General features: G+C 53.4%; 2 protein-coding genes and 3 long non-coding RNA genes across 7 annotated transcripts; 3 read left to right on the top strand and 2 right to left on the bottom strand.

Moving 5' to 3' along the window:
* Window positions 1-14,070: 14,070 nt before the first annotated feature.
* LOC112449095 (uncharacterized) lies at window positions 14,071-20,191 on the bottom strand. Its single transcript, XR_003037587.2, has 2 exons — window positions 16,603-20,191; window positions 14,071-14,221 (listed from the first exon to the last, which is right to left on the bottom strand). It is a non-coding gene; the product is annotated as an uncharacterized lncRNA (long non-coding RNA).
* Window positions 14,214-15,792, top strand: LOC104973680 (uncharacterized). The gene is made up of 2 exons (XR_009496765.1): window positions 14,214-15,176; window positions 15,292-15,792. It is a non-coding gene; the product is annotated as an uncharacterized lncRNA (long non-coding RNA).
* Window positions 20,192-20,277: 86 nt separating the features above from the next.
* Window positions 20,278-56,083, top strand: TUBGCP3 (tubulin gamma complex associated protein 3). Its single transcript, NM_001192632.3, is given in 23 exon segments — window positions 20,278-20,469; window positions 25,482-25,589; window positions 27,270-27,337; window positions 31,457-31,534; window positions 32,889-33,064; window positions 33,067-33,105; window positions 34,260-34,432; window positions 35,138-35,256; window positions 35,820-35,945; window positions 36,745-36,813; window positions 37,126-37,258; window positions 37,723-37,889; window positions 40,705-40,815; window positions 41,133-41,241; window positions 42,610-42,799; window positions 43,907-44,042; window positions 44,368-44,436; window positions 46,193-46,328; window positions 51,001-51,089; window positions 51,196-51,327; window positions 52,471-52,611; window positions 54,397-54,513; window positions 55,079-56,083. Coding segments are annotated over 23 exon segments (2,721 nt in total). The 5' UTR covers window positions 20,278-20,393; the 3' UTR covers window positions 55,238-56,083.
* A 3,071-nt stretch (window positions 56,084-59,154) lies between these two features.
* Window positions 59,155-75,089, bottom strand: SPACA7 (sperm acrosome associated 7). Of its 3 annotated transcripts, none has more exons than XM_059892146.1 (7): window positions 74,945-75,089; window positions 71,736-71,797; window positions 70,208-70,309; window positions 69,149-69,253; window positions 67,005-67,100; window positions 59,917-59,997; window positions 59,155-59,309 (listed from the first exon to the last, which is right to left on the bottom strand). In XM_059892146.1, the coding sequence occupies exons 1-7, from the start codon at window positions 75,025-75,027 to the stop codon at window positions 59,293-59,295; spliced, it is 546 nt and encodes a 181-aa protein (XP_059748129.1). In that variant the 5' UTR covers window positions 75,028-75,089; the 3' UTR covers window positions 59,155-59,292.
* A 54-nt stretch (window positions 75,090-75,143) lies between these two features.
* On the top strand, window positions 75,144-85,401 carry LOC112449093 (uncharacterized). Its single transcript, XR_003037584.2, has 3 exons — window positions 75,144-75,227; window positions 83,536-83,948; window positions 84,767-85,401. It is a non-coding gene; the product is annotated as an uncharacterized lncRNA (long non-coding RNA).
* Window positions 85,402-120,900: the final 35,499 nt, after the last annotated feature.

Genomic DNA, 120,900 nt, shown 5'->3' with positions numbered 1-120,900 from the left:
AGGAAATTCAGAAGATAGAAAATGCTCTGGTGTCTTGTAGACAGCTTATAAGCTCAGTGAGTACAGAGAAATGCCGCAGGTCATCGAACAGCTGCTGAAGGTGGATGGGAGGAGCTCCCGGCCTCCTCTGGGACAAAGTGCATGAAGTCCATGCTGGAATGGCTCGGGAGACGCTGACAGTCCACCCCCAGCACAGAGGGAGCGAGAGATGTGCTGAGCAAAGACGGGCTGCAGTCGATCACCTCTCGCGAGAAAGCAAGCTGGAAGGACGGAGTCACCTGTCTGAACACGGAAGCCTTTGAGCGCAAGGCTGAGCTCTGTAAAACCAGGAAGGTCAGAAGAGTGAACAGACTGACCCTAAACCCAGATCCCAGAACCTGGGGAAACTTACTTAGTTTGGAAAAGACACACTTAGTACTTTCCAAAGAAGCCATTAATTTTTCACAGGAAGTAATTTCATGGGGCCCCTGATCATATAGTTAACACCAGGGAGGTTTGGAAGGCTTTAGACGTGACTAGTGGCTGAGACACAAAGTCCCGTGGAGGGAAGCAGGGCTTCACCCCCCTGGGGTCAGCCTGAGGAGCCCACGTGCCATCACCGTGGGGACAGAGTCCTGGGCGGTGGACCTTGGGCTTCTGCGATGACGACCTCGTGGGGAGAGGCTGCCCGGAAACGGCGAGCGCTGAAGGTAGGTTGACGGCCTATCAATTCAGAGGAAAACAACTTTCAACTTACTGGTGATGTTCCAAAACTAAGGAACACCAGACTGCACTTCTGCTCTTGCACGGGGACGAAGTGAGGAGCACAGGTGTCTTTTCTCAGCCTCCCAAAGTGCTGATGGATGCTTCCCCCTTGGCCCTCCCTCAAAATATTTATGACTCATGAATGGTCTTTCCCCTGAGTGCCTTTTGAATTGTATTTAATCAGCATTCATTTATTTATTCATAGCAAACACTTATTGAAAGGCAATACATCGATAATGGGAGGCAGGTACTAATACGACGTGGCCTCTGCCCTCCAGGAGCTCATGGTGCAGTGGATGAACTGCAGGTCGAGAGCCGAGGGCGCCGTGCAGAGCGTGGGCTCGGCCTCCACAGGCCGGCGGGCCAGCTGACCGCCCCTGGCACCTGAGACCCATTCCCGAGGGCTCCTCCGGTGTCCAGACGTGTGGGGTCCTCACCCTGGGAGCAGCCCCAGAGGTGGTGGGCGGGGGAATGACGATGCTGTGTGTACACGGAACATAAACTCTCAGTGAAGATAGGGTGTAACCTGGGTGCTCTGCTCCTCGAGGGGCGGCTGACGGAGCAGGAACCCGGGGGGAGGCAAGGACAGTGATGGGAGCTCCATGGACCCGGGGGACCACGGTCCTGACTCCGTGGAAGGAGATGCTCCTGAACACAGGCGGTCATCTGGGCGGATGGGAGGTGATGGGGACCAGGGTGCTGGCCGCGGGGCGGGGACAGGAGCAGCCCTGTGGAAGCGCCCCTCGTGGGTCCGCTCCCTGAAGGCCACCCCGAGCTTCGTCCTCGGGAGTGACAGCTGCCGCTCTGCTCGGTGGTTCAGCTCTGGGGAAGCAGTTCACCTTCCTGGGGCAGGCTCTGCGCTGCCTGCGCCGTCTCCTCGTCCCAACCCTGTGAGGTGGGCCGGGAAGCTCCTCTCATCCCCAGTTCTGGGGAAGCGTCCACAGTGAAAAGCGATGCGAATGGAAAACTTGCGAGCTGGCATTTTAGCTGCGTTTTGCACTTCTTTTCCTGGTTGAATATCAACCGCCTGCCCAGACTCTGCAGGATTCGGTCGAGGATGGTGTGAGACTGGCCTCAGGGGTCCTGGGCGGGCGGTGGTCGTGGGTCCCTGCTGGGGGATGGGCCCCCAGGGTGTCAGTACCAAGGACTCAGGTTGGGGGTGACCTCTAGGGACACTGCACAGTGGGCGTACACAGGCCAGAAGCAGGCAGGAGTCAGCGAGCAGAAAGGTGCGTCCGTCCCGCGGTGGCTGAGAGCGAGGCTCTGCGGAGAAGAGGAGGGGGGCCTGGGCTGCACACAGAGCACCCGCCCTGGGCCAGGCCCCCGAGACCCCGGTGGGGTCGTGGGCTTTTTCATGCAGCTGTGCAGCCAGGACTGGAAACGGCGGACAGTGCCAGCAATCCCGTCCTCTGGGGCTGCTGGGAGATGTTACTCCTGCGCTTAGTAGGTGCACAGTTAGTGTGGTCGCCTCTTATCTTTTATCTCCTGCATCATTTAAATATACAACAATGGCTTTTCTTTCCAACCATCTCCCATGTGTGCTACAACCTTGCAAGAAATGTGTCCTTGATTACAATCTGGTGACCTATGAGATCAGTGCAGAAGAAAATCATTTTTTAACCATCATTTTATTTATTTTGCCAAAATTGCACTTTTGAGTCTGCCGCTGGCAGGGACCGCAGCGCCGTTTCTAAGCATTATCGCGAAGACGACGCTGGCGGAGGGAAACCTGATCTCAAACACCCCTTCTTTGATATTGATTTAATATCAGAGGGCCATTTTCTCTTCATCTCAACCAGATGCTAAAAGGAACTTGAGGTGGATAGAAAGGACATTTCCTGAGCGAGGTAATGCTCATTAACCTAAAATAAACAACAGCTTTTTTCCTTCCTTTGAAATATCTTTGCGCATTTTTTATGTATATATAGAAAGGAGCTTGTAGCTGTGTGTTGAGACAGCAAGATTTTAAAGGATAAAAATAAACGCGAAGGACACATTTTTGCCTGTTTATGTGTGACCTTCATTCTTTGCAGTTTTATTGAGATATAATGGTCAGTAACACCGTGTAAGGTTAGGGGGCAGGACAGGAGATTTGATACATGTATAAATGATTACCTCATCAGTGAGTTAACAAACCCACCACTCTAAACAGTTTGCATTTGTGTGTGCATACTTGTGGCAAGAACATTTAAACTCTGTGGTGCTTAGTTCAGTTCAGTCGCTCAGTCGTGTCTGACCCTTTGCGACGCTACGGACTGCAGCACGCCAGGCCTCCCTGTCCGTCAGTCTCACAGAGTTTGCTTGAGCTCATGTACGTCAAGTCAGTGGTGCCATCCAACCACCTCGTCCTCTGCCGTCCCCTTCTCCTCCTGCCTTCAATATTTGCCAACATCAGGGTCTTTTCCAATGAGTTAGTTCGTGTCTGTAGTGTAAGCACGTTGCAAATATTCGACACAGTTTTAATAGTTTTGGTTCCCACGCTGAACACCAGATCCGCAGAACTCATGCCTCTTATAACTGAAAGTCTGCATCCTTTGAGAAATACTCCCTCCCCCATTTCCTCCACCTCCAGTCCACGGAAACTAGCCTTCTACTCTCTGTCTCCATGAGCTGGACTTTTGGGATTTCACGGTTAGTGAGATTGTGCGGCGTTTGTCTTTCTCGGTCTGCCTGGTTTCACTCTGCACAGCGCCCTCGGGCCCACCCCTGCTGGTGCCAGTGGCAGGGTCTCCCCTCTCTCTTGGCTGAAGAGCATCCGGGGGGATGTGCTCCGTGTCTTTGGTCCACTCATTCCCATGCAGGCTTAGTCGCTTCCCGGCCCTGGTTAGTGTGGATCAGGCGGCACTGACCACGGAGCCAGCAACTCTGAGATCCTGACTCCACCTCCTGCAGATAAATACCCGGAAGTGGGGCGGTCCTGTTTTGATTGTCGCGGACCACCCCCCCATGCTGTTTTCCGCAGTGGTGGCACCGGCTTGCGTCCCCACCCACACTGCTCGAGTCCCTTTGCTGCGGCTGTTTCTGACTTTCTGATGCTGCCCATCCTGACAGGTGGGCAGCGTCTCGCATCGAGGCTCTGACTCGCATTTCTCTGATGACTAGTGAGCTGCTTTCTTGTACTTGTTGGCCATTTGTATGTCTTCTTTGGAAAAATGCCTCTCAAGCCTTTTGCCCATTTTAAAATCATATTATTTGTGTGTTTTGGTTGCTGAGTTGTAGGAGCTCCCTATGTATTCTGGATGGTATTTGCTCACACTGGGTTCAGAGTCTTCCCTTCTCTGCCGTTTTCGAGAGGCGGTTGGCTGAGGTTTACTAGTGAAGCCATCTGGCTCTGGATATTTCCTTTTCGGAACTTGTAGTGCAAGGTCAGTTTTTTAAGAAGGCCGTAACCCTATTCAAGTTGTCCACTTCATTTCGGTCGATTTTTGGCAGTGTGCATTCTCCAGGGACTGGCCCCTTTCTTCCAAGTTGTCACACGTATGTGCCTGGTTCACAGAGCTCCCTTTTTGTCCTTTAGTGACCACAGCCTCTGCAGTTATGTCTATTGTTCTATGCCTGATATTGCTGATTTTGTTTTCTATTCATCTTTTTCAGGCTTTCTAAAGGTGTGTCACTTCTGTTCATTTTTAAGCAGAAGAACTGTGTTTCATTGATTTTCTTGATGTTTTTCTGTTTTAAATAATATTGATTACTGCCTTTATCATTTTTTCCTCATTTTTCTTGTTTTGCACCTGTTTTGGCCTTCTTTTGCTAATTTCTTGAGTTGGGAACTTCTATTACTGGCCTGAAGCTTTTTTTATTTTCTGAAGTTTCCCTGTCAGCGCCACGTTAGCTGCATTCCGCAGATTCTGACGCGCTGCACATTCATCTTCAGTGACAAAGTAGCTGTGGGGGCCTTTCAGTCCCATTGTGGCCTGCTTATATTTCAGCAAGGTCAAAATGTTATGAAGCATGTGTTCACTTTGTAATTAGAAAAATGAAAATTCAGTGTGACGTGTGTCTTCTGCCTCCTAAGTCATCACGGAAGATGCCAAGTCTGACACCAGGGTCAGAGAAACGGCCGAGAGTCGCGGTGGGGAAAGAGGGAGCAGAGGGCGCGTGCTGGGCTGGGGCGGAGGGGACGGTCTGGCCGCACCGGGCAGGGACGGCTTGATGGCCTCTGTGTCCGCTGGGCTAAGACGTCCGTCTCTAAGACCCTGTCCAGCACCTGAGAGGTGCTTGCGAGGTGATCAGACTTGAACTCAGATTTAGGACCGCAGGCTCTGAGGCCAGAATGCTCTCTTTTAGAAAGTGAGATGAAAGACAACGCAGTCTTCACTAACTGACAATAATCTTCCACACCGACAACATGGCTCTGGAAATTTCACCTAATATTCGTGACATTGTTTGTGACTCGTGTGTTTCAGATGGGCAGCAGAGCTTTGGACAGTGACCGGCGCACCCTGCAGAGAAAACCATCCCTGCTGTGGAATCAATAATCTCTGCAGACCAGACTCTTGCTTGTTGATTAGATGGGAAGTATCCGCCTGCAGTGCAGGAGACACAGGTGAGCCCGATGTTGGGAAGATCCCCTGGAGGAGGGCATGGCAACCCACTCCTTGCCTGGAGAATCTCATGGACAGAGGCGCCTGGTGGGCTACAGTCCATGGGGTTGGAAAGAGTTGGGTATGACAGAATGACTAAGTACTATGACTGTTGAAATAATTTTATATATTTAGAAGTTTTGCTACTTTTCATCTTTAATTTTAATACAAGTAATAATATAACATTCGCATACATGTAGTGCTGAAGTAGGTTTCCTTTTCAAATAGACTCAATGAAAAAATTAATCTGTTGTTCCTTTTAATGTAATCTTGAAAAATTCAAATAGTGAATTTTTGAATCTACTAGTAGGCATTCCATAACCTCTTATATAAACTCTAATTTTCAAACGTTTATCAGGTATTTTTTTAAACATTAACTTGTTGAATCCTCTCAAAGTTTGGCAAGGTGAATATGTTCATTCTATCTTAAAAATTAGAAAATTGAAGTTGGAATGAGAAAGCTGCACGGAGCCATACGTACACTAGCAGGCACTAAGCCCATCTTTCTGATGAAGCCTCAGTACACCTCGCCATCTCCTTTCTCTTACTGACGGCAGGTGAAAACAGTCTCAGAAGCATTCTGAAGATGAGATAGACTCTTCCAACATCATTTTTGAAGACAGCATTCAATTCATTTGACACAGCAAAAACACACTCCCGATTAGCTCTTTGCAGTAAGGCAGGGGCTGTGGGCCAGATAGAAAAGTGAAGGATATAACCGCTAGGTTTTTTCTCTAAAGCCGGTTGACAGGATTAAGTTGCAATGCCCAGGTACCACGGTGGCAATTCCCGCCTCTGAACAGCAGAGGGCAGCACTAGCCAGGCTCACGGAGACCGTCCGCAGTCCCCCCATCACCTGGCTTGGTCTCCCGATTACCCGGGTGTAGCCCATCTCGGACCTCTACGGGGCGCTGGTGGCCCGGCGCTATAAGGACAAAGAGGGGAGTCCTCGCTGGTCCTCTGAGGGTTTGCAGAATGGAGGAAAGAGTTGAGAAAATTCTGAACCAAACTACATTCTCTCCACCTAGTGATCCTGTCAGATTTCTGCATCCCACGTAGTGAATGCTTCCTTCAAAAATGTTTCTACTGTATGTCCTGCAGCAAGAGTTCCAAATCATTTCCCAGGAACAAAGAACCTTAAATTTTCACACAGCCCACAGGGGACTTTTGGAAAGGAAACAGCATTCACTGGGAAGAAAAAATAGCATGCTGCTTTAAAAAAGCATACAGAGACAGCAGCTTTGACATGGCAGATGTCAACTGGCAAAGAGTTTTTTTTTGCTTGTGGGATCGTCATGCCCTGACCAGGGACTGAACCTGGGTCACAGCAGAGAAAGTGCTGAGTCTTAACCCCTGGGCCGCCAGGGAAGCCCTGCAAAATGCTTTAATACACAATTTTATCTTTAAGAAGTTTTTATCTTTAATAAGTTTTATATTTATGTTTTTATCACCTAATTTTAAATGAAGTGTTAAAATTAGAAGTATTAATATATTTTATGTTAGCGTGTTCAGTTGTGTCTGATTCTTTGCAGACCCATGGACTGTAGTTCAGATGGCAAAGAATCTGCCTGCAATGCAGGAGACCCAAGTGCAATCCCTGGGTTGGAAAGATCCCCTGGAGAAGGGAATGGTAACCCACTCCAGTATTCTTGCCTGGAGAATTCTATGGACAGACCGTGGGGTCCCAAAGAGTCAGACATGACTGAGTGATTTTACTCACGCACGCACTCACTCATGGACTGTTGTCCACCAGGCTCCTCTGTCCATGGGATTCTCCAGGCAAGAATACTAGAGTGGGTTGCCATTTCCTATTCCAGGGGATCTTCCCAATTCAGGGATTGACCCCATGTCTCTTGTGTCTCCTGCACTGGCAGGCAGGTTCTTTACCACTAGCGCCAGCTGGGAAGCAATGCCCACCAGACTCCTCTGTCCATAGGATTTTCCAGGCAAGATACTGGAGTGGGTTGCCATTTCCTTCTGCAGGAGATCTTCCCGACCCAGGGATTGAACCCGGGTGTCCCGCATTGTAGGCAGAAGCTTTACCGTCTGAGCCACCAGGGAAGTCATTTTATAGGCCATCATTCATCAATCAGGGATTTAAAATCACATTCCAGTTAGTTATTTAGGCTTCTTTTACAGTTACTCTAGGTAGTGTGTGAAGAGCAGAAAGAACCTAGCCTGCAAGAGACATGAGTCCTAGACGCTGCTTGACCACTTGGCACTGTGCCAGCCTAAGCAAAACCCTCAACTTCTCTGAGCCTCAGGCTCCCTATTTCTACAGCTGAGGTCACAATATCCTCATCAGGGAGGCCTGGCGAAGAGAGCTGTCTCAGAGCACAGACGGAACTGATGCAGATGCTCAGGGTCACTAACCAGAGCTCAGCCTGGGTGGCATTCAGCTGTGCTCCCCTTCGCAGTGTGCCTGCCTCCACCGTCCCGGCCAGGAAGCCACGGTTCCAGTGTGGCTGAGCCTTTGCGGTGTCCCGTGGGTGGTCCACGGCATGGGGGGGGGAAGCGTGCGTGCACCCACACCCTGCCCCCCTGCCCTGCCCCGTGGTGCTGCCTGGCTGGCCTAGGAAGTGGAGGCGGCCCGACACCCTGCCTGCTCAGGAGACGGGCTGTGAGACGCCATCCCCAGGGACGCGGCTCTGACAAAGACTCAGCGTCTGGGTCTCTGAACTCACAGCTTTCCAAATGGACTTCAGCCCACAGTTCGGGTCCAAGGCTGACTTCACTGGCTTTAATGTTCTTTACGTATAGTAACAAAGCGTTTGAAAGCAACAGGACTTCTGAGATGGGGGAGAGGAAGGTTCATCACGTGAACTGGGCCATGTCTTACACAATGCTCCGTGGCCATCCAGGGCCAGAGGAGGACTGGGCGTGCAGATGCTAAGACATGAATGCACAAAACAAGTTTGCTGCAGGAGGACTTCTGGCGGCCCAGTAGTGAAGACTGCGCCTTTCAATGCCAAGGGCTCAGGTTCGATCTCTGGTTGGGGAGCTGAGATCCCATACATCTCACAGCCAAAAAACCAAAACAGGAAACAGAAGCAATATTGTAACAGATTCAGTAAAGGCTTAAAAAACGTCCCGGTTAAAAAATCTTAAAAAAGAAAAGACTAATGGGGGCTGTCCCTATGGGCACAATTATGCCTGATTTTTATCCTTCAGGTATTTTTGTGGCTTCTCAATTTTTCCATGTACATTTGCTATTTTGGGGGCAGAAAAAAGTCTACTTTAAAATAATCATATGTATATATTGCCACTGAAATAAAAACAATTTTGTAAGTTAATACATGGAGACGATTTCCCCAACTAAAAAGATGACAAAAGAAAACTCTAGAAATACAAAATGAATGCTTAAATTGAAAATAAGAAGCCACAATGCCAAGACACTAAGGAAAATGGGGTAAAACCCAATAAGACCTAGTAGAAATTAGAACAAAGCATTTGGCATTGATTGGATTGTTTTCTCCCAGGAAAATAAGAAATCCTATCGGGTTACGGCTAAAATGCTGTTTGGAGTTCCAGAAATAGAGCTTAGGCAGTGATGTTGTGTCTGGAAATTTGCTCTGAGAGCCCAGGGAGAAACAGTGATCTGGTCAGAGACAGTGGATGGTCTCACGACTAAAGAGCTGAGGGTCGGCTTGGAGCAGAGTCAGCGGGACGACAGTCTGGCTGTAAAGGGAGCGAAGTCAGTCTCTTCCCCAACCCTCCGCCACCCCCCAGCCTCTTTGTGTACACGTCACCTTCGACCCCCATCTGTAAACAAAGGTGAAAAAGTGGGCAAGATAAGTGGGTGTTGTTCGCGTGTAGGATTGCTATACTGAATTCTTTTTTTTAAAGGTTTATTTATGTGTTTGTTTATGGCTGCACTGGTCATCACTGCTGCACGCGGGGCTCCCCAGTCCTGGCGAGCAGGGGCTACTCCCTGCTGCGGTGGGCAGGCTTCTCTTTCTGCGGTTTCTCCTGTCGCAGGTCACAGGCTCCAGCCACTCTGGCTTCGGTAGTTGTGGCTCACGGGCTTAGGTGTCCTGTGGCACGAGGGATCTTCCGGGACCAAGGATCAAACCTGTGTCCCCTGCATTGGCGGGTGGATTCTTTACCACTGAGCCACCAGGGAAGCCCTCTCCTGAATTATTAATGGCTTCTAAGTTTAAAAGCAAAGTAAAACAAATCTACCAAACATCAGTTCAGTTCAGTTCACTCGTGTCTGACTCTTTGCACGCCCATGAATTACAGCACGCCAGGCCTCCCTGTCCATCACCAACTCCCAGAGTTCACTCAGACTCACGTCCATCGAGTCAGTGATGCCATCCAGCCATCTCATCCTCTGTCGTCCCCTTCTCCTCCTGCCCCCAATCCCTCCCAGCATCAGAGTCTTTTCCAATGAGTCAACTCTTCGCATGAGGTGGCCAAAGTTCTGGAGTTTCAGCTTCAGCATCATTCCTTCCAAAGAAATCCCAGGGCTGATCTCCTTCAGAATGGACTGATTGGATCTCCTTGCAGTCCAAGGGACTCTCAAGAGTCTTCTCCAACACCACAGTTCAAAAGCATCAATTCTTCGGCGATCAGCCTTCTTCACAGTCCAACTCTCACATCCATACATGACCACAGGAAAAACCATAGACTTGACTAGACAGACCTTTGTTGGCAAAGTAATGTCTCTGCTTTTCAATATGCTATGTAGTTTGGTCATAACTTTCCTTCCAAGGAGTAAGCGTCTTTTAATTTCACGGCTGTAGTCACCATTTGCAGTGATTTTGGAGCCCAAAAAAATAAAGTCTGACACTGTTTCCACTGTTTCCCCATCTATTTCCCATGAAGTGATGGGACCGGATGCCATGATCTTTGTTTTCTGAATGTTGAGCTTTAAGCCAACTTTTTCACTCTCCTCTTTCGCTTTCATCAAGAGGCTTTCTAGTTCCTCTTCACTTTCTGCCATAAGGGTGGTGTCATCTGCATATCTGAGTTTTATTGATATTTCTCCCAAACATAGAGAAGTAGTAATTAAATTACCCACAAAGAACAAAGACTTGCCTAGTTTGAGGAGAAGGAAACTCAGAAACAGCCCCCTTACAGCCCAAAGGCAGCCGTGGGCGCTGCAGACAGCGCAACCACTCTTGGGAAGAGCTTCTGTGACGGCTGGTGAGGGGCGCTGGGGAGCCAAGGTCAGGTGAGGTCAGAGTGGACGGACGAGGTGTGGTCCACTCGGTTCTTTCAACAAGAATCCCAAGTTCATAAAATACCTCAGCTTTTGTTTTTCAGATCAGAAAGTGGGCAAGGAAGAGTTAAACCACCAGCCCTTGTCAGAGGCAGAGGCGCCAGACAACCTGCCTCTGGTCTGCAGGCTCTTCCTGCGCTTTAGTAAGTCTGTTGCTTTTATAGAGAAAGTAATCCTTCATGGAAATGCAGTGGGCTTCCAACGTCCTGTTACGTCTGTAACTTCTAAACCGTAAACTGAGTTTGCACACAGGGAGGCTTCCGACTGCAGACCTTGCCTTGAGAATAGCCTCACGGTAATTTTGTATTTACGTTATATTCTGAGCGTGAGCCCCGGGAGGGACTGTGCGGGCGTGTGGTCTGTGCAAACTGAAGCGTTGAGTGTAGGACGCTTCAATTCTGTGCTTCACGTTACACAGACCTGCCCTGTGTGTCCCAGCTGTATCTTTAAAACACTCTCAAGCCAATTTTACTTAAAAAGAACAAGCAGTGGGGTCGTGCACGATGGGCTCTGGGTCTGCCCCGTTGCCTTGGGAGGCTCAGCAAACAGACTGTCATGACCAAGAGCAAATGCCGTTCTCCACTCTGCAGAGATGAGCTGAATTCTGCTGCTGCCAAGGTAACGCAGGATATGTATTTATAGAAATGAGTGAGCCGTCCAGTCATTTCGTGTGCTTCAAATCAAGCCCGGAGCACAAAACCCCAGCCCAGGAGAAAGAATCTATTCGAACTGCCTGGGAGACCCCAGCGGCCACGACCGCTCCTGGAAGGTTTGTAGCCGAAGGTTCTGTGGCCCACAGAGGCCCCCCCGCTTGTTTGTTCCGCAGAAGGGGGCCAAGCTCTCTGATCATCCAGAAACTAACTTCTTTTTTTCAAACGCTTGATCAGATTTCTCCTTTGCAGCGTTCCTCGGATTCCTCAGGACTGAAGGGCTGAAGACCCAGGAGCTGCTCCAAAAGGTTATCAGCGCTCAGGAGTGTCTTAAGGATGGATTGAAACGGACTGCCCTTGGGTCCTGCCACCCGGATGTGAACCCTGGGTCCACCCCCGGCTGAGACCTCGGCAGAGGGACTCATGGCTTTGGGGGGCAACAGGGGGAATGGGACGGGGCTTGTGGAGATCGGCGAGGGGCTATTCCGTGCTGGACACAGACAGCAGGTCGCGGGGCCCATCACAACCCTGGCAACGGTGGGCCAGGTGGTTGTGCTGGCCTGGTGGGCACCATGACCCAGCAGTCCCTGCGGAGGGGCCCTGGGGGTCCTGAGTAGACAGAGGCGGCCTGGGTCCCAGTAGCATCACGGGCTCTGGGGCACTGGGGCCAGCCTGGGCCTGGAGCAGATTTAGCCTGGGTTTATCAGCCTGATTTAGTCTGGGACACCTCAGCCTGATCTCAGCAAGGTGGCTGTGACCAGTGGTGAAGCCAGATCTTCACTCCCTGCCTGGGTATTGGACCTGGGAAGCCTGGAAGGGAGCCAAGAATCCTGGCCACCAGACCAGCAAAGGATGCAGGCTAGAAGCCGTTTCTCCCTGGATCTTTGTCCCCGTGAAAAACGCGTTTATCGTGGAGGAAGAAACTGTAAATGTAGGCTCAAAGTTCATTATTGGAGACACAGCACAAGAGCAAGTGGTGCCGCACACGCAGCGGCAGTGCGCTCGGCCGAGACGGATGCAGGGCAGACGCGCCAGAGAGCGAGCGCGCGGGCGCCCCCAGGGAGGAGGGTGCAGAGGAGAGGCGGCCAAGGCACTCAGGTTGGTCAGGTCTTCCAGGGCTTTGTCTCCCTTCAGCCAATTACCGGTTTCTTTTTCCACACCGGACCTACCTGGGGACCCCCCTGGGTGAGCACACCCGCCTCAGCCAAGATGGATCTCGGAGTGAAGGCTTCTGGGAAGAGCAAGACCCATTACGGCCTGGCACTAGCCCTTGACTTTTGACCCACAAGGAGCCTTTCTGCACGTATGTAGTGTCTCTTTTGTCCCAACAAGGGTGGAGCGGCGATCCCTTGAGCCTTCACTCACACAGGGCTTTCCCTTCTTTGCCGTCGCCGTGACCACTGCCGTGACCCCTTGAGCCTTCACTCACACAGGGCTTTCCCTTCTTTGCCGTTGCCGTGACCACTGCTGTGACCCCTTGAGCCTTCACTCACACGGGGTTTCGCCCTTCTTTGCCGTCGCCGTGACCACTGCCGTGACCGCCACCGTAACGTGCTCACAGAAGACACACGCTGGCGTTTGCCCTGTTGCTGTTGTGACTTCCGCCTCGGAGGGCGAGCAGGAGGCTGACTGTAAATGCTTCAGCTGGAGCCCACCTATCTCTTGTCTCAGAAAACGCTGGTAGCTCTAAGTATCCAGCCTGAAGCCCACTTGGTGCCCCGACAAATGCAAACGGGAATCCAATCTGGAGCCCATCTACTCCCTAAGTCAAGCCTAGTGATGGTGCCTGGGGTGATGGAATAGGGCGGAGGGCAAGGGGGACAGGCAGGAGCCACTGTTACCTTCAACCTGACCCGAGACGTGTGTCCGGCCCCCAACCCTGGAGGCAGGTTCCAGGTCTCAAAGACCAGTGGCCAGCACCCCGTGCCGACCTCAGGCCAGACACCGCAGACACGGCCCCAGCTCCCAGGACAGCCTCTCCACTGCACACCTCCACCTTCTTCACGCCTCATGACGGCTCTTCTTATACTTGGGGAATCTCGAAAAAGTTGTTCAAACCTTCTACCAACGGAATCAACGTATTCCCAGTCACCCCCAGACAACAGAGTGAACAGTTCACCAGATGGTGGATGAACTGGGACGTTCACATTGGTAAACGCACGGTCAAATGGGTAGGGATGAGGGCAGGATGGAATTTTGTATCCAAAAAAGGATGTTTCATCCCTGTTCGGAGAAGGCAATGGCACCCCACTCCAGTACTCTTGCCTGGAAAATCCCATTGATGGAGGAGCCTCGTGGGCTGCAGTCCGTGGGGTCGCAAAGAGTCGGACACCACTGAGCGACTTCACTTTGACTTTTCACTTTCATGCATTGGAGAAGGAAATGGCAACACACTCCAGTGCTCTTGCCTGGAGAATCCCAGGGATGGTGGAGCCTGGTGGGCTGCCATTTATGGGGTCGCACAGAGTCGGAAATGACTGAAGTGACTTAGCAGCAGCAGCAGCAGCAAGATCCCTGTTATGAAAAGTCATTTATTTTCTTTTAAAAGTGTTTTAAAATTAATTTAAAATATGTTTAAAATCAAAGAAGCAACATCCTGGTTGAACATCATATTTAAAAAACGCGATATGATTCAAACACTGTAAATATAGAGAAAGAAGATCAAAGAACACAGGCAAAAACAATGCTGGAAAACAGGGTGGGTGGAGGATTTTTGCTTCCCAAGCTGGGCTGAGAAGGAAAGTTAGGACTCAGTCCTGGTGCTGCGTATAGTAAAGCCATGTCAGGTGTCAGCCTGTGAAGACCGAGGCCAAGGTTTCAAACGTTCGAGAAGAAGCATAACATACTCACAAAACAAGATAACAGAAAGGACAGCGTCTCAAAAGACTTCTTGACTTCTAAAGTAATTTATCCGTCTACTTACAAGGGCTGGATGACAAGTTCCTGAAATATGTGCGTCTTCAAAGCCTAATTGGAATTTCTCTCTGTTGATCTGATGTCAGAACAGCAAATCATTATGTCTTGAAAAAGAAAAGTGAATATTAATTGAAAAGTTCATTGGAATTTGAAAGACTGTTCACTAGTTTTAGTCAATCAATCACTAACAATATAATGATGGAGTTGTGTACCGAAAGCTCGGTAATCACAAAGCTTTCCTTGGAGGTGGCTTGAATGCGTTTTTCCGACCGTGTCGAGTGTGACATGAAAGACAGAAAATGAGAGAATTTTAAATCTGGCCCAGGTCAAGGGGAAGGTAGAGCAACCTCGTCACATGGCGATGAAGGGAAGTTGAGTAGCCAGGCGTGGAAACCGTCTCCCACAGGACTCAGCCTCAGATAAGGGAAAATGAGGCAGCGGCATATGGCCACAGAACTCACCGTCTCCTCGCAACATCCATCACCCTGAAGCACTGGGCCAACATAAACTCTGGACTTCATTAATCGCTTCATTAATTGTGCCCTGCCCTAATGCAGGCAGATAGGGCTTCTTTGATGATGCAGTGGATAAGAATCCACCTGCCAATGCAGGGGACGTGGCTTTGATCCACAGTCTGGGAAGATGCCACACGCCTTGGAAGGACCACAGCCTTGTGTGACAAGCGCTGCGGCAGCCCTGCTCTGGAGCCCGCCTGCCGCGACTCCCGAGCCCGTGTGCCGTAGCCACTGAGGTCTTTGCCCCGGAGCCTATGCTCCGCAGCCCTGCTCTGGAGCCCGCCTGCCGCGACTCCCGAGCCCGTGTGCCGTAGCCACTGAGGTCTTTGCCCCGGAGCCTATGCTCCGCAGCCCTGCTCTGGAGCCCACCTGCCGCGACTCCCGAGCCCGTGTGCCGTAGCCACTGAGGTCTTTGCCCCGGAGCCTGTGCTCCGCGGCAAGGGAAGGCCCTGCAGTGAGGAGCGGCCCCATCCACCGCAATGAGAGAGGAGCCCACACAGAGCAACAGGGATCCAGCACAGCCCCAAATGACCAAATTAAAAAGGTTCGTAACAGGGGAGACTGTGTGCCTGGGGCGGATGGGGGTGTGAGCGCTTCTACTCAACTTTCTCTAAGTCTACAATGATGCTAAAACCCACTGTCTACTCGTTATCTTTTAGGAACTCACAGCCTCGTGGGAATGTCAAAGGGCCCAGGAGTCGCCTGAGAGGGCTCCCGGGACCAAGGCTGAAACAGTCCGAGCAAGAAGATGGGTGGTGCGTGATCGGATGCTGAGCACCCACAAGCGCATACCGACGTAAGTGCATCGTTGAATGAACAAACAAGTGGGGGAGAATAAACTAATCTCCACGCAGAAGAAACTTAAAGAATCTGCGTGAATATTTCATGCTGAGGGGAGGGGACCACAGCGCCCTCCTCCCTGCGGCCGGGCTACACGGTGACGGCCTCCCAAAGAGCAAGAAAGAGAGAAGCAACCAACGCCGCCGAGGGCGGCCGACCGAAGTCCACAGCAGCAGGGGGACGCCCCGATGAACTGCAGCCTTCACAGGCTGCAGTTAGGACTGTGCCTGGCCTCTGTGGACTCAGCGCATTTATGTTTAAGCCATTTGTGACCAATTTTGGTTTCAACATACCTTCTTAAAACGTTTCCTCATTCCTCCTGTTCTGTGTTCACTTTTCTTTCTTATTTTTAACGGATGATTTTATTTTTTTTTCTGTTCTATATTCTACTGTGCTGCTGCTAAGTCACTTCAGTCGTGTCCGACTCTGTGTGACCCCATAGACGGCAGCCCACCAGGCTCCCCCGTCCCTGGGATTCTCCAGGCAAGAACACTGGAGTGGGTTGCCATTTCCTTCTCCAATGCATGAAAGTGAAAAGTGAAAGGGAAGTCGCTCAGTTGTGTCCGACTCTTAGCGACCCTATGGACTACAGCCTACCAGGCTCCTCCATCCATGGGATTTTCCAGGCAAGAATACTGGAGTGGGGTGCCATTGCCTTCTCCGATATTCTACTGTATCACCTGTCTAGAGCGAGGGAAAGAGCTTGAGTTATTTTAAGGGACTGGCTCGCATGAGTGTGGGGCTGGCAAGTCCACAGTCTGCAGGGTGGGCTGCAGGCTGGGAAACCAGAGAAGAGTTGGTGTTGCAGCTGGAGTCTGAAGGCTGCCTGCTGGCAGACTCCCACCTCCAGGAGGGTCAGACTTTTGGTCTACTCAGGCCTTCAACTGATCAGATGCGGCCCATCCATACCATTTACTCAGAGGCCACTATTTCCATGTAAATCTCATCCCCCAAACCCTCTCTCAGAAACACCTAGAACAGTGTTTGACCACACATCTGGGCACCACGGCCCAGTCAAGGTGACACGAAACCCACCCTCACATGAAGATCCTGGTGGGGCTGCCACTTGTACCAAGTGGGCCCCCAGCTCTGGGCTAAGCTTGGGCTGCAGTGTAATGCTGTCGACTCACCTGGTGAGCCACAGCTTTTCGCCGGAGCCTGCCCCTTCTGGGCCCTCCGCTGACGGCCGGCAGCCGCCCTGCACGGGGGGCACACCCTCCCAGCTCCCGTTGTGTGGTGGGCCTGGAAGAGCCCTGGTGAGACCACAGGTGCATGTGTCTCCCTGGAGACGTCGCTTCTTCAGGAGCGAGCGCTTGCCAACTTGTGGTCCATCTCCGGTTGATTCTGCGTGCCATGTCTTGGTTCATTTGGGCAATTTTGTCCAGTTTCACACTTTTTTTTTTTGGTGGAAATGAGTTACTTGCATCCTCACCCATCACTTCTGTAAGTCCCACTGGCTTCATGTACTCTGAGGGCCTGTCCTCAGGCACACACGCAGTAACAGGTGTGTCTTCCCAATGAACTGACCCTTTCAGCAGCACAAGACGTCCTTCTCTGTCTCTCGACACTCCTTGTCTCCAAGTGTATTCTGCTGCTGCTAAGTCACTTCAGTCGTGTTCGACTCTGTGCGACCCCACAGACGGCAGCCCACCAGGCTCCACCATCCCTGGGATTCTCCAGGCAAGAACACTGGAACGGGTTGCCATTTCCTTCTCCAATGCATGAAAGTGAAAAGTGAAAGTGAAGTCACTCAGTTGAGTCCGACCCTCAGCGACTCCATGGACTGCAGCCTTCCAGGCTCCTCCGTCATGGGATTTTCCAGGCAAGAGCACTGGAGTGGGTGCCATCGCCTTCTCCGTGCCTGATGTTAATGTGACAACTCCAGCCTTGCTACACTTGCTGTTTTCGTGGTATATCTCTCCTCTGCTCATTTACTGCCAACCAGTGTATGTCTTTGTATTAAAATAGGTCCTCACATAGCCTGTGATTAAATCCTGCTTTTTCCTTCCCTCATTCCGGCGGTCTCAGCCTTTTGACAGGGCGTTTCACCCACTCACAAGCGTGCTGCAGTCACTAGTGTGCTTGGGCTGGATTTATGAAGAGTTCTGAACGTCTTTCTGTTTCCCTCTATGATTTTTGTTTGTCCACTCTCTCATTCCTTCTTCTGGATGATTTGAGTCATTTTGAATTCTGCCTTATTTGCCACTGAGAAGAGCAATCCTGGTTCTTTAGCAAATCAAGGAAAGGCCAGACTCTGCACACACACGAGGAGGGGGATCCTGCTGTGTTGAGGAAGGTTCAGGTGGTTTGGGTTTTCACGTTTTATTCAAACATCTCCATCCCAGATCTTGGGGTCCACTTCTTCTTAATTAGCTGCTGCTGCTGCTGCTAAGTCGCTTCAGTAGTGTCCGACTCTGTGCGACCCCAGAGAGGGCAGCCCACCAGGCTCCCCCATCCCTGGGATTCTCCAGGCAAGAAGCAATCCACCCTTAATAGGAGAGACTTGGTAGGACTGTGTATTCAACTCACACCATAATCTACAACTCAAACAATCAGGATTGGAGTCTGGTCCTCAGTTCTGATGACTCCACAGGTACAGAATAAGAGATTTCTTCTAGGGCTGTTACTGGGGCTCTCTGGTTCTGTCCATGACTGCACCTCTAGCTAGAAATGCAAGGCCCCAGCTTTCCGCAGCACAGTCCACACCACGCGGTCTCTCTGCAGTCATCACCACCGCAGCGAACCCCCATCACAGTGGCTGCTGAAATCGCCAATGTCTTGTCATCAGCTAGGTCTTTGTCCCAAGAAGCCACACAGTCATATAAGCCTTTTCAGTGGTCCCAAGGCCGGCCCCCTCTCCCACTGCTGTGTGATTAGTTATCTGGGGCTGGGGGCCTTGCTGTCGTTGTTCAATAGCTAAGTCTTGTCTGACTCAAAGTGTTGGAACCTCAGCTGGGGATGGGGAGGAGCCAACACTGCTTTTATAAGAAGCTAGAAAGGACTGTCATCTGGTCCCATCACTTCATGGGAAATAGATGGGGAAACAGTGCAAACAGTGTCAGACTTTATTTTTTTGGGCTCCAAAGTCACTGCAGATGGTGACTGCAGCCATGAAATTAAAAGACGCTTACTCCTTGGAAGGAAAGTTATGACCAACCTAGATAGCATATTGAAAAGCAGAGACATTACTTTGCCAACAAAGGTTCGTCTAGTCAAAGCTATGGTTTTTCCAGTGGTCATGTATGGATGTGACAGTTGGACTGTGAAGAAGGCTGAGCACTGAAGAATTGATGCTTTTGAACTGTGGTGTTGGAGAAGACTCTTGAGAGTCCCTTGGACTGCAAGGAGATCCAACCAGTCCATTCTGAAGGAGATCAGCCCTAGGATTTCTTTGGAAGTGAGAGAGTCATTTGCTAGGCAGGTTGATAAGGAGTCTAGGGGTCCCCAAGGAGAGAGGGGTCTGGAATTGTCAAGGAGAAAGAAAGGACAAACTTTTTTTTCTTTCTCCACATTCCTTAGGATTATATAACAATAATGTATCCTGCCTAAGGACAGTCTTTGGATTAAACCTTCTGTTATCTTAAAATGTAAATTATGGGAGTAGACCTGGTCTTTACAAAGATGTATCCTGCCTGAGGACAGTGTTATCTTAAAATATAAGTTATGGGAATAAGTCTGATGAGGTCTTTACAACCTCCAGATATTCTTTGGATTATATAACTTCATTGTTAACACTAGCAAGCGGGTACTCTTTCTGCCCCCTTCTGATGCCTATGTCAGAAGCTTTCTCTATCTCCTTTATACTTTAATAAAACTTCATTACACAAAAGCTCTGAGCGATCAAGCCTCGTCTCTGGCCCCGGATTGAATTCTTCTCCTCTGGGGGCCAAGGATCCCGGTGTCTTCGTGTGATTCAACAAGAACCTTTCAGAAGGAATGATGCTAAAGCTGAAACTCCAGTACTTTGGCCACCTCATGCGAAGAGTTGACTCATTGGAAAAGACTCTGATGCTGGGAGGGGTTGGGGGCAGGAGGAGAAGAGGACGACAGAGGATGAGATGGCTGGATGGCATCACTGACTCGATGGACTTGAGTCTGGGTGAACTCTGGGAGTTGGTGATGGACAGGGAGGCCTGGCCTGCTGCGATTCATGGGGTCGCAAAGAGTCTGACACAACTGAGTGACTGAACTGAACTGAAGAAAGGACTGATGCTGAAGCTGAAGCTCCAATACTTTGGCCACCTGATTCGAAGAACTGACTCATTTGAAAAGCCCCTGATGCTGTGAAAGATTGAAGGCAGGAGGAGAAGGGGAAGACAGAGGATGAGATGGTTGAATGGCATCACAACTCAACGGACATGAGTCAAGCTCCGGGAGTGGGTGGTGGACAGGGAGGCCTGGCGTGCTGCGGTCCATGGGTCACAGAGTTGACACGACTGAGCGACCGAAAAATAACAAGACCCTGGGGCAGGTGCGGATGCTCAGCTAGTGTAGAAAATCATAACACCCTCGTGCTTCCATAAATGGGCTTCTTCCACCCAAAATGAAAGTAGAACCCAAAATGAAAGTAGAACCAAAGACCTTGTAAAATCGGCGTGCCCTGTGAAGGCGCTCCTGGGCGCCCAGCGCTCCCTGCAGGTTCAAGCCCTCTGCCGGACGTGTTTGGGGGCGTCTGAGCACCGTGTGCGTGAGCGGCTGCAGCCGGAACTCTTCCGCCGTGGCCGCAGTGCTCGGGGGGAACTCTGAGGCCTGCGCCCCTGCGGCCCCTGCGCGCCCGGAAGAAGCGGGGCATTGTGGGAGGGGCGCGCGTTTCGGCGGGTTCCGTTAAAATGGCGCCCTTCTTGCCGGCGCTGCTTGCGGGGCCTTAGCCGGTGGGGGAGCCGGGAGCCCGCGGGGCCGGCGCGGGCAGCCCCGGGCGAGGATGGCGACCCCGGACCAGAAGTCGCCCAACGTCCTGCTGCAGAGCCTGTGCTGCCGGATCCTGGGCAGGAGCGAAGGTAGCGGGACTGCGGGCGGCTGCGCTGCGCCCCTGGGCTCTCAGGGTCGGGGCGGCCGGGCCGGCTGAGTCACGGCGGCCCCGGGCGCGTCCGCCACCTCAGGCCGCGGGGCCGGGCGCGCCCCCGCGCTTCTCCGGCCGCCCGGGCCGCGCGCGGCGCCTCCTGACGGGGGCGAGGAGCGGGTCCCGGGTGACGCGGAGGCCCGCCCGCGGCCTCGGTCCCCGCGGTGCGGGCCGAGGGGCACCCGGGATGAGCGCCGTGCGGCCCCGGGCCCGCGGGGCGTCCCTGCCCGCCGATCCTGCGCTCGTGGCGGGAGGGGGCGACGGCGCGGCCTTGTGAGGGCCCTGCGGGCGCTGGAGCGCTGGGTTATTTGTCCCCTAAGCACCAGCGTGGGCAAGAGAGTCTGCAGGTTTTGCAGGAAGACGTGAAGCAGAACCGGAGCGTTGGGACGGCCCCTGGTCCTCCCGCGACTCTTGAATTGGCCCGCGCGACTTGTCTGGCGGTCTGTGATAGCCTCAGGGGCGGACGCTGGCTGTTTCGGTTCAGTCTATGCGGTGACCCCGACTCCACACAGCTCTCGCTCGTTTGTGAAGCTTCTCTCTGCCGCTCTGTTCTCTAAGAAGCCTGGGCTTCTCCCACCTGCAGGCACTGCGCGAGGTGGCGGAGGTGCAGAAGCGGGAGGCAGGGCCGCCTCCTTCCTGTTGGCCGTGGAGGGGAGCCTCCAAAATCAGCGCGCATCCAGTGCTGAGTAGTGGGGTGCCTGGGGAAAAAGCAGGCAGGGCAAACGGCTGTTGAGGGAAACCTAAGGAAACTCGAACGCAGACCCGAGTGCAGACGGGGGGTCCCCGGCACCCCTGGGCCAAGGTCTTGAGGCGGGTGGGGGCCTGGCTGTCTCGTCTTTTGCCCCCAGCTCTTCTGCGCTCTGAATGGCCTTTCTGATTTGACACCCGGATCTCCCAGACCTGAGGATACCCGTAGACACCAGGGAACTGACTCTGGTGGTCGGGACTCAGTCGTGTTTCACTGGGGTTTGCTTTGAACCAGCGGGCCCTCGGTTTTCCCAGAGTGAAGCCACACGTCCGTGCGTTACCGTGGTCACAGCTCGACTGTGACGCTCACGGTGCCCATCGTGTTTCTCAGAATACTTTAACATTTGAGGATCCTGTCGATTGACTTAGCTTCCCCCATTCTAGGAGGTTGAAAAACTTCTTTTCAGAAAGTTCTGCACCCCCTCTCATTTAGAATTTTGTCTAAATTAAGAGTAAATAGGCTCCTGTACACCTTAAACTTACAGAGTGATACACGTCAGTTACAATTCTACAAAATTAGAAGGAAAAAAAAGTAAATAACCTATGAGATCCTCTCAGAATAAAATGTAAAATCCACTAAAATGATGCTCTCTTTCCTCCGTTCTGGACAACTAGGATCGCCAAACAGTTGTATTCATGTTTCCAAATTACGCTTCTGTCCACTGAAGAATTTGTAAGTCTTTAATCGCTTCCCTCGTTCTGTTCTAATTTATTCTACCTCATGAGTAAAGAAGCAGTGCTAATTGCTGCCTTTACAGGGTTTGAGGTTTTAAAAGAGTTTCATTAGTGGGTGTTTTGTTTGTTCACAAAGTAGAACATTTGATTAACTGCTTCGTTCTCTAGTGATGTTACAAACAACTGGCCTTCGGCTTTTGTGATATGCTTTTTTAATACGATGGAACTGAAGCATTATAGACACTTGTTACTTTTTACGTGAATTTCATATGAATCATTTTTTCGTATTTTTAAAAATTTGTAGTTGGCCTCAACAAACCTTCAGAAGCCAAGCCCTGAGCTCTAACGGTGCTTGACATTTTTTATAAAGTTAGTGTAACCATTATTTCCCACCTTTTCCTGCTTATAACACGTGTGGGTTTGCTGGAAACACCCAGGGCCAGCCAGTGACAGGGGAGGTCTCAGCACCCCTGAGCCTCCCCTGGAGAACATTGTACTTCCTATCACATCTTTGGATAGTCGGTATTTCTGTTTTTGGAAACACTGTCCTTGAGGTTGCATCGCTTCCCCTCTGCCAGAGGCAACATTCCTTTTCTCACTTTGCAGTCCTGTTTCTAGTCGGAGATAAAGGAGAAGAGCAGGAGTTTCTGTTAAGTGTTCAAGTGCGAATGCTTAGGTGGGACTAGAGTCCCCTGCACAGTGCGGTCAGACGATGACCTGACCTGGAAGCCCTGTGTGAGGGTCGTGTGAGCCCCGTGCGGGCCGGGATGGGCGTTGTCTTGGTAGCTCATGGGCCGCAAGTGGTGTTGCTGTGGGTTTTTTGATTTTTGAAGATGGTGAAGAGCTCTTGATGAAGTTCCAAATAAAGAATAGTCTTACTCTTGGGGAAATGAATGTGTATTAGATATACATTAAAACGTGTCATGTATTATTAAAATGTTCACTAAATGTTGATTAACGGGTATGTTACTTTTTAAAGCTTTAGGCTTCATTTGAAAATTGTACTTAATGGGCTTGTTATTTTAAATGAATTAGTATTTAAAAATAATCTTGGTTTACATTTCTAATACAGTATAAATAGATAGATGTAACCCCCATAAATAAAAACTTCCAGGGGTCCTCAGTCTTAGAAGTATAAAGGGGGCTTGAGACTGACAAGTTTGGGAACCACAGACCTAGAGCAGTGTTTTGGTTTTGTTTTGAGTACTGCTTTTCAGCTAGCTGTGTGATCAGAATGGCCTGTGGTCCCATGAGAAGCTGATGTGCTGCTGCTGCTCTGGGGAGAGGAGCTGGTGGCCAGACAGTGGTGGCGGGGAAGCCTCCCCGTGCCCGCTGGTGGCCTTTCCACTGTGAATCCTCTCAGTGTGGCGCTTGCTCCGAACGAGTCCATGCGCCCCATCTGCTGAGACTGTGGTGTCTGGCACACAGGCATTCTGACCTGCATCTGGGCTGGGGATTGGTTTAAGAAAAAGCTGATGGATTTTCCAAATGTCTTATCATTAACAGGAAAGACAGACTGGAAGCGTGGCTGGCGGACAGACAGGGGAACTGCAGCGTGGCTGTGGACGGTGGGAGGGACATGCGAGACACATGGACATGTGGAGAGGGTGTGAAGATGGGGGTGTGCCTCTGGTACGGAGGAGGCCTGGATTTGTGGTGGGAGAAAATTCAGAGCTTATGAAACTCTTAGCCTGGGATTTTTGTCTGACATGCCTGAGCATTTTGTTAATGAACTGTTTGTAGAACTCAGGATCCTGGTAGTCAAAATAATTTTTGACTAAAATAGTTACACAGCTCTCCTTTTAAATACGTGATTTCACTGACCCTTTTAATATTTATAAAAGTATTCTTGATGTAGGAAATTGTTTGCGTGTGGAGCAGCGTGAGGAGGAAAATCCCCCTCGAGCCCCGTGACCCCACGGGAGCATTCGCGTTCCTCCCTTTTGCTGTTCCCTCCGCGCGTCTCCCCGTGTCCGAGGAAGACTCCGTGCGTGTGTGCGCGTGTGCGCGTGCTGCTGTGGGGCGGGGCGGCGCCCTGAGGAGCTGGGGGGAGGTCGAGGGTCTCAGTGAACGTGAGCGAGTCCTCGCTGGTGCTGTGAGCCGGGCTGGGGGCTGGCAGGGGCCAGGGGCGGGTTTGTGGCCGCCGCGGCTGGAGGGGCGTTCGCTCCAGGGGCAGGAGGAGGAGTCGCCTGCTCCTCAGGGGACGCGCTGTGACGGGCTGGAGGCTGTGGCGTGGTCGTGGAGGGACATGCTGGAAGAAGCCGAGTCGGCAGGTGTAGGGAGAGAGCGAATTAGCCGAGATGGCGGTGGTCAGGCCCTCTCGCCCACGTGCTGTAAATCCCGGTTGTGTAACAGCCGGGATCCCCTACAGCACTGCGTGTCTCGATGGACCGCTAGGCCGCAGGCCGCGTGCGGCCTGTAAGCTCCACCTGCCGCACCCTGGGGGCGGCTGCCTTGCCGCTGTGTCCGCTCGGTCAGCCACGAGAGAACACAGTGAACCTGCAGCGAGGGCTGCGGAGCCCGTCTGTAGTTCCCGCGGCTCCTTCCGTCGTCTTCAGCTTCCCCGCTCCCGCCTCCACTCCCCGGGTTCAACCAACAGTGAGACACGGCGGACAGCAGGGTTTACTGATCGCCGTGTTTTCTTTGCTCTCGTAGCTTTATGCCTTCAGTCTCCCTTTTTCTCAGTTTAGTGGGGTTTCTGAAGGGCGTGGCAACACGCATCTGTGTTTAAGCCGTCCTCTTATCTGGAATGGCACACGTGATCAAAAGTTACTGCCCCTGTTGGCAGCTTGTGGCCACTCCTGGTGTGTGTGTGTGTGTGTGTGTGTGTGTGTGAATGCACACATAAGCCCTGTTCTGCTGCTACCGTGGTGTGTGTGAATGTATGTGTGTGTGTAAGCCCTGCTCTGCAGGTACCATGGTGTGTGTGCATGAGTGTGTGAGTAAGCCCTGCTCTTCAGGTACCGTGGTTTATGTGTGTGTACGCACGTGTGAGTAAGTCCTGCTCTGCAGGTACTGTGGGGTGTGTGTGTGTATGCACACACATGTGAGTAAGCCCTGCTCCACAGGTACCGTGGTGTGTGTGTGTGTGTATGTGTGTGCACGCACGTGTGTGTAAGCCCTGCTCCGCAGGTACCATGGTGTATGTGTATGTGTGTGCATGAATGTGTGAGTAAGCCCTGCTCCGCAGGTACCGTGGTGTGTGTGTGTGCACGCGTGTGTGAGTAAGCCCTGCTCTGCAGGTGCCGTGGTGTGGCTGGGGCTTTGCCTGCTCCTTAGGATTATCTGTCCAGTTGGTTTTCTGGCCCCGAGCAGCTTTCAGAGCTGGTGGCATGTCACGTCTTTCTTTGCCCATAAAACTCTGTTTAGCCCTTCATCCTGTTGCCTTGTGGCCCTTCGGTCCGATCAGGTAGGGCCTGGGGCAGGTGGGAGGTGGCGCCCAGCGCGCTGTCTTGAAGGAGCGGGAGCTTCAGGTGATCACCGCTGAACCTGACTGGCCATAACTTGCATCCTCTGTTTACCTTCCAGCTGATGTGGCCCAGCAGTTCCAGTATGCCGTGCGCGTCATTGGCAGCAACTTTGCCCCAACTGTTGAAAGAGATGAATTTCTAGTAGCTGAAAAAATCAAGAAGGAATGTATGTATTTTTCTTAAATGTTATCTCGTGTTGCATTGTTAAAACTTGTCAAAGCTTAAGAATATGTACGTGCATCCAGATATGTATCTGTATATTTCTGTATGTACATGTTAATGTCGGGATGGCTCAGTTCTTTCACTAGAACGTGGGGGAGGGGTTGTTTTAAATACTGTTTCAACAACACAACTTGGGTTAAGAATGTGAGGAAGATGAGAAGACTTAATATCACTTGCTGCTTCTCTTGTGATTCACGGTTTTAATCTTGCACGCCTTTTGAGCAGATAACCTAGCATATTATCTTGGCATTTAAACAGCCATGTGAGTTGAGTACCATGTCTGTTGATTGTCGCCATCCAGACTTCCAGTGCTTTGGAACTTCCTGTTGAACATTTTCTGAGATGGTACCGAAGCTCTCCTACACCTTGTCACCTTAGAGAAGAAAGCTGTCAATGTGTTAGCACCTGGTTATGAATGGGTCTCTGACTATGTGTTCTTGGAGAGGCTTTGAGGACCAGGACCCCCTGTGAGAGCTGCTCCTGTCCTGGTCAGAGGGTCTTATTCTCTCATCGCCAGGTCCCCTTTCCTCATAGTTCCCGGGACTTAGGAGCGGGTCCCAGCTGCCCGGGACGCAGCCTTGGCCAGTGCGTTCTGCCTGCGGGCCTGGCTGTTGCAGGTGGTAACGATGCCTTCTAGGAGGAGGTTTCCACAGCACGGTTTCTACCCGCTCCGGCTGTTGCATTATTAACTATGTTTGGCTGGCGTCTACTCGGATGTCCTGTTTCAGAGCTGAGTGCTGTGGCAGCTGGGGGTGGGAGTGAGGCCCTGGCATGAGAGGGTGGGGCCTGGTGGGGCTTGGTGAGCCGTGCAGGACTGAGGTGGTTCAGATCTTGGGGTGACCTAGCGTGTAGCTGTGTGTGAGGTGGGGGTGGTAAGCTGCTTGTCCTGCTGTGAACATGCACTTTCCTTTCTTGTCTGCAGAACTGAACCTGAGAACACTGTAGCTCCTTCTTGATCTCTGATGCTTAGCACATTTTGGATACTAGTGAGAACCCCGATACTGGGTGTGTTCACAGACCGTTTGCTTTGCAGATGCACAGATCCAGGCCCCTGGTGGGCACGTTACACGCGCTGGGAGCAGCTGAAAATAGTCTGTCTTCAGAGTTAAAGGCCTGGCAGCCATGCTGTCGAGTGGGTCCTGAGGATCTGTTTTCAGGAAGGAAATTGTAACCATGTGCAGATTATTCTTCTGCGTGTTCTCTGTGGTTTGAAGCAAGGCTTGCTGTGTAGACACAATGCTCTTCCTTTGCCAGTTACCTGCTGGTGTCCACAGCTGTTTGGGGCCCCTGCCCGAGTGCCCGACCCTGACGTGGGCCCCGGCTGCCTCTGTCAGCTGACTAACCTGGTGGCACTCTGCCTCACTGGATAGAAATGATGGGGTTTTCAAAGATTCTGTTACTTTAGCTAATGTTCACGTAAATTCTTTGATTCCAGCCTAATTGTGTCAATATTTTACAAATTTCGTTTTTTTGATGACTTGATGAAATTCCTGGAACGGAAGTGACTGGTTGCTCTGACTCTTCAGCTCAGGAGTGCCTGCAGACGTCAGTTACCTGCTGCTGTGGGGATAGTGTCGTGGGAGTGAACTTCGTGTCACTAACACGCTCATCTCCGGCCTTTCAGTGACCCGGCAGAGGCGAGAAGCGGACGCGGCGCTGTTCTCAGAGCTCCACAGGAAGCTGCACTCGCAGGTACCGCGTGCGGGATGCGGAGGAGTGGCTGCTCTGCGAGGCCGTGCTCCGTCTCGTGGAGGATCACGGAGCGTGTCTGGTGCTGCCAGGATCAGAGCTCGCAGTCCTCTTCAGTCCTCTCTGCTTCGTCTGTTGTGCCCTCACAATAAGCGTAGCCTTGTTTGCTGACCGTTTTGGTTCCTTAATGCACTTGGGTTTAGTTGGATTCATTGCTTTAAGTTTATTTTTCATCTTTGATAATGTATATGAAGTTACGAAACAGGAACTTTTTTGTATGGTCATTTTTAGGCAGATAGTTTCAAACTGTTGTATCATTTGCTTTTCCTAAAATTTTCTGTATTTTTAAAAGCAGCTCCATCTGTACATTGAAAATTACTAGGGTCTGCCTATCAGATGTCATATCCCAGGGTGCTCATAAGCCTTACCAAGTCTGCAGTGTGAGAAACCTGTGTTCGATCCCTGGGTTGGAAGATCCCCTGGAGAAGGGAATGGCTCACCCACTCCAGTTTTCTGGCCTGGAGAATTCCATGGACCGTATAGTCCATGGGGTTGCAGAGTCAGACACGACTGAGCAACTTTCACTTTCAAGATCCTGAATGGGAGATTAATCAGTGAAAGCTGTCGTGTCTGATAGCATTGGCCCTTCTGTGATCACACATTTGGGTGGTTTGATTTGAACGGTTGCTTTCCACAGTTCAGTTTGGAACCCTGAATGCTTATTCCTGAAATAGTCATGTTTTAAATAGTAGCCGACTTCTGGGGCTGGGAAACCCGTTGGGCTCGGGGCTGAAGGGGGACGGGAGGCGTCAGGGAGCCTCGGGCCTGCTCCTCCTTGTTGCTGAAAGTCTGGTTTTCCGAAACTGCAGTTGTGGTTGCTGTTGCATCCTCTCTCCTGCCCGTCAGGGCCTCTGATCAGGGCATCCGTGGAAACTAATGGGATCTCTGTGACAACCATGCACGAAACCTGGGGTGACTGCTGACTTCTGAATGCTTCAGGACCTGGGTTTCCCAGGAATGCCTGATGCCAAGACCCACATCTTAGACTTTAGAATTATTTTCTTTTTGTCTAATATTCTTTTGTTATGGCCTAAGAAATGGTGTAGCCATCATGGTCAACAAAAGAGTCCAAAATGCAGTACTTGGATGCAATCTCAAAAACAACAGAATGATCTCTGTTCGTTTCCAAGGCAAACCATTCAATATCACAGTAATCCAAGTCTATGCCCCAACCAGTAACGCTGAAGAAGCTGAAGTTGAACGGTTCTATGAAGACCTACAAGACCTTTTAGAACTAACACCCAAAAAAGATGCCCTTTTCATTATAGGGGACTGGAATGCAAAAGTAGGAAGTCAAGAAACACCTGGAGTAACAGGCAAATTTGGCCTTGGAATACGGAATGAAGCAGGGCAAAGACTAATAGAGTTTTGCCAAGAGAACACACTGGTCATAGCAAACACCCTCTTCCAACAACACAAGAGAAGACTCTACACATGGACATCACCAGATGGTCAACACCGAAATCAGATTGATTATATTCTTTGCAGCCAAAGATGGAGAAGCTCTATATAGTCAACAAAAACAAGACCAGGAGCTGACTGTGGCTCAGATCATGAACTCCTTATTGCCAAATTCAGACTGAAATTGAAGAAAGTAGAGAAAACCACTAGACCATTCAGGTATGACCTAAATCAAATCCCTTATGATTATACAGTGGAAGTGAGAAATAGATTTAAGGGATTAGATCTGATAGATAAAGTGCCTGATGAACTATGGACGGAGGTTCATGACATTGTACAGGAGACAGGGATCAAGACCATCCCCAAGAAAAAGAAATGCAAAAAAGCAAAATGGCTGTCTGAGGAGGCCTTACAAATAGCTGCGAAAAGTAAAGGAGAAAAGGAAAGATATAAGCATCTGAATGCAGAGTTCCAAAGAATAGCAAGAAGAGATGAGAAAGCTTTCCTCAGTGATCAATGCAAAGAAATAGAGGAAAACAACAGAATGGGAAAGACTAGAGATCTCTTCAAGAAAATTAGAGATACCAAGGGAACATTTCATGCAAAGATGGGCTCAATAAAGGACAGAAATGGTAGGGACCTAACAGAAGCAGAAGATATTAAGAAAAGGTGGCAAGAATACACAGAAGAACTGTACAAAAAAGAGCTTCACAACCAAGATAATCATGATGGTGTGATCACTCACCTAGAGCCAGACATCCTGGAATGTGAAGTCAAGTAGGCCTTAGAAAGCATCACTATGAACAAAGCTAGCAGAGGTGATGGAATTCCAGTTGAGCTATTTCAAATCCTGAAAGATGATGCTGTGAAAATGCTGCACTCAATATGCCAGCAAATTTGGAAAACTCAGCAGTGGCCACAGGACTGGAAAAGGTCAGTTTTCATTCCAATCCCAAAGAAAGGCAATGCCAAAGAATTCTCAAACTACCACACAATTACACTCATCTCACATGCTGGTAAAGTAATGCTCAAAATTCTCCAAGCCAGGCTTCAGCAATACGTGAACCGTGAACTTCCAGATGTTCAAGCTGGTTTTAGAAAAGGCAGAGGAACCAGAGATCAAATTGCCAACATCTGCTGCATCATGGAAAAAGCAAGAGAGTTCCAGAAAAACATCTATTTCTCCTTTATTGACTATGCCAAAGCCTTTGACTGTGGATCACAATAAATTGTAGAAAATTCTGAAAGAGATGGGAATACCAGACCACCTGATCTGCCTCTTGAGAAATTTGTATGCAGGTCAGGAAGCAACAGTTAGAACTGGACATGGAACAGCAGACTGGTTCCAAATAGGAAAAGGAGTACATCAGGGCTATATATTGTCACCCTGTTTATTTAACTTATATGCAGAGTACATTATGAGAAACGCTGGGCTAGAAGAAGCAAAAGCTGGAATCAAGATTGCCAGGAGAAATATCAATAACCTCAGATATGCAGATGACACCACCCTTATGGCAGAAAGTGAAGAGGAACTCAAAAGCCTCTTGATGGAAGTGAAAGTGGAGGGTGAAAAAGTTGGCTTAAAGCTCAACATTCAGAAAACGAAGATCATGGCATCTGGTTCCATCACTTCATGGGAAATAGATGGGGAAACAGTGGAAACAGTGTCAGGCTTTATTTTGGGGGGCTCCAAAATCACTGCAGGTGGTGATTGCAGCCATGAAATTAAAAGACGCTTGCCCCTTGGAAGAAAAGTTATGACCAACCTAGATAGCATATCGAAAAGCAGAGACATTACTTTGCCAACAAAGGTCTGTCTAGTCAAGTCTATGGTTTTTCCAGTGGTCATGTATGGATGTGAGAGTTGGACTGTGAAGAAGGCTGAGCGCCGAAGAATTGATGCTTTTGAACTGTGGTGTTGGAGAAGACTCTTGCGAGTCCCTTGGACTGCAAGGAGATCCAACCAGTCCATTCTGAAGGAGATCAGCCCTGGGATTTCTTTGGAAGGACTGATGGTAAAGCTGAAACTCCAGAACTTTGGCCACCTCATGCGAAGAGTTGACTCATTGGAAAAGACTCTGATGCTGGGAGGGATTGGGGGCAGGAGGAGAAGGGGACGACAGAGGATGAGATGGCTGGATGGCATCAGTGACTCGGTGGACGTGAGTCTGAGTGAACTCTGGGAGTTGGTGATGGACAGGGAGGCCTGGCGTGCTGCGATTCATGGGGTCGAAAAGAGTCGGACACGACTGAGCGACTGAACTGAACTGAAGTCAGGCTTAATGTAGGGGAGGTGTTCACACATTTTATGATGGCACTATTCTGATAATCGCTGTGTTTGGGAAGCTGGCTCTTGAGAGGGTTATTTCAGGGAGGACATGCCGTGCGTCGGGAATAGGGTAATCTAAAAGCTTGTGCACTTCGGGACTTGGGCTTAGATTTCACGGGTTAAAGCCTCCCAGGGGCTTGAGCTCTGAGAACGTTCTTGCCTGCTGATGCAGCACTGTGCGGTGCCTGAAAAAGGGTGCGTTTTGGCGCCATGTCACCAGGTGGGTTTTAAAATGCGTGTCTATTTTGGGAAATTAGGATAACTCAGGAGAGGGGAAGGTGAAGCTGCGGAGTAGCACAACATTTTCCTTGTAATGTTTTCTTTCTCAACAGGGAGTTTTGAAAAACAAGTGGTCAGTTCTCTACCTCTTGCTCAGCCTCAGTGAAGATCCGCGCAGGCAGCCCGGCAAGGTGAGCTCTGTTTCACATCGCGGTGCCGTCTGAAGGCACGGTGTCTATTGGGACAGTTGTGCCAATTTTTGATCGGAATTGGCTTCTGTACTTAAGAAAATAATATTAGAAAAGGAAAAAACTTGTCTAGGTGTCTAGGCGGCTATGAGGGTCAAGAGGCTTTTTTTTTTTTTTCTTTATTTTTAAGGGCGTTTTTAGTCATTGTGCTGTGTTTCCTTAAGGTGTCTTTGAGAATCATGTTATAATATTACTTCAAATACCGCCTCTGGTTAGGTAGAGCAGAGCTATCGGTGCTCAGATTTTTGCTGTGTACAGTTGCTGTTAGCCTCGCTTTGTTGTTCTTTGAGTCAGAAAAGCTTTTAGGGTTTTCTTTTGTTTTCAGATGCCATGATGAGCATTAATTACTGTTACATCCTGAAAAGCGCATTGTCTGTGGGTTCAGGTTTTGACCTGTGCAGTGTTTTGAAGGTGTGATTGGGCAGCTGCCCGAGTCCCCGAGGGTCTGGTATAACAAGGTGCCCCACTCCAGAAATCTGAGAGCTTAGGAGGTTGGAGAGTATGCGCAAAGGAGTCAGGTTTACCTGGAAAGCCACAGCCTTGAGTAACGAGCCTTCTTTCCTTATATAACAATGCCAGGTTTTAAAGCTATTTTGAGTAATTGTTTGACTTTTAGTTTGCATAGGTTCTGAATAGAGTGTTTAGTTAACAGACCATGTGGGCTTGGGAAGATCCTCTGGAGAAGGAAATGGCAACCCACTCCAGTACTCTTGCCTGGAAAATCCCATGGACGGAGGAGCGTTGTAGGCTATAGTCCTTGGGGTGGCAAAGAGTCGGACACGACTGAGTGACTTCACGTCCACTTTCACTTTCAGGTGGGAGTCTTGGGATTCAGGAAGCTTTCTAAAACTTTTATTGGTTCAAGCACACTTCAGAAATACGACTAATTTACCGTTTAATGAATTCAGCACATCTTTATCGTGCTTTGCAGGTGCCGCGTTTGTTTGCTTTTTTGTAGGTTGAAGGTTTGTGGCAAATGTGCCTTGTCGGGGGATGGTTGCCATTTTAAGCGGGAAGGTGTTTAAGACGTGTGTGTTGCTTTAGAGGCTTGCTGCTGTGTCCGCTCAGCAGACGGAGTGTAGCGTAAGCATGACCTGCAGGTGCACTGGGAAGGCGGACGTTCGCGTGACCTGCTCTGTCGTTGGCTTTCCGGAGCCGGTCTGGACTCTGTCTGAGGTCTGCCTGTGCGACTCCAGGCAGAGAAACGCAGCCAAAGGGAGATGGAGTGTGAGTTGTCTTGTTGGCTGGGGAGAGTCATGTGATTCTGTATCTGCATTCGTGATGTGCTTATTTTCAGGTCTCCAACTATGCCACGCTGTTCGCTCAGGCGTTACCACGCGATGCCCACTCCACGCCCTACTACTACGCCCGGCCTCAGACCCTGCCCCTGAACTACCAGGAGCGCAGCGCCCCGTCGGCCCAGAGCTCGGGCAGCCTGGGGAGCAGCGGTATCAGCAGCATCGGCGTGCACACCTCAACGGCCCGACCCCGCCGCCCCCGTCCCTGCTGCCGGGGTAAGCGGGCAGTCGCGTGGGGCCTCCGCGGTGGAGGCGGGAGCGGCCTGTCTCTCAGCCCGTCATTCAGTCTTCAGAGCCTCGTGCGTGTCCGGGGTGTCTCGGCCCTGGGTCCGATGTGCTCTGTGGTGGGAGTCAGCCGTCTCAGCATGCCCTCCGGGCTGCTCTCGTCTGCGTTGACGGTCAGGTCGGCCGCCTCCTGACCTGGTAACGCACGTGCTGCGGCAGGGCCGGCTCGCAGCGAGGTGTGCGGTGCCTTCGTTGCGGGAACTGGGTGTAGGCTTGCGCAGCCGCCATCAGACGATGTTTTCCACGTGAGCATAATCCGACAATATTTCTGTCATTGTATTAGTCAAGTGAAATTTTATTAAAGATACTGGAAAATAGAATGTGTGTCCAGACACAGGGATTATAAACAGAGTCTAGGATTTTAGAAAGACAGCATCATATACCCCAAAATTTAATCTCAGACTCATATTCTGGCTGAAAGGGTCTGGCTGAAACAGACTTTCTTATTTTCGCCTTTAATATAAGTAGTTGAAATAATTATTGTCATGATACTGACAAAAGCTGTATAGAGAACTGTGAACTAAAGTGGTCTTTTAGACTTTTGCTTAAATTTAGAACTATACGCAAAACCATAGTTTGATTTAGTGTCTCCCCTGCCGGGGGCGGGCTGTTTCTGGGTCCGTTCGGAACCCCCTGGTGGGCCGCCGCGTTCTGAGGCGGGTGGGCCTCTCCCTGCGGTTGACGTTGCTGTGTGTTTCACGCGGACTGCAGATCACACTGTCTGTTTGCATCAAGTGCTGTGAAGGCTGAGAGAGAGGACAGGGCAGCGGGCAGTGCCATCGGTTTTTACTCAACAAACGTGGGTGGGTTTCCAGGGTAAAGTCAGCAGTGAACCCTAGAGTCTGAGCTGGGAATGTATGTGGGTGCTTGCAGGCAGAGCCGGGTTGGCCTGTGACAGCGCCAGGAGGGCTGTGCAGGAGGCGGGAGGAGCCGGGGGGCTGCGGTCGGGGAGGGACGGCCGAGTGGGTCTCGGGCTCACACGGGCCAGTGGCTCACGTGGTGACTCAGGAGGCGTGTCTGCAGCGTCTCAGTGACCTCTGTGACTAGCCCGGTGTGCGGACCCAGCAGGCCCCTCCTCTTTTCAGACAGTCTCACCTGGGCCCGGGGACGGGCGACTGTCTCCGGCAGCAGCTGGGCGCCCGTCTGGCGTGGACGTTGCCTGCAAGCCAGCCTTCCTTACAGACCACTACCTCCAAAGGTGTCCCCAGCGCGGCTTCCCGCAGCATGACGCGGCCGCGGAGAGACGGGGATGCGGGCGGTGAGTGAGGACGGGCTCCGGCTTCTCCAGGGTTTGCAGCCGAGACTGCCCCACGCGCCGCGTGCCGCCTGGGGGTGCCTGTGCTCAGGGGCCTTGGCGCCCAGCCCCGCCCGTGCTCAGGACTGCCGGGCGCGGCCCTGGGTGTGCACCCTCCTCCCCGACGACAGGCCAGGCCGGCCTTTTTACCTGGTGTTTGTGGAGGGTCGCCCGTGCTGGCGGCCGCCCCGAGGGCCCCCAGCTGTGCTCGGACAGGGCCTCTCCCACTGGAACCTCGCCTCTATCTGGGCCTTGTCTTCTTGTGATATTGGGTGACAGTACGTTCTGAGCTGGCCTTTGTCCAGGGTTTGCGGGGCTCATAAGCCTTTGCTCTGGTGGGGGTGGGGCCAGGCTCACGCGCCTGCTGTGTAGTCGGTCAGTCTTCTAACACCGTGTGAAATGGTCACCCATGCCTCTGGGACTGATTTGTGCTGCTCCTAGGTCATACGTTAGACTCCCACAGATTGCTTTGTCTTTTTAAAAAAGACTTGGAAGACAAACTATATGATCTCCATATGCTTTTCAGAAAATCCTTTTTTTTAAAAAAATGTAACTTCATATTCTTTTTCATCTTAAACTCATTTAGCTTTTAAATTTTGTTCTGGTTACAAATATATTACCTAAAACGAATTGTGTCGTGCAGTTCACCGTACGGAAACCATGTTACAGGTGCCGTGGAGGTCACCGAGGCAGCCCTTGTCAGAGACATCCTGTACGTCTTCCAGGGCATAGACGGCAGGAACATCAAGATGAGCAGCGCTGACAACTGTTACAAGGTGGAGGGAAAGGTACGGTCCCCGGACCCGCTGCAGCCCTCCCGAGCCGGGCGGCTGTCCCCAGGGCCGGGCGGGAGCTGCTGCTCCGTGACGCGGGTGGTCTGCAGGCGGGGGTCCTGGCCCCTGTGCGCACCTCCTCCCTCCTGTGATGCTGGTGCCAGGGCTACCTGACGGACTGCTATCCTGGCATCCGTGCCCTGTCATGGGTCCCCTGTGAGGCGCTCCTGCCCGGTTTTGCTTCCTCTGGAGCCTGCCTTTCTCACAGTCCTTCCGTTGACGGTCCGTCCTTCTGCGTCTCTGGCTGTGACTTGGGCGGCTGACGTTGCAGACGGACCTTGCCGCGCTGGGCCCTCCTGGGCGGTGGGCCTCCAGCCTGACGCTGCCTGCGACAGGGTGCCGTCTGTGTCCCGGTCTCACTGTCCTCACTCCGGGGACGCTGTGTTAGTGATCTTCAAGTTTCCGGTGTTGAAGCCTAAGAATTACAAACATGAAAGTACAAGTGGTTGGAAAGAAGTAACAATTAAGATTCCAGCGGTAAACGTAGTTTTTAAACTGTTGACGTGTTTGCTTTTTAGGCAAACCTGAACAAATCCTTGAGGGATACGGCTATGAGGCTGGCCGAGTTGGGGTGGCTGCACAATAAAATCAGAAAGTACACGGACCAGAGAAGCCTGGACCGCTCGTTTGGACTTGTCGGCCAGGTGTGTTCTTGGGAACTTGGGTGGCGCTCACCTCAGGACGCGCTTCATGTCCTTAGAACCTCATGTGACGTCATCCTGAGGCGGGTTCCTTTTCCATGAAGCAGGTTTGATATGATACACTGTGTCAGCCACGGTCCTCTCAGGAAAATAGAAAACATGGTAAATATTGACACAGGTAACCAAACAGGAAAGTTGTTTAATGAATATTTAGGAACACTGACCTGTCCGAGTCACTTTACGTATTTTAATGATTTCCCTTTGACCTAAAATTCTCTCAGTTAAAAAATAAATTTGTTTAATTGAAGGGTAATTGATTTACAGTGTTGTGTTTCGAGTATATATAAAGGGATTCGATTATATACGTGTGTTAAGTTGCTTGTGTTGTGTCCGACTCAGCGTGACCCCATGGACAGTAGCCCACCAGGCTGCTCTGTCCATGGGATTCTCCAGGCAAGCACACTGGAGTGGGCTGCCGTCCCCTCCCCCGGGGTCTTCCTGCTGTGCTGCTCACCTGAGGCTAACATAGCCAGGTTACAGGTGCGGCTAAAATACAGCATCAGGGTCTAAAGGAGTCACCCTTCAGGTTAGGAGCAAGGCGCCGCGTCTGTGCTGCGCTCCCGCAAACCCAGTGCTGAGACGACCCCCAACTCCGTTAGTGTGTGGTGGCGGCTCACCTGCACGAGCGCGTGGACAGAAGCAGGCTCGTCTCGGCCTGAGCTGTGCCTCAGAGAGCCGGCCTGCGCAGGTGTGTGGTGGCTGTCCCAAGCGCGGCGACCACGTCCGGCCTCTTTCTCCACAGAGCTTCTGCGCGGCCTTGCACCAGGAACTCAAGGAGTACTACCGATTACTCTCCGTTCTGCACTCCCAGGTAAGCCCTTGTTTCTATTTCATCACGATCTGAGATGTTACAAAATTCCACTCTCCACAGTTCCTACACTTCCTCCTACGTTAATCGTAAGATTTGGCGGGCTGTGGGGTGTCCTGGAGTCAGCTTGCGGCTCACTTTCAGGGTCCTGTCCCCCTGAGGCAGACCGCCTGTGTCCTGAAGGAGCTGTCCTCCCCCAGAGGCCCTCTGCCTCGTTGACGTGAGGCTTGCCCCTTCCCCGGGACTTGACTCGGGTCGAGACGTGACTGAGCTCCTGGCGGCTGCACGCAGGCGCTCTTCGCTCCTGTTTTGCAGCTGCAGCTGGAGGACGATCAGGGTGTGAATTTGGGCTTCGAGAGCAGCTTGACGCTCCGGCGCCTCCTGGTGTGGACCTACGACCCCAAGATAAGACTGAAGACCCTGGCGGCCCTGGTGGATCACTGCCAAGGTCACTCTGCTCGGATTTAAGGCAGCTCTAGGGAGTGTCACTGAGGCTTGCCTCTGTGTCTGCTCTTTATGCGTAACAGCCATAAGGGTGCTACCAAAGACAGACGGATAGACTTGGGCTTCCGGGGGGAACAACCCCTGGGCCAGGATTTACACCCGTGGCGCTCAGGACTCCCTGGGATGAAGTGGGGGACGGGGTCTGGTCCCCTGAGGCCCCCGGGTCCCGGGGCTCGTCGGAGCTGCCCTCACTCCGCAGCCTCTCCTAGGCGCCCCAGATCTGGCTCAGCAGCCGTGTCCTACGCCCCTGTGCGCATCTGCCTGGGCCTCTCCCGCCCCCGTCTGGGTCTCGGCGCTCTGCTCAGCATGCGTGCTCTCCTGGCCGGGAACCCCTTGCCCTCTTCTCCTCACTTTGTCTCTGCGTCTCGGCCTCAGCGTTTGTGTTCACTGTGGCTTCTGTGTCCCCAGGAAGGAAGGGAGGCGAGCTGGCCTCGGCCGTCCACGCCTACACCAAGACGGGGGACCCGTCCATGCGGTCCCTGGTACAGCACATCCTCAGCCTGGTGTCGCATCCCGTCCTGAGCTTCCTGTACCGCTGGATCTACGATGGCGAGCTAGAAGACACGCACCACGAGGTGAGGAGGCGGCTCCTCGGGGCGGCGGGGCGCCGGGCACACCCCGAGGCGAGGCGGGCCTGCGGTGTCTCCTCGGAGCAGCCGGGCGCCGGGCGCACCTATGGGCTGGGCTTGCGGTGTCTCCTCAGAGCAGTGGGGCGCCAGGCGCACCCACGGGCCAGCCTGTCCTCCTGACACCGCGTCGAGCAGAGCTGTGTGTGCTTGGTGGGAAATGGTTCTCCCCGTAACTCAGGAGCCTGGACCACATCCCTGCTCCTCAGCACGCTGGTGGCAGAGCTGGGGTCTGGGTGTCCTGCGTCCTGGTCTGTCCTTGAGGCAGGCATTGTGAGTTCTGATCCTTCGCGTGGTTACTGGTTAGCTGAGCCAGGCCATTTATATGTGTATTTGTATTCTGCACGTTGAAACACGCTTAGTTCTGCTAGAAAGCAGCATATTTGTCTGAAAGTCACTGTTACTCAGAGTCGTCCAGTGAAACCACAGGCTCCTGACCAGAAGTAGAGAGGGCTCCCCGCTCGACCTTGTCACTGCATTATGTTAGTAAAGAAGGGGACTAAGTGGAAGTTGTAGCTTTTAACACACAGTAAGCAGTTAAGAAACACGCAGATTCTAGAATAAACGTGGCCCTGACCTTGGCAAAGCCCAGGGGTTGGCAGGTGGGCGTGGGCGGAGCAGCAGTGGGAGGTCCTGGCCCTTGTGGCTGGGCTCCTGGGTTCACCTCGGCTCTCGAGGCTGAAACTGCCTGTGAGTGATGGAAGCAGATAGGACCGCACGGCCCTGTCCCTGGGGTGAGCGCACTCGGGGCCCCGTGCGTGTGCTCCGGGCGCCCTGTCCCTGGTGGGAGCGCACTCGGGGCCCCGTGCGTGTGCTCCGGCGCCCGGCAGCCCCTGTGGTGTGGCTCCTGTGTGGCCCCGGCGCCTCTGTCTGAGCAGAGGCTGTCCTTGTGGTCGTGCGTCTCCGGCAGCGTGAGCGAGCTGCCTGCGCCTTTGTGCGCCTCCCCGTGTGTGTTCGCAGCTTCTCTGGTTGGTCCTGGGAGGCGGCTGGCTTGGGGGTGGAGGGTGGCCGCACCCGCAGCTTTGATTTTGTCTCCCGCGCTGGGGGACTGTCCCCCACCCACCCTGCACCCCATTGGCTTATCCCCCTTCTGTGCGCTTCACGTGACTCGCCATGAGCAGGACTGCTTTTCATCTAACCCCGGCCCTGGGCTCATCGCGTGGGCCTCCCAGGCAGCCCTCTTGAGCACCACATTCCCCTGCTGTGGGGACACTCCCCTGTCCTCCTGCTGCTGCAGAGTGAGGCCCCGCGTCCCGCCTTGGCTGCCTCTGGGTGGGACTGACCTGCCCCCCACGGATGAGTTTTCACTCCTTTTCCCTGAAAGAAAAAATCCCAGGTGACCCCTGAGCTGTGCTACTCCTGCAGCAGCATTAAAAGTGTCTCTGGGTCCACTAGTTGGGCGAGACCAGAGCCCTGAACGAACCTTCTGAAAGAGGCATTTCTCCAGAGGAGATGAGCAGGTGGTCCGTAGGCTCCTAAAGGGATGCTCAGCATCACTCACGGTTGGACAAATGCAAACCGAGACCACAGTGAGACGCGACGGCGCTTCACGCCTGTCGGGTTGGCGTCAGGGAAGGGCAAATGATGGCGAGTGAGGGGCAAAGGGAACCTGTGATGGCGATGGGCACTGGCGCATCCCCATGGAGACAGCACAGACCTTTCTCAACAAATGCCGCTTCTGGGTGTTCACCCGACAAACAAACACTCGTTTGAAAAGAGGTGCAGGCTGATGTTTGTAGCACCGTTACTTCCGGTTGCTAAAGTGTCGAAGCAGCTTAAGTGTCCCATCAGCAGGTGGATGAGCAGAGAAGAGGTGTGTGTGCCGTGGAGCGCTGCGCGGCCAGAGGAGAGTGGGGTTTGCCATCTGCAGTGACACGGACAGGCTGGGAGGGACGTTACGCTAGTGAAGTGAGACAGAGAAGGACAGGTGCCGTGTGAGTCGGTGCTCACACGCGGGATCTGAAGATACAGCAGGCGCACGAGTGTAACGGGAAGGGGCAGACTTGGACGTGGAGAATAAGATGCGCTTTGCAGAAGCGAAAGCACGAGTCTGTTAGGACTGTGACTGAAAAAGGAGGATGTCCTCGGTGCAGTAGCAGAGGAGCTGGAAGCAGTGACTTAGTTTCCTCCTTCGCGTCCTGCGTCCTTTCTGCCGTTAGCCGTCAGGCTGGTCCCCGGGTTGGTGAGGCTGAGGAAGCGGACTGGGCAGCTTCCGAGCGCGGCGGTTCTCAGGGCAGAGCCGCCCCGAGAAGGTCACTCCCCATGGCACTGCTGGGTGGGCCACGCCTGCCATCTGAGCTGTGTGCCTCAGGCAAGGCGCCTGTGCTCCAGATCTGGGCCCCTGCAGGGCTGGGGTGGATACCCCGGCGGGGGAGACGCAGTTGTTTGACACGGGAGGGCAGGAAAACTCTGAGTCAGCTTGAACTGAAAATTGAGCCGGGCCCAGAGGGCTGGGAAGAGTCCCTGTGGATTAGCACCGCCCCCACCCGCCCTCCATGTGCAGAGCAGAGGCTGTGAATGAAGGACCACTTCGTGTCTTAAGGAAAAAGCTTGTCTTAGCACCCACCCCTTTGTTATAAGAAATGGGGAATAACTGATTGCGTTTAGAGAGAGCTGTCCAAGGTGCCCTTTAGAACAAGTTCTGTTGTAAGTGGTGGGTCCCCCTGGATCTGGAGTTCTAGGATTGCTTGTTTTCTGCTGTGCAGTTAGTGAGCACTTGGAGGAAGCATCACTGTGTCGCGTCTTACCGCCTCCTCACTTGCAGTTCTTCGTGGCGTCGGATCCGACCGTGAAGACGGACCGGCTGTGGCATGACAAGTACACGCTGCGCACGTCCATGATCCCGTCCTTCATGACGATGGACCAGTCCCGGAAGGTGGGCTCCTGCGGCTTGGGCGTCAGGGTGTGCCTGCCTTCACGGACAAGGCCGGTCTGCGGTGAAACACGTCTTGTGGCCTGTTAGGGTTTGCGTTCTTGAGGTGAAGTGTACGTTAATTGCATCAACGTGTACTTGTAAGTGTTTGTTAATAGCAGTTTTTTCAGGTCCTGAAATTTCCTTGATACTGTCGCTGGTGTTCCTGCTGTTTAATTTTTAGTCAGTAGAAACCTGTGGCTTATGAGTGTTTGTAGAACTTGGATGTGTGATCATTTTGATTCTGAACAAAGGTAACTCCAGGGTGTTTTCCTCTTCAGGTCCTTCTGATAGGAAAATCAATCAACTTCCTGCACCAGGTGTGCCACGACCAGACGCCCCCTACAAAGATGATCGCCGTGCCCAGGTCTGCGGAGCCCCTGCAGGATGGTACGAGGGCGACGGTGGCAGGGCACCTGCTGCTCCACGCTGGGGGTCTCTCCTCGCTCGCTCACGTGTCGTCAGGGTTTTTCAGTAGAATCCAGTGTTGAGATGTGTTTTGTAAATGGTTTTGGGTTACATGGATGCAAACCTGCATTAAAAAGCTGCTGGTGTGAATCAGCTCCAGGTGCTCCTCCTCCTCTGTCGGAGGCTGGGGACACCAGCTGAGGCTCGGCCTCTCTGGGCCTGTGTGCTGTCCCCCACCCGCCCTGGATGCTGTCTGGCCTCCCTGCGGCCTGTGATGCCCTGATGTAGCTGCATGCTGACAGCACCTAGCCATCACGCCAACAAGTGTCATGGCCAGGACGCCTGTAACACGTGCCGTCTCGGGTTTATCCTCGACACCATCATGCCTGACCCACCCCGTGCCCTCTGAACCTGTGTTTCAGTGCGGCCTGGAGTTGGCTTCGTTGTGGAAGGGCTGTGACCTTTAAATCTGTGACGTGGTGAGCAGTACCCTCTGGGCTCCCCCAGATGGGAACACAGGTGTCTGCTCCATGTCCAGCGTTGGCAGTGTTTTGGGGTCACAGCTGGGGATGCTGGTGGCCCCGACAGCTCCCATGGTCTGTTTTGGAGCCATGGGGAGGCATGGGCTGGCACGTGTGCGTGTGAGGAGCTGCGGGCAGACGCGGGCTGGCGTGTGTGTGTGTGAGGGGCCGTGGGCTGGTGCGTATGAGGGGCCGCTGGCGGGCACGTGTGCGTGTGAGGGGCCGCGGGCGGGCGTGGGCTGGCGCATGTTCGTGTGAGGGCCGTGGGCTGGCGTGTGTGCGTGTGAGGGGTCGCGGGCGGGTGCGTGTGCGTGTGAGGGGCCGCGGGCGGGCGCGGGCTGGTGCGTGTGTGTGTGAGGAGCCGTGGGCTGGTGCGTATGAGGGGCCGCGGGCGGGCACGTGTGTGTGTGAGGGGCCGCGGGCGGGCGCGGGTGGGCGCGTGTGCGTGTGAGGGGCCACGGGCTGGCGTGGGCTGGCGTGTGTGCGTGTGAGGGGCCGTGGGCTGGCACGTGTGCGTGTGAGGGGTTGCGGGCGGGCGTGTGTGTGTGTGAGGGGCTGTGGGCTGGCGCATGTGTGTGTGAGGGGCTGTGGGCGGGCCCGGGCTGGCGCGTGTGTGTGTGAGGGGCCGCGGGCGGGCGCGTGTGCGTGTGAGGGGGCGTGGGCTGGTGCGTGTGCATGTGAGGGGCCGCGGGCGGGCGTGGGCTGGCACGTGTGCGTGTGTGTGAGGGGCTGCGGGCGGGCACGGGCTGGCGCGTGTGCGTGCGCCTCTCGTTCCTCCTCCTTGAAACGCGATCATGTGTGTGTGTGTGCTTTCCCCTTGTCTTCACAGCTGCAGATTTATTCACAGATTTGGAAAATGCGTTTCAGGGGAAAATTGATGCAGCTTATTTTGAGACCAGCAAGTACCTCCTGGACGTCCTGAATAGGAAGTACAGCCTGCTGGACCACATGCAGGCCGTGCGTCGGTACCTGCTGCTCGGCCAGGGGGACTTCATCCGGCACCTGATGGACTTGCTTAAGTAAGACCGTGCTGGACGTGCCCACGCGTGCGCGGTAGATTTCAGCAGGGCCAGGGGTCTTGAGTTGTTGTTTAAAGAACGAATGGCATTAGAGGAAATTTGTTGCCTTCTCGTAGAGTCTTGGGAATAAAGCCTCGTCACGTCGTCACGTTATTCCCTCTAGCCCTGTTTGCCTTGTTCGCAGAGGCTCATGTGCCTGTGAATACAGGCCCCGATGGATGTGTAAGGGGCGCGTGCCCTGCTCTGTTGGCTTAGATTTGGGTGAAAGTTGTCTGTAGGGCAAATGGGAGCAATCGTGAGTGTGTGGGGGGCGGGCAGGGGTGAGGGGGTGGGCGGGGACATGGGCGTTTCTGAACCTTTAGGGCCACGTTACAGATCTCGTCCTCTGGGTGACTTACCCGTGTTTGCCTTCTGCTTGGTTTTAATAATTGGAGCATCTCACCCTTGATATCAAACAGAAGCTTAGTCTCTTCTCAAAGGTGTGTTTCCGATTTCTAATTTAAGAGGAGGCGCCATCCCTGGCCAGCTTGCCTCAGGTCACCTGAGCGACACTGGGGTTCTTGGTCTCCTCAGCCTTTCCTGCCGACATCCTGCGCCCTGAAGGCTGCGGGGCGGTTTCTGCGCACCGCTGGGGAGGGCGGGCTCGGCCGCAGAGCTCTTAGTGTGGTGTGTGGGGACGCAGGTGGCGCTCATCCTCGGGGTCTGCGGCGGTGCGGCTCTGGGCGTCTGCACGTCCCATTGCTCTGGTTTAGCCGAGGCCTGTGCTCCACGGGGAATCTGCAGGCGGTGCCGGGGGCTGTGCTGCTCCAGGACCGGCTCAAGTTAGGAACCGTGTTTGCTAACGTGGCGCGTGTCAGTGTTCTAGGAATCAAAACACTCAGGACCCAGTTTTAAGCTGAATCAAAATTCATTTTTAAAGGACTGTCTCAGTCCCCCGGTGCTCGACGGAGTCTTTCCGTTGATTCTGTGAAACTTCTGTTCCCGTGCTGTGTTGTTTCCACTTGGCTTTTTAGTTTTTATAATTTTGACTCTATAATTTTAAGTTTTTCCAGAGATTATTGTGAATTCAAGTAACATTCTCTTTTACTTTTATACAAATCTGTGAAGACCAGAGCTTGCCCGTCCAGCTACTACTCTGTACCAGCACAATTTGACTGGAATTCTGGAGACCGCCGTCAGAGCCACCAACGCCCAGTTTGACAGCCCGGAGATCCTCAAGCGACTGGACGTGAGGCTGCTGGAGGTGCCGACGCTGGGCCCCGGGCAGCGTCCCCATGGGGGGTGGACCCCTGCTGTCGTGTCTGCTCTGGTCTGGGGGGTGGTCTGGAGGGGGAGGGGTGAATCTGGGCCGGACATGCCCTTCATCCCCGCGCGCGCCCGTCACCATCCAGATGCAGGGCGCCATGTGGACAGAGGTGTGCGTCTCTGCTCGTGCACAGCTGGCGCTCCACACGCTGAGTGGGTTTAGAAACAGGGCTTTGTTTCCTGTGTTCTCCTTGGGATGTGACCATGAGGGCCGTGGCCGCGTCGGGGTGGGAGGCCCTGCAGTGGTGTGTGCTCTCTCGCAGGTCTCTCCGGGGGACACCGGCTGGGACGTGTTCAGCCTGGACTACCACGTGGACGGCCCCATCGCCACTGTAAGACCCGCGGGTGGCTTCAGCGCTGCTGCTGCTCTGACAGAGATCACTTCTCTTGGAAGTGATCACTTGGCACCAAGACATACCCGCTGAATGAACACTCCAGCCAGGATCGTTTGTGTGTGTGTGTGTGTGTGTGTGTGTGTGAGTGTGAGTGTGAGACAGTCACTGGGTGCTAAAGTGCTCTAATACTTTAAAAATTATTAAACATATCATTTATCCTGTCATAGGTTTCAGCAGGTACTTAATAAATGGATTATTCATTTTGTTCCACTATTCTTAGACTGGAGCGACTGATTTAGGATCATTTGAAGCAGACTACGAAGTGTACTTTGGGAGCCGCATTCTCAGTACTTGGATAAAGCTTGGTGTCATTACTCCTCTAAGCGACCACGGGAGTGGCCGTGCGGTCGCTCGCAGTGCTTTCCCTGTGTTCAGACAGAAGCGCTGTCTGCCTGCATGGAGCGACCACACGGCCCTCCCGCCTCTGTAGGTAGACACCCTCTTCACGCCCAGTCTGTCTTCTGAGACTCGGTGAATGTCCTTGACCGAGACCCCTCTGGCCTTGCTTGTCGCTTTCCCTCTGAAGTATTGAAGATGGACGCCCGTTTCTTCTCATTCTTGGGAGATCCCGTTGAGGCACCGCGTCTCCGGCTCTGCAGCATCTCCCTTGTAGCCTCTGCGGGTGCCGTCCGGGCTGGCCTGCCTGTCCCCAGCGGCCCGGCCCGGCCAGGTGGACCGTCGGTGCCAAGGCTGGGCTCCCCCGCGGCTGCCGGCTCTGCCGTCCGTCTGCTCTGAGGTGCCAGCCGCCGGGCCATGTTTTTACACTCAGATTCCCAGATCAGAGCTACATGTTTTGAATACGTATCTGCTCTCAAGCTCTATCTTTGGTCATATGCAAATTAGTTTTTCCTCATTAATTTACATCTTAAACAGTTTTAGTAATTTTAGCGTACAAAACCAGATATTTTAACAAGTTGTTGGAAACTATCATATCATACACCACGTTAATATTGTATTTCGATGTGTTTTTTCTGTAGTATAAATGATACCGTAGCAAAGCCAGCTGCCTCGATCATTTCACAGAATGTGTCTGGAATCAAAACTGAACGGAACGTGGTGCATATGTGGTTACTTGACTGTTGTAGTATCGAGGTTGTGTGCTGTGTACCTTGTGCATAAACAATCGATCATGCGGTGTTATGTCTTCAGAATTTCAGGTTTTTAGAAGCTCGAGTAGAGTTAGGAAAAGAAGTTAGTATCGTAGATGTATTTGAAAAGAAGTTTGGGATAGATCCTACCTGTGGCTGATAGGCGTGGGTTTCCATGCCATCTCCAGTGGGTTGGTGGTCCGATGAGAGAGTCTGGGTTGGAAGGACGAGGGGTCTTGTCATTGGTTGGTGGGGGTCTGCCCAGGACTCGCAAGGAAGTGGCCGCTGCCCATCCGGTCTTTGCCCTCCAGCCCTAGGGTGGGCGTTCGTCTTGGGTTGGTGCGTGCTCAGCTAACGTCTGTCACACGGAACTTCTGGGCGTCAGGCCAGGCCGTTGAGTGTGCTCTGGCACGCTAGGGTCAGGAGGCTGTTCTGCAATGCAGCTTCCTAAACGTGCCATGTGTGCTTACCTACTGCTTAGGAGGTGTGAGAGCGGCTCTGTGTCCTCTGGCTCTTTGTTTCAGGAGTAAAAAGAAGACGGAGCCCCGCCCCGGGAGCGTGCTCGTGTCCTGGGATCCCGTCAGTCTGTGCTCTGCTCTTTGCAGGTGTTCACGCGAGAGTGCATGAGCCACTACCTACGGGTGTTCAACTTCCTGTGGAGGGCCAAGCGCATGGAGTACATCCTCACGGACATCCGGAAGGGGCACATGTGCAACGCCAAGCTCCTGCGAAGCTTGCCAGGTAACCGCCCGCCACGCGTCTCAAAGCGGAGTCCTTAAAGACATTGAGAAGTGGTTTCTTCTTGTGCCGCTGGGTTTGTCTTTGTGAAGAGGGTCGTTTGTAACATCGTAGCTTGACTTCAGTGCAAATCAGGAGAAACACATTGAGTCAAGTTAGCTTTTTTTTTAGGCCATGACGTTTCTTTCAGAATCATATAGTGTTCATACATGTTTAAAAAAATATTAAGGAAAGAAAGCCGTTTAGTAAGTCACGGGCTCATTTAAAATTCACTTAGTTAGTGTTTTAATTAAAGACTGTCTGGAAATTGCTTTATATACTGGTTTGGATCATTAACCAGAACATGAAAAGATTTTATAATTTTTACAATTAAAAGCTGTAATAAAACTCGTCAGATAAGTTTATTTTAATTTTATAAATATTGAATGACTTCAGTTGTGAGTAATTTTGAAGTCTGTATATTGAAAGGGATTTGGTCAGAACCTTCGAGAAAGTATTTCCACCAATGATGTCACCAGAACAAGCGGTCATACCCTTAGCCCTTTGGTGGTGGAAGCAGCTTCTTAAAGGGGCCCATGTGGGCTCTGCCTGTTCACCAGGCGGAGGCCCCCGAGTTCAGGTCAGGGGCAGCCCCTAGGCTGGGGCTGGCAGGCACCCAGCCCTGTCTGATCGTGTGGAGTCGAGGGCTTGCTGGGCGCCCTCACTGCCTGTATCCCCGGGACCCGGCCCGTGGCGCGTGGTGCCCTTGTGCTCCTGGCCCGGCTTCCTCTGGGCTTATTTCCAAGAAGGTAGGTGGTGGGGCCCCTGAAGTATCTGGGGCGGAGGCCAGAGGGGACGTGTGCCGTTAGATCCTGCCGTGGCTCTGACGGTAAACCCTTCAGCGTCCACCTTCTAGTGGCCGTGCCGTGCCTCGCCTGTGGGCCCTCTGGGAGGAGCACCCCTGTGTGTTCCCGGCCACCCCACCGTCCCTCTGCCCTGCCCTCCTCCCTGTGGGCCCAGGGTTCCCATTCTCCCCGTTGTCTGATGTGGGTCCGTTCAGTGTGGTGGATGGACCCTGTCATTATTTCTCTCTTCTAAATAAGAACTGTAATACTTAGAGATGTGGGCAGGTCTGAGCTCTGTAGCAGTCGAGCGTGTTAGCTGATTGTGGTGCGTTTCATCACGGGAGTGTCAGCAGTGTCTGTGTGAACTGGCTGCTCTCTTACTTTGCCTAATCATCAGTGAGTTTACTCCTCGGAGATAACTAGTGCATTCATTTGATCAATTTTCTGTGTAATTTTAACATAACTCTGTTATGTCGTGTTGGATTTCAGCTTCTTTCACTGAACCTTTTCCCTTGTCATTAAAACCTCTGTAAAACATTTCTGATAGCTTAACATTCCTCATGTGGACGTCGTTTATATTTTTTCTTTGGTTAGTAGTTTTTTTTTTTAACTATTCTCCACTAATATAAATAATGTCATAAGTGTTTTATAAATATATATTTATATGCCTCTGAATATTTCTTTAGAATAGGTGAATTGGAAATGGAATTGCTGGGTTAACAGGTATGACTCTTGCTCTTACTTTATACTTACTAATATTTATATTTGTTAGTATTTACATTTTAACTCTCTTGGTACATATTGACAGATTCCTTTCTAGGGAAGCTGCACCAGTTTAATTTAGATCCTCATAAACACGGCTCTCACTGGTCGAGAGTTGTCTGTGTTGCTGGTGGGGGTTTTTTTGGGATGGGGTGCTAACATCGGATATTACGTTCAGATTGTCAATTTGATAGGTGAAAATTGAGGTTCACTTATTTATTTTTATTATTTGTTATTTTAAGTTTATTTTTTTGGCTATGCCCCAGAGCATACAGGATCTTAGTTCTGACCAGGAGTGAGACCTGTGCCCCTGCAGGGGGCGTGCGGAGTCCTGAGCACTGACTCGCAGGGAGGACCCGAGCTCGTGTTCGCTTCCTGTAAGGCTTTAAGATCACCGGTGGCTCTTCTTGGGGTCATTTGTGTTCCTTTTCCCAGCAGATTGCCCTTTTTGCCCGTGATTCTGCCGGGGCACAGCGTTCTTATTTTTAACTTAACTTACACGGAAGTATTTTACTAGTTAATGGCCAGGCAGCTTGATGAGCAGAGATCCATCGGGTGGTTTGTCTTGCTAACACAGCAGGTTTAGAAATGTCCTTCCCACTGTAAATGTGAGGCAGAAATACGGGGAGACTCCCAGAACGCTCCTGCAGACAGCGTGAGCAGGAGACAATGCTCCCTCACACGTGCGCCCGCCTGTCTGGCCACGCGCGCAGTGTCAGTGGTGGTCACCCGGGGGCCCTTTCGGTGACGCTCGTCCAAGCCCGTTGTTCACGCCTGAAAATGATTTGCTTAGGAAAAGTTTTTGATAATGGTCTGCCTAGATGATTAAGTCCATTTATATATATTTAGCTGGACAAAAGAGAATGTTGATCTGAAATGGTTTAAAGAGTTTTTTTTTCTTTAAAAAGAAATGGAAATTCTTTCATTAGATTCAGTGAATCTCAAAACTGTTGCTGTTAGTGGCAACTGGATTTATATTTCAGATGCGGTGTAACCAGAAGAGATGGACGAGTGCGTCCAGACCACTGGGGACGAGCTTCCTGTGTTCTTTCTCAGCTTCTGTGTCAGGGGTGGGGGGAAGTGCAGGGAGGCCCCCTCCCCAAAGAGTAGTGTTCAAATAGCCCCTTTTTGGTCCTTGTTGGAAATAAAACTGAGCAGGGAGGAGTGGTTGGCTCTCCGTCCCCTCGGGACCGTTTTCCTTTCCTGGCGATGAGTGTGGTGACGGTTGCCCTCACCTTTGGAGTGGTCCAGGCTGTGGATGCCGCTCTGAGGTCAGTGGGCCTTCTCGTGAGCTTCCCTGTGGACGAGTAGGTCGTCCTCATCTGTTTGCTGGCTTCTAAGCCAGGCGGTTAGCACTCTGCCCAGCTGCTGGGCAGCACTGCCCAGTGGGGCCATGGCCTTGGCTGGTTCCTGGTCTCCTGCCTCAGTGCCACACCTGGGCGCCGGGCCGGCCGTCAGGAAGGGGTCTGTGTAGCGCTCAGGGTCCCCAGTGGACGGTGGATGTCAGATGGGTCTGCAGGAGGCCTGACCCTGATCGGAGGCCCTGAATACAGGGGGGACCTGAGGTCTTACCAGTGTCCTCTGGCTCCAGAGCCTCGAGAAATGAGCCACGAGGGTCATTGGTGAAGTTACTTTTAAACACTGCTGCATCAGCTGTAGATCCAAGTGGAAGCAGGTGGTCTTGAATTGGTGAGTACCTGGTTTTAGTGTATTTTTGTATTTTTAACAACTCGCAAGGCTGTTTCCGGTGCTTCTCCAGTTGGCAGAAGCGTCTGGTGCAGATGCTCAGAGGCCAGCCAAGCTGGGAGGGGTCAAGCCCTTGAGAGCTGGTGTGTCTAAAGCCAGCCCTGAAGTTCTTCCTGCAGCCTTGAGAGGGCAGTAGAGAATCACCCACGGTCTGCCGCCTGGGTCAGCCGGAGGGGAGGTGGCCCTCGTGGTGTCTGTGCAAAGCTGTCTGCTGTCCACTGAGTCCATCGGGAGGTGTGCTTACTTGTGTCCTTACTGGGTCCTTACTGTCCTTCCTGGTCCTTACTTCACCCACAAGGGTGAAGGTTGCTTTGCTCTTGGGATTTTTAGAATTATGTGCGTATTTGTGGATCAGTCGTAAAAACAGAAGTACTTATGTTTTAACTGTGCTTTAAGTGTATTCCCAGGGCACCGGGTAAAGAGACTCAGGGCTGCTTCAGATTTCTCGGAGTGAAGGACCAGCTGACAGCTTGTGAGTCCAGCGGCCTCGTGCCTCAGCTTCTCCCCGGCCAGGAGTTGCTGTGGCCCGCAGAGCCCCCACGTGTGGCCTGGCCTCAGCTTGAGGGGAGTGTTAGGCTCACGGCGCGCAGTTCTCTTCACCCTGCTCGTGTGTCTTGCGTGGTCACTCTTCTCTGAGGAGGGATGCAGACGGTTCCTCCCGGAGCTGCAGCTGCAGCGAGCAGGTTGTCTGGGCAGCTCAGCACAGGCCTGGAGCAGCCCCAGTGGTATGCCAGATCTCACCCGGGGCACGGCTCCTTGTGGGCGTCCCTCCTATGCCAGTCCCTGATGGGGCCTTGGGGACAGTGGTATCCCATGATGGTCCGGCGGAGTCCCTGAATAAGTGAAAAGTCCAGGCAGACAGTGGCTGCTCCCTGGTGACCCTCCAGCCTTTCGCTGGTTTTGTAAAGAACAGGAGTGGAGTCTGGACTCTGCCCATCCCCTCCAAGTTCACGTTCCTCCCAGGTGACAAGGTCATATTCCTTAAGGCGATGTCATTTTTGTCTCCAAATAGCTAGGGAATAGTAAAAGTCTCACACACTGTAGGCAGGCTGACTTAACTGTAAAGAAACCATAAAATTGATCTTATTCAAGATACCGCGTTATTATAAAATAACCTTTTCTTTAATTTTCAAGTTCAGTTAAACTTTGTTTTTTGCATTTCTTGTCAGATCCTTGTGTTCTGTGGTAGTGCTGCTCAGTTGGGTGGCCTTGTCTGTCTGTGCATGGAGGCTGGCTCGGGAAGGCTGCCGGCCGTGGGGCCGAGCGGCGGGGCCGGCCCTGCAGGAGGACCGCCCTGCCCCGCGGCCTGCCCGGAGTCTGACAGCCGCCCTGCTCTCTTGCAGAGTTCTCTGGGGTGCTGCACCACTGCCACATCCTGGCGTCCGAGATGGTCCACTTCATCCACCAGATGCAGTATTACATTACCTTTGAGGTAGGTCCCGGTCAGCCCTGCACTGTGGTCCAGCCGCCCTGCGCAGTGTCCCTGGGCCGGGCCAGGCTGCGCTGCCTGCTCCCTCGGGCCTGGGTGTCGGTTCCAGGTGCTCGAGTGCTCCTGGGACGAGCTGTGGAACCAGGTGCAGCAGGCGCAGGACCTGGACCACATCATCGCCGCTCACGAGGCCTTCCTGGGCACCGTCATCTCCCGCTGCCTGCTGGACTCCGACTCCAGGGTAAGGTGGCCGGCCGAGCCCATCACAGCGTGGGTCGGTGTTTGTGTCTGCTGGGGCAGCGGGGCTGAGGCAGGAGCTGGCGTGAGGCGGGGAGAGCGTACTGGTGCCCGCCCACCTCTGGGGCGGGGGAGCCGTCCTGAGGGACGGGGACCTCTGACACCCACACAGCCCCAGGCAGCTCAGGAACGAGCGTTGAGGGCTTGCTCCTCCGTTGGGGGCGCAGGTGGAAGCCTGACCTCGGGCCCTGGCTGCAGTCAGGACAGGCCATCTGTCAGGATAACCCCTTGTTGCTGACTGTCCCTGCTGCAGGCCCTGCTCTGAACGTCGTGTCTTACGTGTGCTGAGGCTTCTGGGAGCTGCTGAGGCTTCTGGGAGCTTTGATTTTACTCAAAAATCTGGGGAAATAAGCAGCAGTTTGCTTTCACTTGAGATAAATATGAAGTAGGAAGTAGAATTTCAAGTGCATCTTTGACGTTTAACTATGTGACTTCAGTGACATGTCAGGCTTACTGAGGGCCGCTCGCCAGTAAACCTCTGCTCACCTCAGGGGCCCTTTTGGGGAGCGTGATGTTTGCACAGCTTTCCTTCCATCTGAGTTTTTGAGTCTGCTGGTTAGCCACCTGTGACTGGGCAAAGATACTTTGAATTAAGCGAACGTACTGTCACACTTGTTCAAAACCGCCCTTTGATTCGTGGTGCAAAGCATGGTATGATACTCTTTTCTAAAAATCCTTGCAGAATCTGTTTATATTTTTTAAAGAATTTTCTCTCATATTCTCTGGGTCTGGTTTTGGCATGTGTCACCAAAAAAAAAATGCTTTCCTGTTTCTTTCTGATCCTCAGAGTAGCTGCGCTGCAGACATGGCTCTGGGCTCCAGGGGTTGGGCGGCACGTGGGGGCTCGCGAGGTTGGGGCTGGGAGGTGGGGTGGACAGGGCTGGCTCTGGCCGCTCCCGTCACTGTGGAGGCTCTCGGGACCGATGTGGATGAGTGAGAACAGTTAAGAGCCCTTGAGAGTCAGAGTTGATGTCTGGGTTTACAGTGGTTTTTCGCTAATGGTCAGTGTATTATTTGAAAAGCGTAGTGATTAATACGTATGTGGGGGGCTCTGTTCATAAGAGAAAAGGCTGTTCTCTCTCTCCAGGCTCTTCTCAACCAGCTGAGAGCCGTGTTCGACCAGATCATTGAGCTTCAGAGCACGCAGGATGCCATCTGCAGGGCCGCTCTGGAGGAGCTGCAGAGACGCCTGCAGTTTGAGGACAAGAAGAAGCAGCGGGAAGCTGAGGTGTGGTTTGGGGGTGGCTGGCATGTTGGTTTAGGTGGTAAGCAGTTGCCATGGAAACTGCAAGCCCTCAGGGACTCTGCTGCGGTCACCTTGTGTCCCGCCGGGTCCTGAGTGAGCTGGGTGGTCACCGTCACCCAGCTTAAAAACCAATGAAGGCCAAGTGCACAGGAAGTTCAGGTCTCTGGCCAGTGTCCCTCAGGGAGTGTCCAGATGTCCGTCTGCATCGGTGTCTCTGCTGGGCGGTGCCTGGCTGCACACACACATCTGGAGCGGGCAGACACAAGTGTGCACACAGGAACTGGATTTCTGCACTTGGGCTGTTTTTAGTGACCTCACTGCAATATTTCATTTATAACCTTGAAGTACAAATACTGAATAAGTTTGGGTCTTCGTGGGATTTCTTGTATTGGGTATAATCTGTACAGGTTCTGGCTTTTTCAAGGTGCTTGTTCTCGGGGTGGTGACAGATGGCTTTTCAGCTGACACAGTTCGGTTGTGTGTTGAGTATTTCCTTGTCTGTGTCGGTGGGGGTGTAACTTGAAAGAATCCAGCGTGTCTGGCACGTTGTCTCCCGTGTATGTGGAGACAGGTGTTTGAGGGCCGTCACCTCACGGTTCTGACACACGGGGCATGGACCTGTGGCTGGGAAATCACCCTGCTGCTGCACCGTGGGGAAGAGGCCAGGATGTCGCTCCGAAGCCGTGGTGTGCACAGGTGTGCACAGGTGTGTACAGGTGTGTGTGTGTGTGGGGGGGGTGGGGTCAGAGAGCAGAGAGCAGGGTGGGCTCCTGCCAGAAAATTAGACTTCCAAGCACGAGACACATAGAAGGATCCTGTGTGTGTCCTGGACACGTGTTCACTCTGTTTGCGTTGCCAGGAGCAGGGTTTGTGGCTGAGACATCAGAGCTGGTGACACCCCCAGGGCCTCCTGGGCAGGGCAGCCTGAGGCTTACGCCCGTCACCGGCTTCCTGCCTTTGCTGACTTGCCCTGCCAGAGCCCCGTTTCCTGATTCGCAAAGTGGGAGTAAGGATAAATACACACACTCCCGGGCGCCCGTTCTCACGTGCTCACGCATGTCAGCTGCTGGGCAGGCAGGCGGTGTTGGGAAAGCCAGCCGTGCTGACTCCCAGACTGCCCCGGCCTGGAGAGCCTGCCCTTCCTGGGAGCCATGAGCCTGCATTCTGGGCCCAGGCCCCCCTGGAGATGGTACCCGCTGTGTGCGCCAGCACCTTGCGGAGCAGACCTGCATGGTGAGGCGGGTGGTTCGGTGTGTTGTGTCCAGACGGCAGGAGCCGGCAAAGCTGAAACCGTGCCTGAGGAGTGATCGATGTTCAGGAGGCTGTGACCCAGGAAGCCACCATCAGACCTGAGGCCCCTGCACGTGGGGGGCCTGTGCGGGGGGCCTGGGGAGCTGCTTTCTGCTGCCTCCGAGCTTCCCGGAGCACGTGGGTGTGGTCAGGTGTCCAGGACGCACACAGGACCCTTCTGTGTGTTTCGTGTTGGGAAGCCTTGTTTTCCAGCAGGAGCCCACCCCTGTCTTTGCTCTCTGACCTCCCTGCCCCTGACACACACACCTGTACACACGTGTGCACACCATGGTCTCGGAGCGGGCGTCCCGGCTTCTCCCCCGTGGTGCAGCAGCAAGGTGATTTCCCAGCTGCGGGTCCTTGACCGCACGTGTCAGAACCACGAGGAGACGGCCCCGAAATAGCTCCCCCACCCACGTCTACCCCTGCCCGTGTGCATCTTCGTCCGGAGTCTGACCTCTGGTTCTCCTGACTCAGGGCCAGTGGGGCGTGACGGCAGCAGAGGAGGAGCAAGAGAACCAGCGGATCCGGGAGTTCCGGGAGTCCATCCCGAAGATGTGCTCCCAGCTGCGCATCCTGACCCATTTTTACCAGGTGCGTGTCCAGACCTCGTGCCGTCCCCGCAAGGACACGTGCTGTCGAGGGGCGGACAGGCCTCACTCAGTCAGTGTGGCCTCTTCTCTGCGGTCAGAGATGGGTCGGAGCTCCCAGGCGTGTCCCCCAAGTGGAGGAGGATCTGTGGTGTGAGCGGGCCCCTCTGGTGACTCAGCCCTTGCCCTGAGCCCTGAGGCCGTGGTTCCCAGCGCGCGTCTGCTCCTTAAGTTCTCAAGTGTCTCCCATCAGGCTTCTTGACTCTGTGCTTTCTAGCCACGTGGAAGGTAAGCAGTGTAGCGCGGGGCTTTCCTGCTCGGAATTAAATCAGCAGGTGCCCTTTCCGTGCTTGCTTTGCCGTTTCACTGATTCTTGTAGAATTTAAGGGCCAGAAGGAAAATCTGTTGCTTAGTCCTTTCCCATGAAGCTGCTGTTGTGAATTTCATCGACGGTGTGAACCCTGGTCCCGGAACCCTGCCAGGGTGGGAGTTGCTGGAAGCCCCCACGGGGCTGCACGGCGGGGGCTCCGCCCGCACCTGAGCGAGCGCGTCCCCCTCTGTCTCCGCAGGGTGTGGTGCAGCAGTTCTTGGTGCTGCTGACAACCAGCTCCGACGAGAGCCTGCGCTTCCTGAGCTTCAGGCTGGACTTCAACGAGCACTACCGGGCACGGGAGCCGAGGCTGCGTGTGTCCCTGGGTGCCCGGGGCCGGCGCAGCTCCCACACCTGAGGCCCAGCGCCGGGGGCCGCCCCGGAAACGTCCCCGGGACGCCGGCTCGGCCAGAGGTGGGGCGGGCCTCTAGACAGCGGAACTGACCGTGTTCGTGACGTCACTAAGTTAAACGGGCTGGCTTGCACTATCCGAATTTATTTTTTAAAGTCTTCATATGTAAAAGATACCATACTTTGAGGTTTCTTAAGCCCTCCACGATATAATTTATATTTGTCACTTTTTAAAAGATCACACTTTCTTTCAGAGAAAATTAAGGCGATGGATATTCATCAGTTAAGATGGTAATGTCATTGCTATTTTTTTAACATCCTCTTTAGAGGCAATTCTTGTTAATATAACCAAATTAAATTGAAATCTAATGTCCCTACTAAGGAAATATAGAGAGCATTTTATTTTGGTTTTTAGTGTTGTAAAATATTAACCTCTCTGAGGACCTTTCTATCAGTGTGTTTACACGTTTATTCTTTTTTTCTCTTCCTTCAAAGTTTACATTTTTGTATCTCATTTACTCTCAGATAACTTGGGAAATAGAGTAGAAAAGAGCAGAGTCCTGATGCCTCAGTTCTTTGAACCATCAGCTGAAGCACTGTGTAAATATGGATGCCTGAAAAGTTAACAAAGTATTTTATTTTCAGGATTCTGATAAGCATTGGAAAGAAATTGTCTTGAATAATGAAGATTTCCTTTTTCCTTGCCTATTTTTTCATTGTAAATATTTATATACTGCTGCCCAGATGTTGGGGGGACATTTTTTGTAAAAATGTCATATCAAGTCACATAAATCCACCTTTATTATGTTGCGTAAGTGAAAACTTAGACAATTAAAAGCAATTATCTTTCAGATGTGTTGGTTCTTTCTCGACTGATCTGTGAGGACAGTTCACCCCCAGGCTCCAGGGCCAGGTGTCAGCAGGGTTTGTGCTTCAGCACGTGAATCACCATCTGTGAAGCCAGGAAACTAACCGTGTGCGCCCCTCAGGCTCGGGTGAGCGAGGGCCCCCGCACTGGGGGGTGGGGAGATCGGTGTTCCAACACCCACACTGGCTCCTCTGGGCGCAGGGTCTTGCAGGACAGAGGGGCACCAGGGGCCCCGGCTGCCCAGCAGCGGACCCAGGGTGAGGTTCCGAGCTCCCTAGGATACACGTTTACTTTCGGTTTAGAAATTCGCGTGGCAGAGCTGGGAAGCAGGTTCCCCAGTGCACAGCTTCCCGGAGGGGCTGCCATGCGCTGCTAGACGGACTGCCCAGAGTCCGTGGGGCTCGGAGCCTGCCTCTGCTCTGTCTCGAGCATCTCCCAGAGATGAGTCCTTGGCGGAAAGCACGCTCGCACGCCGCTCTGCATCTAGAGAGCTGTCAAGCAGTCAAGCTGGCCTGTGGGCTGAGGAGGAGCTTCCCGGGGCCAGGGCTGCGGGCCGGGGCCAGTGGAGGCTCTCAAACCTCAGGATGGGTTGTGGGTCTGGCCCCCAAGGGTCAAGCAGCCTGTCACCCAGCAGGGTCTTGCCCAGAAGAGTTGGCATTGAGTGGGAGCTCCACCTGGGGTGGGGGAGGGGAGAGCCCACTGTGAGTGAGCTGTTTGGAGGCAGGAGCCCTCACAGCCCCAGGAGGTCACTGCTTCCACCAGAAAATGATCACTGCTCTCAGCTTCCAGGTCGTCACGGGGGAGAGCCTGCGTGGGGCCAGCACACGGTCCTCGGTCAGGGGGCCTGTGCTCAGTGGACAGGAGCCCCCCACCCCCGCTGCCCCTGCTGCCACCCAGGGAGGCCAGCTGCTGAGGCCGAAGCCCCAAGGCTGAGCTCCTGCTAGAGGACTCGCTGTTTGTCCTGCTGGGCGAATGGCCTGTCCCCTGGGCCTGGTCCCCAGCAGACCCCATGATGGGCGACGCCCCATCTCTGGGGAGGTCGTGTCCTCCAGACTGGACTCTGGGACAGGAGGGCACAGCCCACGGAAAACCTCACTTGCAGGGAAAAGAGTTGGGTCGAATAGCCACAGTCACACTCAGACTGGGTCACAGGGCGCCAGGTCCGCATGAGGGCGAGAGGGGCGGAAACCACAGCGGCCACGGGGCAGGGGGGTGGTGCAGGCCCCCCGCCCCAGGGACGTCTCCACTGCTGTGTGTTCTGGGGGCACCCAGGCACAGCAGGTGCCGTGCCGGGGTCACCTGGCCCTGCGCTGGGGCTGAGCGCCCCAGGCCTTGGGGTCAGATCCCCTGCCTGCTTGGAGGGGGCACCGCGGGGGTGCACCACTGCAGCCTCCTCATGCCTTGCCCCGCCCTGCCGACTCGGGGAGCAGGGCGTGAGCACACGGGGATCTCTGCCTCCAGAGAATTGAGTCAGATGTTATGGAAATCCGACCAAGTGATTATGGATATTGTTCTGAGGCCATGTTGCCAGGTGTCTCTTCAAGGAGAGAAGTGTATTTCTCTGCCTTTCTTCCAGTTTAAGGTTTTAATAAAAATGCAAGGAGCGAAAGTCGCACAGCAGCTTGCCTGGAGCCCAGCTTCGTGCTGCTGACGGCGGCTTCTGCCTGGTGTCCTCCCAGGGGCTCGCCAGCTCCACCACTGACCTCGCCCCGGCCCCCACCCCCGAGGGCCCCAGAGAGCGCGACAGCCTGTGTCTGCCTCGCGGGGTGCCGGCTGGCCGCCTCCGTCAGGCCTCCCCTCCCCACCGGAGTGCAGACCAGCCTCGCGGGGGACCTGCCCTGCTCCAGGCATCCCCTGCGGCTGTCATGGCTTCCGTGTTACCCGGGGATCTGGAGACGCCCCTGTGAGCACAGGGCTGGTCCCACTGGAGGTTCGTTACCCCACGGGGGCTGGGCCTGGCCTCTGCCTGCTCCTCTCTGGACAGCTGCACCCCTGCGACCCTGGCCTTCTGGACCTGGTCTGACAGGCGTGGGCAGCTGGTGCCCACCTCTAGCCCTCCTCTGGTGCTGAGTCTCGCTTGGGGTGAGAGTTGGACAAGAGTTTCCATGAAGGCCCTGGACCTCCTGGGCACACCGGGCTGCCGGGGGTGGCCTCGAGGCCCTCGAGTCTCCATCCCCTCCTCCTGGCCGCCACGCAGACCTTGCTTCCTCCCAGTTCAGGTTTTTGGTGGGGACGACGTCCGCGTGTAAGGCTGGAGTGTAGAGGTAGTGATCAAATTAGTAAATGACAAGCTTTTCCATCCCAGGTTGTCCTGCCTTCTTCCCTGGGTCGCCCTCCCTTAGAGTTCTTCTTGTCCTCTTTAGCTCAACAAAGGCAGTGCAAGCTGCCCTGGTAATTGTGCAGCGGAGGTCTCTGCAAACACATTGGCTTAGCCGCGGAGAGGTTGACTTTCAGCTGAACACAGCGCCTTATCAGCTGAATGGGATCCAATGGAAAGACATCCGTGGAGGGTTTGCAGACAGAAGGAGCACAGCAAAGTACCCTGGCCGGCCGTGGTGGGGGCAGCGGGGGTCAGACGGAGGTGCTGCTTCCCAGATCCTCTTGCATCCCCCACCATGTTCCTCCGTGTTCCCACGCTCATTTCATAAAACCGGCATGGAGCCTCAGTTTGCGTTTCCCCAGCCTGGCGAACGTGGCGATGCAATGGCATTGTGTGTGTGCGTGTGTGTGTGTGTGTGTGTGTGTGCATGCACGCACATATGCATGTCGCACATGTGTGCACACTTCTTGCCAGAAGAGGGAGGTGGGAAGGCTGACATCAGGCCTTCAGACTGGCTCTTCATGGACAGGATCCTCGAGGGTCTCAAGCCTTGCCCTGTAGCAGAGAGGCAGGTCTCCATGCTCTTCTCAAATGTAGTTGTTTGTTTCTTGTTTCTTTACAAAAACTAAAAGAAAACCACCTACCCTCACCTTCTAGCTTAACATTTAAAGGGACTGCTTAAGGTCACAGAACAGAACTCTGTCCTTCTGCGGAGCGGTTACCAGCGTGACGTATGTACATACATATGCTCTTTATTGCCAAGGGTGGGTGTGTGCTCACGCAGTCTGGGTGCCCCGCTCAGGGGGCTCCCTTGGAGCGCACAGCCCTGGACTGCTCTCCAAGACGCTTCTGGGCCGCTCTGTTCCTCTGCCACTTACTGGAGAGAGTTTCCTGTGTGGAGAGAGATTTCGCTGAGAAATTGTAGGACTTGCACCCCTGCCCTGAGCCTCCCGTGGGATCCCAGCGGCTCGACTGGCAATGCCCTGGTCTGTGGGCAGCAAGGGGAAGGGCTGTGAGGCCACGAGGTGAGTGTGCGTGGAGGAGGAGGAGGGAGCGTGGGTTTAGGGGAGGTTAGCGAGCGAAGAGCAGAACCGCAGCTTCAGAGGCACGAGAAGCAGAGGCCGATGTGTCTGAAAAAGCCTGGGAAGCAGGTCCCAGGCGGGCGGTGCCGGCGGCGAGGGGCGTGGCTGCCCACCGGTGCAGTGACCTCCCTGGGCCTGTGCGCCGGGTCATGTGGGTGGGTGACAGTGCCCTTCATCCCGTTATCTCTGGAAAGAGGCTCAGTCTCGCTCAGTTCAGCCAAGGAGGGTGGGGAGCCCGCAGGTGGCTGGTGACCCCGGGACTGTGGACCCTGGTATGGGGCTCGCAGGGTCCCCCTAGGATGGAGTGTCGTCTCCAGAGCCGCGCACGGCTCCCGTGGGTCCTCCGAGTGGGCTCAGTGCTTCCCTTCTCACCAGGGGGGTGACCCCTGTTGTCACCACATCGTTGTTTGCTTTACCTGAAGATTTTCCGATATTTTGAAGGATCGTGTCCAGAACTGATTGTTTCAATTGTTGATCAGTTTTGGGGTACTTCTTTCCTGGGGGAAAAATTAATAGAACAGTCAAGTCTTTTGAAAGTTAAGGCAAGTTTCCAAACGTCTTTTCAACGTTAGAAAACCATGAGCTCCGAGGCAGCAGCACCTCACAGAGCTCGTGACGTGCTCGTGGCCTCGGGCAGGGCCAGGAGACATCCTTCCTTCCAGGCAGCCATCACCAGGGCGTACAGGTGGAAAAGTTCAGTGCATCTTAGAAACTGGATCCAGGATGTATAGAAATGAAGCTGTCGTGACCAGCTGGGTTTATTCTGGGAACACAAGGCTGGCTCAACACTCAAAAATCAATTTCGTGTAATTCATGATATAAACAGCATTAACAAAACAAAACAGTTGATCATTTCCAAAGATCAGCGATTGGTGAACGAGGACTTATGGGCTGTAAGTTATTATGTTAAAAGCTGTGACCTCTGTTCCTTGCCTCTGTTCTCTTGATGAGAGTGGATCAGCACCTTTCTAATGAATGAAGTTTTGTTGAAAGAGAAGCTCACCCAGGCTTCTGTGCATTGTCTCTGGCTGCTTCTGTGCCAGGATACAGTAAGTAGTGAGAGCAGGAGTCACGTTGCCGCCAGAGGCTAAATTCTTTACTGTCTGGCTTCTTACCAAAAAAGTTCACTGTGCCTACAACAGGTACCGAAACAGACTTGGCCAAAACTCAACACCCATTCACCCATCAAAACGCTCAATAAACTCGGAGGAGAAGGGAACTTCTTCAGCCTAATGAAAGGACTCTGTTAAAAATGCCCACAGCTGACATCTTTAGTAAAAGCGTCCTTGATGTTTTCACTCTAAGTTATGAAAGACTGTCCATTCTAACCACTCCTATTTAACATTCAGCATTGTATTGGAGCTGGGTAATAAGGCAAAAAAAATAAATAGAAGGTATATATGTGTGTATATGTATATAAATTGTTCCCAGATGGTATGATCATAAAGAAAATCCTGACGATTCTGCAGGCGGTTTCCCGGAACTGAAGGGCGAGTTGTCCAGGGTGATGGTTACAGGATCAGTGTGAAACAATCACGCTTCCATACGCTAGAAGCAGACAACTGGGGATGAAAAGTACCATTTGTAACAACACCAAGAATTAGTAATGTGTCTATAAATATGATCAAATGTATGCACGGTTTTAATCACTAATGAGAAGTCATGGGAGACCTAAAGAAGCGAGGTCACTGCGGGTTCGAAGACTAGATAGTGTCCAGATGTCGGCTTCTTCCTGAGTGGTCTGTGGAGTTGCAGAAATCCCAATCAAATCCACATCTGACTTTTTTTTTTTTTTGGTAGAAATTAAAAAGCTGTGTCTTAAATTTTTATGAGAAGATGAACCAGAAGAGCTAAATTGATTTAGAAAATCAAGACCAAAGTAGGATTCACACTACCTGATTTCAACTGTTGTGATCTCACAGTGGCTGGTACAGTGTGATACCTGAGAAAGAAGGGGTCTTCTGTCAGTGGGATAAGAGAGAGCCCAGAAACAGACCCAGTCAACCCAGCCATCGGCTGACTGACACCGTCTGGCAACTCAAGAACAAAATGTCAGCAAAAGCAGCTCAACAGAGAAAGCTGAGCTCGGGCAGCAAACGGTGCTGAAACCGTGGAACCTCGATGTGCGAGAAAGACAGCGCAAGACGTCCGTACCTTTCATAATGTGCTCCACGAACTGGGCATAGTCCCAAACGTGAAAGAAAAGAACACAGAAAGTATTTGTGACTGAATTAGGTGAAGATTTCGCATATTTGACACCAAAAACATGATCCAGAAAATGAAAATTGATAAATTGGACTTGATCAATATTAAGAACTTCTGATCTTTGAAAAGCAATGTTATGCAAATGAAAAAGCAAGCCACAGTCTGGTAGAAAATATTTTCCAATCACATATCTGATGAAGGACTTGTATCCAAAACATACAGATGCTTCTCAAAATGCAGTAAGAAAAGAAACTAATAATGGACAAAATATTTGAACAGAGGTTTGTCCGAAGAAGATATGTGTATGCGTGCATGCTCAGTCGTGTCCAACTCTTTGCAACCCTATGGACTGTAGCCCACACCAGGCTCCTCTGTCCATGGGGTTCTCCAGGTAAGAACACGGGTGGATTGGCGTTTCCTACAGGCAAATAAACAGGACAAGATGCTCAACATTATTGGTTACTCAGTTTAGTTCAGTTGCTCAGTTGTGTCCAACTCTGCAACCCCATGAATCCCAGCACGCCAGGCCTCCCTGTCCATCGCCAACTCCCGGAGTTCACCCAAACTCATGTGCATGGAGTTGGTGATGCCATCCAGCCATCTCATCCTCTGTTGTCCCCTTCTCCTCCTGCCCCCAATCCCTCCCAGCATCAGGGTCTTTTCCAATGAGTCAACTCTTTGCATGAGGTGGCCAAAGTATTGGAGTTTCAGCCTCAGCATCAGTCCTTCCAATGAACACACAGGTCTGGTCTCCTTTAGGATGGACTGGTTGGACCTCCTTGCAGTCCAAGGGACTCTCAAGAGTCTTCTCCAGCACCACAGTTCAAAAGCATCAATTCTTCAGCTCTTAGCTTTCTTTACAGTCCAACTCTCACATCCATACATGACCACTGGAAAAACCATAGCCTTGACTAGACAGACCTTTGTTGGCAAAGTAATGTGTTTGCTTTTGAATATGCTATCTAGGTTGGTCATAACTTTCCTTCCAAGGAGTAAGTGTCCTTTACTTTCATGGCTACAATCAGCATCTGCAGTGATTTTGGAGCCCCCCAAAATAAAGTTTGACACTGTTTGCACTGTTTCCCCATCTATTTCCCATGAAGTGATGGGACCAGATGCCATGTCTTAGTTTTCTGAATGTTGAGCTTTAAGCCAACTTTTTCACTCTCCTCTTTCACCTTCCTCAAGAGGCCTTTTAGTTACTCTTCACTTTCTGCCATAAGGGTGGTGTCCTCTGCATATCTCAGGTTATTGCTATTTCTCCCGGCAATCTTGAAGCTTGTGCTTCATCCAGCCCAGTGTTTCTCATGATGTACTCTGCATATAAGTTAAATAAACAGAGTGACAATATACAGCCTTGACGTACTCCTTTTCCTATTTGGAACCAGTCTGTTGTTCCATGTCCAGTTCTAACTGTTGCTTCCTGACCTGCATACAAATTTCTCAAGAGGCAGGTCAGGTGGTCTGGTATTTCCATCTCTTTCAGAATTTTCCACAGTTTATTGTGATCCACACAGTCAAAGGCTTTGGCATAGTCAATAAAGCAGAAATAGATGTTTTTCTGGAACTCTCTTGCTTTTTCGATGATCCCAGTGGATGTTGGCAATTTGATCTCTGGTTCCTCTGCCTTTTCTAAAACCAGCTTGAACATCTGGAAGTTCACGGTTCACGTATTGGTTACTAGAGAAATGAAAACTGGCACTACAAGGAGATGCTCCTGCAGGCTCATTAGATTTGTTAAATAGTCTAAATATCAAATATTGGGGAGGGTCCAGGAAAATCTGTTTCGACAGTTTTTTACAAAGTAAAACGCAGTTACCATGCCTCTAGATGTTTATTCAAATGAAATGAAAATTTGTCTTGACCCCAAAGCTACTGTATAGACGGTTGCAGTGGCTTTATTTATCATTCCCAAGCCTGACAACACTTCAAATGTCATTCCCCTGGTGAGGAATGAGCAAGCTGTGACTCAAGTGGAGCGGCACGGAGGAGGAGGAAGGCGGCAGACGCCCGCGTGACTTGGCAAATTGCTGACGGAGGAAACCAGCCTCGGTCTACACAGCAAGCGACACCTCACCGCGTGTCGACATTCCGGGAGAGGCAACGTCGGAGGGACGGGAAGCAGCCCGGCCTTTGTGGGGGGCAGGGGAAGGGGCTGACTACACGGAGGCGTGGTACCCGAGCGACGGGCCTTTTCTGGGTCTTGTTCTCAGCGCTGGCGACGCGGCACTATTTGTCAGAACTTGAGGAAGCGGGACGCTAAGGAAGGTGGATTTCACTGCATGCAAATTATACCTTCATGAAGGCCGACATTTCTTACAATCAAGGCTCTGCCTGCCCAAGTTCTTTACCTGTATTTATTTAATCCTCACAACAGCCCTACAGATGAAGCTCTGTTGTGTGTGTGTATGCTCAGTCATCAATCCGAAAGGAAATCAGTCCTGAATATTCATTGGAAGGACTGATGCTGAAGCTCCAGTACTTTGGCCACCTGATGTGAAGAGCTGACTCACTGGAAAAGACCCTGACGCTGGTAAAGACTGAAGGCAGGAGGAGAAGGGGACGACAGAGGATGAGATGGTTGGATGGCATCACCAACTCAATGGACATGAGTTTGAGCAAGCTCCGGGAGTTGGTGATGGACAGGGAGGCCTGGCGTGCTGCAGTCCACGGGGTTGCAAAGAGTCGGATACAACTGAGAGAATGAACACAGCAACAACATGGTCAGTCATGTCTGACTTTTTGAGACCCTGTGGACTGCAGCCCACCAGGCTCCTCTGTCCATGGGATTCTCCAGGTAAGGATACTGGATGGAGTGGGTTGCCATTTCCTTCTTCAGAGGATCCTCCTGACCCAGGGATCAAACCTCTTGCGTTGGTAGATGAGTTATTTACCGCTAGCCTCAGCTTCGGAGAAGGCAATGGCACCCCACTCCAGTACTCTTGCCTGGAGAATCCCATGGACGGAGGAGCCTGGTGGGCTGCAGTCCATGGGGTTGCTAAGAGTCAGACACGACTGAGTGACTTCACTTTCCCTTTTCACTTTCATGCATTGGAGAAGGAAATGGCAACCCACTCCAGTGTTCTTGCCTGGAGAATCCCAGGGATGTGGGAGCCTGGTGGGCTGCTGTCTCTGGGGTCGCACAGAGTCGGACACGACTGAAGTGACTTAGCAGCAGCAGCAGCCTCAGCTCACAGATGATGGCACAGAAGTTCAGGGAGGCGAAGCAGTGTCACAGGATCAGGAGCAGTTTCATGGAGGCGGCTTTATCTCTGGCAACTGGAGGAACTTCTAGGTAAGTCTGTCTCTCTGGGCGCTGGCTGCTTGCTTCTAGACTGAGCATGTCAGTTCCACCGTGAACACACACCAGCAAGGCAGACCCTGCCTCGTTCTCTGCGGGAACGTTTCCGGCTCATTAAAAAGCGGGAGTGGAGCCCCCAAGAGAAAGGCAGGAAGGAGTGTGGTGGGGAGCAGTCAGAGACGCTGCCCTGCCCCAGTGGCCTCTGGGAAACTCTCTGCTGGGGGCTCTCCTGGCATCCCCCAGAGGGGCCCCTTGCAGGTTCCCGGGCTCTGGCTCCAGGACTTCCCAGGCGGGGCTGCGTGGCCTCAGATCTCACATCCGAGAGCTGAGCTGTTGCCCTGGGTGAATCTCGCTCCACGTTCCTGTCCGACAATCAGGTTCCAAGCAGACACGCACTCTCAGCCCCAGATGAGAGCTGCCTTGCTCTGGTGTGGCCCGCAGGCGCCCTGCCCCGAGCAAAAGTCAGTGTAGGCTCAGACGCCGGAGGACCTGAGTTGTGGCTTCTCCAGGGCCACAGCCTCCTCACGGGGTGCTCGGGTGGACTTGAAACCGCAGTGGGCTCTGACCACCCAGAGCTGCAGCAGGTTTGTCCTGAGCAGCCCTCTTCTTGGAGACGTGGGTGTCACCCTCACGGGGCCATGACCTGACAGCATGGGAGGAAGGAACACAGGAAGGAAGATGAGCCTCCCTGAGCCTCAGTCCGTTTCCAAATCGGAGTACAACGGCCACATATTAAACCTCATTTGATTAATGTTTGACTCAGGAATCCTTGTTTGGGTTTACCCCATAGTTACCAGTTTGCTTTAAAATTCTGTCGATGTGGAACTCTCAGGATTTACCAGTCACATCAGCGATGCCCATCAGCTTAACTCAGGCATTAAAGTTAGTTTTTGGTAACACCCCCTAGAAAGCAATACCCAAGTATGTGCCGTGCATTTAAAGTGATGCTGAAATAAAGGAAAGGAGATGAAAGACATATGACGAGGACCATAGAACGCTGATAAATGAAATTGAAGATTCCAAGAAAAAAAGGAAAGATAGGCCCTTGGATTGGAATAATTAGTCCAGTTAAAATGGATATATTACTCAAAGCCAGCTACAGATTTAACTCAATCCATATCAAAGTACCCATGACACTTTTCACAGAACCAGAACAAATAATCCTAAAATTTACACGGAACCACAAAAGACCCAGACTTGCCAGAGCAATTCTAAGGAAAAAGAACAAAGCCGGAGCCATAATCCTCCCGGGCTTCAGGTAAGCGCTACAGAGCCACAGTAATCAAAGCCATGCGGCACTGATGCAGCGGCGGACACACAGATGCGTTTAACAGAAGAGAGCCCGGAAGTAAACCCACACACCTACGGCCAGTTCATCCACGACGAAGGAGGAAGACTATACAACGGAGAAAGGACATCTCTTCAGTAAATGGTGCTGGGAAAACTGCACAGCGACATGTAAAGGAATGGAATTAGAACGTTCTGTCTCTGTCAGGATTGAAGCGCCCGGAGGCTTGCTTCTCCTGGGGCTTCCTCAACGTGGACACCGCAGGGCACTCGGGGAGCTTCCTGAACTGCGGTCGTGGTTCCGTGACGCGTGTAAGTCAGACAGTCCTCTGCACACCTGAGCGAGCACAGTGAGGCGTGTCAGTTCTGCCTTCGTACAACTGGAAGCGAAAAAGAAAATCGCTACAACGTCGCCTGAAGAAGCGAGTTACAGAGTTTATACCGTATGTTTCAACGGTATTTTAAACATTAGCCTTGAAAAATGACTGAAGGGAAGGAATAAAAGGAGAGATCTTGATGAAAAGAATGGCCTTTAAAATATGAGCTGTCCAAACTCTTAATTAGAAAATTGCAAATTAAAACGAGATGGGAACACGCTCCTCACCCGTCAGCTTGGCGGTAGCTGACACGCGTGAGCACGCACGGAGGGGAGGCCGGGTCCCACAGCCTCTCCTCTGCCTGCGGTGCGAGCGGGGAGGGAGCTGCTCTTACCGTTGCTGTGGAGACTGTCTGCAGCGCCTGAGGACGTCCGTGACTCGTGGTGACCCTCGGGGCCACTGGTTCCGTAAGACGTGTCCACACTGGGCTCTTGGATGAAGAACATGGGGAAGGGGAAACATTTGCGTGGTTACATATTTATCTACATCTTGGCTCATACTTTTTTTTTAGAAGTTTGGGTTAAAACACCACTCTTGTTTTCAGATTTTATTGGGAAGTGTTTTGGGAAGTTATTATGTATAATGAATACCAGGGTCAGGCGTTATCTGACTACGAAGATTACAGATCACTCCTTTTTTGACCCCTTATCCCAGTCCTAAGAATTTTCCCTGGAGATTCATCGCCAACGACAGAAACATTCACACGTGCCAGGCTGTTCATTGCAGCGGTGTGTGAGGTGCTCGTAGCTGCAGAGGGTGGAGACGAGTGAACAGGCGGTGCACAGGTAACAGGGCACTAGAGTGGCTCACCCTGCCCACTCGGTTGGCTGCCTTCTATGGGGTCTCACAGAGTCGGACACGACTGAAGTGACTTAGCAGCAGCAGCAGCAGCAGAGTGGCTCACACCCTGTGGACACCGCGCAGCTGCGAGAGCTAGACGAGACCATCCTCACGTGGAGTGATGCTCAGGTTTCAAGATTGAGTGGGAGAAAAAGGCTAGAGGGGATTTACGGTGTGAACCCTTGGAGCAATAAAGGAGGGACACACGAATATCCCTCATCTCCTCATCTGTGCAAAACGAGACCCAGCAAGGACAGGGTGGAACTGACGAGGCTGGTCCCCTGTGGCCAGGTGGGGTCATGGGGTGGGGGGCTGCCACAGAGTCAAACATAAATGAAGTGAAGTGAAGTCTCAGTCGTGTCTGACTCTTTGTGACCCCATGGACTGTAGCCTGCCAGGCTCCTCCCTCTGTCCATGGGATTTTCCAGGCAAGAATACTGGAGAGGGTTGCCATTTCCTTCTCCAGAGGAACTTCCCGACCCAGGGATCGAACCCGGGTCTCCTACATTGTAGGTAGATGCTTTTACTGTCTAGGCCACCCGGGAAGTCTGTAAACAAGTATTTATAATTAACAGGAAGAAGGGACTGACATGGAGAGCAAACAGCAGCAGGGAGCTGATGATGGAAAGAAGCCACGTGTGGAGTGCCTGGTAGGGAGGGGCAGCCCCGGGCCACCCTAAATCACGGGTGTCATTCTGCAGCGGGGAGCCTGGGTCTTCTCTAGGGTTGGGGGGGCAGCATCCTGAATCCAGGACTAAGCAGTGATTGAATATGTTGTGGAAAGTGGGGGCCAGGTTTCTGACAAAGTGGTACCAAAAGGAGCTTCAAGAAGGGTCCTGGAAGAACCCTGTGGTGCTCGAGGGGTGCACTGTGGTTTAGAGTGAAAGAAGGGGAGCAGGGAGGCAGACGGGACCCAGCACAGAGGTGCGTGTCTGTGCGTGTGGGCGTCTGTGTGTGCGCGTGTGTCTGAGTCTGCTTCTGCCCAGGACGTGCTGTGCTGCCAGAGAGTGAGGACGTGCCTGAAAGGCCGGGGCGACGAAGGACAGAGAAACTAAACAGAAGGCGTTCCAAGGCAAGTTCGGGGCAATGTGGACAAAGAAAATAACGCATTAACGAGCTAAAATTGACAGAATGAGTAAATATTTATGAGTGTGAGTGGATATTAAGAAGCATTTAAGTATGCACATACATGCACACATATTTATAAAGGTCAAGCTCTTTCTAAAGCAGAATCCCAATCAATAAGCAGAGATGCCTGATAGAAACAGAACGCCACCGCTTGGCCAACACCACACCGGACTGCGGGCGACCCAACAAGTCCGAGTGTGCAATGCCTTCCGAGACGCTAGAAATATCAGCCCTCTGCCTGCTCCGTATTCCAAACACCAGCTGCCAGCTCACTGGAGAGCCTGGGGGACGGGCTGCAATGCACATCCCCAAGCCCCGCCTGCGGAGACACTCAACCAGCCGGCCAGAACGTGTTCTGGGCAGCTCCCCTCCCGAGCAGTGGTGATCTGCGGAAAGCAGCCTCGCTCTCCAGCCTGGGCTGTTCGTTCCGGGAAGAGGCGTTTCTGTCTGCACCCTGCAGTCCTCCCACCACATCTGAGCTCAGGTGGGGGCCTGCCAGGGTGCATTTACCATTGAGAATTTTGTCCTCAGTCTCCAGAGATATTGGTGACAAGTCTGCAAACTCGTGGAAACCCTCAGGAACACTGAGTTGGTCACTCTCATCAGTGCGGGCATCTTGAGGAGGAGCATGGAAGAAACGGGGGAAAGCATGAGTGCAGGGATGCTCTGACCCACTCTGCGCTTTGGAACCTGAGGCGGGGACGCTAACACGCTGTCCAGCTTCTCCTGACAGTGTGCTCCAGTGAGTCAACACGCACAGGCGGGCATTCTCTGACCTCTGTGAACCCAGCCGTTTGGCGGATGTTCTGAGAGGTGATCCCAGGAACTGGCATTGACGTCTGGATGCAGAATTTCAAGAAAACGCTGACCTTCCCTGCTGCTGAACGCATTCCATGCCCTGTTGTAGATTTTAGACACACGGCTCTCACCGCCGTTGCGGGTTAACCGCGTGTTCTGTTTGGACCTCAGGGTGCTATTTCTCTTTTCTGTGTGTGTTTGGACTACACTAAGCTGCAAACTCTGGGAGATGGGGAAGGATAGGGAAGCCTGGCGTGCTGCAGTTCGTGGGGTCACAAAGAGTCGGACACGACTGAGCGACTGAACAACAGCAAAACCTCACTTGGGAAAAGCACGCTGTTTTGTTCGCTACCAGCTCTGTGGCCGGGGGCCAGTCCATTCAGACCCTAGTTTTGTCCCGTCGGCTGGAGTCAAGTCCCCGCCCCTGCTCTCAGGAGGCTTAGGGGAGCGGGGTAGTCGGAAGCTCTGGCCTGCATGCATCCTGGGGTCCTGCGGCGGCTAAACCCCACATGCACCCCAAGCACCAGGCCTCTCCTGCACGTTCCCCCAGAGACCTCCCAGATACAGGAGCTTGTCTCTGCCCGTCTGGGTTTGACCTTCCTGCCTCGGGAAGATTACAGAAAATATGGGACTACTGTGTCCTTCACATCTCCATCTGCCTTTGCCCCAGGAGTAGCTGATCTCAAAGATGCTGCCCAGATGGGACTGTGCATACACACCGCAGACCTCCAGGAACACAGGCAATTAAGGCTCGAAAAGGTGAATACTTGCTTTTCTCCTTGAATAATCTTGTTGATGCCGTTGTTCCACCACTTTGTATTTTAGGCATTGATGATCTGTTTGGCTCCAACATCTCCTTGACTAGAATTTCATCTTGGGAAAAGCACACAAGGATGCCTGTTACACCCTTCTGCTCCGCGCAGCCCTAAGGCAGTCGGTGAGAGCAGGACTGGACACAGGGACCCAAGGACCTGGGGAGACGGACTTGGTTTCTAAAAACCTTGTTCAGGCGCGGGGAGACCACTGCCTCCCTAAGTAACTTCTGGAAACCTGAGCTCATCCGGGTACCTGGACACCCTTGCTGGAGACAAGATGCTGGAAACCTGACCCTGCCTGGTCATGAATCTCCTTCTGCCCCAGGGGCCGCTCTGTCCCCTCTGAGACACCCCGCCTCTGTGATCTGCGCCCCGGGAGGCAGGCAGGCGCGAGCGTCTTTCCTGATTTCTACCCAAGGCGGCCGGCCTGCTTTCTGCCTGCGCATCCCCGCGCCCACCCAGGGAGCGTCTAACACGGGCCCTGGCCTTGGTGTCGGGCAGCCCTGGACCACACCTGGCTCTGTGCTCACCGGACGTCCTCTGACGTCTCTCGGGCCTCGGGCTTCCTTGTCTATACGACGGGGTCTGCGCTTACCTCATCAGGATTTGTTTGAGGTTCAAATGAAGCCGTGCGTGTAGGACGCGGTTGACACAGTCAGGGGCCAGGGTGGGGGCTATGTGAACACACGTCAGTGCCGAGGCCCAGGTTCAAACCCCGCGGCCAAGCCGACCAGCCTGTCCACGCGCTGGGTCTGTGCTGACTCCCGCCCAGCGGGGTGACCAGCCCACCCCGGCTTGCCCTGCTTTTCCTGTTTTAGCAAGGAAGTCCCACATCCCAGGAGCCCCTCGATCCCAGCAAGGAGGCCAGCTGGGCCCCCGGTTCCAGCTCATGTGGAGACACATGGAAATGTTCACACTTGTGGGTGTCATACACGTAATTGTCTCTGGAAAAAATCCCAGGTAGCGATGAGCCCAACAGACGTGCAAGGTGAGAAACGCCTGTGCTTTTAAACCTCGTGTATTTTCTACTTTAAACTTTCCCTTTAGAGAAATGAGATGCTGAATGTGCAAACGGACAACGACCGGACCTGCATCACACAGCGAGCACACTGACCCCTGTGTGAGTGCCCGCAGGGCAGCCGGCAGGCTCTGGACGTCACACCTGCAGGACGCTGACCGCCGTCCCCGCGACGGTCCCGGAGACCAGACACCCGCAGCGGCACCGTCAGACCCTCCAGGACAGCGTGAGTCACAGCCGCTCCCTGACCTGCGGAGCAGGGTCCTCCCCAAGTGGGCACCTGACCACGGCCCCAGGTCTAAGCTGCAGCCCCGCTCAGCGGCGTCCCCATCACCACTCCCGTCTGGCGGGGCCTCAGACCCGGCCACCTCCCTGCCTGTGCGGCTTGCACCAGGGTGTCTGGGTGACAGCCCCCAGCCCCCCGCCCCGCCCAGACGGCCGTGTTTGGGAGGAGGAGTTTCCTTACCAGATACTCCAGGCATATCCTCCTGAACTCGTGTATTGTTCGTTGCAGTGGTTGAACCTGAGGTGGGGGAGTAAGGAGCCTCGTAGGTTAACAATGTTCCTCGAACTGGCACCAACTTCTCTCCAAATAGGTTTGGTTTTGTGGGCCCACCAGCCTGCTCGATGGGGGGAAGCCCTGCACAGGATCTGGGGACTCACGGCTCGTCTGGAAGGAGGTTGGAGGGTGATGACAGGTGGCCCTGCTCTGGGAACCAACCCCGCTCCTGGGCAGGCTCACTGGCACCGCCCTCGGGGAGGGTAAGAAGGGGCATGTGCATCCTTCTGTGAAAACCACACTCTCCTCCCCGATGACGGGTTCTAGCCGCGAGCCTGTCTGGGGCTGAGGACGTGACGTGGAGGAAGGGAGACGGGCACGGCCGCCTGCCCTCTGCCCCTCTGCTTGGGGACCTGAGAGTCCAGCCTCTGCGGCTCCTCGTCTATAAACAGCAATCCCGTTGAGGGGCTCGGTCCCCTGGGGCTGGCCTCTGGAAGCCAGTCCTCCGTGGGGCCCTAGACCCCTGGCTCCACCTTCCCGGCCTCGCTGACCTGAATCAGCCATGCGGGGCCGGGCAGGGTGCAGAGACCCTGAGCACTGGTCCCCACTGCACCCCCAGGGCGCCTCCCACTCTTCTCAGAGCTGGTGTCGGGGTCCATGTCCTCCACTCAAGGTCAAGATCAGCCCTGTCCTTCAGCCCCAGGGGGACCAGAGAGCAGACGGTCACCCCCAGGACCCCTGGTGACCCCAAGGAGACCAGAGAGCAGACGGCTGCCCCCCCAGGACCCCGGGTAGATGAGAGAGCAGACAGCTGCCCCCAGGACCCCCAGGGACCCCCAGGAGACCAGAGAGCAGAAGCCACCCCCCAGGACCCCCAGGACCCCAAGGAGACCAGAGAGCAGATGGCCGCCCCCAGGACCCTGGGAGACCAGAGAGAAGACAGCTGCCCCCTGGACCCCAGGCAAGGCCACCTTCCCGTTGCTTCACACAGAGCGCTCAGGTGGTGTCTGCAGGCGTTCAAGTTCCAGCACTAAACCAATGACGACGCTGATTTTGAAATGGTTTTAATGACGGACAATCTGCATAGCAATCGCTCATCTGCGCACACGCGGGCTCAGAACAATGCAGGGAAACTGCACAGAAAGGTCTGTGCTGTGATGACAATCGCTTCCCAGTGAGCTGACCTCCGTCAGCGCCGCAAACAAAAGTACAGTCCTCTTCGGAGGCGACGTTAGCGAGTCATTACGGATGGGCACAGCTGCTCCTGCGAGCGCTTTGTTAAAAATATTCTTCTCATTTCGCGTCTGTCCCTAATTATAATGGGGCCATTGTGCAAGCCCGCCGTGCGCGTGTGCAGAGAAATATTGATGTTTGTGACGCCTGCCTGGCCCGTCAAGTGTGGCTGCCTGTCCGCCTGCGTCTCCTCCCGCCGTCCAGGGTCCGCAGGCCCTGTGCCCTGTGCCCTGTGCCCACGCAGGGACGACGCTGCTTGCTCCGTGTTTGAACGTGCGCATCCTGGCCCTGGCACGGGCTCGCTGTGGAGCGCTGCGGGTGTGCTCTGCTCCACCCGGGGAAAGCAGGACGGTGACCTCTGCCCTCCCGGGGCCAGGGCCACCCCCTTCCTGACCTCTGGGTCAGGCCAGCCCGGTGTCCGCCGAGGCTGGAGGTTGGAACAGAGACTGTGCCCAGGACCGGCCCTGAGCTCTCTCAGGGTCAGGCCAGCCCGCTGTCCACCGAGGCTTGAGGCTAGAGCAGAGACCACAGCCCGGGACCAGCCCTGAGCTGCCCTCGGGGTCAGGCCAGCCCAGTGTCCGTCAAGGCTTGAGGCTAGAGCAGAGACCACAGCCCGGGACCAGCCCTGAGCTGCCCTCGGGGTCAGGCCAGCCCAGGGTCCGCCGAGGCTGAAGGCTGGAGCAGAGACCACGGCCCGGGACCGGCCCTGAGCTGCCCTCGGGCTTGCTATGGACGCTCTGTCGGGACGAGGAGCCAGACAGGCTTAGGGCTGCGTCGGGAGACTTGGGTCAGTCCCGGCGGGAGCCATTCCCGTGGGTGCCAGGGGCGGGGAGCCACAAAAGCCATGGCAGCGGGGAGCCAGCGCGGGGTGAGCCCCCATCGCTGCCCGTCACAGACCCCGTGCCCCAGCACCCAGAGGATGCCTCCTTGCAGGCGCCTCAAAACTCAGTGTCCTGAGGAAAGATCGCTAGAAACGCCAGCTTCTTCACGGCAAGGTCAGGCAGGGGACCCCCTGCCCTCCCGCCAGACCCGGAGCGGGCTGGGCCTCCCTGGTCACTTGGGGCCGGGCTGAGGCCGTGTCCTTCTTGGTAGAGCTGCTTGAGCCCTGTGGGGACCTCCAGGGCTGCTCGTCCACTGGGCACCGTGCAGGGGGCCTGGCAGGGCCTCGTTCCTTGGGCTCGTCCCTCTGAGGAGGGTGGGAGGGGGCCTGGGCTCAGGTCTCCCGGCAGAAAAGTGGGGTCATGGGGGACCCCGCCCCTGCAGTCCTCGGGCAGCGATCCCGTCCCAGGAGGGTGGCGTCCACTGTCGCCTTCCTCGACCCAGGGGTCGGGATGCAGCAGCCGGAGCCCAGCGGGGCCTGCCTGGGTGGGATTCGAACCCGCCACCTGTAAAGCATGTTCTGAGACCCGGGGGGAGGTTTGGGCGTGGGCCAGGATTGGCCCTGCCTGGGAGCTTTCTTCATTTTGTTAGTGCTTCAGTGACGCTCAAGGTGCGTAAAAGAAAAATGCCCTTATCTTAGCAAGACGCATTTGCAGGGAATCGTAAGACATTTTGGGCGATGCTAAAATACTCCAATAACCACGAAAGTGTGTGTGTGTGTGTGTGTGTGTGTGTGTGTGTGTGTGTGTGTGTGTGTGTGCCAAACAAGATGGCAAAATGTGTACAACTGAAGCCAGGGAATGGAGCTTCTTTCCACGACTCCTCTACTTTTGGGTAAGCTAGAAATGTCGATCGTAAAAGTTAAAGTATATAATGCATGCTACTCCCCCATCCGAAAAACTCTTCAAATATAGGAGAGCTGTGCAGCTTGCTCCATCCTCCAGGAATAAGTGGTAAATCTGGAGCGGCACGCAGGGGAAGGGCCTGGGAGAACCCCTTGCCCCCGGACTCACCCGGGGGCCCCGTTTCCTCCCGGCCACGACTGCGCCGAGGCCGTACCTGAGGTCACGTTGATCGGCGGGAGCTCGGCTCCCTGCCCGCCGTAGAGCAGCAGGACCAGGAGGGCCACTCCTGTGGTGGCCGCCATGCCCCTCGAGCAGAAGGAGGACCCTCTCCTGAAGGCCCCTCAGCTTCTCCCGCCTCCGTCTCCAGGACACAGTGGAATGCCCAGGGTGTGTGACATCACGGCAGGAGAGGAGCCGGGTCCTGCCCGTGTGGGGGGGTCGTGACGGGGAAGAGGGGGCCCCCTGGGGCCGAGGGGAGCAGGGACCCTTCTCCTCATCCCTGGTGAGCTCCTTCTTCAGGCCTGTCGGCCCTGGGACCTGGCAAAACCCAGCAATTCAGCTTCGGGCAAAAGAGGTGGCTGGAAGGAGGCTGGGGCTCATCAAGCCGCGAGCTGGAGCCGGCAGGGCAGCAGGGGTGGTGCCCAGGCCTCCCCACGTCCCCAGAGCCCTGCAGCACCAGCCCCCTTCTCCACCCCTGGGGGAATCTCGCTCCACTCGCACTGGTGAGACGACCCCATGGCAGGCGCTCACGCGGGCTCAGCTGGGCCCTTTGTGTGCACAGTCATGTCCGGCTTTGCAACCCCATGGACTGTAGCCCCCCAGGCTCTTCTGTCCATGGGATTCTCCAGGTGAGAATACTGGAGTGGGCTGCCATTTCCTCCTCCAGGGGATCTTCCCGACCCAGGGATTAAACCCACATCTTCTGCATTGGCCGGTGGACTCTGTCACTGAGCCTCCAGGGAAGCCCGTGGGCCTTAAGCCATCCCACATCCCAATCCTGGACCACCTCCCGTGTCTGGGGTCGGAGTGGGGTGGCTGGTTCCCCCAGGGCGGGGTGGGCCCAGGTGGACAGTCCTCCAGCCACAGGGTGGTGGTCCTGGACACACAACAGCCGTGCCCCCTAAGCCTGGGACGGAGCCTAAAGACGGCGCACCTGCTGGAGGACTCTGGCTGTTTTTCTCGAGGATACCGGGAGCTAATGTGGACGTGCGGGCAGCAGTCCACCTTGAGGAGTGGCCCTGGAGGATGCTGCGAACGTTGCAGCGTCTGTAGCCTTATTAAACGTGAACAGAGCTTGCGTTTGCAGGTGGCATGGTGGGTTCGTGTCCTACATGGGCCAGTCAGTGGTCTGAGGATCTTGGACCAGCATCCTCGAGGGGAAAACAGCACCATGGAAGGACCCACAGTCTGAGCCGCTGTCTGTGGCAGCCAGAGGCAGCAGGGGAGCCAGCATCTGCAGTGACCGTCCGGAGGGAAAGAACCGCCCACAGCAAACCGAGGAGGTGGAAGCTTGGCTGCAGTAACCAGCCCCGGAGGTGAAGCTGTCAGTCACCATCCAGGTCAGCCCCCGCCTGGACCGGATCAGAAACCGACAGTTTCCCTTCCTGAGGTTTAGCCTCCACTTGCAGCTCAGACCAAGCAGAGCCAGCCGGCTCACACACAGGAAGCTCTGGACGTCTCCCTGTGAGGGTGTGGGTAGCCCCGCCTGGGGCAGGGGTGTCCTGAAGACTCGCTCCAAATACCCAGAGCTGTCATCTTGCGGGTTCTGGGGGTGGAGGCCCCCGCCAGGGTCCCGGGACACCGGTGAAGGTGAGCGCAGCACCACGTGCCTCCCGGGGACCCCGGGGAGCTGTTTCCTCCTCCTGCTCCTGGGAGGCGCGCTTTCCTGGGCTGAAGTCCTTGCCCTCCCTCCTTGAAGCCCGTCCTGCCTGTCCTGCATGACTTGTAGAGCCCTGGTTGGCGCCTGCGTGTGCCAGGCTGAGTGGGCCACACCGCCTGCACGGATGGGACAATATTCTGGATGTTTCTGTGAGGCTATTCAGAGTGAGATTTATGTTTAAAGTGGGGGGCTTTGCAGTTACAGTAAGACATATACTGTATAATTCCACTTATATGAAATACTTGAAGTGGTCAGGGTCATAGAGATAGAAAGCAGAAGGGTGGAGGAGGGGTGGAATGGGGACTGTTTAAAGGGGACAGACTTTCTGTTTCATAAGATAAAGAGAATTATGGGGCTGTTCCCATTAAACGGTTTAACTTGTTTGTATAAAATATGAAATTACAGAGTTAAAGGTTGGCGGTAACGGGCTTTTTAGAAGCTAATAATTCTAAGTATATTCTGCTCTTCAAAGAAATGTCTTTTTTTCTAAAAAGGAGCTATGGGGATAGATGGGGGTGATGACTGAACAGGCCCGTGACTGTACTGTATATCTCTGAACCTCACACCTGAGCATGCTTCTAGTGTGAAGTTTTATGTCACGTTGTTTTCCAAATTGGGAGGGAAAGCTATACAGAGAGAAAGTGCATGGAAGAGTCTGTGGCATGTGTTAGGTGCTCAGTAAATGCTAGGCATGAGAGGAAACTAAAAAATAAACTGGGTGATTGTGGGTGCTCCTTGTCCAATCAGTTGAAGGCCTGGATAGAAAAAAAAAAAAAGACTGAAGTTCCCCAGGCAAGAGGGACTCTGCAGACGGAAGGCAGCACCAGCTCATCCCTGGGTTTCCAGCTTGCTCGCCTGCCCTGCCATCACAGTTGTGAGTCAGTTCCTTAAAATAAATCTTTATATAAATACCTATGGGCTTCCCGGAGAAGACAGGTTAGATTAACTTCTAACAGTCCATCCCAGAACTCAAACCTGAATATTCACTAGAAGGACTGATGCTGAAGCTGAAGCTCTAATACTGTGGCCACCTGATGTGAAGAACTGACTCAGAAAAGACCCTGATGCTGGGAAAGATTGAAGGCAGGAGGAGCCGGGGATGAGATGGTTGGATGGCACAGAGGATGAGATGGTTGGATGGCATCACCCACTCAATGGACACGGGCTTGAACAAGCTCCTGGAGATGGTGAAGGACAGGGAGGCCCCGAGTGCTGCAGTCCACGGAGTCGCAAAGAGCTGGACATGACTGAAGTGACTGAGTGCACACACACGAATGTCTTTTAGGATGATCTGGTCTATATCTGCAAAACATTTTGCTGGAATTTGTGTGAAACCTGTACATCAATTTGAGGAGACTTGTTAAATGTGTTTTTCTGCCTGGATTGATATGACTGAGTGCCTCTTCATTAGCTTGCTAAGATGGCCAGTCATACTGAGAAATTTCCATAGTTTTATCTTTTTGTCACTGATTGTTTTCTCTTTTCTCCATTCTGCTGTTGAGCCCATCTTGAGTTTTAGATTCTCTCAGATGCAGTGTTTGTTAATTCTGAAATGTCTGAATGCTTCGGCCTTGTATTTTCTCTTTGTTTGCCGAAACCTTCTCTGTCTTTGTTGAGACTTTCTATTTTCCATTTGTTTCCACTGCGTTTGTAAATGCTTGTTGAAGCATTTTTGCCATCGCTGGTTCCACATCCTCTTCAGAGACTCCTCGCGCTTGGCATTTCAGGGCTGGCATCTGCTGAGCTCCTGCTCTTGTTCCACTTGTCGCTTTCCTGCTTCTTGGTGTGGCAGATGGTCGTCTACGGAAGTGTGGATGGTGTGCGGATCACCTTATAAGACGTGGATCTCTGAAACCTGTCTGTAGCAGGCAGGCCGCTGCCCCCAGGCTGGGGTGTTTATTACCATCAGCTGGGGTGGAAGCCTGGGTTCCGCCCTCAGCCTGCTCCACCCTGACCCCAGAGGTGCGCCGGCCGCCTTGTCTTCAGCTCCATGGTGGTGTAAGCCACCTTCTGCCGGCGGGCTCGGGGCAGGTCCACATGTCTTCTGTGCTGTTTGGCTAGAGAGGAGCCTTACTGTGGAGACACTGCTGACCTTGGGGAGCCGACCCATCTCTCGGTCCTTAGGCTGGAGAGCAGGCTTTTGCGTTCAGATCTTTGGGTGTTTCCAGGCTGGCCGCTTTCTCTGGTGCCTGGTGGGAGCCCTGGGCCAAACCGCAGATCTAGGGGCTCCTGGCCAGGCTGGTCCTCAGGTCCTCGAGTGTCTGAGTTGTCTGCTCGTTCCAGAGGCTTCCTGCGGTTGCCTCGTCTGTGATGTCTAGGCCTTTTCGTGGTACCTAGCGGGAAGAACAGGGAAAAGGACATCTGCTCCAACGTCCACGCCATAGGAGGCCATGCAGGCTCTCTGTGAAATGTGGGGCCCGTGTCCCGCGGGGTTATGCTTCAGAGCAGCCATGGTCAAGAGGTCAGCTCCAGTCACAGGGCTGACTTCCTCCCCAGCTTAGCCACGTACAGGCTGGTCCCACAGGGACGGCCATTCCCAAGGGGCTGGGTCATTTATCTCTGGCTCATGCCACCCTCCTGGGGTCTGGGCGGGAGGCGACCCTGGTCACAGCAAGTCCTGAGATCATTTTCAAAGCATGTTCGCAGTTGTTTTCACTTGTGAAATAGCCAGTGGACCCGAAGTTTGGCAAAGGCCATATAATCGGTTGTTTTAAAGTGGGGGTGAGGCTGGCTCTTACACTGTAAACTCTTCCAAGTGAAAGAATGAGAGCACTGTGACTGCAGGAGCGCACCGTGGGCACCTCTGCTCCCTGCAGACACAGCCTTCTGCCGGCGTGTGGCGCTGAGTCAGCCACGTGGGTGCGCTCAGGCGCCGTGCCGCCAGCCTAAGGGCCGCAGCGCTGCCCAGCTGCCTGCGCTCCATCGTGCCTTCTCCCGCTCTCTCTCTCTGGGCTCCGCAATCTGTGCCATTGTCTTCTTACTTTTGTCTTCAGAAAGCTTTAAATAGACTTGTTGGGAAAGATGAACTGTGCCAGTCACTGTTCCGATGCTTCACAGATTAACTGTAGAGACTGGTTACGCCGATGCTGTAAAGGTCAGGAGGGACCTGGTCTCACGTGGAAGTCATGCGGGCCAGTGGGCTTCCTTCTGGGGACGCTTTCCCCTGGGAAGGGTCCATGGGAAGCGAGTCCAAGCAGAACAGCCCTGTGCCGCCCAGCAGCAGTGCTGGGCACTGTGCTTAGGGACCCCAGTCTGACCCCAGTCTGACCCCAGTGGGCTGTAATAGCTCTGAATTCACAGGGCTCCCCCTCCAGGAATTCTAAGGGTGGGTGGCAAAAGTGAAATGCTGAGAAAGCGGCAGGGAGGCTTTGTCTGAGTAACGAGACCCCTGAGAACACTTCTACATCCATCCGTCCACCCATCCACCCATCCACCCATCCATTCACTCATCCATCCACCTGTCCACCCATCCACCCACCCGGCCACCAATCCATCCACCTATCTACCCATCCACCCATGCATCCACCCATCCGTCCGTCCACCCATCCACCCATCCACCCATCCATCCACCCATTCATCCACCCATCTACCCATCCACCCATCCGTCCACCCATCCATCCACCCATCCATCCAGCCGTCCACCCATCCACCCATTCACCCATCTGTCCACCCATCCATCCACCCATCCACCCATCAATCCACCCATCCACCCATCCACCCACCCATCCACCCATCCACCCACCCGGCCACCAATCCATCCACCCATCCACCCATGCATCCACCCATGCATCCACCCGTCCATCCATCCAACCATCCAATCATCCACCCATCCACCCACCAATCAGCCATCCACCCACCCACCCACCCATCCACCCATCGATTCACCCATTCATCCACCCATCCACCCACCCACCCACCCATCCACCCATCCGTCCACCCATCCACCCATCCGTCCACCCATTCATCCACCCATCCACCCACCCACCCATCCACCCATCCGTCCACCCATCCACCCACCCATCCACCCACCCATCCACCCATCCGTCCACCCATCCACCCACCCATCCACCCATCCATCCACCCACCCATCCACCCATCTACCATCCATCCACCCATTCACCCATCCATCCACCCACCCATCCACCCATCTACCATCCATCCACCCATTCACGCATCCACCCATGCATCCACCCATCCACCCATCCACCCATCCATTCACTCATCCATCCACCCGTTCATCCATCCAACCATCCAATCATCCACCCATCCACCCACCAATCAGCCATCCACCCACCCACCCACCCACCCACCCATCCACCCATCCACCCATCCATCCACCCATCCATTCACCCATCCATCCACCCATCCATCCACCCGTCCACCCATCCACCCATCCGTCCACCCATCCACCCATCCACCCATCCACCCATCCATCCACCCATCCATCCACCCATCTACCCATCCACCCACCCATCCACCCATCCGTCCACCCATCCACCCATCCATTCACCCACCCGTCCACCCATCCACCCACCCGTCCACCCATCCACCCACCCGTCCACCCACCCATCCATCCACCCATCCGTCCACCCATCCACCCATCCACCCATTCGTCCACCCATCCATTCACCCACTCGTCCACCCATCCATCCACCCATCCACCCATCCATCCACCCATCCACCCACCCATCCACCCATCCACCATTCATCCACCCATCCACCCATCTATCCACCCATCCGTCCACCCATCCACCCATCTATCCACCCATCCGTCCACCCATCCGTCCATTCATTTTCCTTGTCTCTACATGGTCTACGTCTTCTGAGAGGAAGATGTTTTAATGTTGCTCTTACAGGAAATCCAATTATTTACATGTTTCTACATACAATAAGGGCTTTCCTGGTGGCTCAGCTGGTAAAGAATCCACCTGCAATGCAGAAGACCTGGGTTCGATCTCTGGGTAGGGAAGATCCCCTGGAGAAGGGACTGGATACCCACTCCAGTATTCTGGAGTGTATTCTCCAGTATTCATGGAGAATCCCATGGACAGAGGAGCCTGGTGGGCTATAGTCCATGGGGTCACAGAGAGTCCGACACAACTGAATAACTAAAACACACACACACACACACACACACACACACACACTTGCAGTGAGACCCTGTCTCTTGGCTGTCTGGCATAGATGCTTGGCTATGAGCATCTCCAGGCAAAGACTGGCCTAGAAGACCACCTCCATTTGCAGGCTCTGTTTTGTATAAGTCTTTTGAATTCAGATAAAGAACCTAGTATTGCTTTAAGGAATAAGTTTGGCAAAAATCAATATATTCTACAAAACACACGGTGGTTTGAGTACAGATCACTTTACAAAAAAGAGAAAAAATTGCTTATATAGTCTAGTATCAAGCAATCAGGGCTTAGATGTAATATTGTGCTAGATATATTTATCCAGACCCACTCCTTGTGAAACACACCGCTATGGAGTAGGACCTCTGTTAGCTGAGCTTAATTGCAGGTTTTTTCCCCCAAAGGACATCATTAACTAGAGAGAGACAAACAGGGAAACAGGGTAAAGAAACCTGAAAGATGCTTCTAAACCAGCAGCACTCCCAGTCATGCGTGTGCTCCAGCCTGACTGCTGCTTTCCCCGTCACTGTGGAAGCAGCCATGGTGAATACCCCAGCCTTCTTCGAGGAGCGTTCACAAATCCAGTTGTCAGTCCTAGTTACTGGGACTAAGCGACTAAGAATTGAAACTGGAGATCCTACATGTCTGGGTCTCATAACTGTCTTTAGGATTCCAAAACCCTTGGGATTTCCCTCAAGGTCCAGAGGTTAAGACTCCGTGCTTCCAATGCAGGGAGCACGGGTCCAGTCCCTGGTGGGGATCTGAGATCCCACATTTCACATGGCATGCCCTGCCCAAAAAAGATCCTAAAGTCGCAACTTGAAATGAAACCAGTGTCCACGGCTGTGGCTGTGGGCGCTGTGTGGACTGAGTGGTAGCGTGGCTAGATTTCCTTTCTGATACTTGACCATTTCAGTTACTCATCTGTGACCAGCACACGTGGGGTGGGCAGCTTTCTGCCGGTGGTCCGCTAACATTGTGGTGAAGGAAATAAGGCCCAGAGGACCCCACACGCACGCAGCTGAAGCCGGGTGTGCGCGGGGCATGGCATCGCTAGGAGACTTGCTCCGTGAAAGGGGAGAGTGTTGGCTCATGACAAAGAAGAGAAAATTGGTGCTACACCCCGTAGTTAATGTGACAACACGCAGCTAACGAGCACTTAACGGTCCCAGCCTGCTCATGTTTGTCACCCGTTTGAGAATGTCACTTGCTTTATACTTAGCCCTACGGTGTAGGATTAGCTCTGGGCTAAAGTGAATCAGTCAAGGTTCTTTACGAATCAGAGCAGAAGTGCTAGAAAATGTGTACAGATATGAAGAGACTGAATGTGTACACACGTGTGCAGATAATGTATAATTAACTCCAGGGAATTTTGGCTGAACGTGTGAACTGGCAGTAAAATTGTACATTTGGTGAGAATGTCAGCTTAACATGGAACATTTTTTTTTTTAACCTGAAATCATTCTTGGAGAAATATCACAGGTTATCAGTTACTGCTGTCTGGGCACAGAGAGAATCTCACTTGCAAAATAGAATTAGGGAGCTCTATTTCAAAGCACGCAGATTGGTCATGTGTTTATTTGTTAAATACACACACACACACACACACACACACTTTTTTCTTTTTTAACACCATTTCATGTTTTGTTTCAATTCTCCCATGTTTTCCCAGAGAAATTCTCTCTTCTATTCTTCACGTAGGTCAGTGCGTCCCAGACCTCAGAGATTCCAGAAAAGAGGTCGAATTTGTTATTTTTCTTCTTTAAAGTGCTAAGATCTCTTTCTGTCACTCTGGTGCTTTCCAGGTAAGATCACCTGAGCAGAAAAGCTCACTCTGCCTGCCGTGAGACGCTGCAGGGACGAGTGGGTGGAAACCGCTTTCTCGTTTGCTGACCCAGCGCAGCGCAGACCCCGCTGCGTCTGCAGCTCCTCTCACCCCGAAATCCTCCGCCCCCAGCACCCGCCCTCCAGCGTTCACGCTCCGCTGTGAGCACCCATGTTCTTCACAAGATGCGGGATAGATGAAAGCCCCCGTGCGCTGGGACTAGAAGGAAGGGTGCGGGAGAGACGGCTCTCTTGACGGACACGAGTTCAGAACAGGGCAATAGCTGTGCTCGGCCCCGCCCCGCTGACCGCCGTGGAAACGCCACAGGGACCCGCAGTTCCCAGACCCAACTGTAGATGGCGACACAGTACGCAGCTCCTTCCAACCGCAAAGGTACAAACCGTTTTCTTATTGGCTCAGGTGGTTGAATTTTCACCGTTAGAGAGTTCTTCCTTTGCTTAAAGTAGTATGCTATGGGGGTACCACGTCACATGAAACGCTTCTGGAAGGGGTAGCCTGTTAATCATTTATCGGCTGTTGATATCCAAGAGCTGAGTGGGTTGGAAAACGGCTTTCCCAACGCGATAAAGGCAAGTCTGAAGATGCAGGCCCGGGGTGGGCACCAGAGACGATGGGAGGACCCTACCTGGTGTGGTCTGCTGGAGGAGGGCCGGCGCTCTGGGCCGCCTGTCCCGGAGGGAGGAAGCTGCCAAAGGTCCTCACGATGCACATGCTTGGAGGGCTTCCTCTCACGCCACCCCCTCCCACCCCTACCCCTACCCCCATAGAATCGAGAAAGCGATGCATTTAAAATTCCCAGGAACATGAAATTCCATGGAAATCCAAGTCAGGCACCCAGGAGACACAGCTGAGATCCTTCCAAGGGCATCGTCCCTTTCAATTTAGAATCGAACACTTGGAATCTTGAATTGTCTAATTTTGTTATCTAGTTGCTCTTGGAGGTGAACCGGCCAGATTTATGATCCCATTGTAATAGACCTGTCATTGAGTCTGCTCATAAAACTTTCTTCATTACATTAGTGGCCGAGCCAGCATGCAGAGTTGTCCTGGAGTCTCCAGGTGCCCCGGGGTTCAAGGCAAAGTTGTTTTGCACAAAGCTAGCGGCAAAATAATCCTGGCCTTTTAGTTTTGATTTCTTTTCTATTGATTTACACTCGGTACATCTAATTCCAAATCTCATTGATGGCCAGGTTGGTCATTCAATTGCGGCTTTGTTGTGGAGGAGCCATTAAGGAAGTGGAGAGGAGAGGCCATCTGATTTCCACGGGGACGAGGGATCCAGGGCTAATGTTATTGTGAGATCAGATTCGTGCCAAGCGCTTAGCAGGTCATGGGCCAGCGCCACTGCTGAAGCACAGAAAGTCCAGCGGCTGGCGGCTAGGGTGGGAAAATGCAGCATCTGGATCTGTATTCTTGGAGCGCACAGAACCGGGGAACGTAACTCTGTGGGCCACGGAGCCAGGCTTGGACGATCCCTGCCAAAACCTGTCCCGATGGACTGCAGGTTCAAAAGCAATGGTGTTGTTTGGACGTGTCTTCATGTTTTTATTTGAAACAAGCGAGTAAAATTTTAAAAACTAACTTTGATCTTGAAAAGCAAGATGCCGTGTCCTTAGCCTGGGAAGCCAGGTGGACAGATCCCTGGCCCGGCCCAGTGACGCTTCCCGCCGTCCTGGCTCTACGTGGTGGGGACTCGACTTCGCGTCCTCACAGGCGTTTTCTGCAGTTGGTCACGGACTCCTTGGACAGCCCGTGGCCCGGGGCGGAAAACCTTGACTTAGCATCCTGAGGCAACGTCTGAGTTAATAAAAACCTGAACAACGGAGTTGTTTTGACCTTGGAAGTTTCAAATTTCCCTTGAAGGGAAGGAAATGCAGGGCTTGCTCTAGGCTCAGATGCGTTTGTCTGCAGTTATGCTTCCTGTGCCCGCGCCCCCGGGGTCCCCCGGGCTGAGCCCGCTGGCTGTGGGGAGCTCGGGCCCCGGGGACCTGAGGCTGGGCTCCTTCCCGCCCGTGCACTGCCTGGTCCTGGATGGGCACCCCCTCTCTGGGTGCAGCAGGAGGGGGAGAAGGGTGGGAAGGCTGGAAGGGCCAGGGCCGAGGCACGCAGAGCAGGGGGGTGGAGGGGCAGCAGGGCAGAGGTGGAGGGGCAGCGGGGTGGGCGGGAGCCCCCGGGGGGCTGCGCCGTCTAGACAGAGCTCACCTGACTGGGCGTCCGAGACCCTCCTGCTGACCTGCAGCCCCTGGGAGGCATGCGGATCAAATACCGGGTAGCGTGGGTGTTGTTGCCGGGGTCCTCCTGCTGGGGGAGTGGAGGAGGAGTCAGAGGTCGTGGTCACTTCCTCAGGCCTCCTGTCTGGCGGCTCTAAGGGCAGTAGCTCCTTCTCCAAGGCCCCTCCAAGGTGGGCCTGGCGCCGCCCCTGGGGTTGGGGGTCAGAGTCTGGACTTGCTGTGCCCTCTGCCTCTCCCTGTGGCTCCCTGACCCTCCCGCCCCCGGCTGCTCCCTGGCCAGGCTCCAGGCTCCCTTGCAGGGGCTGGTCCCTCCCTGGATGCTGGGCCTGGCCAGACAGGCTCCTTCATGTGGTCAGACCTCCCCCTGGCCCTTGTGGAAAGTGCAGAGCCTGGAAGGGCTAGCGAGATGGCATGTCCCCATGGCCGCAGAAATCGTCCCCTCTGCTGAGCAGCTCGTGGCTTTCGGATGGTGACCTGTCCGCCCCCTGGGCCTGGAGCTGAGCCCATCGCGTCTCCCACACTCCTCACCCTCCTGGGGCCTCTCACTTCGTCCCCTCCCACTGCCCTCACTTCTGGAAGCTCCAAGAGTCTTCCTTCTGAAAACATGACCCGGAGTCCGCCCACGCGCCCTTGAGCGTGGGCGGCCCTGCAAGGTCCCGGCTCCTCGGGGGCGGCTCAGAGAGGGTGAGTCAAGGGAAGTCTCCAGATGAAGCGTCCTTAGGGGGGGAGGCTAATAAGAATATCTGAAAAAAACTTTGGTTGTCGTTTGGTTGAAAACAATGAGTGTTTGGGGGTTAAGAAGAAGACGGCTCGTCCTTAGTAACTGTCCCCACGATGCCTGGCAGACGCGCGGTTCCAAGGACGAGAGGCGCTGGGCCGGCTCAGCCTCGAGTCTCCGAGCGCTCCTTGTTCTGAAAGCGCTGATGCTGAAGTCGGAGCTCCGGCTCTCGGCCGGCTCTGTGCACCCGGGTCAGCGTGCAGAACTCCGGTAGTTCTGTTACACGCGCAGCCTCTGGGTGTGGGCGGAGGCAGACTGCAGATGGCCTGCTTGCTTTATCAGAAGGGTGACCTATTTACTACGGGAAGCTTGTGTGTTTTCCACTGAGTGGCCACAGGGCCGCCTCCCTGAGCCCAGTCTATCAGCTGGTGACTCGAAGGGGCGCCCAAGTGGGGCCATGCGGTCCCCGACCCAGTCAAGCCAGCACCATCCCTTTTGTAAGAAAAAAGGTTGTAACCTGCGTTTTCTGGAATGAGAGTCATTGCTAATATGAATAACTTGTGCTCCTGAAAACCCATGTTATGCTTAATGGGAAATTAATCAAAATCAACTGTAGTAAAAGGGAATTAGTTAGTAATAGCATATATTTCAAAATGTAATGCATTAAAGAAAATGTAATAGAGCAAGATTAAACGGACAAACACTGGCACCTCCTCCGTGGGAGCCTGTTGGAGTTTAAGGGGTGGAGCGACTTTCAGATGGTCCTGGGCCAAAGCCTGTGGCCCCGGAGGCTGCCAAAGGGTTGCAGTGTTTGTGGAGACTCACCCACCTGAAGTTGGTGAGATGAACTGAGCACTCCAAAACCATTAGAACAGCCACAGACAGCTGCTATGCTCATCCACCACCGTCCACAACCAGGGACAACCATCCACAACCATTGGAGTCACTCAGAACCATCCTCCACAACCATATAGAACCACCCACAGCCATCCACAGCCACACCCAACCAAGGACAACCATCCACAGCCAATGAAAACCACCCACAACCATTGCAGTCACTCAGAACTATCCATAACCATGTACAACCATCCACGTCCATCTACAGCCACCCACAACCAAGGACAACCATCCACAGTGATGGACAACCATATACAACCATGGACAACTGTACACGACATCCACGACCATCTACAGCCACCCACAACCAATGACCACCGTCCACAATGTTGGACAACCATCCACAACCATGCCCATTCACCACAGTCATCCACAAACACACACATGCCTGAACACGGAGCTGCAAAGGCGCGGCTAGCGAGCCCAGTGTGCTGGCGCTGCCGCCTGTGGTGAGGGGTTGGGAGACAGTCTGAGCATGGCTGTGGCTGGCGGTGGGGTTTAGAGCTGCAGGGGCTTTGGAGCTCTGCACCCGCAGGTGTGAAGAGGATGTTGTTCTGACCCCAGCAGCCTGTGGCCTTCCTCTGGCCTGGGAGCATCGTGGGATGGCCCCGCAGGCGTGCCCTGCTCCTGGGGGGTGGGCAGGTCCCGTGGGCGGGAGCCGCTCGAGGAGGGGGGTCTGTGCGTGGGGCAGGTGGGCTGCCAGCCGGGAGGCCGCCCCACCTTCAGGAGCCCACGGAGCTGAGCAGTCGTGAGTCAGGTGGGGGCACTGCTGGGTGCTGGAGACCAGTGGGGCGGTGGGCCTTCTCCACGGCAGCCAGGTGGGCCCGGGGTGGGGGTTGTGGGGGGGCAGGCTGATGGCCAGTTTGGGGTGAGGTGTCGGGTGTCTGAGCCCCCAGGAGGGGAATCAGCACGAGCAGGGAGTGTGGAGGTTCAGGCGATTCGAAGCATCCAGACCTTCCTGTGGTTTGTCCTGACGTGGGCCCCAGGAGAGTCCCGTCCGGGTTGTTCTGGACTCAGGATCGTTGGGCAGACTGGGCCTGGGCAGACAGTGGTAGTGGGCAGCGACCCGGATCCCGCTGCTGTAAGACCGGCCTGGTGTGCACTCCTTATGGAGCCCTCCTGGGTCCGCGTGGTCAGAGCGACTTTCTACAACGGCAGCCGCAGCGCCAGCCCCGCTGCGCACACGGGGCGGCCACACGGGCCGGGGGGCGGCTCTCAGGCCGGGCCGTCTGCGGGCGCCGGCTGGAGGCAGCTTCTCCCCACCACGGGCCTGTGCGGGCTCCCGGGGCCCGGGCTCCTCCCCCGGCCTCCCCCTACGACAGGCTGGGAGAGGCGCCCACCCGGGGCGGACAGACAGAGGCTCGAGGGCGGGAGGCGCTGAGTCTGGTGTGTCCCTGGGGACGTGGGTGCTGGGCTCGCCCAGATGGCGTCAGGCGCTTCTCGCCCGGCCCGGCCAGGCGGCCCCGAGCTGTGGGCCCAGGGGACGGACGCCCAGGACTGATGGTGAGACCAGACCCCGCACAGTGCAGCTAAAGACCAGGCGTGGCTGCCTTTGGCCAGTTTCCTTAACTTCATCCCGCCACCCCGGCCCCGTCTTAGAATTCTGGAGGTGCAGCTCGCCGTTGTGATTTATACACGTGTGTGCAGGCTCTCTGGGTGTGACTTGGAGGCTCGGTCAGCTGGCTCCCTCTCCACGGCTGTCGTCTGTTTTGGGCTGAACTGGATTGAAAACGGGACCTCAGTGCGAAGGAAACCTGACTCCACTCCCTCCCACACGCCTAGGCTTCCTCTGCTCAGATCTAACGTTGCTCTCAGTTTTGCCCTAACACTCTCGGGTGTAAATACATATGCTTTCGAGGTTTTCAGTATGACTCCAACGGGAGTCAGAATATGTTAGTGTTCCTCCCCACCCCACCAGATTGCATAGCAGGGGCACTGAAGTTTTGTTATTTTCAAATTGTGGTACATGATCTCTGTATTTGCGTTCATTTTTATCAGCTCCCGTTGTGATGCCTGGTCATTGGTACTGGGTGTGAACCCAATATTGAGAGACTTTGGTTTCTTTCTGAAAACCATTCTTCTGTGGTTTAGTTTCATGCTCTACTTCCATGATGTGGTTTTAGCAGAATTAATCTGAAATGACTCAATTTACACAATTATATTTGGCTTCAAACTGGTTTGCCCTAGATAAGCCGGGCCCACGTCCCCTGACCCCCAGCCCCGGCAGTCGCTTGCACACAGCGGCCGCAGCAGGTGAGAAGGCTCTGTGGGCCCCCCATGCCTGCTCCCTAGGGAAAGGCCTTGGGGTGTCAGCCGCAGGTGTGTGGGCCTCCGCGGCAGGTCAGAGCCAGGAGGACTGGGTCTAAAATGTCAGGTCGGGGGGAGGGCCAGGCGCTAAGTGCATGGGCTTCGGGGTGAAGCACTCAACGTTTTATCTTTTTAAAAACAACCCAGGTGGCGCTAGTGGTAAACAATCCACTTGCCAATGCAGGAGACCCAAGGGACGTGGGTTCTATCCCTGGGTCAGGAAGATCCTGTGGCGGTGGGCATGGCAATCCACTCCAGTATTCTGGCCTGGAGAATCCCATGGACAGAGGAGCCCGGCAGCTACAGTCCATGGGGTCACAGAGAGTTGGACACGAATGAAGCGACTTGGCATGCACGCATGCAAAAGTTGAGGATCCTGTTTTATGTGGAGGACTTTCTGAGGACTGCATCCCAGGACGAGGCCTCTCAGATGGCTCTGAGACATCCTCGGAACAGGCGAGGGAGGGGTCAGGATGTATCGTTCCAGAAACAGACCAGTGGTCAGAACAGCAGAAGGTTACTGTTAACTAAGGAAACCCAGACGCCCCCGGTTAAGGAGTTTAGCGTTTTCCTGAGGGTGGGAAGACCTCCCTGGGCCTGGGCCTGTGCCCTGGGGGCTCCATCGGGCGGCTGTGACCCCGAGGGCTGCCGTGTCCTCTGTTTACTAAAACAGCAAAAGCACTTCTTCACTCACAGGATCCAGCAATGTCCACCAGCTGTGCCCGCGGGCTCTGCTGCCACGGCTGGCGGCCAGGAGCCGGGACCACAAGCCCAGGGTGCCCTCAAGCAGGACTCCCTCCCTCCCTGACCCTGACCCATACCTGTCGCCTCGGTCAGGAGGGGCCCGAAGCCGGGTGGGGCGCCCGGGCCAGTGCCCCTCAAGACTGACCTCCCAGAGGAAGACATCTGCTCTGCCCACAGCCTGAAAGGATGCCCATTGACAAAGATGAAGGTCTGGTTTAACACAACGGTCTGTGCAGCCCCAGAGAAGGACAGCAAGCCCACAGTGCAGAGCGTATCTCTAGTTTCTCACATAACAGCAAATGGCAGCTTCATAGCTTGTTTTCCTGAGTTAGATTTCTAGGCAAATGATTCAGATTCTTTAGTGATCCCAGTTCATAAGTTACTAAAACAGACTCTTATCCGACATTTTTGGTCAAGACCCTTGAAAACCACCTGAGTAAAGACACAGTTGGAATATTAAAATACAGCTACGATTGTTGCTCGTTTTCCCTGGCGGCGTAAGTTCTTCAGTTCAGTTTGACAGGGTGTTCCGTGAACACCTGCTCCTGGAGGCAGAGGAAGTGACGCCAGTTAGGATCTGCTCACGTAAGAGCTGCAGGCATCGAATCTGCCTGGAATTCCTCGCCGTGGTGGAGAGCTGCAGAGTGCTCGCCCCAAGATAAAGGAAATAAAAGGCACATTCTCCCTGAACACCTACAGTACAAGATAACCGTGTTCTGTAAGAGAGAAAGGGCACCCAAACAGGGGCGATTTGTTCTTAAAATCCTTAGTTTGGTGACACTAGGCACCAGAGCGGTGCCCGTCATGCAATAATCGCATCTGCGGGTGCTGCTTTGCATTACTTCCATCTGAACAAGAACGAAAGAAGGCTTTTCACTATGTCAACACATGTTAAATCATGACATATTACCTTTAATTTTCCCATTCGAATTTAAACTTTTCTTTTGATCAACCCTGATTTGTCAGCTATTTCTACGTGCAACTTTTACTCCAATATACAGCACATTCTGAAGCCGTGTCCCACCTCCCCGCGTGGCTGTCACCAGCGGCCTACCTGTCAGGAACGGCTGCGAAATGCATGGGGCTGCCTTGGCACCTTATTTTTTTTATAAATTCCGCTTCGTGACTGCAGCAGGACACCGCCCGTGGTGTCTTTGTATGGAGCTCTGCCCCCGTTTCTGTTAGCGTGTCTGACCCTTTACCCCCAAGCACACAAGATACCCCACGCGCTCAGTAGTCACGCAGAAGTGCACTGCGCACCCGTCTTATCCCTTGTACAGTCAGTGGGACCGTTCCAGGGGAAAGGACTGTAACGAAGATGACAAGCGGGAGGAAACACCCCTAAAAGAGTGAACTGTGAAGTAATAGAGCTGCCCACAGGGTCTGGGGCTTGCGTTTCCGTCTGCGGAGCACTGAATCAGGTGTTCTATCCACTGGCCATGCTCCCTCAGGAGGTATCAGACTCTAACTTCGCAGGCATCGTGGCTTGTACCATCGTAGCGACCTGGGGCTAATTTCTTAAAAGGGTTAAGCTGGCATGTCCCGCATTGAATTACCACTGTCATTCAATTCATTAGAAGAGTTTACGGACTTACAATATGCCTGTAATTTATAGCCTGCTCAGTGACAAAGCCTGACGCTAACATGCGCCTAATTTGCCAAGGTTATCTCAAGTTCCATTCATCTCCCCACTAACAATGAGCCTCTGATCCCCCGCTCCGAGGATAAGGTACATGCGGTTTCATATTTAGTGCTATCAATCACAGGGAATTGCCTCTCGCCTGCCTCACGCAAAGCGGTTTCCCCGCAGCCTCTGATGAGGGATGAGAGGGCAGCTGGGCCGCCAGAGGGCATGGGCCTCCAGCGTCCCCGGGGGCAGCTAGGTCTGCAGACAGCCTGGTCCCGGGGCCTCTGAGAGCCCTGGGTCCCAGACAGCCCTGGGCTGGTCTCGGCCTGGAGCCCCCGGAGTGACGATGGAGCTCAGGCATCCCTGGGACAGCCTGGCGGAGGCCCGGTCCCAACGGCACCTGGTTTCCAAACGTCTGTGCTCATTTCCCTCTGGGATGTGGGAACGGTGCCCGCTCGGGGGCAGGCAGGCTCCCGGGGGCCTGTATGTGTGGAGCCTGCTGGGGACACTGTCCTGAGGGACACTGCATGTCTGCCCAGAACCCCGCCCCCCCGGCCTCCGTGGGCTCACCTGCAGGGGCCACCTCGCCAAAGTGACCCCCTCAGTTCAGTCCAGTCGCTCAGTCGTGTCCAACTCTTTGCAACCCCATGAATCGCAGCACGCCAGGCCTCCCTGTCCATCACCAACTCCCGGAGTTCACTCAGACTCATGTCCATCGAGTCCCTTCTCCTCCTGCCCTCAATCCCTCCCAGCATCAGAGTCTTTTCCAATGATTCAGCTCTTCGCATCAGGTGGCCAAAGTATTGGAGTTTCAGCTTCAGCATCAGTCCTTCTAATGAACACTCAGGACTGATCTCCTTTAGGATGGACTAGTTGGATCTCCTTGCAGTCCAGGAGACTCTCAAGAGTCTTCCCCAACACCACAGTTTAAGAGCATCAATTCTTCAGCGCTCAGCTTTCTTCACAGTCCAACTCTCACATCCATACATGACCACAGGAAAAACCATAGCCTTGACTAGACAGATCTTTGTTGGCAAAGTAATGTCTCTGCTTTTTAATATGCTGTCTAGGTTGACCCATTCCCTTCAGGGATTCCTGATGAGAAGATCAACAGTTTAGCATGACAAGTGCACGGTGAATACCATTCTTTCATTCTTGGTGATGATGGATACTGTTGTTTCATTCTTGGTCCAGGAGCCTCTGGAGGCACGTGAGCGGAGGGGCCCTGTGTGTCTCCTCCTGCTCATGACTCGGATGGCTTGTGACCTTAAAAAAGAGAAAGGAAGGAATGCTTTGCAGGTGGCCAGGATGGAAACAGAGATTCTGATCGTTCTGAATCCTTGAGAATTTTAAGTAAAGTACGTACAGGAAAAATGCCCATTCAGCGAGAGAACGTGGTGTGGGAGAAGGCGCTACAGAAGGTCTACTCCCGGTGACCCAGCTACAAGGCGAACAGCTCTCGAGATGAGTGAGCAAAGTGTCAAAGCATTAGTTGCTCAGTCACACCCCACTCTTTACAACCCCGTGGACTGCAGCCCGCCAGGCTCCTCTGTCCCTGCGATTCTCCAGGCAAGAACACTGGCGTGGGTCGCCATGCCCTCATCCAGGGGATCTTCCCAACCTGGTGGTCAAACCCGCGTCTCTTGCGTCTCCTGCACTGGCAGGCGGGTTCTTCACCGCTGAGCTCCCCGGGAAGCCCGTGTGTCCGCTGCCTTTCATGTTCTTCACCCTTACGCTTTATCACAGGATGCTGAATACAGTTCCCTGGGCTCCACGGTTGGACCTTCTTCTTTATCCGTCCTGTATACGATCGTTTGCATCTGCTAACCCCAAACCCTCCATTTACCCCTCCTGCTCCCTCCCCTTGGCAGCCACAAGCCTGTTCTCTGAGCCTGTTCCTGTTTCATAGATAAGCTCCTTTCCGCCACTGGCGGTTTGGTGGTGCCGACTCAGGGTGGGGAGCAGTAGTTCTCAAATGCTTTAGCCTGTGGGCAGCTTTGCACACTCCACAGCTACTAAGACACCAGACAGCTCTTGTTTGGGTGACTTACACCTATCTATAGTTACAATCCTCCTGAGAAGGGGTAGGTTACCCACTCCAGTATTCTTGGGCTTCCCTGGTGGCTCAGCTGGTAAAGAATCCGCCTGCAATGCGGGAGACCTGGGTTGCGAAGATCTCCTGGAGAAGGGGAAGGCTACCCACTGCAGTATTCTGGCCTAGAGAATTCCATGGACTGCTTAGTCCATGGGGTTGCAAAGAGTCAGACATGACTGAGCGACTTTCACTTTCATAGTTACAATAATAGATATTAGAACTAATAATTTAAAATGTTTATTTATAATCATAATACATCATACAAAATAAATATAACTATATAAATATAAAAACCCATGTTCAGGGCTTTTGACCAAGTGCCTTTCAGGACAAAAGGCCCTGGCAGTCCCTCCCCGGGGGGCTGGGACCCAGTGAAGGCTGGAGGCCGGCTGCTTAGCGCGGCTGCCAGCTCTGCACAAACACAGCGGTTGGGAAGGACTGAAGGTGGGAGGAGAGGGGCCGACAGAGGACGAGGTGGTTGGACGGCATCACTGACTCGGTGGACATGAGTTTGAACAAGCTTCGGGAATTGGTGATGGACAGGGAGGCCTGGCGTGCTGTAGTCCATGGGGTGGCAGAGTTGGTTGACTGAGCAACTGAACTGAACTGAAATAGCATAATTTTATGAAAAGCGATATTTTCCAAACCGAAATTAAATTTAATGAGGAGGATAGTCTTGGTTTACATGTTTGCAAGTCTTTTTAATGTGTGACTTAGCGAGAAGGGTGCTGAATTCTCCTCTCTTTCTTAATTATGTTGTTTTGGTTGAGGTATAAGGCAGTTCAGATTCCCTCCAACATGTGGTTGGAAAAAGGACACGTGGATAAGCTGCTCTGATGCTCCGCCACAATATGACAAGCGGTGGCTTCTTCTATTTTTATTACCTTTCTGGTCACACTCAGTCTTTACTGCTGCGTGGGGGGCTGCTTTCTAGGCGTGATTTATGGGCTCAGCGGCCCTGAAGCATGCTGAATCCTCCCGGACCAGGGGTCAAATCCACGTCCCTGCTCTGGCGGGTGGATTCTTAACCTCTGGGCCACCAGGGAAGTCCAGACAAGTGGTAGTTTCTTGAGAGGTGGTTACGACCCTAACATGGATGAGCTGCTAACATCGATGGATCTACAGCCCCACTGATGAATTACTCATTCTCTGCTGCACTGAGACCCACCAGATTCGGAACAGATCTTTTGCTTATAGACTGACTTACATTGCTTTTATGTCCAAAGCGGTCGAGGCCACTTGGAGCACGGATTTCTAAGCTGGCACCATCTCACCCCTAAACGCTGAGGAGAAGAGGGCTGCATGGAGGGGTGTGTTTTCAGGAGCCGTGCTGACACTGGGGGGTGGGGGAGGCTGTGGGAGCCGCCATCTGGGGGCCTGAACGCAGCGCCTGGCCCGTGCACCCTTCAGCCACAACCTCTCAGAGCGACATTGGGAAGCCCCCATCTCCCTGAAGTCGAGCCTGCCCAGCCTCTCCACTTGCGCGGGAGCAGGGAGAAGCTACGTTAAAAAAAGGAGAAGAAAGACCCGCTTTCAGGGCCTTTGACCAAGCGCCCTTTGGGACAAAAGGCGCAGGCGTCCCCTCCCCGGGGGGCTGGGACCCGGGGGAGGCTGGAGGCCCGCTGCCAGCTCTGCACAAACACAGCCGCCTAATTGCTGCCCGTCTCCCGGCCTGCGCTCCTGGCAGCCCCGCGAGGCACCTGTGCCGCAGACCTGGGGCCCGCGCCCCCGCAGATGCCGCGGGGCCTTTGTTGCTCCCCATTAGGAGCCCTTAATGGGCCGGGCGAGCTGGGCCGAGCGCCCGGTGGCGGACGGCAAACATTGTTCCCGCGGCGGCGAAGGGTCAGACGGCTCTTCAGCCTCTAAGCCCGGCCAGATAACTGCAGGCGATCAGCAATTTTAATTACCAGGTGCAGGTCGGGACCCTTCCTATAATTGGGCAGGTCGTTAACCCTCCTGGAGATGTGACAGGGGAGCGAGTTTACCAATACGCTGCCGGTCTTTTAAAGTCAATTAAATTAAAGCAACGAAAATCACCAGAGGCAGCCTGGAGTCTGCTGAGCCAGAAAGGACTGGCTTTCAGTACAAGTTGCCCCATGAATGGTGGTGACAGAGCCCCGTGCCGCGCCCCGGGCAGCCCTGGAGCCATGTGTGGCCGGGAGGGTGGCCTCGGGGGCTGCAGGCACAGTGATGGGGTGTCCTTTCTGACTGTCTGGGTCCTCGTAGAGTGGCCCACGGGCATTTGTCACCGGCTCTCAGGGGGTTCACAGGCCCATAGACAGAGTCCAGAGTCCCTGGCCTAGCCGTGGGAGGCACTCGCAATCTCATGGCCCCGCGGGCCCCTTCCTGCCACATCCACCAGGCTTGCCTTAACATCTAACCCGAGCCGGTGTCAACTTGATGCTGATAAATGTCCCCAGTTCCGTTTGCAGAGGCCAGGAGCCTGTTGAGAAGCTTCAGAGCCTCCATGAGCTGGAAGAGCAGTTTTCTTGGGTCTCTGTGGACCCAAAGGTCGCTGGGGGAGCCCCCCCGCCCCGTGAGGGTGTGCATTGGGAACACCCCAGGGGAGCTCGCATGCAAAGAGGCCTCTTTGAAGAGAAGAAGCTCCAAGCGGGGGTCCCGTGAGTGGGAGGTGGGGTTAGGGATTGGGGGATTCACATGGTCTCTGCCCAACACTTGCCTGGAATCAGCGTCTGTGGGGTCGAGACGCGGAGTCGGGCAGCGTGAACTGCTGGAGTCACAGACGGGCTCTGTCACCTGCCAGCACAGCTGGAGCCCCTGCCGCCACAGGACAGCGCGGGGGTGTCCCCAAGGCTTGGACAGCAGCTTCCACGTCTTCTTCTAAAAAGCAGATGGCTCCCTTCACTTAAGGAGCACGGGTTCACGTGCTCAGCACAGGCTGGGTCTGCAGGGAAGGAGCCCAGGCGGGCGGTGACGTCGAGGGCCCAGGCGGGCCTGGGGGCCGTGGTCGGCGGGCACCACCCGCAAAGTGCTGGGAGTGTCCAGGGCCGCCTGCAAAGGGGGCTGCCCCGACCCCAGGCACTGCCAACTCGGTGTGCGGCGGGATCCCGGCAGAGAGGCCCAGCGCCCACCCAGACCCACCAGCACCGAGGCCCAGAGAGCAGGCCCAGCCGGTCTGTCCTCAGTCTCTGCATGCTGCTCACAGCCGGTGTCAACGGCAGAGTGAGACCCCAGGCGCTCAGGGTGCTGGGCGTGCCTGGGACCCTTGAAGCGACCTGAGACCAGAGTCCACCTTTCTGGCTTCTGAATCCCCTAAGAAGGGTGGAGACACACACCCCGATGCATTCCGAGCCTCCCTGGCCCCATCCCCAGGAGGTGGCTATGTTCTCAGAGGGTGTGCGGTCAGAGGTCGGCTCAGGGGTTGGGGGAGAAAGGGGTAGAGGCAGGCGGGGAGGCTGGGAGCGTGGAGTGATGAGCACCTGGACATGCCCGCTCCCCGGCGGTCCTCACCCACGGGGGCGTCGGCTGTGGGGCCGTCAGGCCAGGACCCGGGTGGAGCCGCGCCCAGACCCTCTGTCCCTGACGGTCCCGGCGCCGCCATGCTGGGCGGTGCTGCCTCTCCAGCCCTGGCCCCAGGGATTGGGTGCACAGTGCCGGCCAACCGAGGCCCCAGCCCTGCTGCCCCCAGGCTGTCTGGGGACTTGGACACGTGGCCCTGAGGCTCCAGTTGGCACACACCCACCTACTCACGGGCCAGCCTGGTGCCCGTGATTGAGGCCGCTCACCCCGGGGCAGACAGTTGGAGGCCTGGCCTGGCGCCGAGCGGGGGCCCGCGTGCAGACGCCCTCAGGACGAGATGGTCTTCTGAGGGAGCCTTGTGATGACTCACATCTGAAAACAGCGTCTTGATTTCCTTAAACTAAACCCAGACTCTCGTAACCTCCGCACGAGCTCCTTGTGTGGGGCCGGGGCGCGTGGGCTTCCCTGGGAGACACCCTGGGGTCCCCACTGCCACCCTGGTGGCCCTGCGTGGCCTAGGTCAGGGTCAGCCCACGCCTCTGCTGGTGAACACGGCGCTTTCTCCTCTCTGAACGCTGGCCCTGCAAACTCGGAGTCTCGCTGGGTCGGCAGCCCATTTAGACGTCCTATATCCGGGGTCTGCTGTTGACTCATCGGAGGGAACTCTGCGTGGAGCTGAAGTTCTAGAGACCGACTCTGGAAGCCAACACAGACACAGCATTTATATTCAAAGTTACGTACATTCAGTGCGTTCAGAAGTGAGCTTAGACACTGAGAAGACTGCTTTCCTCGAGTGTGACTGAGGTCTCTTCTACCCTGTTACACGGCTGTTTCTGGAACAGAGACCATGGCCGTGAAGAGAGACCCCAGCATGGAGAGGGACGACAAGGAGATGGGGTGCCAGGTGACAGGTGGGCGGCCGAGATGCTCGGGGGGAGAGCCGCGGAGAGACGGGGTGTCAGACGTGATGCTGGCGCCCATCTCCCGCCTGCTCTGGACAGAAAGCCAGTCATCATTGCTGGAGGCGCCTCCGCCCGGACTCCGTCCTGTGGGTGCCAGGAGGAGCTGCGGACGTGCCCCTGGGTGGACACTTCTTCCAGAGCTGGGAGGTGGGCTTAGGGGGGACTTTGGCCTTCACTCTGCGTTTCACCGCTTCTGTGGGTGGCCGCTTGACCCTGCTCTGTTGTTGGAACTTGAATCTGGGCTACTTTGTTGATATTAGTTACCTGCTGTGCCTCTGAGCACCTACTCGCCTCCTTGCTGGGCTCGGAAAATGCAGGTTTTGTGCACCTGAATTATAATCTTGCTGTGATAATACGCCTGTATTGATTCAACAAAATGAGTTGTCTATTTTCCTTTCACTTCGACATCTATAAGAAGGAAAGGCTGACAATCAGGAACATAAATACTTTGGACTTTGCATCTTGTGGCATGAAGATGTTTTAAAAAACGTGTAATAATTGCAAAATAAAATTTTACCAGGAAATGCAGTCTGTCTGAACCTGGAGGATGAACTTCTCACAAAAAGCACTTATTTCAGAGCAGTGTTAAAATGTTACAATCGCCTAAGCACCTAAAAGGCAGAAAATAGACAGCATTAACGTTAAACATGCAACAATCCAAATATGAATATGCAGAAAGTGCTGTCGGAGCCCGGGCCGTCTCTCTGCTTTATTAAAAGCACACAGGATGCTGGCTCCCGCGGTACTTTATTCTGGAGACCATCTCCGGCTCTGAGGGGCTTCTCCCCCAGACCCCATGCTGCTGTGACTGACACCACCCGAGGGATTTCGGAACGTTTCAACCCCACATTTTATACCAGTCTGATGTTTTCTTATGCATTCGAGTTCATTTAAAGGGCTTGGTTTGGGTTGGATTTCGGTGCTTAATTGTAATTGTTGTATGTTACTCGACATTTTGATAAAACCACCTCACTGACCACGTCCACTGCCACTTCTGAAGAAAGCTACTTGGTTTGTAAACAAACGGGGAAGACAGTTTTCTTCAAAAAGAGCATGACCGTTTTCCTAGCCCGTCTCACCTCTTTATATGATGAGGCCCCATCACGGGTGTGGATAGCAGATTACATCTAGATTTTCATCAATCTTGCAACTTTTCAGGCTGGAATTGCAGCTTCGTGCTTTTACTTCTGGTCATGGTGGCCCAATGGCTTTTGCTCAGCAGACCAGAAGCGGTGACAGCTTGCAGGCTGCTCAGGGGAGTTTTGGGGGTGGCAGGACTACACCCCCTCATTTGACAACAGAACCCCAGCCTCCCTGGGGAGACAACGTCCCCTCCTCCCACCAGCCCGTGGGTGCTGAGGTTGACCCTTACACCTGCTCTGGGGTGCGGGGTGGTGGACCAGCAGAGCCCTGCACAGAGGGGAGGGGAGTGGGGGGCATCAACTCCTCCGGCCCACGAGCCTTGCTTGGATGCTTGGAGCCATCAGGGAAGAAGCAGCTTTAGACTCATCTCTGTCTCACTGAAGATTTGCAAAGTGGGGGGAGGGTCAGGTGCAGGTAGACCCGGAAGGAGTCACCAGACCACCTGGCTCCCCCAGGGGACCTGGGCACCTCCCTGCACTTCTCCACTCCACGTGTCTGTACACCACGATGTACATGCGCCTGTCCCAGGAGCCCAGCACCCCGCCTCGAGCAGAAAGGACCTCACATAGCTCGTAAGCCGAGATGTTTCCCGACGAACAGTTTCAACAGCCCCCCTGCCAGGCCCAGCACGGAGACCTCTGCGAAGAGGCGCTCAAGGGCTTTTCTCTCCCCTAAGACGCTGACCTAGACGGGAACCATATTCTACAGACAGGGTCCTGGCCGGCTCACCCGACAAACGGTTACGGAAGCCATGCCACAGAGGGGGCCCCGGGCACCTCATCTGGTGGGACGGGTGAAGCCAACTTACAGACACACCTGGGCTTGCTGCTTGATTTCTGAAGAATTGCTACATTTCTAAAATTTCCTTGTGAGAGGCAGCACCCCACTGGACTGTTTAAGACGGGTACAAATGGAGAGAGGCAGGAAATGTCTCCAGCTCCAAAATGGAAAATGCTTTATTTCTCCTTTAAGGGAAGCTGGAAATTGAAGGTCTGTCAACGCTGGGCTTTGGTGATGGGGATCAGCCCACTCCTCCAGTGCAAGGGTTGCCTTGCAGCTCACCCCGTGGCTCAGGGTGGGCGTCCGTTCCCACGCGCCTGAGCACAGGTGTTGCGGGTGGGATGGAAACGATGAAGAAACGCCAGAGGCCACCAGAGGGGGGGTCCCGGGCCGGTCCTCGGAAGGACGTTGGTTTAGAATCAGCATCTTTCTGCTTTTTTCTTGTTTTTTGCCCTCATGCCTACAAGCGGGACCAGACACAGACCCTGCTGACACTTATTGGAGAGGGTCTTTCTCAGCTGCTGCCCACTCGGCCATGGTGTTTACCTGCTGAGAGCGGCCAAGAGCGTGTGGTTCATCATGTTGATCCACCTTCGCTTTAACGTGGTTCCTGCCTCCTTGTGAGAAAACCCCGCAACACAGCTAATTCTCCCGCGCAGACAATGTCTAAGTCAATGCTGTCAGTGAATGAACAGCTGTGATGTAAGCCAACGGTCTGTGTTTGTTGTTTTGGTTTTATTTTTTGAGGGGGAGGAGGGTTATATATAGAACACATTTGATGGTCAGGTCAGTGGACAGAATAAGGAGTGTGAACACTTTGGCTGAACTGCCATCTGTGTGTGTGTGTGAATGTGTGTACAGGGTGTGTGTGTGTGCATGTGTGTGTGTGAATGTGTACAGTGTGTGTGTGCATGTGTGTGTGAATGTGTGAAGTGTATGTGCGCGTGTGTGAATGTGTGTACAGTATGTGTGTGAATGTGTGTACAGGGTGTGTGTGCATGTGTCTACAGGGTGTGTGTGAATGTGTGTAGTGTATGTGCATATGTGTGAATGTGTGTACACTGTGTGTGTCAATGTGTCTACAGTGTGTGCATGTTTGTGAGTGTGAATGTGTGTACAGTGTGTGTGTGTGCAGCCCAGGCCTTCAGTGACAGGAAAAGTCAGGAGGGGATGTTGAAGGTGAGTTAAGGGTCGGAGAAGTCAGGGCCCCCCCACCGCCCCCCGCACCGCCCCCCGCACCGCGCCCCCACCGCGCCCCTACTGCGCATGTGTGAAATGAAAGCGACGCTTCGGCATCCACAGACAGAAACAAGGCCACGACGGACGTGTAGGAGCTTCCTAAAGACCGGCCTGGACTTGCTAAAGGGATAATAAAATTCCTTTAGATATTTTTTCGTTCTTGCATTTTAATGAAAAGATTGATTTCTAGTCATTATTTATCTATTGTCAAATTTTCACAAACAGCTGTAGTCACAATTGCTGAATTTCTACTCTGTGTTTAGAGGAAACTGTCAATTCACAAACATGGAATTGTGCTATTATCTATGTCGAAGGCGTTTTTCTGTAAATATACAGATTTAGTGCTGGTTTTCAATAAATATACAAAGATGCTAATTACCACTAGAACTATTTGTTAACACTCAAAAATACATATAAAATAAATAAAAGAAATGCCATTTTTCCATTAAAAATTCAAAAATATTTGTCTTGAGGCTGCCTCGCACATAATATTTGGAAATTGTGCCATCATTACGCAGTTGACGTTACCTCTTATTCTCGGGTCCTTCCCAGCGACTCTTCACCGGCCTCTCTCTAGGAGGCTCCTCTCGCTGTCTCCGGAGAGACGTTGGTCTGCAGCGGGGTTTTCTCGAGCCCGCCCGCGTCGCGGGAGAAAGCCGAGCTGTGGGCCGCAGGCGCTGCGTGGGCCCGAGGCCCTGCAGGTGCGGGGCTGTGCGTCGTGGTGCCCGGACCCGCTGCCCTGTGGGCCCGCCTGCCCGGGCACACTCCTTAGTTTATTTCCACCTGTGTCGAGTGTGAGGGGCATTTTCACCCCTTGCTGTTAAAAATCTTTGTAAAACTTACAGAGTTATGAACAACACTCCTACAAACACGGGGGCTCAGAGCTCTCCACTCTCCTCCCTCTGGTCCAGTGGCGGTCGAGCTTGGGCCCCGCGGTGGACAGTGTGGGCTGAGCCCCCCAGGCCCGTCGAGGGCACACAGCTCGGCCCTTCCTCAGGACATGCCTTTGGCTGAAGGGAGACTTCCCCACTCCCGGGGGAGGGCGCCTGCAGGGCACGGGGGGAGGTCGGTTTCTGGGGGGGGGGGGCTCAGAGCAGCCCCTGAAGGAGGGGCTCGAAGGGGACCGAGCATCTCCTCCTCCAGGTCGGCCGCCCCGCAGCCGCGCCCAGCACCTTCGCAGCAGCTCCTCGAGCCCGTCGGGAGGGCTCAAAAGGGGGGCCCCTGGGCGACCGAGGCTGCTTTTGTTCGAGCAAACGCCCCTCCGCAAGCTCTGGGAGTTAGCACTCTCATTGGTCAAGTGAGGCCTCAAGGGGCCATGAGGATGAGCGATGATGTTCATGTGGTCTCAGCACAGCGTCCAGCTCGTGGTGAGATCAGACAGGTTATTGTCGTCACCACCATCCTCATCATCACGCATGGACTCTCGTCCAGAAAGCGCAGAGGGCTCCCTGTGTGGCCCCGAACGCGTCCAGAAGCATTTCTGCAGACCCGAGGGGAGCCTCGTTAGTAACTGATGAGTCGCAGGGCTCCGCGTGAACCTGGAGTCACTGCGGACGCGGAGGCCAGGGGTTTACATGGATGGGAGCCAGGTGCCCGGCTTGGGGAAGCCGGCCCCTCCCACAGACCGGCTTACGACAAGATTAGCGTGTGCCCAGGAGGAGCCAGGGGCTCTGTGCTGGCAGATAAGAAACCTGGACCCGGCCGGAGCAGAGACGCGCCCCCCGACGCCCTGCCGGGAGCGGGTGGACAGGCGCCCCAGTCAGAACCTCTGGGGGGTGTGTATGGTTGTCGTGCGTGACATGCTCAGGTCGACTGTCGTTAAGTGTGCGGGAACCGCTACACGGAGTTGGGCTCTTCACGGAAAGCAGAGAGGCGCTTGACCGTCACTCAGCTGATGGCAACCAGGTTTCGGCGCCCCGCGGAGGCAGAGGACAGCTGGAGTCGGCTCCTCCCTCGTCTCTGCTGGGCCCTGCCTCCACCCCTGCCCTTGCGGCTGGGAGACCCCGGACGCCCCCCGCCGCTTCCTCCGGCGGATGTGCATCATTGGTGCGGCCCCGGTCATGACCCACCTCTGTCTTCCCGTCATTTTCCTCGCGATTTTGTTTGTGAGAGATGTCTGCTTCGTGCTGATGTTGGTCATGTACTGTGCTGAGGATAAGGAAGACCACACGTCTCCGAGTGACTGGGCTCCAAAAATATTCACATTTCAGTGTGGGTGAAGAGGCAGGATCCCCTGTGAAAATTACAGGCTGACTGTACTCACGCTGCCCAGGCGGTGCTAGTGGTAAAGAACCCGCCTGCTAATGCAGGAGACGCAAGAGACACGGGTTTGACCCCTGGGCTGGGAAGATCCCCTGGAGAAGGGAATGGCAACCCCCTCCAGTATTCTTGCCTGCGGAATCCAATGGACAGAGGACCCTGGCGGGCTACAGTCCCTGGGGTTGCAGAGTTGGACACGACTGGACGACTGAGTGTGAACACATGCATTCGTACATTTGCCTAGGGCACAGGTCCTGAGCAAAACCCCAAGTTGAACACCTTAAATACGTCAAAGGCCCCACCCAAGGGCGTTTCTCTGGAGTTGGTTCAACTTCAGAAAATCCTATGAGTTGAGTTTAGTGTCCTTCCAGATTAAAAGCCTTGTGATCTTAAAACTCTCAGAGACATTTGATAAGACTCAATATACATTTGTCACAAAAATCTTGTTAAAATAGAAATTATGTTTAAGTGGATGAATCTCTCAAATAACAGCAAAAAGAAAAAAGAAAAGAAAAAGAAAAACTCTAAACTACAACAAAGCTCATTGCTAATAGTAAAACATTTTAGAATTTTTCTCACAAAAATCAAGATCAATTCCAGAATGCTGGCTATCACCATTTCTGTTCAACACTGAATTAACATAAAAGACAAGAAAAAGTAGGGAATGTAAACACTGAGAAGAAAACACAAACTGTCACCATCTTGGGGACTAGACTGTAGATCGACATCACCCCCACAAACACTTAGAATCTCTTTTCGAATCCACAGGACATCTGCCAATGTTAAGCAATGTGTATCAATTTTAACAACCAAATGGCATTTCTCCTACCAGAAACACTTAGAAATCTTAATTGATAAGAACAAGTTGAAATCTGCATCTGGTCAAGATGGATAAATAGGACCTGAATTTGCTTTCCAGCCCCAACAACTAAAAAACCAGCAAAACACATTAAATGTGTTCAAAACCTTGGGCTTAACTGTTGCATCAGCTCTACATCATCGACGGATGTTTAGACCTGGTAACTTTTGCTGTTTGTTCAACATCACATTTTTCTGCATTTCATGCGAAGTTCCTTTACTAATTCATTTTTCACTTGTATGGAGTGCCTGCTTGAGTAATTCTTTAGAAGTGAGTTTATGGTTTCTGAGTTCTTGCCCATCTAAATACAGGCTTATTTGTCCTAACATTTAAACCATAATTGACTAATCATATAATTCATCATCCTTTACCTGTAACTCTGCAAATACGACTTTATTGCTATTTTGCATTTGGTGCTGCAGTTGAAAAAATCAAGTGCCAGCCTGAATATCTTTCCTTTATAGGTAATCTGTATATTAACAAAATTGACCCCCTTCTTATTGAAGTTTTATTTTTTCTCCTTATTCTTAGAAATTGCCAGCTTATTCAGAGAATGAAGAGTGTGGTTCTTATCCCAATCCTAACTGAGTGTCCAGGGGCCATCTTGAAGGAGAAAACTCTTCCCTGGACCTGGCTTGGGGTCTCAGGTCATGTGGACGGCAGGGCCACGAGCCGCCCCCCTCTCACCTGCCTGGACAAGCAGGTGGCTGTGGGGTTGGAGTCGGGCAGACACGCGGCTTCTCTCCCTGGGGTGGTCAGCGCTTCTCCTTCTCTTCTCCCTGAGTCACTCCCCCTAAACCCTAAGATGGTCCCGGGTGGAAGCGCAGGAGGGTGAGTGCGGGAACCTCATGTGAGTGGAAGACTGTTGGAGAGGGTCCAGCCTGCCAGCCAGAGGGGCCTGGGGCTTGGGACTCTGCTTGGACATCTGAAAGCCCAGGGGTGTGGGTTAGCCCTCGGCCACTTTTCTGTGGATGCACGCGTGAGTGCTAAGTCGCTTCAGTTGTGTCTGACTCTCTGTGACCCCACGGACTGTAGCCCGCCAGGCTCCTCTGTCCATGGGATTCTCCAGGAAACAATACTGGAGGGGGCTGCCATTCCCTCCTCCAGGGGATCTTCCTGACCCAGGGATCGAGCCCAGGTCTCTTACATCTCCTGCTTTGGCAGGCGGATTCTTTATCAAGAGCGCCACCTGGGAAGCTGCTCTCCAGGGTTAGGTGATGGGTTAGGGCTTCCTCACGCCTGGCCAGCTCTCTACCCGCTGTGGGGTGTTTGCTACACAGGCCCTTCCCCGAGCACGGACGGCACCTCACTGCCCTCGGCCGCAGAGAGAAGGCAGACAGTCTCTCGATGTCTTGTGGCCTTGGGGGCTGGAGACGGGGGCTCGGGCTTCCCAGGGCTTCATTCCCAGAGCCCTTGGCCCCCCTGACTCATCAGACGGTGTCGAGACCTTAGGTTCCTGATGCCCACGAGGAAGCGGTGAGCGCCCGACGCCGTGTGCACGCGCGCGCCTCCCACAGGAAGCAGCGAGCGCCCCGACGCCGTGTGCACGCGTGCGTTTCCCACGCGAAGCGGTGAGCGCCCGGACGCCGTGTGCACGCGCGCGTCTCCCACAGGAAGCAGAGAGCGCCCGGACGCCGTATGCACACGCACGCGCCTCCCACAGGAAGCAGCGAGCGCCCGGACGCCGTGTGCACGCGTGCGTTTCCCACGCGAAGCGGTGAGCGCCCGGACGCCGTGTGCACGCGTGCGTTTCCCACGCGAAGCGGTGAGCGCCTGGGCTCCGTGTGCACGCATGCGCGCCTCCCACAGGAAGCGGTGAGAGCCCGGACGCTGTGAGGAAGGACGGAGGAGCTGGGCGAGGCCCCGAGCGGCCCCTGGGCGGGCGCTGAGGAAAGGCCGGCAGGTTGGACGCACCAGCGAGTGGCCCCTCGGCGGCCCGAGGCCCAGTCGCGGGTCACCCCTCAGCCGGGCCGGCAGGACGCAGGAGCCGCGTCGCCCGCTGGCGGTGAGGACACCGGCGGGCGGAAGGGCGGCTCACGGGCGGCCCACGCCAGGTTGTGAGGAGCCTCGGCGTCGGCAGCCCAGGGCTGAGTGCAGACCCCGGGCTCCACCGGCTCCCAGCCCGCGGCCTGCACGGGGACCAGCGTCGTTAGGAACAAAGGGCCATTCCCGGGACTGGCGCCTTGGGAACAGGGACCAAAGCGGGAGGGGTGACCTTCCGTGAGCGCACAGCGCTGACCGTCCGCGGGGGCGCCGGACCGCAGAGAGCGCGGCCCCCCAAGACTGCAGGCTGGGGACGCGCAGCCAGACCGGGCCCTAAGCGCGTGATAATCGTGCTTCCGAGGACGCGGGTTAACGCCAGCCAGGGTTCCCTGTTTTAGACTGTGTCACACAAATCAAAGGCCTGCCTGCGTCCTCCCCCTGAGCCCTGCATTATGCAAATGGTTGAGACGGTTATCCTCCGGGTTTGCCTTAGTTGCTGGCTGTTTTAAAATTCCATTTCTAAAAAACAAGAAGGAAGGAAGGGAGAAAGAAAATCACTACACCCTCTCCTACCAACCCCCTCCTACCATCCCCTCCTGTCACTCCTCTCCTGTCACCCCCTCTCCTGTCACCCCCTCTCCTGTCACCTCCTCCTGTCACCCCCCTACCACCCCCTCTCCTGTCACCCCCTCTCCTGTCACCCCCTCCTGTCACCCCCTGCTGTCACCCTCTCTCCTGTCACCCCCTCCTGTCACCCATCTCCTGTCACCCCCCTCCTGTCACCCCCTCTCCTGTCACCCCCCTCTCCTGTCACCCCTCCTACCACCCCTCTCTTGCTACCCCCTCTCCTGTCACCCCCTCCTGTCACCCTCTCTCCTGTCACCCCCTCCTGTCACCCCTCCTACCACCCCTCTCCTGTCACCCCCTCTCCTGCCACCCCCTCTCCTGTCACCCTCTCTCCTGTCACCCCTCTTGTCACCCCTCCTGTCACCCCTCCTACCACCCCTCTCCTGTCACCCCCTCTCCTGCCACCCCCTCTCCTGTCACCCCCCTCCTGCCACCCCCTCTCCTGTCACCCCCTCCTGTCACCCCCTCTCCTGTCACCCCTCCTACCACCCCCTCTCTTGCTACCCCCTCTCCTGTCACCCCCTCCTGTCACCCTCTCTCCTGTCACCCCTCTCCTGTCACCCCTCCTACCACCCCCTCTCTTGCTACCCCCTCTCCTGCCACCCCCTCTCCTGTCACCCCCCTCCTGCCACCCCCTCTCCTGTCACCCCCTCCTGTCACCCCCTCTCCTGTCACCCCTCCTACCACCCCCTCTCTTGCTACCCCCTCTCCTGTCACCCTCTCTCCTGTCACCCTCTCTCCTGTCACCCCCTCTCCTGTCACCCCCTCTCCTGTCACCCCCCTCCTGCCACCCCCTCTCCTGTCACCCCCTCTCCTGTCACCCCTCCTACCACCCCCTCTCTTGCTACCCCCTCTCCTGTCACCCCCTCCTGTCACCCTCTCTCCTGTCACCCCTCTCCTGTCACCCCCTCTCCTGTCACCCCTCCTACCACCCCCTCTCTTGCTACCCCCTCTCCTGTCACCCCTCCTACCACCCCCTCTCTTGCTACCCCCTCTCCTGTCACCCCCTCCTGTCACCCTCTCTCCTGTCACCCCTCTCCTGTCACCCCCTCTCCTGTCACCCCTCCTACCACCCCCTCTCTTGCTACCCCCTCTCCTGTCACCCCTCCTACCACCCCTCTCCTGCCACCCCCTCTCCTGTCACCCCCTCTCCTGCCACCCCCTCTCCTGTCACCCTCTCTCCTGTCACCCCTCTCCTGTCACCCCCTCTCCTGTCACCCCTCCTACCACCCCCTCTCTTGCTACCCCCTCTCCTGTCACCCCTCCTACCACCCCCTCTCTTGCTACCCCCTCTCCTGTCACCCCCTCCTGTCACCCTCTCTCCTGTCACCCCTCTCCTGTCACCCCCTCTCCTGTCACCCCTTCTACCACCCCCTCTCCTGTCACCCCCCTCTCCTGTCACCCCTCCTACAACCCCCTCTCTTGCTATCCCCTCTCCTGTCACCCCCTCCTGTCACCCTCTCTCCTGTCACCCCCTCCTGTCACCCCCCTCCTGTCACCCCTCCTACCACCCCTCTCCTGTCACCCCCTCTCCTGCCACCCCCTCTCCTGTCACCCCCTCCTGTCACCCCTCTCCTGTCACCCTCTCTCCTGTCACCCCTCCTACCACCCCCTCTCCTGCCACCCTCTCTCCTGTCACCCCCTCCTGTCACCCCCCCTCCTGTCACCCCCTCCTGTCACCCCTCTCCTGTCACCCCCTCTCCTGTCACTCCTCTACTGTCACCCACTCCTGTCACCCCCTCTCCTGTCACCCCTCTCCTGTCACCCATCTCATTGCCCAGACCTGCCTATCCAGAGATGTAGGGAGATGGAGGCTGGCATTGAAGATGCTCACTTTGGGGAGGGAGACAGGAGGCAGTCCTCCTGATGAGCAGGAGGACGCCCTGCAGTCCCTGGAGAGCTGCCCAGGCCACCTGCATGGTGGTCCCCATCTTCCCTGGCTTCGGGAGGTGGGTCCAGCCGGCAGCTCCGGCCGCCCCCTCTGCTTCGCTCTGCGTCCTGAACTGGGGCATCTGGGGCTTGAATTAGCGGCTGCTCCCACCCCACCCGACTCTTTCTGGTAATTTCTGATGTTGCCTGGATGGTGGCTTGTTTAATAGCATCAACTGAGCCAGATGCAAAACTTTCCCTGGGGCCATGCCTGGTGCCATTGGGGGTGCAGGAATATGTCAGAAAGAGGCACGTGGTGTCACCCCAAGTTCCCGGTACTTAAGGGCAGACCCGCAGCCTTGGCCCCGTGAGGTCGCCCTTCACTCGGCTCAGGTGGGTCGCATGCTGTGGGGAGGACACCTCTTTCTCAGCATCTGGCTGGGACCGAGCTCTGCTTCAGCCTGTGTTCTTCATGCACTGGACCAGGCCTCTGAGTCTACCCTGCTACGCGGGTCCTGGTGAGCCTGGGCAGAGCCCTGGTGGTGAGAGCGTGGGTGGCAGCTTGGCCAGCCGCAGTGCCCAGGTAGTGCCCAGGTACTCTGTCAAACACCCGCACCTCACTAGGAGGTGTTTGCAGACGTGGTAACACCCACAGTCAGCCTTCTTCACGTGGCTGGGCTTCCCCTGGTCGGTTTCCTTAGAGGAGGGGAAATTCTGCCTCAGGAAATCCCTGTGGCATCAACTCCCCTAAAGTTCCCACCTGTGGTCTGCTCTGTGGGTCTCAGGTTTGCCAGCCCCCGCCAGGATCACTGAGATAAACCTTTAAGTAGAAATGTATATAGACGCATGTGGGTACACACGGACGTCTCTGTTCATTTGCTTGTTTGCTTAAGCTTGTTTGCTCATCAGCCGGGTCCTCTGGAGCACCCTGACTTAAGTGTTCGCCCTCTATTTCCCGCCTGTGCGATGGTATCAGCCGGGTCCTCTGGAGCACCCTGACTTAAGTGTTCGCCCTCTACTTCCCGCCTGTGCGATGGTATCAGCCGGGTCCTCTGGAGCACCCTGACTTACAGTGTTCGCCCTCTACTTCCCGCCTGTGCGATGGTGACAGTGTCCACCGTGTGGGACTAAGAATTGAAGGACTACATCGCAAGTGCCGTTGCGGGAGCTGTTGGTTGCAAAGAGATTTGTCAAAGCTGATGAAGATGGCGTTTTGGTGGGTGTGCCAAGGGACTGTTCCCGGTTCTTGGCAGTGGTTGAGGTCCCAGTGACACTGGTACTCAGCGGGGCTTGTGGTGAGGGTTGGCACCACCCATGTGTCTGTGGAGAATGTCTCCAGGCACAGGAAGTGGGCCACAAACACCGCTGTGATGACTGGTCCTTAACAGATTCCCTCTTTTGAATGATCACATTTTTTGCTTGTTTTTCTTCTCTAAAAATAAGAACCCTCTCCTCCTTTTCATCTGCTCCAGGGGGATCTGAGGTCAATTTCCAAGGATGCAGTGAACAGCGTTTGTGGCATGGCCCCTGGGAAATGCACTTGGGAGTGAGGAGGGAAACAGAGGAGGCCTGGATCAACAAATTCAGTTTCCTGGCAAAACCAGTGAGGCTAAGGGTGCCAGGGGTCAGCTGCTCCCCATCGCCTGCAGTTGGGGGGTCAGTGCCGAAGCCTCATGATGCCGGGAAGTGGGGGGTGTCCCCTTGGAGCCCAGGCCGCGCTAGGGGGATGATTCTACTGAGCCTTGGTGCTTTTCTGCTCTGTGACTTTAGCCACCAAGTGTCACTTCCGTGGACTCAGTCAACATCACTGAACAGGAAATTGCTTTATTATTATGCTAAATGGGCACTTTGTTTGGATAGAGGAATGGTTAATGAAAATGATTGCACTGTAACGGGGAAAAGATAAAGTGCTAAAAAATGCTGTGATAGTCAACAGCTGACATAATTTGTGCTGTTATTAGGGACAATTTGTGACTTTTTAAAAGTCGAGTGGGTCCAAATGTCAAATGGGGAAAACATTAGTTAAAACACCCCGGAGTAATGAACGATTTAGAGGAGAAGGAAATCTGAGGAGACTTAAACCTTTCTGTTTTAATTCGTTATTTAACAATGCGGACAGTTTGCATCCCGCACTCAAAACAGCTCTCCAGGCCCCTCCTGGGCTCTGCCCTCCTTTCACCCTGGACCGATGTGTTACCCGGAAGATGCGAGACTTTCTCCACAAATAAGAATTTCCAGAACAGTCATCACCTTCTGCCCCCAACCGCTTCATTCTCATCCTTTTTGAGCAAAATAGCATGTGAGAGTCCCGGATGGTGTCAAGGTAAGGAAAAGGTCTCCCACTGGACATGTGAGACTTAAAGGTGAGGGGGGAATAGCGGGCACCACTTAGGGCATCTTCATGATTCAACAGAAACCTCTGCATGGAATCTGGGAGGCTACTGAGACCCTGCATACTCCTGAGGTGGAGGAGGACTGATGGACCAAGTCAACCGTTCACTCAGTGAGTGCCTAACGGGCACCCCCTCAGAACGCACAGCATGGAGTGACCCGCTCCTTCCTGGTGGCTGCAGAGCTGCAGTGATTTTTTCCTCAGTGCTTGAGGCCAGAACAAACCCTGAACAGGTCTGTTTATTCGGTAGTTAGGTTCAAACAATGAGAATTTATGAAACTGAAGGAAAAAGAAACGATATTTTTGCTTCATTTTCCAGTCTCCAGAATTCCTTATCAAGGGGATTTGATGTCCACGGGGTGACATATGTCCACTGGGTGCTGAATGACATGTGGACACGTGTGATCAGACTGGGCTCTGCCCCAGTCCCTTCCTGCTCAACATGGATTTCAGAGCATACTTGCTTTTTATGTCAGCGACTGTTGAACATCAGGCTTTGCAAACACGATGTTATGGGAAGGAATGGAGTACAGCCTGATATGGAAAATGGTGAACTAGTGCAGCCAGTGGCTAGTCTGTGGGGTGCACCAGCTGGACCACCGAAGCTGAGAGCCAGGGTCTTCCCTGTGAAAATGCAAACAGTCTCTCTGTGTCCTGTGGGTTTACTGCGGCACCCCTGGGTACCCAGGCACACACTTTGGGAACCACAGTCTAGGCCACATGATGCAATGCCCCGTCTCAGATGACTTGTGCTCCAAACTGCTTGTTAGTCCACGGTAACATGGAAATGGAGAGACAGCCTGGAAAGCGTTTCAGTCACTTGACACAGGATGTTTCTTCTGATTAGGGCTGGTATTTTGTATTTGCTTTTTATTTTTCTAGCATTTTATCTTCATTTAAATTTGCAGAGTAGTGTCTTCAATGGGTTGGAATCAAAAAGCAAACAGGGCTTCCCCACAGATTGTTTGAGAAGACCTGTTCTAGGGGTTTTGTTGGGGGAAGACAGACATAAAGATAGATGCTTCCAAAATCTGAAGTCAAAACCGAGATAGTATTATTACTAAATTACCACAGCTAAACCCAGTCGTTTTAAACCTTTTAAAGGCCCAGTTAATGAGAAACTGCTAATTTGTTTTTGCAAGGTTTTGGAATATTTAACCAAAAGACACTTTTGCAAATATAGTAAAAAGTGTTATGTACCATCAGATGAAGCATCAATTTTATTGTACAATATAGTTGAGATTGGAGTGGGCCTGCCTTCTAAGGTTGAATTAGAAGTTCTGGTTGTCTTTGCCCTCCCCCATCCCTCCTTCCCGCTTACTCTCTTGTGCATCACAGGAATGTTCTGGACAAAAATTCAGACTCACCCTGAGACCACCGAGACCCTCTGTTAGCATGTTTTCTTGGTAAAGTTTTATCTTTGTTCACTTGTCCTTAAAATCACTTGAGTGAGACATCACTATACTAGTTATTTAGTAAATGCTTTTTGTTTGGATTATGGGGGGGGGGACCCTTTGAATGAGCTTCAGGGACTGTGGAAACAGAAAAAAGGAAAACCAAACGCCATCCAGGCTGCTGTAGTACAACAGTTTTTTTCTCTATTTGCTAATCGGAACATGATAGCCAGAGAAACTGTTATAAATTAGAAACGCCCACAGAATTTAGAGCCAAAAAGAATTACATGGAAGTGTAATTGATTTATCCTCTGGGTTTTGGTACTCACTGCTAATCTCGTTGTGCGTTGGCCAGTGGTGTGTGGCGAGGCAGAGAAATGTTTAGTAAGCACAAGTTGCGTGTGCCGTCGAGTGCGTGCTTGTGAAGTAAACGTGCATGGGTTGCTCTAAAGCTGTTCTGGAAGCCAAGTGAGTGTTGGGAGGGGAGGGGCTTGAGGACAGGGGCTGAGCCTCTTGCTGGGCGAGGGGTCCTCAGAGCCTGGGGTCTCTCTCTCAGGAGGGGTGCCATTGCCCTGTGGCTCCTGCAAGTGGGTCTGTGAAGACCCATCGACATTTTAAGGGGAAAACGTGTGTTCTCCTGTGTGCTCTTTCCTCCCTTGACTATTTTGTCTTTTTGTTGGTTTGTAGCTTTTGATGTCGAACATAGGATGGATAATATTTGTAATGCCTAAGAGTGGCTTCTGTCTTCTCTTCAGCAGAGAGGGGGTTTCAACTTCTGAATTTTAAAAGTCTTCTACTTAGAAAAAGCTTTCCAAGATGCAGGAGAGTACACAGAGCCGCCATCAAGAGCTTAGATGTCGAGAGCTGTTAGAATTTCTCAGCGCCTCCACTTCTAAAACTTTCAGTTCCAAGGAGATCCCAATACGGCCCCAAATGTTTGATCCTTAAGGAAAAAAGATTCCATGTATATGCAAATGAATTAAATCTGGCCCTAGACTACATCCACTTCATTTACGTTCTGGTTCTGTGAGCACTATTTGATATTTGGGCTTCCCTAATGGTTCAGCTGGTAAAGAGTCTGCCTGCAATGCAGGAGATGTGGGTTCGATACCTGGGTAGGGAAGATCCCCTGGAAGAGGGCATGGCAGCTCACTCCAGTATTCTTGCCTGGGAAATCACATGGACAAAGGAGCCTGGTGGGCCACAGTCCATGGGGTCTCAAAGAGTAGGACACAGCTGAAGCAACTGAACACTTTATATTTAGAAAGTTTTTTCCCTGTTTTATAAACCTCTACAAATTAGAGCCTTGAATCTTGCTGTTGATAGAAGGAATTAAGTGTCAAAGATCAAGTTCATTTCAAAACAGATTAAGACAGATTCTGAAGTTGGCACAATGAATTTTTGCACATGTATGACATGAACTTTTTCCATTTTCTTTTCCTGTTTGTATATGTTTTTCAGATGAAAAAAATGTTTGCACTATGACCCCTTGCTTTTAGAATTCTTCACACAGGGGATTCAGGTTACAATGTCCATATTTCAGTCCTAAAACAAATACAGTTTTTAGGTCAGAAGGTGATTGAATGAGGCTGTCATATATAAATAGCAAGAGAATGCAGTGGTCATAGCAAAAATCCTCTCCCAACAACACAAGAGAAGACTACACATGGACATCACCAGATGGTCAACACCAAAATCAGATTGATTATATTCTTTGAAGCCAAAGATGGGGGAGCTCTATACAGTCAGCAAAAACAAGACTGGGAGCTGACTGACTCAGATCATGGACTCCTTATTGCCAAATTCAGACTTAAATTGAAGAAAGTGGGGAAAGGACTCAACCATTCAGGTATGACCTAAGTCAGATCCCTGATGATTATACAGTGGAAGTGACAAATAGATTCAAGGGCGTAGATCTGAGAGACAGAGTGCCTGAAGAACTATGGACGGAGGTTCATGACTTTGTACAGGAGACAGGGATCAAGACCATCCCCAAGAAAAAGAAATGCAAAAAGGCAAAATGGTTGTCTGAGGAGGCCTTACAAATAGCTGTGAAAAGAAGAGAAGTGAAAAGCAAAGGAGAAAAGGATATGTATCCCCATTTGAATGCAGAGTTCCAAAGAATAGCAAGAAGAGATAAGAAAGCCTTCCTCAGTGATCAATGCAAAGAAATAGAGGAAAAGAATAGAATGGGAAAGACTAGAGATCTCTTCAAGAAAATTAGAGATACCAAGGGAACATTTCATGCAAAGATGGGTTCGGTAAAGGACAGAAATGGTATGGACCTAACAGAAGCAGAAGATATTAAGAAGAAGTGGCAAGAATACACAGAAGAACTGTTCAAAAAAGACCTTCATGACCCAGATAATCACGATGGTGTGATCACTGACCTAGAGCCAGACATCCTGGAATGCAAAGTCAAGTGGGCCTTAGGAAGCATCACTACAAACAAAGCTAGTGGAGGTGATGGAATTACAGTGGAGCGATTTCAAATCCTGAAAGATGATGCTGTGAAAGTGCTGCACTCAATATGCCAGCAAATTGGGAAAACTCAGCAGTGGCCACAGGACTGGAAAAGGTCAGTTTTCATTCCAATCCCAAAGAAAGGCAATGCCAAAAAATGCTCAAACTACCACACAATTGCACTCATCTCACACGCTAGCAAAATAATGCTCAAAATTCTCCAAGCCAGGCTTCAACAGTACATGAACTATGAACTTCCAGATGTTCAAGCTGGTTTTAGAAAAGGCAGAGGAACCAGAGATCAAATTGCCAACATCCACTGGATCGTCAAAAAAACAATAGAGTTGTAGAAAAACTACTTCTGCTTTACTGACTATGCCAAAGCCTTTGACTTTGTGGAAAATTCTGAAAGAGATGGGAATACCAGACCACCTGACCTGCCTCTTGAGAAATCTGTATGCAGGTCAGGAAGCAACAGTTAGAACTGGACATGGAACAACTGCTGCTGCTGCTAAGTTGCTTCAGTTGTGTCCGACTCTGTGCGACCCCATAGACGGCAGCCCACCAGGTTCCCCCGTCCCTGGGATTCTCCAGGCAAGAACACTGGAGTGGGTTGCCATTTCCTTCTCCATGTGGAACAACAGACTGGTTCTAAATAGGAAAAGGAGTATGTCAAGGCTATATATTGTCATCCTGCTTATTTAACTTCTATGCAGAGTACATCATGTGAAATGCCAGGCTGGATGAAGCACAAACTGGAATCAAGATTGCTGGGAGAAATATCAATATCCTCCGATATGCAGATGACACCACTCTTATGGCAGAAACTGAAGAACTAAAGAGCCTGTTGATGAAAGTGAAAGAGGAGAGTAAAAAAGTTGACTTAAAACTCAACATTCAGAAAACTAAGATCATGGCATCTGGTCCAATCACTTCATGGGAAATAGATGGGGAAACAGTGGAAACAGTGACAGACTTTATTTTGGGGGGCTCCAAAATTACTGTGGGAGTTGATTAGAGCCATGAAATTAAAAGACGCTTGCTCCTTGGAAGAAAAGTTATGACCAACCTAGACAGCATATTCAAAAGTAGAGACATTACTTTGCCAACAAAGGTCCATCTAGTTAAGGCTATGGTTTTTCCAGTAGTCATGTATGGATGTGAGAGTTGGACTATAAAGAAAGTTGAACGTCGAAGAATTGATGCTCTTGAACTGTGGTGTTGGAGAAGACTCTTGAGAGTCCCTTGCAAGGAGATTCAAGCAGTCAATTCTAAAGGAAATCAGTCCTGAATAGTCATTGGAAAGACTGATGCTGAGCTGAAGCTCCAATACTTTGGCCACCTGATTTGAAGAGCTGACTCATTTGAAAAGACCCTGATGCTGGGAAAGATTTAAGGCAGGAGGAGAAGGGGATGACAGAGGATGGGATGGTTGGAAGGCATCAGTGACTCGATGGATGTGAGTCTGAGTAAACTCCGGGAGTTGGTGATGGACAGGGAGGCCTGGCGTGCTGCAGTCCATGGGGTTGCAAAGAGTTGGACACAACTGAGCGACTGAACTGAACTGATATAAATACCAGGAGAACATTAATTCTCTAATCCAAAATGGATTATTCCCAGTAAAAGACATTGTTAGTCTTTACACATCAAGAATAACTTGACCATTTAAAGAAGAGAAGTACAAATCTGTAAATCAGAAAGGAGGGTTGGCAGAAAAAATATATACCTTCCCAGCCTTCTGGTCTTCGTGTGGTCCAAAGTCATGGTGTCCTTGCCTTGGAGGGTCCTCACTCAGTGCCAGCCACATGCAGACAGTCTCCGTCTGACCTCTACCCACCGCCGGGCTGCGTGTTTAGGTGCCAAAGGCCATGCTTGTTAGGGGCTGTTCCCACAGAGGGCTTAGAACCCAGTCCCCGTGGTTCTTGAAGAATGTCTCTGTTGACTTTGTCAGGAGAATTTCTTCACTGTGGCTTAAACTGGACAGTTTGTGTCCAAGAGGGTGTGGGTCCACTTGTCTTTTAGGAAGATCCTTGAGGAGGAGCTACAGCAGAGTCAGCATTTCAATCCGAGGTTGTCCCGCCACTCACTTTACAGATGGAGAAACTGAGGAAGTGACCTCCCAGCCCCACCAGGTCATTTAATCTGGAGTGTATTTTCCTAAGTGACGAAGACATTTGTACTTGGCGGTGGTGGTTTAGTTGCTAAGTTGTGTCCGATCCTTTGCAACCCCATGGACTGTAGTCCGCTAGGCTCCTCTGTCCATGGGATGCTCCAGGCAGGAATGCTGGAGTGGGCTGCCATTTCCTTCTCCAGGGGATCTTTGCGACCTGGGGATCGAACCTGTGTCTCCTGCATTGGCAGGTGGATTCTTTAGCGTCTGAGCCACGAGGGAAGCCTGGAGTGTATTCTTGGTGATGAAGATATGTACACGTAGACTACATCTTACTAACCTGCAGAAATCTCTGTATATTCCATTCAATTTTACTGTGAATCTTAAAAAAAAAAAAGCCTATTTTTAAAAATCCCGCAATATGCAGCACTGTTACTGTAGTGAGATGTTGAGAAGAAAGGAAACTGTGAAGGCTGAAAAGACGAGGATCCGTGTGAGGATGGAGAGGGCCGTGGGGGAAAGAAGCGCCTCACCTGCTCCAGGTGTGCGGGTCCAGAGGAGGGTGTTGGACTGGAGGCTGGGTCTTGGTGCTGGTTGGCTCGAGGCAGTAACAAAACGCATGAAACGGCAGGGGTGCGGAGGCCGGAAGTCAGGGAGGTGTGGGCGTGGCCGGGCCCCCTCCGACGGGCCTGGGGGCCCTTCCTTGCCTCGCCCAGCTCCTGGCGGCTCCTGGGGACCCTGTGCTCCTCGCCTGTCAGCGGCGCCCCTCCGCTTCTGTCTTGGGTCACTCGGGCCTCTCCCTGGGTGACTGGCGGTGGTGTCCTCGAGGGGCATCCTCCCTGTGGGCGCCAGGGATTAGATTAGAGTCCGTTTAATCCACTGTGACTTCACCTTGACCTATTTACAAATAAGGTCACATCCACGGGTGCCCCCGAGGAGAGGGACTTCAGCATCTCTTCTTTGCAGGGAAACACCACCAAACCCACAACAGCTGACGCTGTCCACATTTGACAAAGCATTACAACATGGGGTGTAGCTCAGAGAAGATCTGGCTACTTTACAAGCAGAATTAATGGGAGAGTCCACAAATTCATGGGCTCATAAGATTAGAGAAGGTCGCTGCTTCTCCACTCCTCACAGTGAAAAGGGAACTCGGAAGGGCTGCAAAGTGCTGAGGCTGCTTCACGTCAGACTGAGCTCACACCCGGGTCCCTGCTCAGCATACTGAGCTGTACGGGGACCACTCCATCAGCGGCTCTTCAGTGCACACAGAACGGCTTGGGGAAGAGGCCCCGATGGGGCTCCCCCCGCAGGCAGGCCACAGAGAAAAAAACAAGGGCAAAATAGCAAAAAAAAAAAGAGGAAATCTACAAGGAAGTTCTGGATAAGAACCCAGGTGCAGCTCTTAGCACCTGGGGCGCAGAGAAATCAAATGGATAAAAACGAGCTAAACTTCTGTGCATTTTACGATCCAGGGAACCACCAGCCAGGGCTAAAAGAGGCAGTGATTTTAGGTACGAGATGACTTCTGCCCCCCTCTCCCCACCTGTAAACGAGGAGGAGACTGGGAAGGAGTTTGTACCTCTGATGTCTGAAATGAGTATGGCCAATGGGGCTGACGGAAAAGGAGGAAGCTTTTAGAAGGAAGGAGAGTGAACCAGAGCCACTTTCAGGAGCAGAATCAGAGACATCACCCACTCCAGAGCAGGGGACCTCACCCTGGGACCAGGGTCCACACATGCACTCAGCAGTGTCTTGGAAATATCTCCATTCAGTTTAAGAAGTTCTTTTTAACACCACCATGTGTAAAAAAAAAAAAAAAAAAGGGGCTTCCCTTGTGGCTCAGCTGGTAAGGAATCTGCCTGCAATGCATGAGACCTAGGTTTGATCCCTGGGGTGGGAAGATCCATTGGAGAAGGAAAAGGCTACCCACTCCAGTATTCTGGCCTGGAGAATTTTACTATACAGTCCGTGGGGTTGCAAAGAGTCTGAAGTGACTGAGTGACTTTCATTTTTTCACTTTTTATGCATAAAATGCTGGTAAGAAGTTGCTGTATAACACAGGGAGCCCAGGCTGGAGTTCTAAGATGTTCTAGAAGGTGGGATGGGGAGAAGGGAGGAGGCAATATATGTATAATTATGCTGATTTGCATTGTTGTACAGTAGAAACCAACACAACATTGTAAAGCAATTTCCCCCCAATTAAAAATAAATTTAAAAAATTTATACAGAAAAAAAGTTGTTTTTAGTCAAAAGTTACCAAAGAGGAGAAAACCACAGGCCAGAAACCAGGAAAAGATACTTGCAGCACAAGCAGAATAGCAAAAGATGAGTTGTCTAAATCAAGTGAGGGAGCCTTGCTTCAGTCACTAAATTGTGTCCGACTCTTGTGACCATGGACTGTAGCCTGCCAGGATACCCCATCCATGGGATTCTCCAGGCAAGAGCACCAGAGTGGCTTGCTATTTCCTTCTCCAAAAAAGAAGTCTTACGTGTCAGTAAGAAAGAGGTCAAAAGACAATAAAATGAGCAAAAAATAGAGCTGTCACAAGCAAGCAAATTTGAATGGCACGAAATAGGGAAGGGCACTTCGCTGAGGTCAGTGGGCAGCACACTAAGGTCAGTGAGCTGAGTTCGAGGCAGGGCTGGTGAGAATGTGGGGCCACGGAACTCCTCACCGCTGGTGGACTATTGGCTGTCTTAATCCAGCCTTTCTCTTCTGAAATTAAGATGAAAATGCTGTCTCCTGTCCTCATCCACTGTAAGTAAGTATTCTCTGGCATGGAGAATGGTTTGTCTTGAGGCCATGTGTGCAGGAATGCCTCTGAAGAGCACAAGAGCCATGAGATACTCTCTAGCAAGATTTCGTGGTCAAAAGTGACCACTGGGGATGAGTCTTACCTACGGAGGAACAGGGAAACGTGTCCGCGTTCCGTCTCGGGTCTCTAAGACTCTGTCGTTCGTCAGGATGGTCTCCCAAGCCCCAGGGTGTCAGGGGCCACGTGGTAACCAGGGTTAGAAGCGCATGAGCTCCGTGTGAGTGAGGCAGACGACGCCCAGCTCAGTGCGTAGGGACACATGCTCAGGAGTGGACGGGGCGCTGGAAGCCTTTGACTTGCGGGGGTGATGTGGCGTGCAGAAGGAA

Source organism: Bos taurus, chromosome 12 (genome assembly GCF_002263795.3).
Source record: "Bos taurus isolate L1 Dominette 01449 registration number 42190680 breed Hereford chromosome 12, ARS-UCD2.0, whole genome shotgun sequence".
In the NCBI taxonomy this organism is placed as follows: domain Eukaryota; kingdom Metazoa; phylum Chordata; class Mammalia; order Artiodactyla; family Bovidae; genus Bos; species Bos taurus.
This window is presented reverse-complemented; position numbering and strand designations above follow the sequence as displayed.

Coding starts and splice junctions, on each gene's coding strand:
- SPACA7 (XM_059892146.1), bottom strand. CDS start 75,027: ATGGCGGCCACCACAGGAGTGGCCCTCCTGGTCCTGCTGCTCTACGGC. Junction 70,310..71,735: donor GGATATGCCTGGAGTATCTG/GTAAGGAAACTC, acceptor GCTTTTCCCAAG/ATGAAATTCTAGTCAAGGAG. Junction 59,998..67,004: donor AGACAGTCTCCACAGCAACG/GTAAGAGCAGCT, acceptor TTTTTCCCCCAG/GAAAGAAGTACCCCAAAACT.